The sequence below is a fragment of the Crocodylus siamensis genome, chromosome 8, assembly GCF_052110815.1.
Source record: "Crocodylus siamensis isolate JL-2025a chromosome 8, ASM5211081v1, whole genome shotgun sequence".
In the NCBI taxonomy this organism is placed as follows: domain Eukaryota; kingdom Metazoa; phylum Chordata; order Crocodylia; family Crocodylidae; genus Crocodylus; species Crocodylus siamensis.
Window position 1 is genome coordinate 24,993,805 of NC_143402.1, and position 121,932 is coordinate 25,115,736.

Sequence of the window (121,932 nt, forward strand, 5' to 3'; positions counted from 1 at the left end):
CAGGCCCTGCCACCATGTGCTGCCACTGCTGAGCATCACTGGCTCTGCCACTGCTGTAGGCTGCTGGCCCTGGTTGCTCGCTCCCCGCCCCATACAGGCTGATATGCCCCAGGCCCCACATACCCCTAGGGATGGCTCTGGCTACCAAACTAACCTAGGCCACTTACAAAAAACCATGAAACTTAGATCAGTTCCTCCTCAGGCTTTTTGAATGTCTGTACTTAGCTTTAGATTTTTCCAAAGCAGAACAAAAGCAGCAAAGAAAACAAGGAGCGACGTACTGCCAGGAGCTCCTGCTTTGGTTTGTAAGTATCCCTGGTCGAAATATCATCTTCTTGGGGGATTCCCAATCAGAAAACACTGCTTTGTCAAAACTGGAATGTTTCCTGCAAACACCTGAACCTGGGAACTTCCAGTTGCTTTTGGCTCCAGGGCAGCCCTGCCAAACACGCCGCAAGACGTCACGGCTTCCAGCATGCACAGCTCTGGGACAGCTCTGCTATTCGATGAGTGCAAAGGCAAAAACTGGCAAAAATGTTGTCATGTTTTCTCAGTGAAAAATAATAGTGTCCTAGAAACAGATATTTTGAAAAAACACATCAGTTTTACCAAATGTGTGTCTTTAGGCAAGACATTTTGAAATGAAAAAAAATCCTCATCTTAGAATTTTTCATCTGGGGAAGGACTTTTACAATCTTATAGCTATAAGCATTTTCCATATAGTTTGCTTTAAACATCTGCTCTCACCACTGCCATCTGGTGTTATTTGCTGAAAAGGTGGTAGGCAAAGAGTGATAGGCTACCCAGTGCAACTGCAAGGTTGGTACCATGCCAAGGAAAGCATAAACCACCACCTGGGCTTTTCATTTTCACATCACTGTGCTGTACAACTATTCTTTCTCTTGTTCTCTCCTAAGCTTGCCTTTTTTATCTATGTTATGCCTTTATACCTATTAATACAAGTAAAGATCAGTTTGTGAAAAACTGGGTGTTTGGATGTGGGATTGCCTAAACATTTTCAACAAAGCAATAGTTTCTGCAGAAAGTATGTTCTCTTCAAAACTCTCCAAGTTTTTTGTTTTGTTTTATCTTGGGTTTTTTGGGTTTTTTTTTAATATATAGAACTGGGAAACTATGCAGCCAACCCTGCCACCCCCACCAAAAAAAAAAAAAAAGCCTCAAAATAATTTTGGGGGCCAGAACTGCCAGCTTTCAGCTGGAAATTTCAGGGAGATTTTCATTCTCAACATTTTCTGTGAGAGAAATAAAATTCAGGCCAACTCTGACAAAAAGATTTTCAACTCCAATATTCTCTAAGGATTTTCTTTTTCCTACATAAAGGAATTTAATTATTCACATAAAGGGAGTTTCTACAGCAGCGGTTCATAGAGGCGGCCACTGTCTGCCTAGCCCAGGAGTTAGAGGACACACCTGGTGAGATCTCCCACATTCCCGGGGTGTACCTAACTATTGGATTGGTCTGAAGTCGGTCCCTCTCAATCTCTCTCTCTCATTTTTCTCAGTCAGGGAAAGCCTTAAATAAGTGCTGGAAAACTCCTCCTGGCCAGACTAGCTTTCTAGGAGGGAAACTAGAGTGGATTTCCCATAAGACTTTGACAGAGTTTTATTTTTCTGAATAAGACCATTGTCCCTAACAATGCAGCTTCTGCGCAGAGACTGTAAACCCTATGTTTATAGCTTCACAAAGTGTTACCAAGGCAATTATCCTGCAGAAAATCATAATGCTGAATTTGTGATGTCACAATCAAGCCTTGCAAGGAGGAGAACACTACCTGCGTAGGTAAAAAACTTATTTAAACAATAATATCTCTGATATTTAACAAGAGGGCAAGGAAAACTAATAATGATTTTTCACTTTAGTGCATCCTGCTTTAAGGATGTACATAGAATGAGAGCTGCCTGTAAAAGATCTACCAACAGATTTGGACTCCTAGAAGTCTGCTGAATTACGTAGTTCAACTTCCTCAGAATATGCATGTGTGGTTTCTTTTCATTCAAAAATTATGTATTTGTCAGTTCTATTGTACACCAGGCTGATGTTGCCTCCAATGTATGACTTGAATAATTTGCATTTAAGTGGCAGTAAGACATTTATATAGCAATAGGCTAACTGGAGTAAAGGAGGTAGGTCAAAGATTAGTTGATCTGCATGATGTTATTGGTGTAACAAAACCCCCAGGGAGGCAATTTTAATACTATATAACCCAAGACAGATGTACATTGAGTGTCATATTTTTAAATGTTTAGAGGTGCGAAGTTCCCTAGAGGCATTCATTTTAACGACAACAAGACAGATGAGCATGGGATTTTCAAAAATTGGCTGGCAGATTGGGAACATTCAGAGTGAAATAAGCATGGAAATCTGGTCTAACACCTTCTCAAGAAGCTTTACAGCACCATCTGCTTTACCAATCCAGTAACACAATTTAGCTAACCCCCGTCATTCAAAAATTGGATGAACAAACTTCTTCCCAACAAAGCATAAAAATGTTCACCTGTCACCTTATTTACTGACACCACACATGCATATTCAGTTACAGGGTTGCTGACTCTTATGAATGTATAACAAGTCAAGCAATTTGGCCACTCCTGCAGACGCTCTTCCTAGAGAGCGAGTCCCACTGAGATGGGATTTTGCAAACAAACAAAAGCAAGGGCTTTTCTACCCTAGCAGAGCTCTCTGGTGGAGATGTGGCACAAGCTTGTGGAAGGAGATATTTTGACAACACAGATACCTCCCTTTTTCTCAAACAACATATTTTAAGCTAGAAAAATGATGCCAGTCTGCACAGCTGCACCCACATCATGGGGTTTGACTGGCAGAGAAATTATTACTTGGGGTTGTGATATTTTTCTTATCTAGCAACCCACCTATGCTGGCAAAGCTTAGTAGCATAGACCTGGTCTAACTGACAACCTGAAGAGCATACAGTCTAGTGCTAAGCATATTAGTGATTTAGCAGCATGAGAACTAAAATTGTGACCCATCAACCTTGTCTCAGATAGGGACCATTTGACATCCTCTGGGTTGCATGTCTCTCTCCTTTTTCAGAGAGAAAACTACTTAAAAGAGCCATATTTTATTCCATTGCAAAATATGAAAATTTTCAAGAGTTTCTCCCTTTACCCATTAGGCAATTGAAGAAAGAACAGGAGCAGCAAGTTTCCTGACTTCATTTAAGTTGAAAGCTTAATAAAACCATGCACTGTCAACTAGGAAGAGATCAGAATTTCTAAGGGCTCTCTCCCTCCTCCTCTGAAAGAATCCCGGTTCTATCAAATGCGTAACACACTCGGTCCTGAAGGGCGAGAAAAGGGAGAGAAACATGATGAAAAGCTCAAGACCATTAATCAGCCTCCCTCAAAAAAATCTCATGGCTGAACTTTTCACCTAATCATCTAAATTCCTTTCTGCTTTTCACCTTCAGAGTAAAACAACAGAGAGAACAAGTTTCAGATGTGACATTGCTATGCATATTGCAAATGTCAAGTCACAGTAATCAGTAACCAATTCAACCTATTATAACTGGTTAGTTGTAATTTAATTTTGCCCTAGGTGCTGCATCAATCTAGAAGCAGATAGGAACATATTGAATAACTGTATCATGTTTCTGATACTAGTGCAGATGAGCCTTTTCCAGACTAGCAGCTGAGTCCTTTTTCCTAATTTCCAGCATTATTAATTGCTATATTTTCTGTTATACTATTTGAGGTGAGAGTGAAGTAAAACAGCTTAATAGCAGCAGAAAAACCTTCAGTTCTCACTGAAATAAGTATAAGCTATTTTTAAAATATTTCTCAATATATTAAACTTTTAAAAGGTTGGCTGATTATATTATTGATTTGTCTGTCATTCTTTTTTTTTTTTTTTTGGACAGGCCATTTGTGATGCTTGCAGTTCTGGCTTCTTTCATGAGATTTCGGTTTTTATATTAATGTCTGTGAGCCAGCATCTTAGTTTTCTATGGCATAGGTTTTGATGCTGGCAACCCCAGCAAGGCCACGGACTTTAAAGTTTGTGTGCCACGGACTTTAAAGTTCAGAAACTGAGATGCACCACATTTTAGATATGAGAGGGGATTTTCTTTCATAACTGCTGTGTTGGTGGGGAGAGGAGTATCCAATCAGGACGTACTCCATGCCATGCATGAAGATTTAATCACCAAGTTCTGAAGGTTTGTTTTGTCTGGCCAACGACCAAAGTAGATCAACTCCAATATGAGAGTGAGAATGACTATCTAGCCTGATTTGGTTCAGGTTCTCATCTGGGAAGGTAGGAGTCCAGTTTCTGCTCTGATGAATATTGAAGTATCTTATACCAAGTAGAACAGCGTTAATAATAGAGACGGAGGGACATGGACTTCACAATACCCTACAGCCCACTGGTTAGGATGCCCACTCAGAGTATGGAAGAACGTTGGCTAAAGCTATTCTCTACCTGATATAGAGCAAATATTTGAACCAAGGTCTCTCAGCTGAGTTAGGGCAATCTTAGGGATCATCTGGGTTAAAAGTCACCTCAGGCAGAAAAAGGCATTTGAAAACAGGTTTTCCACATCCTGGGTGAGAAGTCAAACCACTGGGCAATTCAGTTCCACTCAGTTTGTGACCATTTCCTTTACTTTCATGACAGGTGCTCAAAGCCAAAGTGCTTCAAAAATGCTGAGAAGAATCCTTTGATATTCCTGAAAAATTGTGATTTTTGTTTCAATGAGCTACATGGCAAATTCAGGTCAGATTTGAGAATATTTCAGTCACCTCCAAAGTACAAATTCTGTCAAATAGATGATTTGCGAGAAATTACCCACCCTTTGTTACGATGCTTATACTGCCAGAGTCTACCGAATTGTCTGGTTTATGGCTGTCGTTATGCGTATTTTCCTTGAGGAAAAAAATGTTTAAACATAGCAGATTTTTTAATAGGCAAACAGAGATTCAAGGGAGAAAAGTAGTTATTTGTGGCATAATCATACATCTGTTCTTGCAGCCAGGTTCCCAAAGTGGCATTAGCTACAACCAATTCTGCTTTACAAAGTAGCCAGACACAGCCCTACGTCTTTATGATTCAGCCTCCTTGCCAGTCTCTCACAATACGACAGTGGTGAAGAATGCTGCTGCAACAATTTCAGATAAGCTGCTAGTCATATTTGCCTTTGATGCAAACTTTTCGCATTAATTCTTTACATCTAATTGTTCTCTCCAGAAGAGGAGAGTTTTGCCAACCATCTCAACTTTCATAGGCATATAATCAAACACTTACTACAACTTCAGAATGATGCTTTGAGTTGCACGTGTGATCTGCTTCTAACTCTCTATAGTAGCAAAAAAGACTATTACATAGTGACCTGGCAGGTACTGTTATAATTTCTTTGAAGTATAGGCAGCAATTAGATGCATTTGCATTCCACAGTAGACTTTATTGTGCTAAAATGCTGGGGAAAAACATGGAAGTTAGCCATGGCTTTAAAGATTCAAAGCTCCCAATCCCACAGGTACACAGCAAGAAATTCTGATGATTCTCTGGACAGCATGAAAACACTACAGAGCTCAAATAACAATTCAGTCTTCATCAGGGAGAAACCCAGCACAGGGTAGTCATGTGAAAAAAAAATCTCTAGAAAACAAGTGTAGAAAAGGACACCTTAGTTAGCAAGTTATAACTGCTACCGCATTTACCCAGATCCAAGACAACTTTGAATTTAAGATGATCTCCCAATAATTAGATTGTAAAGGTGGAAAATAATCTTACAATTTTCTATGTATAGAATCTAATTTTTGGAGGGGATTTCTTTTAATTCACTCCCTTCCCCCGCTGTGGCAGAGAAAGCAGCAGTGGGGGTGATGGGACAGATCACTGCCCCTTGCTTTCCTGCCTGCTACCAAGCTCCTTCCCTAACCACACCACCCACTCCAGCTCAGGCCTGGCAGCAGCTCAGCTCACCCTTTAGTTCTGGGTTTGGGGCTGAAGATGGAGCTGAACCACCCCCTGCCCCAGGTCCGTAGTCAAATCGAAAGTGAGTGTTCCTCCCCTGCTCGCCTTCCCTCCCTGCCTTTTCTTGGTGATTGGGAAAAGAAACCCTTGTCTTTGATTTGAGTGCATACACTAACACAAGAAATAAGCTACAAAAACAAATACCTCACCTCTCCTCAAATCTCCTTTTTAACCTCTTTTCCTCTTTAGATTTTCCTTTAAAAAAAGACAACAATAAAAAGCCTGCCCTTCCTTCTCAAGAGCCTCTCCTTTTTTTCCCCTTATCCTGAGATTTTTCCAGTTCACTTTCACTTTTCAGTTCCATTTTATCTGTCATTTTGAACTTGCATTTCTTTTCCTTCATATTTACACTACTTTAATACTTTCTTTTTTCTTTTCTCTCCCCTTTCTTGACTTGGGAAACCACTGAGGAGCCAAATCACACTGGGAGTCCCACCAATACCAAGCCAGATGACAGCTCTAAACCTTCCCCATTCTCTAACCTTCACCCTAGCTTGGGCTGTTCCAACATCCCCATCCTGGAGACCTTGAGCAGCCTGACTGCACAACGTGTCTCGGAAAGCACCAAACCCCATTGCCAAGACAAGCCGGGAGATCTGTAGCTTCCAAATCACCCCTGGAGCAAGAAGAAACCTCCCATGTCTGCAAATCTGACCCTACCTCCAGGAGCCCTCCTAGCCCCAACCCCAGGTGGGAGCCCAGGGTCCATACAGGGATTGCCCTACCTACCTAGGGCCTAAATATAACTCTAGGGGCACGTCCAGACAAACATGCATGTGTGCTTTGCGGTGTCTCAGAGGCTTTTGAGGCACCACAAAACACACGTGGCACATGTGAAAGGATTCTCTGCACTGAATATTTGTAGCACGGAGGCAAAATCAGAAGGGCTGTGCAAAGCTTTGGATCACCATTTGGATTTGGAGATGACTCAGATGATTTGGAGGCCAAATCTATGACTCTGAATCAAATCGTTGGAAGCTTTAGGCTTTCCGAATTGATTCGGAAAAGATTCGGTGATTCAGCCATAGAGCATAACTGGGAATCAATGAAATATCTGTAACTTCATTGTCTGTTGGCTGATTCAGATGAAACTTACAGAGATGGTAGCCTCTGCTATTTGATGCGTGCCAAGTGATAGGTGAAGGGGTTGTTCAGAAACTGCACCTTAAAGTCCTGAAAGCAAAACTCTTGTCACGTGTGTGTGTTAAGCCACAGTGGGGTGAAAACTGTAGGGATGGTAGCTCTTGCTGAGGCCACAAAGCCTGCCAAATTTCAAGATCGGTGGAGGGGTTTCTGGGTTCTGTGGCCCTGCACCCCTAGCTGCTGACAGGCAAAACTCAGGTCATGGGTGCTTGTGTAACCGCCTGTGTCCATGCTGAGGCACAGAGGGGTGGGGGGAGCAAACTACTGCAGGCCTGTTTTTAAAATCCAGTTTTGAAATTTTACCAAACTCACTAATAATGCAAGAGGACCGCAGCGTAAGCACCCACGTTCATGAACTACAAAACAGCTGAAAGGTCTAAGTACAGCATTGTGGGAATTCATAGAAGGTGAATAGGAGCTTTGCCCAGAATTACACTTAAGAGACTAAAGAATTCAGGAAGATCTCTGCTCCACCCCTAATTACAGTTATTAGGGGAAAGCTGCAATATGCCATAATTTTGGATTTATTGGTGTCTTGATTTTTGAGCCATTCAGTAAAAATCAGAAACTACATGCAAGATTCTTATGGTGTCCACTGCAATTTCCTTTAAAGTAGATTTCACCCTCATCATTCAACTCCCGATACCCTTAGAAGCACCATGTAGGAGGGACAGCAAAGTCCTGCTCACATGCTGTTAAATTCCTATGTGTTGATAGCTTGTACTTTTTCTGTATATCATAGTTTCATAGTTTCTAGGGTCGGAAGGGACCCGAGCAGATCGTCAAGTCCGACCCCCTGCCATGGCAGGACAGAGTACTGGGGTCAAATGACCCCAGCAAGGTGTCTTTGATTGACTCGCAAACTGTACAACTCTAGAGATCCCATCCTCTAAAAACCAGTCTCATGGCTCAGCTGACCCATCTCCTGCTGGGAGAAGTAAGGTGGGTAGAAAAGAAAAACAAAGGCATTAACCCATTGAGGGACACAGTTTATAGAAACTAATTCAGGTAATTCGATGCAAATCCAGTCTGGGTTTAGTCCAGTGATTCTAAACCAAGGGGTTGTGGCCCCCTGGGATGCCTTGAAATCTTTTTCAGGGCACTGCTGGGTGCTATACAATATTGCAGCTGTTAGGTGTGCAAATAGGATTCATAAGATATGCAGAGGTTTCAAATAGGAATCCAGTGTTAAAAATCATTCTGATCTGTTGCAGGTTTTCCGAGTCCTATCCAACAGAAAAATTGCTCTATTATTTTTCTGTAGGAAAAAAATAAGTGAAAAGTACAAGATGACATGTTCCAAAGGCATGTTCCTAAGTCTAACTAACTGTATGTTGAATCTAGTGATGGATGTCTTGAGCCTAAATAAAGGTTAAGAACAATTGGTTTAAGACCATACTCAACACAATCAAGTCTGTAATTTTTTTGTTCTGCTGTTTTCTATTGTTTTGTTGTTGTTGTCGTTCTGTTAGCTAAGAATAGCTACTCTGAGAATCACAAATGAAATGTTCAGAAAGGATAAAGTGTTCAGCCACAGGTTTGTCTTTCTGGAATTTATATCAGATCAGTGTTCGTTCATTCTTTTACATTGGGGTCTGTCCAATGTAGACAGCAGAGGGGCATTGTAAGCAGGTGACAGCATACATGATGTAGGTAAAACAGGTGAATGAACCTTGGATGTTATAATACACATTTTGTCCAGCAATTATGTGGTCTGTGTTGATGAGGGACACAGCTGGCATCTGGCTCTACAGCAAGGCTTGGCGCCTCGGTAAGAATAGAAGTTAGGTAGTATGTTGCTGGAAAGATGGCATTTGAGGCTGGGAAGCTGTAGATAAGCTCCTTTCCCTACTATCCTTTGTATTCTAATCACTGCTTCCTATTTAGCTCTACTTATTGCAGTCATTTTGTAAGCATTTGCTAAAGTAAGCTGCTGCTTACAAAAGCTTACACATCTCTGATGTAATTAGTCTATAAAGTAGTCTACCCTACCTTCTGCCTGATTGCAGATTAACACAGCTAGTCACCTCTTTCCATTCCTGGCTGTCATGTTAGCTACATTGCTCCCTGGGGCATCTTAATTATCCTATAGCTTCATGGGCTACCTAGGATCTTTGGCCCCTTGTGAAAAGGTGCAAGGACTATACCTACTCTCAAGGCTTAAGTAGTTCTCACAAGTGGGGAAGGAGGGTAAAGTCTGTAATGCAGATCCATATCCAACTCTTGAAGATCTGGAAGAAACCTTGCTCATCTCCTCTCAAAACATCACCCAACTATTTGAGTTAGCCTCATACAGATTTGACCCCAAAATGAACCCTTTTAAAATGATCTTTTCAATAAAAGGATAGATTATTGCCTTTTCCTGTGAGCAGAAGTGCCCCTAATGGTGTGGCTAGGATGGGAAAGCATGGATGAGGGTGCCTCCTCTTCTGCTGACCTGACAACCAATCTGCAAGTGTACTGCAGGAACCAGCTCCTCAGCATTGGTCTCCATTCTCAAACACTGAAGAATGACTGGTTAAGATAATAATGATCCACACACAGCTTAGAGCAAGGTCCATCACAGTGGGAAACATCTGTAGGAGTGCCATGAAGCTAGGGGCAAAAAGTCCTGTTTAGGGTATTCAGAACTCCCTGGCACTCTATTCCTTGTCAGTCAAGTAACCTGCTCCACCAGTATCAACTAGTAAATTCAGTGAACACAGGTGGACTCTCCTGTCCCTTACACTGGTTTCCCTCTATGGCCTGGAGATCTTACAATGGGGAATGAGGCAGCTTTCTTTTTATTGACCAATAAACTGGTTTTCCAACAATTTCTAGAGCAGATTGCTAAAAAGAAAGAAAGTCTTCTGTACCTTCAATGTGGATTATCCAGAGTTAAATCAAAAGATTTTTTTGTAAGTTTGGTTAAAGCTCATAATTAGCTTTTTGTCTTTACAATGTCTAAACTGTTTAATAAGGAATGCAAAAATCAAAGAAAGAGTTTAATCTCTTTTATTAAGACAATCCCACAGCTGGAAAATGAAACATCCTAAATTACATAAGTGACTTCAAAAAAACTCTAGAAAAAAATCTTTACAAATTTACATTTTTACAATACAAAAACTAACAGCTCATTGCATATAAATATTACATTTGGTCTGCCATCAAGTGGCATTAAAAATCCCTGAAGTATTAATTTAAAGGGACCTGAGATAGCAGATGTGAAGATATGGGCATAAATATCACCTGAAAAATCAATACAGAAACTAGACGTATCCGTTCAAATCAGTTTTGTGCATTTTTGGACTATTTGAAACTGACAAGAACACAGAAAAAGAGAGCCTAAATAGCACTAGTTTTGTTGTTCCAAGCTCATCAACTGTAAAAACTGTTATTTCTAAATGAAATCTGCTGTAATGATTTTGACATAAAGAAATGAATAGCTTAGATTATATATTCCTAGTGAAAATACACATAAGAACCCTCCCCCTCCCCCAGCCTTAGATACATGAACACTGGATGACCACCACTCACTGAGGAAGTATTTTTAAAAACAGAAGTGGAGCTTTTTTTTTTTTTTTTTGTCTCTCAAAGAAAACTGGAAAACCACAATGAATGGCCACACCATACCAACACAAAAACATCAACTTTCCTTGCATTCAAACAATCAAACCCTCATTCTCTAAAACATTCCAGGCAATCCCATCTTGCCCTACCTTTTGTTTGCAAATGTTTAATGCACACAGGAACCAAGAGAGTACGCATTATTTTCCAGTTTTTAAAAAACAAACCAGGAAATGGTTTCTATTTGTCTGTAAGTTTACATATTTTATGATAAATTCACAAATATGGTTGTATAATCTTAACAGAAGCATTAGTGTATTTGCAATTTCAGCATCCAAAATGCTTAGTTTCACTTCAAATTCTCACTTAAATTCTTATCAGATATGAGGTACCCACATCCATGCACATAAATGTATTTAAGCACCATTTTTATAATACTATAGTTAAGGCTGTGACAGCAATTCCACTGGAAATCTAATTTTTCAGGGATTCATAGCACAGTTGTATGTTTGCTGTGGGTTGAAACATGACATATTAAACATATACAAGCTTCCAACAGGTCTTTGCGTTTCTATTACTAAAAAAACACTTGCTTTAGACTAGATTTTGCAGGCTGTTACTGACTGTACATAAAGGAGTTTTTTTAAAAATGTGTAAACATCTGATATACTAATATTGGAAAATTATCTATCGCACATGCGCAGTAATTTTCTATAATACAGACTTGTAAGAACATGACAGCCCCCTATAATACTAAATACAGGTTTATCCTTAGTTTGTTAACTGCTCATTCAGTATATCAGGTAAGTGATTTGCATTTTATAGAAAATTCCCATGACAATTAAAAAAAAAAAAAAATCAACAAATGTAGAACGCACAAAAATACATTTAAAAACCATTACATTAGTGATGCAGACCAATGATAACACGACACTCCAACTTAAGGTAGACACATCTTTAACCAACAAATATTTTGTTTTCCCTATCTGTCCACCCACTGCACAGGTTAAGGATAAATTATTATTCTTGAATTAGCCTCAGAACTTGGCTATTTAAATGTATTTCCTTGTTTTGATTCTGCAAGACTTGGAATGTCAGAAGCATTCTACAGGCACCTAGGAGCTGCATTTTCAAGTGTTTACCAAGATTTCTCATGGTTAGTGGTCAGTAGCTAAGCTCCGAGACACGTTTGTCAAATGTCATACATTTTAGTTGGCTCTAAGTTTTAATTACTTGAATATTTTATTTACCATATCTCACTATGTCAGTTCTTTTCAGTACCTTATAAACTCTACAGTCTTCATATACATGTGCAGCAGAAGCAGTTAGGTCTAATTTGTGAACTCTAAGGGAGAACGATTGCTAAAGTATGCAAGAGGAAAAAAAATTAAGCAACTGAAAAGCAGACACGGAAAGTGGGTTTCCTTTTTAAAACTCATATTTTTTGTATTATAAATATGGTAATCCTTACAAATAAACGTTCCTAAATGGCTTGCTTTTCAGAATTTCAGATAATTTTCAATGTTCTTTTCCATTTTGTTTGCTTTTCAATATGTGAAGTGAGAAAGTTTTAAAGTGAGAAACTTACGGGAGATTTGAGCCAGATATAAATACCCCAAGGGATGAACTAGTTTCCTCACACAATTCTATTAATACAATTCACCTTTTCCTTGCAAGACCATTGCTATTTCAGGGCTCGTGTCTACACAGACTAGTGTCATTTAATTCACAAGAGGTCCCACTGGCTTCAGTTTTACCTAAATCTTTGTGAGATTCGGCCCTGAAGACTGAAGATATATTGAGTAGAGACAGTCATCCAGGATATTGCTGCACTTTGAAGTGGTTTTATTAAGAGTACAGGTGGTGACAAGGATGATGCTAGGAAAGATGTGACGTTGGGACAGAAGATGAATACTTCACTGGGAATCTTTAGTACATCTCTCACTCTGCAAATATGGTGTCAGGTAATAAAAAGCCATGAATCCTCTTCATACTGATGTAAATGACCTAGACATTTAAACAGTATACTGTCACTGATGGATGCAGTGAGATCCTGAGTAGAGGAGTGTGAATTGCTTAGAATAGAAAGTCCTTGTGAAAATCAAAGTTCTCCCTTTTTACAGCATATATACATGTATACAAAAATACATGCACACACACATACACACACTGCAAGCAATGGAGAAAACATCTTTTAAATTGATGGTCCAGTAATGTTATCCAGGTATTTTCAGCACATCTCAATGCGTTTGTACCATAAAGGATGTTATTACATATTCAAAAAGCTCAAACTGAACTTAAGCCTGTGTGGGTCATGCTGGTTATAGCCCATGATGCTAAGTGGTAACTGATACTCCAAAATACATGTAAAATTGTATGTTAATCTCATCAGCTCAGACACTGAAAAGGAAGCACAGGAGCTGTACCATTTTAAAATCAATTCATGTTTGGGCAGTTCAGAGAAAAATGTGGCAAATAAGAATGTCTGATTTGATTTTATGGGCGATTTATTCCAGAGAAACAAAAGGCTGCGAAAGAACCTATTGCTTTCCTAATGGTCCAGGCAGAACAATGGAATGAAATGAATCAGGATACCATGAGTCTTTCAGCTGTTCCTTGTTGACACAATGAGGGGAGACTAGGATGTGTAAGAACAGTAAGTCAGGCAAGATCCTGGTGAGGGGGTATCGAAACAAAGAAGGGACAGAAAAAGAAAAGAAGTTGAATGAAACAGACACACAGAACAGAAGGGGATAGAACAGATGCACACAACACAAGAGGAAAAGCATGGGCTGAACTGATGAGCTAGTGACAGATTCATCACTGGACCAGGAGATATGAGGTCAAAAACTTAAGAATTCAAGAGACAGTGCAAGATTTCAGTGTGCCCCCTCCGTTGTGAAAGAGCAAGGGTGTGATGGGACTTAACAGAACTATTCAACACCTGCAGTAAGATGATTGCAAACTGGTGGTTCTACTGCAGACGGGTTTCCTAATGTTGGGATCAGGATGCCCTCGGGCCACTGGCACTACTTAAAATTTCTGCACACATTCATTGTCACATATGGAGAAAGCTTTGAAGCACTCCTAGTTGAAAATTATCTCATCTCGACAGAGGATCTATAGTTTGATCAGTGATCTCATTAACTGTGGATTCTTAAATATATAATCAAAACACCCTCAGAGACATGCGATAAAGAGCAGGCTCAAATAAAAGGTATCTGTTAAAACAAGCTGGAATAAAGTCTCTGATTCTTGTCCTGCAGTAAACTTTATTCAGGCAGAGCTCTGTGCCAACCTGGAACCCTGATGACTTCGTGAGACACAACCTGGGCACAGAGGTTTGGGATCAGGATCTGAAGAATCTATTTTGCAACCACTGGTGCAAGGATTTTCTTGTATCACTGCTTCTGCTGCACCTTGCAGGCTGTAATCAAGTTTTACGCAGCTTTAAGCAGCTTCTAGTTGAACATCAACAGTTGAGATAAAGCATTTAACTTATGACAAAATTATAAAGCATCCACAGAATGAGGCTATATGAGAAATCAATGTCTAAAGTGGAAAAAGAATCCAGATACAAAACCAAGTAAAATAACATTTTAAAAAACAAGTAATTCTTTCATGCTTATAAAAAGGTTTTGCATGCACAAAAACCCCCAGCAGATTCTGTACAATAAGCAATAGCTCTGTTGTTCTAGCACACCCTGCTGTCTAGCTCTTAATCATGTAACACAAATGGAGAGTAATACTTACACCACAGCAAAGTGCTGCTTTACTGGTATCTTCACAGTACTTCATTACATAGAAAAGATACATTTAAGAACATATTTAACTTTAATCTAATTGCTGCTAAAATACATTTACTTAGAAAAGCATGTTTTCGCAGGAATCCATTATTTTAACTCTCCCCCCCCCCCAATAAATTAATAAATGGAGCTTCAGCCAGGCAGAAATGTATAAACAGCATTTCTTCTGCATTTCAAGATTTCAGGCTTTAGAATAGGAATCATAGCATTTGTATTAGTTGAACAGAACTAATGTAAAAGGTGTATGATCATTTCTATGAACTGATATATTCATTTGTTTCGTGGTCACCATAGGTAGGAAGAGCAATAACTCTAGAAAAGAAGATTTCTTCTAAATACACGGGCAGACTGGACAGACATTTGTACTCTAAAGCCCATTACAGAGCTTGGAGAGCTTAGGTATCCATTTCTTTGTTAAACTGGAGAATTTGAAATCATGACCAGAAATAGTTTTTAGTTTATACAGAACAGTAATTGATTAATAAAAAAAGTTTGAGGAATTTTTACTGTATGATAAGTTTAGATTCATGCCATGAACTATTTAAAATATTCTCTCTCATCCAAGTTCTGACCCCTCAGTATTTTTTGGAGTTATCTTGCAACCAACTAGAAATATTGGAAAGAGATGAGCCAGATAATGTATATTACAGTATAGAAAGAAGGTTAAAACAAAATTCATTGGTGTGTGAGAATATATTAGGCTTCATCCTCCCCCGCCCAGAATTTTTCCAGAATTCTTGACCAAGTGACAGACTCTGTGCATTGAAGAACAAATTAGAGTCACTGGGTCAAGAAACCTCACTTTAAAATTCTAACCCATAATTTATTTTGATTTTCCAGTTTCCTCTTTCTTCATTGGCTATCTCTATGCCGCTCAAGTCAGAGGCCAGTTAAGTATAATTTAGAACAAAGTTAGAAAGCCCCGCATATCTTTCTGCCAGACTCTAAGGAGCCAGACTACAAAGTGATCATATAAACTCAAAATATCCCTCATAACATCATACTGTATTGTGATACTACATTATTTCTACCACCACAACCTCCATCTTTAAATTATTATTTTTCAGTATAATGAAAGGTAAGAATACAGTGCAAACATGAATTATTTTCTGGAAGCTTGAGATACAAGAATCCGCTTCAACAATAAGAATGAAAACTTATCACTAATGATACAAAATAAGAGCAACCAGCAGACACACCATAGCTCAGTTTATACTTCTTAAAACTGTCAAAGATTATACTGAAATGAAACACAGATTTGCATTGAATAAACAGTAGCAGAAACTGTGAGGGAGACTGTTGGGCTATCTTTACAGATGAAATGACCAACTACTCCAAGCTTCTGAGAATTGTGAAAACTTTGAAAATTATTAATGTTTGTTTCAGTATCATGAAAAACTGGTTACTTCCAACATTAATAAGCAATTCCATCCCTGCTATACTCCCTCTTACCTCTTCTTCAAATAAGTACTGCATAATAGCATCTATTTTCTTTTAGATTTCCAGTAGTTGTGAATAGAGGTAGCTGAGCTACTATTAAAAATCACGTAATGCTTTGAAGAGGAGAAACCTTTCAAACGCTGAAGTTACCCCTTAGCTGCACAATCTCTATTAATGCTATAAAAATATGAGAGGACAAAAAGAAAATAGATGCAAGTAACTTTTGCATTTGGCACCTTTTGTCTAGATACTTCTCAAGTATTCTCTTTTTAATAAAGTTAATGCACACATGAGGACACACCACATCAAAGGTTTGCTACATATTTACAAGGCACCAACCCTTTCTCACTTTTTACATGAATGAAGAACCAATAAAGACCAGATCAGGACCCCTATAACTGTAGTATAAGCATACTTCAGTTCAGCACAATTCATGAAAGTTTGGCCTGGGAAGTTTAAAATAATCCAGATCCTTCTTACAATATAGAAACTGTAAACATTTTATAGCTGCCTTTAGGATTGGTGTATTGTGCAAAAGTTATAATTATTACTGTGTATAAGGATTTATGGCAGAAACCATATAAAAACTCTGTAAGAAGGTGCTATATCTATAATACAAAAACAAAACAAGGGAGAGATTTCATAATCATAATTCAAAATGTCATGCTGTTATTGAGAAGCTGGAAGCTCCTTTAATGCAATGGAGTTGTAGTGTGGGGAAGAAATTCTGTAATTTAAGGCCTAATGAATAAGGCTTATTTTGACCAATGAAGTGTGGCGATCTGAAGTCTTAAAACAAATGCATACTGACATAATGGAAAAGCACCACTGTGATAAGTGAGTGGAGTCCCCCCACAACTTGCTTGGTAGATGTTCTGATAAAATCCCTGCAGTAGAAGGCCATTGAAGTTCTTTTAAAATTGTTCCAAAGTTTTCATCTGTTAATAATTCCATCCCATAAGATGGCTGACCCTGGCTTTTTCTGTCATTTTCCTCACCCTACCTGACCTGGAAGTACCAAGGTTCAGAGGATCCTCGGTGTGCGCAAAATTGTCATTGTCAGAATCGTCGTTATATAATACAGTTCTCCTGCCCTCGTTCCTTGTTTTAATTCGGGGTGGTCTACTGAATCGCCCTCCAAACAGATTTTCACCAAATTGTCCTCCAAACAGATTTTCAAATTCATCATCAGCAATTCGTGCACGTTTGGCTCTGGCAGCTCCTCGGGAGGCTCCTCTACCTCCTCGGCCTCTTCGTCCTCCCCTGCCTCCTCCTCTTCCTCTGCCACAGCCTCTTCCTCCTCTCCCACCTCTTCCCCCTCTGCTCCATCTACCCCATCTGCCCCATCTACCTCTCCTTCCTGTTCCTCTGCCCTGCCAATTTCTTTTCCCATTGGCAATTTTTCTCTTCATTTTTCTTTTGGGTTTAGTTTGTACAACTTTGCTATAGTCATGGTCTCCATCAATATAATCCTGATCTGTCCTAGATGTTGATTCAGAGTCTGAGTCAGAGCCGCATCTACTTTCAGAACTTGAACTGGATTCCGACTCCCCACTTCCTGATGAAGATAAACCAGATTTTTCTTTCAATTCTCTCTTCTTGTCTGCTTCCTCCTCCTCTAGATGCTCATCCTCTTCCGACGCACTTATTAATTTTCTCTTAACTCCTACCCGAGGCTCTCTGCCATCACCATTTGTAAGTGGTCCATCAGAGGAGAGATCTAAATTAACACAAATAACCAGATGAACTGTTAAACACTATAGTAATAGAGTCAAGTCAGAAAGGGAAATGATCAAGAATATATATATATCTCTTTTACAAACTTCAAAAATATTTTCAATTAAACTGCATCTCTGTCCTATACAGTTTATGTCATCAGCTCTCAAACATCTGTTCTTAATGCTACAGCACACACAATTTTAAGCACACAAGTGGATAGTCCAATTGAAATAAAAAGATTGCTAGGGACTAAAGTTATGTGGGTGCTCATTTAGGACTAAAAATCCTTTTCTTTTCACAGTTAACAATGCATTGTTTGCAAGAGTTAAAAACCAACATTCATCCTCTGGAAGAGAAGACCTACTAGACAACAAAAAACATCCTTCTGTTTACAAAACAGTCATATGATAAACACAGGTATCTGTCCCTGTAATAAAACGGTCACAGTTTCGCCAGATGTATACTAGTCCACCCTTACCCCAGTGAAGAGCCTGGCTCTTGTGAAATATTACTTAACAATACACATGATTTGTCCAGTGTATTTATGTTCCTTGCTACATCCACTTAATTTTGTCTCTCACAAATAGCAACTTTAAAAATATTTTTTAAGAAATTTCCATTCAGTTTCAAAATGTTGAGTAAAACATCTGCTATTTTTTAGCATCCTTTTGGAAATGCTATTGTTCCCCCACATTTCTCTGAGAGTTAAACTCTTTCCATCAGGCAAAACTTTAAAGAGAGTCATGAATCTTTGGAGCATATTTATCCTATAATTTAAACTACAGTTTTCATGAATGTAAGAACAAGCTTATTTCACTTTGCCACATTTCAGGGACAGAAGTTTAATACTGCATCTAGACAGAAAGATCACACTTACAGCTGAGATACAAGAACCTTTTCTTTTAAGAAAACAAAACATCCAAAGAAAAGAAAATAATATTTTTGTCTTAGGATTTTTATCACCTTGCTTAACTGGTGTGGATTTACTCCTGACAGGCCTGTTTTTCCCTGGATCAACATTGTTTCCACTTCGGTTCTGTGCATTTGAGCCAGAGGAAGAGGGCTGGCCTTCTCTCTCGCCAACAGCTGGACCCAGAGGTTCCTCCATAGTATCTGAAACTTAAAAGCACAACATTACAAACCAATAGCAACAGCAAAAAGCAATCTCCCTCATCTCTCTTGCCAGAGTGGTAGTGCCAGGACAGTGCTAACAAGAAGATTTCAGATGTACAAAGAAGCTCCATCCTAGGCTTTGTTAACACAAGAGACTGAACAAATCTATTTTGCTCTGAAAGCTCCACAAGTAACTTCCTAGGAACTTAGGGACCCTTACGGCATGGACACATATAACACTTAGAATGGTAAACCCTAAGGGCGTTTTTAAATGTGCAGCGGGACATGGGGCCAGGTGCTTTAATTAGTGAGTCACGCTAATTAAAAGCACCTGTGCATCAGTGTCGCCATGCATCCCTGTGCTGAAAAAAATGGTGGTGGGGGCACTTTGGACTAAAGGTCATCGAATGTGTTTTATTTCAAAGCACACTGCTGTCATTTTTTCAGCACAGAGATGCACAGTGACACTGACCCACGTGATGCACAAGGCTGTTCGAGTGCGTCTATTTCTGTGCTCCAGCAGACTTGGCAATGCGCTGGATTTCCAGTGCGTTGGACCAGGCTCCGCACATGTGTATAGGAGCCTTAAGTGGACAGAAATACACACCTGTTAAATTGGTTTAAATACGCTTGGAACAGTTCAAAAGTGAACATGGAAAATGTTTAATATATATTATATTAAACTGATTCACTGGGAACCAGTTCAGTGTTCTGTGCAGACACCAAGCCTTCTGTGACAGGGGTGTTGTCACTCTTCCAGGCATCCCATGCTGCCTTGGCTCCTCTGCACCCCCTCCCTCCCAACACTGCTAAAACTGGCCGCTCTGGTATGTAGCCAGAACTCTACTGCTCCTTCATTTTCCTTTTGGGTGCTTGTACACGTGACAAAAAATTGGTCATTTTGTGGTTTAATTGCGTCATGCTGTACAAGTGCAGAGCCGGCCTGCGTCTCCCATGGCCAGGGGGCAAGCTGCCAGTGGGCTAAGCAGCCCTGAGCTGCAGTGGGCCTTGGTTCTTTCTTCTGCATCGGTGGCACCCCCTGCATGGGCTGCTAGTGAGCAGGTGCTGGCCCAGCTCAGGCTAGGGTGAACAGTCGGATCTGGCCGGGTACTGCCTCTAAGCTGGGAGAGCACCTGCACATTATCAACACTTCAACACTGTCTCTCACCCCGTCCTCATTAAAAAACTGAGGGACTGTGGTGTAGACACCTACACAACCAAATGGGTTGCTAACTGGCTGGAGGGCCGCACCCAAAGAGTAGTGGTGGATGGGTCATTTTCGACTTGGAGGGATGTGGGCAGTGGGGTCCCGCAGGGCTTGGTCCTCGGGCCCGCACTGTTCAACATCTTCATCAGTGACTTGGACGAGGGAGTAAAAAGCACCCTGTTCAAATTTGCTGATGACACTAAGATGTGGGGGGATGTGGGCATGCTAGAAGGGAGGAATAGGCTGCAATCAGACCTAGACAGGTTACAGGGGTGGGCGGATGAGAATAGGATGGGATTCAACAACGACACGTTCAAGCTGACGCACTTGGGGAGGAAGAACCAGCACCATACCTACAGGTTAGGGAACTCCCCTCTTGTCAGCACAGAGGCGGAAAAGGATCTTGGAGTCATCATTGACTCCAAGGTGAACATGGGCCAGCAGTGTGGGGAGGCAGTCAGGAAGGCCAACCACACCTTGTCATGCATCCACAGATGCATCTCAAGCAGGTGCAAGGAAGTGATCCTCCCCCTCTATGCGACACTGGTCAGGCCGCAGCTGGAGTACTGCGTCCAGTTCTGGGCGCCGCACTTCAAGAGGGTTGTGGACAACATGGAGAGGGTCCAGAGGAGGCCACTCGCATGATCAGGGGGCAGCAGGGCAGGCCCTATGGGGAGAGGCTCAGAGCCCTGAACCTGTTCAGCCGCCACAAGAGAAGGTTGAGGGGGGATCTAGTGGCCTGTTACAAGCTAGTCAGAGGGGACCAGCAGGCACTGGGGGAGTCCTTGTTCCCCCAAGTGCTACCAGAGGTGACTAGAAATATCATTCACAAGCTGGCAGAGGGTAGATTCAGATTAGACATCAGGACGCGCTACTTCACTGTCAGGACAGCTAGGATCTGGAACCAACTTCCAAGCGAAGTGGTGCTGGCTCCTACCCTGGGGGTCTTTAAAACCAGGCTAGACAATCACCTTGCTGGGGTCGTTTGACCCCAGTACTCTTTCCTGCCATGGCAGGGGGTTGGACTTGATGATCTGCTCAGGACCCTTCTGACCCTACAAACTATGAAACTATAATGCAACTGGGAGGCCCTAAGAGGCGCATCACCACTGTGGAGGGAAGGACTGGGGCCCCTTGCAGCTCAGGGCCCACCAACAGCTCACCCCCTAGCTCCAGGAGAGGTGGGCAGGCTCTGTGGGGGGAGGGAGAGGGAGAAGGATTGGGCCCCTCACCACACACTTCCTGAGTGGTAGGGGGCCTGGTCCTTCCCTCCGCAGCTGTGGCACCCCCCAGAGCTACCCAGGCAGGGTGCTAGCTGCACAGGTGGTTGCCCTAGCTTGCAGGCAGCACCTGTCAGATCCAACTCTTCCCCAAGTTGGCTCCCTGTGCTGCGTCAGCTTGCATGGGCAGACTGTGCTGAAATGAAAAAAAGCAGTGAGGGGCCTAATCCCATTTTTAACCCAGAGTTTGCCTGCCTCTGCCGTGGCCTGGGAGTAAGCTGCCTGTGGGCCCTGAGCTGCAGGGGACCCTGGTCCTTCCCTTCACAGTGGTGCCACTCTTTGGGGCTAACCAGGTAGGCTGCTAGTGTGCAAGTGCTGCCCCAGCTTGGAGGCTGCACCCATGGGCTAGCAGCTTACCTGGGCAGCCTCAGGGGGTGCCACTCCATGGAAGGAATGACTGGGGCCCCCTGCAACTCAAAGGCCATCAGCCTACCAGCAGCTCAGCCCCTGGCTGCAAGAGACGTGGGCAAGCTCTGTGAAAAGAAAAAAAAAAAAGGATTGGGCCCCTCACTGGAACATGGAAGCCCCTAAACTGAAACAGTGGGTTTTTAAATCGTCACAATTAAAAACCCATGGTTTCAATTTAGGGCACTAAATCCTTGTCACGTGTACAAGCACCCTTTGTTATTACTTTTGATCACTGAGCAGCCTTGCACGGCTTGTTCAATAAAACCTATTTTTCTAACAACCAGCTCTGATCTCAGTCAATACTCAACTATGGCCCCTCATCATACACCCCAACACCTTGACGCCAAAATACATAGGGCCCAAGCACTTTGCCCTTCCCCTATCCAAGTCAGGCAAGCACACTGCAAACTGGTCTTTTGCAGACTACTGAAGCTTACTGAACTTATGCTTAGGAAACAAGGGAAAGTGACAAGGTCACCCACCTGCTGGGACTTGCAAAATCACCCACCTGCTGGGACTTGCAAAACATGGGTGCAAGCACTCCCTTCACTCCACTTGTCCAGTCTGAGGCCTGCTGGGCTGGGTGCTCACTCCTACCCCTGGTGTCAGAGCTACAACACTTCCCTAAATTGTGGGCCTGTTCCCAAACACTGATATTTGGGAACAATTTGATTGTTGTGTGTGTCCACATCTTTAGTTTGTGCCTAATCTATGTAAACCTCATGTATGTGACTGAACAGCAGTCAGATTCAAGCCTGAGACAGATACATACAAGGTTTTTGTTTAAGCTCAGCACTAAGGGCATTTTTACATATGATCTGGGGGTGGAGAGGGGCTTTAATAAGAGTGGCTCTAAGAACTGCTCTAATAAAAGCATCCACAGTGTCTCATGTATCAGTACTCCGTGCTTCAAAATGGTGGCAGAGAAACTAACTACAGCTTGAACGAGCTTTAAGCGCCCCTGCCACCATTCTGAAGCAAGGGGACAGTGATGCACAAGATGCAGAGGCTGAATGTAGTGCACTAATTAGCATGCTCTAGCAGACTTGATTAAAATCGAGTCTACTCCAACACACTGTAGTTGCAGAGTGCCAGAGCAGTCTCCCTTCACATGTACACACTAAGTGTCTCAGTCTTTTCATCACTTGGCAATTACAAGGAGGCACTTGTGCTTTTCCTTGGGTGCTGCCATATGTTGACTTTTAAAAAAATTATTATTATTATTACACTTACCATGAGATGAAACTGATGAACTAGTCCTAGTCAAAGGCAGTGAGGTATTCTGGTTGGTTTTAGGCTGCATCTTCATTTGTTTCTGCTTCCCTTTAGGGCTGAACACATGAAACATCCACACAGAGTTAAAATTGTTAACCAAAAAAAATTTTTTTTTTTTTTTTAACAATGATTGTCCTAATTTACAGTGGTAGGAGTGAGATTTAAATCTGCAACACAGGTAGTCTTGATTCTCTATCAAATTGTAGTAGCAAAGTAAAGTAAAAACATGATTGAACTCAAAGGAATACAACTTTTCAAGAACAAGTTTTATCTTAGTGCTTCTTAAAAGGGATATTCAATTTGCTTTGCTACTTAACATGGTTTCATCCAACTTTAAACTGAAGGTATTGCTTGCAGTGAGCATTACAAGTGCTGACACCACACTGATTATTCAGACAAGAAGATCATCCACTGCACTCAGTCAACCGTAGACAACATAACGGTGAAGAGTTTCTGAAAAATTTGCTTTAGTCACATACTCAAGTTATTGGGCTAGACAAACAGCTAACTAGATGAAAGCCCACAGCCTCCATTATATAAAACGTCAGATGATCTAATGGCCCCTTGTTACCTTCAAGTCTATGGATCTAGGTGCATCTTAAAATCTGAAGCCTAATTACATAAAAAGTGACAAGGAAATATTGATCATGACAAGACTTGATTTGCATGTTTCAAATCAAGGGAATTTGCAACCCAGGGTCAACAGCCATCACATGCAGACAGAAAATATGTTGATTTTGCATTCTGTCTAGAGATAGTGCTTCTGAATGTATAGCACTCCTGACAGTAATGCAAAACAGAAGACAAACACAAAATAAGTGCTAGTGTGGGATTTGAATTCAAGGTTTTCCACCTACACAAGAGACTGCAGTATAAATTGGTCTATATATGTTATTGACTTGTTAGGTCTATTTCCCAGTAAAATAAAGACTTCTGAAATCTGTAGACAGTGAACCTTGCTTTCAATAAGTTACCTGGATGCTCTGCTGCTAGATGGTGAACTACTACTGCTTCTTAGTCGTTTTCGGTATCGTGGCCGCTTTCTCTTCTGATGCTGCATTGCAGACTTGTATTCAGCGATAATGTTCTTCATGTGATTTTCAAATAAGGCAGATAGTCTAAGTGTCATGCTGTAGATCTAGAGAAAAAAAGTTAGTCACACTTAGTGACAACTGTGTAAATGAGGAGATCAATGCAGTAAAAACAGTGTTGCAAAAGTACAGAGAAATAGATCAGTCTCAATAATACAAAAGCAAAATCTCTGTAGCGAGAAAGATCTTTAACCATATACTAAATATCAGTATTTTAGAAAATAATGAAGTGCTTTAAACTGAGGGCTTAAAATAAATTAAAATATAATTATTTGTTGTATAGAACAAATAGATGAAAAATGTGATTAATGAGGTTCCTTAATAGAAAAAAGGAGAGAAAAAATACACTCAAATTCCTGAAGTATCATACTGCTGGCTATTCAGGCCCATAGGCTGTCTCCCATCTTACACTGGAGATTCTTTACACACAACATGTCTAAGCTAAAGCCTTTCCTCTAAATCCTCAGAATTAAAATATTCAACCATGTCCCTACCTTGCATCACAATTATTGTGGAATATCCTGCTCCTCTTATATCTACCCATAATGTTGCTGGAATGATAACTTGATTTGCTCCATCACTTGGACCATATCACCCCATGCTCCACTGGCTCTAGCTTCTCTATCACAAATATAAAATCACTTGTCTTCACACTTTCACAGCCCTTCACTTGTCCTCTGCCCATCTCTCATTCAGTAATCAAAGGTCTACCTCCCACCAATAGCCTACAATGACAGTCTTCATTTCCCATCTGATCAATTTTCAAATAGCACCTGTGCTTTATTTTATGATGGCTTTCATGCTTACAAGGAGCTCTCTTCCCATTAGCCTCCTTCAAAGTCTAATTTGCCATAATAGCTGCCAAATACTTAGTTGTTAGGCTTCTGATATACTAACAAATACTAAAAGGTGTTAGGCTTAGCTTAGCAGGGAACTCTTCAGTGAGCTAAAACACAGAAAGGAAGGTTACTTATAAGAAGTGGAAACTTGGACAAATGACTAGGGAAGTGTATGAGTATTGCTTGAATATGCAGGGATGAAATCAGATAGACCAACTGGAGCACAACTGGAGTTGCAGCTAGCAAGGGACATGAAGAGTAACCAGAAGGGTAAAAAGAGGAAGATCAGGAAAAGTGTGGGTCCGTTACTGAATGGGGGAGGCAACCTAGAGACTGACAATGCAGAAAAGGCTGAAGTACTCGATGCCTTTTTCACCTCAGTCTTCACAGGCAAGGTCAGCTCCCAGACTACGGCATTTGACAGCACAGTCTGGGGAGGAGCTGAGGAGCTGACAGTGGCGAAAGAACAAATGAGGAACTATTGAGTAAAGCTGGACATGTACCAAGTCCATGGGACTGGATGTGAAGCACCTGAAGGTGCTAAAGGAGTAGGCTGATGGGACAGCAGAGCTGCTGGCCATTATCTTTGAAAACTCATGACAACTGGGAGAGGTCCCAGGTGAATGGAAAAGGGCAAACAGAGTGCTTACCTTTAAGAAAGGAAAGGAGGATCTAGAGAGCTACAGACCAATCAGCCTCACCTCAGTCCCTGGAAAAAAATGGAACAGGTCCTCAAGGAACTTGGTGGAGAAGATGATTAGGAACAGTCAGCATGAATTCATCAAGGGCAAGCCATGCCTGACCAACCTGATTGCTTTCTATGATGAGAGGACTAGCTATATGGACACCAGGAGATCAGCAGACATGATATACCTTGACTTTAACAAGGCTTTTAATACAGTTTCCCACAATATTATGGCAAAGAAGCTCAGGAATTACAAGTTGGATGAATGAATTGTAAGGTGGATAGGAAACTGGTTGAATCACCAGGCTCAGAAAGTCTAGCTTAGTAAGCTAGCTTAGAAAGTCTATCAATAGCTCAATTTCTAGCTGGCTGCCAGTATCAAGTGGAGTGCCCCATGGGTTGGTCTTGGGGCCAGTTTTGTTCAGTATCTTCATGAACGATCTGGAAGATGAGACAGAGAGCACCCCCAGCAAGGGTTACAGTGGATAATAAGCTGAATATAAACCAACAGTGTGCCCTTGTTGCCAAGAAGGTTAATGGCATACTGGGCTGCATTAGTAGAAGTGTTGCCAGCCAATCAAGAGAAATGATTATTCCCCTCTATCTGGCATTGGTGAAACCAAATCTGGAGTACTGTGTTCAGTTTTGGCCTCCTCACTACAGAAAGGATGTGGACAAATTGGAAAGAGTCCTGCAGAGGGCAATGAAAATAGTTAGTGGGCCATGGCATGTGAATTTTGAGAAGAGGCTGAGGGAATTGGGCTTATTTAGGAGAAGAGAAGAGTGAGAAATAACAGCCTTTAGCTACCTGAAGCAGGATTCCAAAGGGGATGGAGCTAGACTGTTCTCAGTGGTGGAAGGTGACAGAACAAGGAGCAATGGTCAAGTTGCAGCAAGGGAAGTTTAGGTTAGATATTGGGAAAAACTGTCACAGGGAGGACTGTGAACACTGTGAAGCACTGGAACAGGTTACCCAGAGAGGCTGTGGAATGTCCTTCCCTGAAGATTTTGAAGATCTAGCTAGACAAAGCCTTGGCTGGGATGACATAATTGGGGATGATCCAGCTCTGAGCAGGGGTTTGGACCAGATGACCTCCCAAGGTACCTTCCAAAACCAATTTTCTATGATGTGTGAAGACCACTTCCTATTAAATTAAACTGTGTTTTGTTGCCTTTTTCTTTATTCCTCAACACATCTGTTATTGCTTGTTTATAGTTGGGCTGGAAGTTCTTTGGCACAGGAAGCATGTTTTGTTTTGCTTCTATAGTGCTATCCTGATCCGCAACTAGCATTCTTAGTCACCCTGCCCAACTGTTTTACCTTTAAGACTAAGGAATTTTAAGACATACAGGGCGCACCTACTTGCGCCACTATGGTGCTATTGTTACGGCACCATCACTTAGTACTTCCCTTTGGAAGTACTAAAAGATGGCACAGTTACAGCCAATACTGTGCCGTTCACATGGTCATTTTTAGGCACTACATTGCCATAGTGAAGTGCTATAATGAGGCAGTGTGTTGTTACAGAGACATAGCTGCAGCATCATGGTTTTTGCCCACAGATGGTACATTGCCATAGCATGTTGTTAGAGTGACATAGCATCACAGGTAGACAGATGGACATACTAAGTAGGGCTGTGCAAAATTTCACTGGATATTTCATTTCAAAGCTGTTTTGATGTGTTTCGAGCTTGAAACAGCAAAATTGAAATGAAACAAAGCCTTTGAAACAGCTTTGAAATGAAACAAGGGCACTCTAAATGTTTTGAAAGTTTTGAAACGTTTTAAGTTTCGAAGCCGGGCTTACTTGGCTTCAGCAGCCTCCTGTCATCCAGCACAGGTCTGGGGGCTGTACCTCCAGGATTCTGGCACAGCCCCCACCCTCCTGGGTGTGCAGGCCCCTAGATCTGCGTGCTGGATGACAGCATGCTGTTTGCTGCCAGCTGGGGCCAGTAGCAGCACCAGTCTTCCTGGTACTTGGCACAGGCTGCACCAGATCACAGGAAGCTGCTGCTGCTGCCTGGGACCGGCGCTGGGCGCAGCCTGCACCCAACACCGGGAAGATTGGTGCTGCTGCTGACCCCAGGCAGCAGAACCAGCCTCCTGTCATCCATCAGGCTTCTGCCAAGCAAAATAACAGGAATTATTACAACAAAAGCCAAAGCTGTGATGGAACTCCAGCTGGCTACAAATATCAAGAATAAAAAGTCTTTTTTTAGACATGAGGAGCCAGAGGAAAAGCACCGGAGCCCTGCTAAACCAGATGGGACAACTGATGACCAACGTCCAGGAAAAAACAAACTTGCTAAATGGGTACTTTGCAACAGTTTTTCACCAGTCCCATGGGACGCCCCTGCCCACTACGGGACAGGGAGGTCCGGGTAAAGGAGATTCCTTACCCTCCGTCGAAGCTGACCTCATGAAGGAACGCCTTGAGAGGCTGGATACCTTCAAGTCAGCCAGCCCTGACGGTTTACACCCGAGGGTACTCAAGGAGCTGACAAGCATCATAGCTCAGCCTCTGGCATGGATCTTTGAGAACTTCTGGTGCTCTGGCGAAGTGTCCGAGGACTGGAAGAAGGCCATAATGGTACCTATCTTCAAGAAAGGGAGGAAAGTGGATATAGCAAACTACAGGCCCATCAGCCTGACCTCTATCCAGGGGAAGGTCTTGGAAAAGATTATCAAAGATGCCATCCTTAACAGACTGGCTGACGGCAACATCCTGAGGAATAGCCAGACAGGTTTGCTGCAGGTAGGACTTGCTTGACCAATCTCATTTCCTTTTACGACCAGGTGACCTATCACCTGGACAAGGGGGAAGAGATTAATGTCATATAGCTTGACTTTAAAAGAGCTTTCAATCTGGTATCCCATGATCACCTCTTAGCAAAATTGGTTAACAGTGGCCTTGGCCTCACCACGATGCACTGGCTGGGGAATTGGCTCCGTGGTAGGACCCAGAGGGTGGTGGTTGACGGAAGTCAATCGTCGTGGTGCACTGACCAGGGGGGTCCCTCAAGTCTCTGTCCTAGGGTCTATACTATGGAACATCTTCATTAATGATGTAGACATTGGTGTCAGAAGCAGACTGGCCAAGTTCGACAATGACACCAAACTCTGTCGTAAAGCATCCACACCTGAGGACAGAAGGGTGATCCAGGCAGATCTTGACAGGTTTGGGAAATGGGCGGATGAGAACCTGGTGTTTAACACTGAAAAATGCAAAGTTCTCCACCTTGGGAGGAAAAACCTGCAGCATGCTTATAGACCCAGTAATGCTGTACTGGTTAGCACGACAGACGAAAGGGACTTGGGGGTCATGACTGACCACAAGATGACCACGAGCCATCAATGTGCCGCTGAGGCTAGTAAAGTAAGCAAAAAGCTGGCTTGCACCCACAAATGCTTCTCAAGCAAATCCCAGGACATCATTCTCTCACTGTATTCGGCCTTGGTGAGGCTGCAGCTGGAGTACTGCGCCCAGTTTTGGGGTCCACAATTCAAAAAGGATGTGGAGAAGCTTGAGAGAGTGCAGAGGAGAGCCATGCACGTGATCAGAGGTCAGGAAAACAGACCTTATGATGAGAGGCTGAGAGTCATGGGACTCTTCAGCCTGGAAAAGCGCAGGCTTAGGGGTGATCTGGTGGCCACCTACAAGTTTATCAAGGGTGCTCACCAGGATCTGGGCGAATGTCTCTTCACCAGAGCAGCCCAAGGGATGACAAGGTTGAATGGTCACAAACTTCTCCATGACCGTCTCAGGCTGGACATAAGGAAGAACTTCTTCACTGTCCGAGTCCCCAAGGTTTGGAATAGACTGCCACCGGAGGTGGTTCAAGTACCTACTTGGAATGCTTTCAAGAGACATTTGGATGTTTATCATGCTGGGATCCTATGATCCCTGCTGACTTCCTGCTGCTGGGGCAGGGGGCTGGACCCGATCTCAGGGGTCCCTTCCAGCCCTAGTGTCTATGAAATCTATGAACAGGATTATTTCAGAACTTGTTCTTAGACATGAACAACTACTGAACTCCATATAAATCGATGTATTAACATTTTATTTAGAACCTACATCTGCCCTCCCCTACCCCCACCAATTTGTAATTTGACAGTGGAAAACACTAATTCTAATATGTTTTCAAGCTTGTACAATACCAAAAAGTGAGCTAAGAAACACTGAAAAATAATGTACTATGTGGGCACAAATAAAAACCTATACTGTTCACTTAACCAGTTTTGGCAGCATAATTTTATCTAGTTAAAACAATCTGCACATTCCAATGCTTTAATCTCCATAACTGAAATGCAAGGAAAAAAAAAAAAGAAAGAAAAAAGCCCTACTTAGGGAACAAGGGACTGGTTGAGGCCTTAAGTAGTTTCACAGTTGGTAGTGTCAGAAGGGACCTGAGCATATCAAGTCCAACCCCCTCCCATGGGCAGAAAAGAATGCTGGAGTCAAATAACCCCAGCTAGGTGGCTGTCTAGCCTCCTTTTGAAGACCCCAGGGTAGGAGTGAGCACCACTTCCCTTGGAAGTTGGTTCCGGATCCTAGCCGCCCTAACTGTGAAGTAGTGCCTCCTGATGTCTAGCCTGAACCTACTCTCCGTCAACTTATGGCCATTATTCCTTGTTACTCCCAGTAGCGCTCGGGGGAACAGGGACTCTCCCACTGCCTGCTGGTCCCCCTTGGCCAGTTTATAGACAACCACCAGTTCCTCTCTCAGCCTTCTCTTGTGCAGGCTGAACAGATTCAGGTCCTGTAGCCTCTCCTTGTAGGGTCTGCCCTGCTGCCCCCTGATCATGCAAGTGGCCCTCCTCTGAACCCTCTCAATGCTGTCCATATCCCTCCTGAAGTGCGGCGCCCAGAACTGGATGCAGTACTCCAGCTGCGGCCTGATCAGTGTCATATAGAGGAGGAAGATCACCTCCTTGGACCTGCTCATGATGCATTTGTGGATACATAACAAGGTGTGGTTAGCCTTCCTGACTGTCTCCACATTGGCGGCCCAAGTTAATCTTGGAATCTATAACAACTCCAAGAACTTTTTCTGCCTCTGTGCTGATGAGAAGGGAGTTCCCCAGCTTGTAGGTGTGCTGCTGGTTCTTTCTCCCTAGATGCAGCACCCTGCACTTGTCAGTATTGAATCCCATCTTATTCTCATCCTGTAACCTGTCCAGATCCAACTGCAGCCTATTCCTCCCTTCTAGCATGCCCACTTCTCCCCACATCTTAATGTCATCTGCGAATTTGAACAAGGTGCTTTTCACCCCCTCATCCAAGTCGCTGATGAAGATGTTGAACAGTACGGGCCCGAGGACCAAGCCCTGGGGGACCCCACTGCCCACATCCCCCCAGGTCGAATAAGACCCGTCCACCACCACTCTCTGGGTGCGGCCCTCCAGCCAACTAGTGACCCATTTGACTGCGTAGGTGTCGATGCCACAGTCTCCTAGTTTTTTCAAGAGAATGGGGTGAGAGACAGTGTTGAAGGCCTTCCTAAAGTCCAGAAAGACTACGTGCACTGCGACACCTGCGTCCAAGGATTTTGTGACCTGGTCATAGAAGGGCACCAGGTTGCTGTGACAGGACCTGCCTCTAATGAACCTATGTTGGTTGCCCCTAAGCATGCACTCCCCTGCTTGCTCCTCGCAGATGTGCACCTGGATAATTTTCTCAAAGAGCTTTCCCAGGACTGAGGTAAGACTAACAGGTCTGTAATTTCCTGGGTCCTGCTTCCTCCCTTTTTTGAAAATGGGGACCACACGGGCCCTTTTCCAGTCCTCTGGCACCTTTGTTGAAAAGTAATTCCACTTTTCAACAAAGCACCCAAACTACCAGGAGCCCCTGGTGCCCCAGGATGTCTAAAAACTGTGTGGACAGCTGGGGTTGCATGCAATTTTTAAAATGTCCTGGATTAGAGAGATTCTCAAACCCCAAAGCCTGAGGCTGGGGCTGTCAATCAGCCAACCATTGGCCCTGGTCCTTGAACTGAGCCTAGGGTTGTCCCAGGGCCAGGCCTGACGATAAACTGACTGTTAACATTAGCCCTGACAACCCTGGGTCTTGGGGCTACCCCCAGCCTGATCTCTGGGATCAAGCTAAGGGCAACTCCAAGCTGAACTGAGACCTGGGTCTGCCTGTACCAGATTCTGATACTCTGCTAAGCATCAAGTACAGCTCCAAGGTCCAGGATAGATCACCTCCTGACCAACCTGCAGAATGAGGACTGAGGCAGCTCTACCGTGATGCGACTGAGATATGAGGAATTTTATGCCTACCCCAAAACATCACATATCTGGCACAAATGGACATCTAATGTTTGGGATGGGGCATAAAATTGTCTGATCCCAACTGCACCATTATTTTAACATCTGTCAGGGGCTTTAGTGTCCTATCAAGGTAAGTGACAAAAGAGAAAAACAGCTGTACAGTTGGAGCAGAGTAGCATGAAAGAAGTTGATGTGATGCGTAATGATGCCTATTCAAGTGAAACACTGAGGAAACTGATTTTCTGCCTACTAAGTCAAAGATACCACTGATTATACATTTTTTTCTGAGACTGTGGGCCACCGACAAGTGTCATCTCTATTGCATCAAAATTCCTGCCTGCACAAAAAAGTACGAAGTCATCACCACAAATCAGCTTTGGCTTCCTTGTCAGAAATTGAACAATTGTCAGAAATCCAAGTCAGAAATTGAAAGAGTGTGTCATGTTCAGAGCCTTAAGGAATGCCATTCTTTGTGGTTCATGCAACTGTTGAGAAGGACCCAAAAAAATCTGTTGGGTAGAAACTCCTCTATGAAGTGCATAAGCTGATGAACCTGTGAGTAATTATCAGAGCTTCAATACCAAACCATGTTACTATACCGGATTACAAACTGCAATAAACTGCCCCACATTCTTCCTTTGCTTCAAAAGCTGATTCAGTGTAATCTGCTGCAGATAACAGTGGATCTTCAATGAAACAGTACAGGCAGGAGCTGACTTACTCATTCAGTAAAAGGTTTTCTGCTATGAGTTTAATTCTTCCAGAAATCACATACCGAGTTTAAATGGCTTAGAGAGCAAAATTTGGTTATAGCTACAAGGGTAATCCCAGTTTAATGTTTGAGGATGGTGACTACATTTGCTGCCTTCTACAAATGTAGACTTCAGCTGTAAGAAAGGCATAATACAAGCTAGCTTAAGCAATATGGGCCAGCAGAAGCAAGATGTTCAGGATGGAAGGCTCCTGATGGGTTTTTTCAGTTCACAAAATTTGACAGGTTGAATCAGGGCCTCAATCCATATCATTTACTTTTATAAATCTCCAGTCTCAAAATAAATCCAGGTAAACACATGATTTATTGGTTCAACCAATGGTGCTCAATCTTCTGGTCCTGTGGGCCAGATGAGCAATGCAGGGAAGGTCTATGGGCTAGATTAGGTCCTGCACTGGCTCTGCCAGGACCCATACACTCAGGTGTGGTCCCAGAGGCCTGTGCCATCCCTGCCTGCCAGGAACAGGCTCTGGAAGCAGGAGGGCCATGATATCCAGCTGCAGGGCACTTCATGGGTCCAAAAATTTAGCAGCAGAGGAGTGCCACCACCTCCCCGCTGCCAAATTTTCAGACCCCATGAGCCAGATGATCTGGAGCCAGAGGCCAAGCACCCCAGATTAGAACATTCAGTGTTTGCCAATGCTTCTGGTTTGAGCGCAAGAAATTGACCTCTTCCAGAATCTCATGTGACCTCCACTGGTGTACCCTGTCCAGCCTGAAATTCCAGTCACTGACAATCCTATTTTAAATCAGTTTTAAATCCTTGAGGGAGATGTTCACTTTTTTTATCCCAACCTGAATTCCAAGTTCCGACAGGCTTGAGGGGTGGCTTACATTGAAACTCCAACAATAGCACTGCAGAATGCAAGAACCTAAAACAAGGGGAGGGTGGTGAACTGGCTGCAAAGTCTGTTAAAGACTTCTGTGAAAATTTCAGCCAACTATTAGTGATGTCTAGACTGGAAAAAACAGAGGCAACTCTCTGATGGAGAACCGAAGTGCAGGGAAAAACCCAAGGACACAGTGTATGAGAACTATGGAAATCTTTGAATCCCATACCAAGTCTATAAAAGAACCCTATCATCTAGATTGGAAAGTAACTGATTCTTTACTGTCAAAGAGCAGTAATAAACCACACAGATGTCCATTCATGCACAGCCATACCCTCTAAGAAGAAATAAGAACTACCCCAATCACATAGGGCATCCTCCTGTAAAAAAGAACTGGAAGAGCTTTATAGACATTTACAATGGCCATATCTTACATAGGATTTATGCTTCCACTAAATTTTTATTCTGAGATCAGACGAAGCTGCTGTCTTAAAGACTGACACCTGAGACTTAACACAGGAAACAAACCTGTGGTGTTGACTCAGTGTCAAATCAGAAAGCTGAAAGCCAGAGATCTCAGTGTCCTGCTTATGCACTTCTTGTATGAAAGAAACTAGTATGTCCTTTTCAGCCACAATATGATAAACATGTAGCCTGGCTGGCACAAAGACCTCAGTGCTGAACTTCAGAACCATAGCTCACATATAGTGAAGTCATTTTTGCTGTGAATAATGATGTTCCTTACTCAGGGAGAGCCCCTTGCTTTAGAGTCATCTAGCACCCAGACTGTACATGAAGGTCTGGGTGAAGCAAGCTCCCTCTATCCTGTATCTGAGAGTACTTATGTCAAAATTATCTATCATATGGGGATTACCAGAATTCTTCACACTGAGTTCTGTCTCACTTAATTCTGTGGGATCAAAAGTATAGGGAAGAAGCCATACAGGTGACCTCTGGATCAGAAGACAAGGAAAGCACCAAACAAGCAGAATGTATAGAGGCTTTACTTGCAGCAGAAGGACTAGCTTTTCCTGTTAACATCCTACGCAAACAAGTCAGCAAGGATGAGCCAGAAAAACCAAGCCCCTGATCTACTAATGGTGTAGTCAGACGGATCTGATGAGACTGTCTAGCTTGGTATTCTAAAGACCTGGAAGGTTCACTGAAGACAAGTGTATATGATGCAAAGATGTACCAGGATCACAGGATTTCTTTCCTTCACATGGGGGCAGATCTCCCTCTACCCTGCCTGCTAATATAAAACATTACTATGGTGTTGTCTCTCATACATGATGCCCAGAAATGTAGGAATCTCCAGTTTGCAGCTATCCCTGGTGAAATCTGGCATGCAGTGTCAACCCCACCCCCTCCAAAAAAAATCCCAAAAAACCAACAAACCAAACTGGTAGTCATGGAACCAAGAATTGAGAGTCAGTTTTTACTGTCATCATGGTGCAGCTCTCAACCAGCTTCTTGCGGGCTAAGATCAAGTTTAGCTCTTGTAAGGACTGGAACCATTCCTGGGGGAAGTAGGGCCATTTCTTATGGTTCCTTTGAATTCAAGGCTCTGCCCAGGAATCAGACTGGACTTGTGCTAACTGACAGATCCAGAGTACAAAAGAGCTACATTGTGGTTTTTAGGGTCACACGAGTCAGTCATCCAGATAGGGTTAGACAATGACTCCTGAGGTATGTGGCAGCAGCGAAGAGAACTGTAGTGAAGTGGGACTGTCGAAAGGCCAAAGAGGACACTGTACTGGTAGAGGTCCAGAAATATTTTCTATGCGAGGGTCTAACGGCAATATGGAAATAAGCATCCTGTAAATCAACAGACTATCTTCCGGATAGTCATTAGGCCACCGCTACTCAGATGGCCTAGTGACCACTAGGCCACCTTGAACACGAGCCTGCAAATGAAGGCACTGAGCTTTCTTACATCCAAGATGAAATGCCCTTTGTCTTTTGGAACCAGGAAGTTACCACTGGAGAATCTATGCCCTCTGAGAATCAGGAGTACTTCTACTGCCCCAAAGGCTACCAGAGACTATAGTCTGCTGTAGCAAAGTTCTGTGAGAAGGGTCTTTAAGAAAAAGGACAGAGAAGGGGCATTTGGCATGGGTAGCAAACCAAACAGTATATCCAGTCATGACAATATCCAGAACTAAGTAGTCAGATGTAACAATTTGGATCTATGCAAATGGAAAGCAGCCAGGTGGTTGTTGAAGGGAAGAGAGGAGCAGATAAGATCATTTGGTGCAGTCTTGCTATCTGAAATATGCTGCAAGACAGCCAATGCAACTGAGGAATACTGGTACTTATGGAATTACTGATGCTTTCTGGACAGTTCTGCAGATTGACACACAAGGACAGGAGGAATGCTAAGAATGCTTATGGATAGAATATAGCTAATATTCCAGTTTCATCTTGGGACCTGGCAGATAAATTCCAAGGAAACAAAAACTATCCCTGAAATCTTTTCATATGTAAAGCACATGGTAAGTGTTCATGATAAACAGCTCTGAGCCCTCCAATATGAGGTTACTCCATGGTATATTTGGACCTACTTAGGAAAAAAACAATCCTTGCAGCCAGAAGGAATGTCTCATAATAACAGCTGTAGCCATGGATGTCAAAGGCAGTATCAACAGCGTTTACAACTGCTTGAAGGAAACCGTTTACTACCACATACCCATTTAGAAGAGGGGGCACATGTGGCACAGTAAAAAATAAACAGGGTTGGGGATATTCAAAAGGGTGCCAAACTTCATCTGAAATAACTGCAGAGAGAAAAACAATGGAAAGAAGTGTTTCTAAGGAAGGCTTCAAACAAGCTTGTTGGCTGTGAACACAAGCTGATGTTAAGTGCTATGTCTGGTGCTGAGCTGGCTGAGAAGAACCAAAAAGCAGGAAGCATGCACACTGCCCTCTTGCTCTTTGATGCAAAACTTAAGGAAGGTTTGGGGCTATTGTGAGCCACGCTGTTATAGCAAAACGTCTCCTACTGAATGTCTGAGGTGCACGCATACCCACAGCATATGGAATCACTCAAAGGAGGACAAGATCTGTATCACTTACCCGTGACTTTTTATTTGGAGTGTAAGCTTTTGAATTGCAGAATATTAAGCGAATATCCTTGTAAAATTCCAGAGGACTCGTATAGTTTCCAGCTTCCAAAGTTTCTTTCACAGTGCTGAAGTCCATAGGAGTGTCTACAATATCTCGGTAGTCCTAAAAGAATAATGTTAAAAAATATATTAACAATTAGTCAATTGATGGGAACCAGTGATAAGCAAATATCACCCATTTTAATTCAACCCCATTTAGTCACTTACCTCTCAACTTACCCTAACCCTCTAACAATCAGACTGTTCCACAGCTTCAATTTTTTACTTAAATTTTCTAGCTACAAGAAAAGGCTCTAGAGTTCACATTTCATCACAGCTGCAAATGAGTTTAACAGGTTAATCCATTTCCTCTGCACTCAGCACCACTAATAGGATGTCTCTTGCAGTTTTCACTTAAGCAACTGGGATTAGGAATAGTACAAGGGTATGAAGCAAGACTGAAGTACAGTGAAAGAGCATTATTGGGGGACAGGTCATATTTCCAGTCTGTACTGACCCTAGACTCAATCCCAGGCTATTATTCTTTTACTTTTTCAGAGCAAATACATTTATTTGTGAAAGAAGAAAGACTGACTGGGAACTCAAAGTTCAGAGACATGCCCAGCAATGTGGTGAATATGAATTCTTATGACTGAAATATTACACTACAAACTCTTTTTACGTTATAGAAATAAGAAATACACTTACGGGATAGGAGAAGAGATCAACTGGCTGCCTAAACGGCTCAGAGTCTTCACGTTCATAAATTAAGTTTAACAACTGTTTGCATTGCTCTTTCCAAGCATCAGGGCTTGCTTTGACATGTTGCCTTTTTATTGGCCGTCTTACCTGAAGATTTTAAAGGAAACAAAACAAAAGCTTTATTTCATTACCTTTCAGAATATATAGATTTCCCTATTGGCTTTGGCCTAAAATTGATATCCATTTTGCTCAAGTCATACTTCAAAACTTAAGTCTATAATTTAAAATATTAAAAAATAAATAAAATACTCTGTTTACAGTACAGCAGCATGGAGTATGAAATATAATGTAAATATATTCTTTATTCTAATAATGTGCTCAAACTTTAACCCATACATAATTTCATGTACCAGAGGGCTGGGTCAGAGCTTTGTTTTTCAGAAACACCAGAATGCCTTGTCATCGTAAGAGATATTTATAGAGCTTCCCATGATAATTAATGAGTAAGCATTAATAGTTAAGATTAATATTAACAACCTCTTCTGACCATTAGTACAGAAACCATATGTTTATATAGTAAAAAAATTCTATTTTTGTCCACTTCCATTATCTTCTGACTGACGAAACACAAGGAGACAGAAAACTGAATTAATACTCTGTTATAGATGCCGAAGAATCAGGAGAGTAACAACTACTGAACAATCTCATTACTTTCCATACCAAAAAGGAAGATAATTCTGCATGTTTAACGTAATGCATTGAGACAGTCACAGTATGTGTACAGCTAAGCCTTTCAAGACCTAAAAAAGTGTAGTTAATTCCAAGTACTATTTCACCTCCCTTCCTCATAAATAAAATAAACCCTATAGAAATTATTTACTCACTCTTCTTTTCCCAGAGGAGGTTCCAGGAGCATCTGAATCTACATCTACTTCTGCCACCTAAAGGAAAGGGTAATGATTACGTTCACTCACAAATGACAGCATGTAGAATTAAAGCAAAATTAAAACAAAACAGCTAAGTGTTACTCGAGGGTCACACTTTCCTTAGACCAACTCATGAAACTCTGTTTCTTGTATTTCAAAAGGCGCTCATGAGGTCATAAAAGGGCACAGTGAACCCTAAATTTGGCATTAAAGGGGTACTGATTTTCTTAATTTCAGTATTAAGAAATTAGTTTGGACAAATAAACCTATACCTTGCAGGTTCAGGATCTAAGATGACAATACACAAAGTACCTCCGAAGCTAATATGGGCTCTGTTTAGACACCAGGGGTTTCCTCCTGCAGCAAGTATTAAATTTCAGTTCACTGCAACAGCGATTAAGGCAAGACTAAAAACAAATCTTGTGTTTCCTTCACACGGAGCTGTTATTCTACTGCATGTATTCTGTCCTATTACAAAAAGCTGTGAATGATGTGTGAAGTTTATTCATTTGTTACAGACACTCAGATAGCAATCCGTTTTCATTCAAAGATGTGAAAACAATTACAACATTAGGGGTGCACTGATATATTGCTTCGCTATTGGATCAGCACCAGTAAAAGGAGAAATGATGTTATCAGTTATTGGGTTTTTTTGGTCATTGTAGCCAATAATTATGGCTACGTTGCCCAGAGCACCCTGGAAAACGCAATCCAGTTCCCGCACACCACCAGTGGCCCAAGCCACTGACAGACTACAGGTCCCAGCAAGCAGCGGGAAATGGAAGGGGCACCAGGCAGAGGTGACAGGGTGCTGCGCTCAGCAACAAGGGATGGTTATGGGCTAGAGGTGCACCGATACATTGGTCTCATATCAGATCAGTACAGATATAAAGAAATTTGCCTGTATTGGAAATCGGCCCGATACAGCCAATAATTTGGCTGATAAACGCCCCTGCGTGGGCACAGCCACAGTGCAGCATGCAGGCAGTGAGGAGCAGAGCCCGGCAGCATGGAGAGCTGCATGCGGCTGGTAAGTCTGTTGTGGTGGAAGGGGAGGGAAGGGATGTTGGGGGGCAGATCAATACCCCTCATGGTAAGGCAGGGAGTGGGCAGGGGCAGGTGCTGTCCAGCCAGGGCACAGGACGGAGCTGTGGCTCGTTGGGAGTGGGGATGTGACTCCAACTGCTGCGCACACCCCAGGAGGGCACGGGGGGAGGGGGTTGGGGTGGCAGTCGTCTCCCAGGTTGGCGAGGGGCGGGGTGGGGAAGGGCTGGAGCTGGGGCTGTGCTGGGCTCTTCATGGCAGAGGCTCACAGTTGGGGGCTGCAGCCACCCCAAATTTTGCACCTTGTCAAGCTGCAGCTCTGTCCTGCGCCTCTGCTTGACTGGCTGGGCCGCGCTTGCCCCTGCCCCCGCCCTCCCTCACCGCAGGGGGCACTGATCTCTCCCCACATCCCTCCCCTCCCCCTTCCCTGTCTAGCCCAACAGACTTACCAGCCACACAGCTATATCAGACATCAGATCGGTATTGGCCAATATGGTCCTTAAAAATGTGGTCTATTGGTATCCGCTCCCAGAATCTCTATCTGTGCACCCCCTTTACCAGCTCCTGCTGCTGCCACCACTGCCATGGCAACACTACAAGTGCAGCAAGGGCCCAAAAGCCAGGGCTGCTATGAGGATGTTGGGCTATGTGCAGACAGGATAAGGCGCTGCGCAAGTGACACTCCATTCTGTCAGGCACCAGGCACCTTTGCAAAAGTGGCTTCTCCCCAATGGGTGCAGGAACTCGGCTGTGTGGGGCCCATCACTATGGAGGCAATGGCGTGCTCTGGGGCTCCAAACATGCACAGCACCATTATCTGCACAAGAGGCTGCCCCACCCGCCCAGGGTGGCAGCATGGAGGAGCCATGGGCAAGGGAGTGACATGCGTGAGGAAAAGGTGGTCACTACCTTCCTCATTGAGGGCCAGAGCAGGCAGGAGAGGGGGGTGGAGAGAGAGAGAGTGAGTGAGTGCATGTGTGTGTGAATCTGGCAAACAAAGCAAACAAAAAAAGGTTTATTTATGTCCGTAGTTTAAAATGCCTTGCCGTATTACTAAATGCAGGTTAATCGGATCATCATCGGTTGATATGGTTGGTTAATCATTGGCTATCAGCATTGGGCAAGAAAATCTTTATCAATGCACCCCTATACAATGGTCTTACAAACTGCACTTTTTAGAAAGGATAAAAAAGGGAAATAATTTTTAACCCTGAAGCAATTTTATCAGCTAGTCCAGGAAGTGGACAAAATCCATTATGGTGCCACTTTGAAGGTTGGGAAGACTGCAGATATGAACAAAGTAATATTACAAGTATTCATTTTATTCCCTCCTCTCCTTTCTCATTAGTATTTCCTGTCTCTATGAGAATAAAACTTCATGCAATCAGAGGAAATCCAATGACCAACCAGCTTCAGATAATGTTTTACTAAATAAGAAGAGTGTATTACTCAACCCTTGCCATACCACTTCATATCATAAACAATCTTGCATCAAAAGCCAAAGTGATACTTAAAAATACCTACTAAACTCTTTACTCTTCCTTCCAGCCACTGAACAGAGTAAATTAAGTTCTGGTGATTATGTTAATGCTCTTACCTCCTCCTCTTCATCTGTACTGCTTAGGTCTTCAGCTTTCACTTTGTTATATATTTCCAATATATCAGTACAACTCTGATCCCTTTGGAGAAAGGAAAATTCAAAATTAACTTGAGAAATTTTTTTGAAACTCAGAAATATCAGACTATAAAGAAACAAAAAGTGCTTACCCAATAAAGCGTAATAAGACATCTGTTACTATTTTGGCTGCTTTAACTATAGGACTATCTGGCTCATTGAAAGTCCTAGCGTTGTGTTCAATGTATCGTACCTCCCACATCAATGCTGAGATTCTCCTGAAAAGGGAAATATTCTGTTAGCTTTCCTTCTGTGTCTATGAAACTTAGCTAGAAAAGAAGAAGCCCCTGTTAGCCTAGCTCCAGTAAAAGACAGGTTACCTCATATGGCAAGGCACTAGGCCTCCATTTAGTTGGCCGTTTGCTACCCAAAGGATCAGCCTGGTTGGCATAGAACATACAGTAGAAACAAGCACAGCAAAGGAATTACTAAGTGATCCCATTCCTGGAATGGAAAATTGATAAATTTTTGTTCTCTCGGGGAAAGCACCAGGTGCTAGAAAAGGAAGCATTCCATGGCTACCCATACATAGATCATAAAAACTGAAATGCTACAGGTTTCAATACAATAATACTAAATCACTTGTGCTTGCTGTACAGAAGACAAAGAATCTGGCACAAAAGCAGAAGAGAGGTGTTAAAGTCAATCCACCCTCTCTCTCATATTTGCAGCAAGAGAGAACAGTACAAACTCTTAGCTGGAGGAAGCAGTCAAAATTCAGAAATCTACTTTTGGCTTCTGATCAAAAGAGAAAATTTGTTTATCAAGACTTACTCTTTAAAGATGCTGTACAGAGTGTTATTCTTATACTATCCACATGCTGAAGGGATTTACTACATTACAATAAATTACAGTATTCACTGGAGTCATCTGTTGGGTTGCAGCTCATGGAACTAAGCAGATCATTCCAATTTTAAAAAGGAATACATAACACAATGCATAGTAAACATAAAATTAGAAACCAATAATCAAACTGACCTATAAAATCTGTTTTCAAGTCTCTTCCTGATTGTGTTGAGGTCAGTTGGATAAGCAACTACAGTGCAATACATGGGATAGGCACTAAGATCCACTGGAACTGCAAAGGGGTTAGCAATTTCTAAAAACAAGAGAAAAAAAACCCTATAGATGAGGCTTCTTAGGTCATGACAGTTAGAACTGTGTTCCTTATAAAAAGGGAAATTCAACAATAATTAAAGACTGAAGCAACAGAAAATCTGATCAATGAACCATTCTGAATGCCTCTGGGATGAATATAATTTTCCCTGTAAGTTATATTTCAAAACACATTTTTTGTTAAAAACTGCATTTGAGCCCTCCATTCAAGTATCCAGCATTACTGCTGAAAAACAACATCTCACACAAACGAAGCAGCATAGGTGCCCACTATCAAAACTGTAGATCAGTTTCCTTCTGAGTTAATAGTATTTAAATAACAATTTAAAAAACTGAGATTAGCTTAACTGTTTGCCTAAAAGAATTTTATTCATTAATCACTAGAATCTGCTCCCACTCAAGTTAATAAGGCATTATTACTAACTTTAAGGGGAGCACGATCAAGCACTAGAAACAGGTACATACCTTTGGAAGGTACCTTATAGAATAAGAAAAGCTATTTACAATTATTTTCTTAAGACATTTCTCCTCCTCAAAGAGCCATTTAGTGTCATACTGACTTTTGTGACACTGCCATAGTTTCTTTTCTGCCCAACATACCAAGGGAAAGCAGTTGACCAATCCCCCCAATAACTCGTTCACATTCTTCATCTCTGGAATGGGCTCCCCATTCTCCTTCTTGGGGTTTGTACAGCAGAGCTGTTAGTTCTTCTGGGGTCACAGGAACTCCAGCACCGATCTCTTCTGGATAAGCAGCTACATGAAACGTAAAGAGTTAAAAAGACAGTGAGCTACAAGTGCCAAACTTCTAGAATCTGTACAGATACAGAAGTTGTAACTGAATTCAAAAGCATATTTACTTCCTTCTGGAATTGGTTCCATGTCCCAAGGACTCATCCTCTCTCTTTCATTATTGTCCCAGCTATTTAAATAAATAAAAAATATATTACATGCAGATACATACACTGGAATATATATTTTTCAAATCTCCTTGATTGTGACAAGATTAGCTGGATAAGAAACTACAGTGCAATACATGGGACAGGCACTAAGATTCATTGAAAGAGCAATGGGTTATACAATTTCTCTCAAGAAACCAGGAGTACAGCAGTAGCATGGCCTTTTCATAAATGTATAAGAGGTGGGCCTGGGTCATCAAACAGGGTCTTAGGTTCCCTAAAGCTTTGGGTAGTAAAAGTAAGGGGGTGTGTGTGGGTCCTACTGATCACATCTTTGTTGCCTCAGATTGTATAAAGTTAATAAAACCCAGTGTTTTGGAGATTTATTCTACGGCAAAGTAATTTCTAAACAAAAAATTGAGAACTGTTTTGTAAGCACTAACACAACTGAGAGATAGCTTCTTACTTTCAAAAGAGTTCTTGCATAAACAAGTCAGAAAAAGTTAGAATATAAGAAGGCATAGGTCACTTTTGAAGGTCCCTTTAGTGCTTCCATGCCATTATGGCTAGTGTCACAAAAATGAAATAGAGAAACCTGAACAGCTGCACTACATAAGAAACTATGACTCTCTAAACAAGCAGCACATATTGAGTTATTCAGCAAGAGTAGAAAGGAAAAAAAAAAAGTTTATTTTATTTATCCGTCAAAAAATCCTTTACAAGAAGTGATTAAAGAAAGTATGCCGTCATGAAACAAAGCAAAATCCTGATTTATTTGACAACTGGCTAACAAAAAAAGAAATGTAGAAGATATGCTTGTTTTTCAAAAAGGCAAAAATGATCTGACAGGTGGCTCAAAACAACTATTATTTGAACTGGTATATTCAAAAATATATTTAGCAATGATCTAGAAATAAGGTAGATGAAGTGGGTAACTCAGTTGACTCTGTCACAGGGAAACTACAGAGACAAGACCCTGAGGGGCCAAAGGGGAATCCTGGGACCCAAAACACAACAGGGAAGGCGAGGGAAGGGAAAAAGAAATGGAGATTCCCTTACCTGCAGCTGACACCGCGGCAAGACCGGAAGAGACGGCGGGACCCGCGCAGCTGATTAGCTGCGTCTTTTTGAAACTGCAGCCAGCTGCGGAGAATTACAAGCAGAGCTGGCGCAGGACAATAAAAGGCAGTCCAAGGGAAGAAGAAGGGGGGAGAGCCAGAGCGGAGCCGCCAGCGGAGGTGCCCTTGGAACCCCGATCGGGGGCGAGGAGGATCCAGACGACTCTCCACGAGGCAAGAGGCTGCACCCAAGGCTAGCAGAGGGAGGATGCCAGCGGTGAGGTGGCGGATGCCCCTACTCACAGCAACGGAGCCAAGGGAAAAAATCCAAGGACTCCGGATGAAGCAGCTGACAGCAGAGATGGCCCCGAAGAGAGGCTGATGGAAGTCGACCCAGCAATCCAGGTGGGAACGTCACGGGTTTGGGAAGGCTCCCGGAGTCTACCCCGATGGGGAGCAGAGAGCCTAAGCAGCGGGAGGGGCTGCAGGAAACAAGTTCCTACTAGTTTGAGCTGCTCCGCGAGGGACAGAGTGGGGTTGAATTGGAGGGACCAGTAGTAGTCTCGTTCGGCACTCGGGAGGGATATCAGCCGGACAGAGGGGTGCCTTAGACAGGGTTAATAGGGAGAGGAATTCTCCAGGCCAGGGAGCCCATTTTGTTTGAAGCCAGGGATTTTTACTGGTAGTGTTTTTCTTAATTTTCATTGTTCTGTTTCCCACTTTTGGAGGGGTAGGAAGGAAGGCCGTAGAGGGTCTCATAAATCAGCTCGATTCGGGGTCAGGTTAGATCTTTATATCTGTATCAGAGTGCCCATTACATCAAGAGGCGAGGGTCAGGCCCGGAGACGTCAACAATTTGGCGAGGCTAGGTATCAGGGCGAGGTGTAGGGGCGGTTGGACCCTTGCAGAAGACTGTTGCCCCAAGATTCCTGATTCGGGATATGCCCTAGTAGTTGATCCCGCCACTGAAAGAACGAACAAATTCGTGGCAGGTGAGATTGGGGTGAAGGCTACCCCAGGGCAATATATCCAGGCTATACAACCTCAGGGACGGAGCGATTGGCAATTTTACACGGGACCAGATGTTTGAAGCCCGCTGGGTGCAAAGTGGTGCATTGGCCAGGAACTTATCTGAAAACCCGGGCGAGGAAGAACAGCACACGATGCAACCTGTGGCCCTAAACCCTCCCGATATGTTGGGCCAGAATTTACAGATATTGACCCAGATAGTGGATGCCCAGCAACAAATGTTGGGCAACAACAAGAATGGCTGAGACATGGTCTTACATCATTTAAAATGACCCGCATGACAAGCGAGGATGACCTGGAGGCCTATATAGAAGCTTTCGAGAGACATGCCATCTTAACAGGTCTGGATAAGGGGTATTGGGCTAGCCAGTTGGGCACTTTGGTTGTAGGAAAGGCCCAGGCGGCCTATCGGGCGCTCTCCAGAGAAGAGGCCAGGGATTACGAGGCTGTGAAGGTAGCTATATTGTATTGATTGGAAATTAACCCCGAGTACCTCAGGCGCTTGTTTAGAGCTAAGAAGGGAGTGGAGGAAAAACACCCACGACTTTTATTACAACATCTGAGAGACACCTTTGGGAAATAGATAAATTTAGCGACCTGTGACCGGGAGACGTTAATAGACCAAAATCATCCTGGAGCAGTTTCTCAACAATCTGGAGGAGTGCATACAACGGTGGGTCCGACAACATTCCCCGATAAACTGCGAAGTGGCTTTGAAACTGGCAGACGCCTTTGCCGCCTCCGAAGGGTACTACCCTAAGGATAAGAGAGCAACAGCACCACCCCAACAGTCTCCAAAGACCAGGAATGACGGCGACCCCTACACAAGGGGCAAAACCATGATATCATCTGCTTCCATTGTGGGAAAACGGGGCATTTTGCCAAAGAATGCCCTATGCAGGCAGGCAAGAGGTGGTGTCCGGATCCTTCGCCTCGGGGAGCAACAGGGGGTTACAAGGAGAGCTCGCATACAGAACCGATGGATTGCTGCTTCGGTAGCGGGGGAAAAAGTGCCATTTGGGACAGACCAATGGTACGCATTAAGGTTAATAACCGTCCACTTTGGGCCGTCCTCGACTCAGGGTGTGCCCAACCTCTGATCAGAGCCGACTTAGTAACAACCAGTTCGGGTCCCAAAGAAGCCCTGGTGAGAGTCTCCTGCCTACATGGGGAGGCACAATCCATTCCCCAGCAGTGGGTACGGATAAAGGTGATGGAGCATCAAGGGGAACTCCTAGTGGGTCTAGCCCCTCATTTGGCGTGTGATATGCTCCTGGGGTGGGATTGGGGCCCCTTATATGATACCCTGGAAAGGGTCCATGATGTAGAGAGAAATTGCCGAGACTTGTGGAAGCCCAAAGGTTGGTGGGGGCGAGGAGGATCCAGACGACCCACCACGAGGCAAGAGGCTGCACCCAAGGCTGTCAGAGGCATACCGGACTCCGGATATGCCCTAGTAGTTGACACCACCACTGAAAGAATGAACAAATTCGTGGCAGGCGAGATTGGAGTGAAGGCTACCCTGGGCTACCCCGGGGCAATACATCCGGGCTATACAACCTCAGGGACAGAGCAACGAGCAATCTTACACACCCAAAGCCGGGCAGCATGGGACCAGATGTTTGAAGCCTGCCGGGTGCAGACTCAAAACTATTAAACTGAAAACGAAACAAAAAAACTGCAAGGAACTCTAGAATGATTCAACAGAACTGGATAAACGGGCAGCACAGTGAAATGAATTCAGTGTTGACAAATGCAAGGGGTAATGTACTTTGAGGGATAAATCTGAGCTATTAAAACACATGGCAGGTTTTTAAATTAGCTATAACTATTCACTTTAAAGGCAACACTGAACATAGCAATGGGTAGGAGAACTTCTACTGATTCTTTTAAATGTGCATTATTCTGTATCTTTAAAAATCAAGACTCATTTGCTGTATATGCAGTGAGCAATTAAAAAAAACAGGCAAACAAAATACTATGCACGAAACATGTACTGAACAATAATACTGAAAATACAGTCATGTCATATGAACTCCCTCACCTAGAACATTGGGTTAAATTCTGGTACCCCTTCTCAAGAAAGAGTAGAAATAAACGGGGTCCAGAAACAGGCAAGGACAATGATCAGAAGCATGGAAAGACTTCCATTTCAGAAGCAATTGCAAAGAAGGGGATTCTTTAGAGAAGAGACTAATAAATATGGGATATGCCCACGAAAAAAAAAATGGATGAGCTACAGATAGAAGAGCTTGAGAAGAGTGAGGACATTCAGTTAAACTCAAAAAGCATTCTAGCTAAAAATGATAGAAAGAAAAACAAAAACCTTAAACCCACACAATTAAACTGTGGAACTCAAGTGATCAAAAATAATTTGGGCCACAGCAGACTACAATCTGGGGGAGGTAGTTGGTGGGGGGTGGAAAAATTTGCCTTCAAATGAAAATATATTCAGTTACATTAGATGGTTTTAGTAAAATAAAATAAAAAACCTTTATGTTTCAAAGTCTGACATCCACTAGCAAGGACAGGGGAGAAAACTCCCCAGTGTATAAGGTTATTTCACAACTGACCACCAGAGGGGTTCTCCCAGGGTGCTGACCACTGCCAAAAACATGATGTGGGATTAAGCAGATCACTCGTCCAATTTAGTATGGCAATTCTCATACATCAAAAACAAGGACCTCAGTGCAGTTGTCTAGCACTAACTAATATCAAATTCCATTTAGAAAAATCTATTCCCTGCACTGCAATCTATCACACGATTAAAGTTTGATAATTAGGTAGATAACAGAGGAAGATGGGCTGTTCCTTTATCTAAAGAAACAGAATTCTCTCCCCCTCCACCATATGTAATATAAGGATATATGTAAACATGCAGAAAAATAGACCCACGCTGATGTATACAACTACTACAAGAATCCTTACTGAACACAGTAGCACTGGAAGGAACTATCAGGATATTCTGCCTGGAAAGGCTGCTGACTCTCCACAGTTCCAAACCACCAAGCATCATCTATTATACTGCGAAACCTATCCCCTGCAACAAAAATGTGAAACTTAGCAATAGAGAATAGTACCAATGATAATCAACTTCTTATTAAAAAGTTAAAGTATATGTATAATTTACAAAAATATGCATCTCTAAGTAAAGTCACAGATTCTTATACCATAGTAGAGCACCTATAAACAGGAGCCAAAAACCCTATAGGGAACTTTACTTTTCTGGTGACTGACAGCAGATTCTTCCTAACATCATACCACAATCCAGCAGTAAATTCCTTTGCTCATCCTAGACTTATCAATTTTCTCTTCTGAAATTGCTCACTCCCTTGCACTACTGCCACTGGGTCATTCACCTTACCACTGAGTAGCTCAAGTACTTCCAACAGTCACAGAATCATAGAATCAATGAGTTGGAAGGGACCTAGACAGATCATCTAGTCCGACCACCTGCCATGGGCAGGAAGGAGCACTTGGGGATGATAGGGGTCATAAGATCCCAGCCAGGTACCTATCCAGTCTCTTCTTGAAGATTTCCAGGGAAAGTGAGAGCGCCACCTCTCTGGGGAGCCTGTTCCAGGCTCTGGCCACCCTTACCATGAAGTAGTTCTTCCTAATATCTAACCTAAACCTACCCTCCCTCAGCTTGTGGCCATTGTTCCTGGTGACTCCAAGGGAGTCCCTGGTGAACAGCCTTTCCCCAAGTCCTTGCTGGTGGTCCCTGATAAGGTTATAGGCAGCCACAAGATCCCCCCTCAGTCTCCTCTTACAGAGACTGAAGAGATTCAGGTCCCTCAGCCTCTCCTCATAGGGCTGGCCACGGAGGCCCTCAACCATACTAGTGGCCTCCTCTGGACCCTCTCCAGGTTCTCCACGTCCTTCTTGACGTGTGGTGCCCAGAACTGGACACAGTACTCCAGCTGAGGCCTGACCAGCGCCGCATAGAGGGGGAGCAAGACTTCTCTGGACCTGTTAGCGATGCCCCTGTTGATGCATGACAAGGTGCAGTTGGCTCTGCCTATTGCTTCGTCGCATTAGCAACTCATATTCATCCTGGAGTCAATCCTGACTCCAAGATCCCTCTCTGCCTCTGTGCTGCTGAGAGGGTCAGCCCCTAACCTGTAACCACAATGCTGGTTCCCTCTCCCCCGGTGCAGCACCCTGCACTTGTCCTTGTTGAACTGCATCCTGTTCAGATCCGCCCACTTCTCCAACCTATCCAGGTCTGCCTGGATGCGGTCCCTGCCTGCCGGTGTAATACAGTGTAGTCACCACAATGCTACAAGGTTCAACACCTACCAGAGGCAAAATATAATTCAGTGCTTTTTGCATCATTCAATAGAGACCAACATGTCATCTTACCAGTGCACTGCTATAGATCGGTCTGGCTCTACAAAAGCTAGACCAATCTTCTGTCTAGGTATTTATATGGCTCCTATCAACGGAGCATCTAAATATTGTTGGTTATGGCATACACCTATTTATCAAGGTGAGTTGACATTTTTAACTCATAACTGTGTAAGTGACAAAGTAGTATCTCATAAAGCTTTTCAACAAGCAGTTAAAACTAAAAGATAAAAAAAAAGTACAATCATCCTGGACTATTTTACATTATAAGAAAACTGCCTGAAAGGGAAGCGATACATTTAAAAACTAAACAACCAGTAACAAGTACTTTTTTCTCATTAAATGTGGACAAACAGAATGCTTTTTGAGATTGAATTATGTCATGTCAAATACTGGATGCAGCTCAAGCAACACATGGAGGAAACAAAACAATACTTACCAATCCGCCAGTTCCTTTCTTTGGCTTCATTGTAAAATTGATGCAGCACAAGGAAGTCAATAACATCTGGCATATCGTGGTACCTATTTCAAAATAGGCATATATATTACTCCTAAATGAAATGCTATTTGCACTGGACATGGTTGTAATATGAGTATGTAGGCAAACTTTTTAGTTTTAAAGATACTATTTCAAGTTCTCTGCAGCAATGATGAGTCTGTACACGATGAAGTCTATTGCAAAATTAGAAAAGAATGCATGTCTAGACTATCTGTAAGAACATTCTGCTTTTTTCGGGAAATACTTTAGCCAGTCAGTTACTCACTTAATGGAAAAAGATTCTCCAGTCATTTTTCCTGTCATTGGATCTAGAAATGCAAGCTTCAAGCAGCAGAGCGTTGGAGGCCCAATTTCATATTTAATTCCTACAGTCTTCACAAATTCTTGTTCCTAATTCAACACAGAGTAAGGCAAGATTTTTCTTATTTTATAAAAAATAATCTTATAAATTAACAAGATTTTACTGTTGCTAGAATCAGTAAGTACTTATAATTGTAACAGGATTTTATTTCCTAGAAAGAGAAAGATAGATCCTTCAAAATTGTGGATATGGCTACATATCAGATTCATTTTTCCATTTTTCTTTGTCTTTGGATAAAAATTTATAGAAAAACAGCAATAAAATGAGACAATGCCATGGATTAAGAACTGTGCTGCAGTTAATGCAACAATTTATGGCAAAGTGCAAGGACAGGAAAAAAAAGAAAAAAAACCAATCACTACAAAAACCAGTAAAACTACACAACTCCAGTAACTGAATCATTGTTAGATAACATAATTTTATATTATACAATAGTTGTAGAAAAACAACAGATTGCAAAAACTTATAAAAACTAGCTTTACCTATGTAAGCAGCTCTATTGCTTTTGTGGGACAGGGTATAAGTTTTAAAGTATCTGCAAAACTGGATGTTTATTTGTTACTATCCGGTTTTGAAACTAGTGACTAATAGCTCAGTTCCTTGTAAGAAGTGACATGTTCTTAAGCACAGTTAGTTCAATAGGACTGAATTCAAGACAAGGGGTAAAAACAGCTATCCCATCCCAGTCTGATTGTCTTAGGCTTTGACCTACATCAAACAATTCATTGTCCCATCACCTACATATGCAGCTTGAATGGCAGTTAATTTGTATTAGCTGGGATTGTCCCTGGAAAAAGTGTTCTCTCAGATGCTTTACAGGTACTTACAGTGGGACACTGAGCCTGTACATCTGTAATATCATTAGCTTTGTGCAGAGAAATCAATCTGTTTTTACCTACTGTAACATTTCAAATTAGCAACATCCACTTCCGTTAGGGAAGAATACCACACTAGTGAACTTCTTTCAACTTCCTTCTAAGTTCCTACTGTCAGTCACTTAATTGCTAGTATCTTTTATAAACAAGGAAGTCTTTACAACTTTAACATTTGCTAATGAACATTTAAAACATTTTTCTCTCTCATTGCTTTTAATTTTTAAACTGTCTTTTAATGTGACAGTAATTTACAGATTTGGTTAACTTACCCTGAGTTCCATTTTGTTCCATGGTTGCTTTTGCATGTTAATACTGTAGATTTTGGCCTTCCTTACTGCACGCACATAAGCTTCATGGCCTTGCCTAAAGTATATGATCTTAAAAGAAAAAAATAATGTATTGCATGCTGATCTTGGAGTTAATTCCTATTATAAAAATCTCCATAAACATTTCAAATATCATCCCTTTTAAACTCCACAGGATAGGTTCCAAAGATGTTAAAAATCAGGAAGAGGAGTGTTTTTCAACAATACAAGCTCTATTTAGGCATCCAAGAAAGTGACAGACATGGACTTTTGAAATTGGAAACATAAGGGGAAATATGTGCACACATACAGATAGATGTATACAGGTGGGGAGAGGGGGAAGAACGATTTCTTTTTCCCTTGAGATCCATAATGTTAACAGGCTATCTATGTGTGTAGAAAAAGAAGCACTAGCAGTAGTGTATTCATTTTCTGCAAAAACAGAACATGGGCTATTTTGAACATGGTTCACTATAACCATCTCCCTGATTTAATGGTTTTATTTTGCAACAATTTAAAATCTGACATAACTAGGAATACAAAGGATGCTACAACAATACCTCATCTCCCATCTGTGGGACAAAGGGTGATCGACGAGGTATGGTATCCAAAATCCACTGGGGGGCAAGCCACTCTTCACTGGGTTCACCTTCCATCGAGAGTAATCCACTTGGTTTCTTAAATTACATTAAATTTAGAACAGAAGGGTTACGTATGAGCATAATATGAGTTACTCCTTACAAAGGAGAATTAATTAAATATTAAGACCAGAGAAAATGCTGAAATAACTTATTTCATGTTTTAAAGGTTGATATCTTTGTTTCTCACTAACCAGTATAATGGCAGCCTAAGGAAGAAACTCAATTTTTGAATATGCATATAAAAACTTAAAAACATGTTAAGCATCTGCTTTGAAAAAAGAAAACCCTTGAAGGTAAAGGTAAAAATAGGGGACTTATATAACTGTTTTACAGCCACTTCTTTGTTTGCCAGAAAAAGTCTAAGTGGATGCTAATCACCTACTTCTTTTCTACCGCTTCACTCAAAGATTTATGTAAAACTATCCTTAAAATGGCAATCTAGAAAATCCTCAGTTTAGAGCAATTTTTGTCCTCTATCAACTATATCAAGTCATCATTCCTACCTCCTATCCAAATCCTTGGGCTGACTGGGAAATGAACTGGCCCCCAGTACAAATTAAAACAGATTAAGGAGTACTCTATCTTAACTCTAGTTGGTAATGGCTCCAAGGAACATTGAACTAGTAAAGACTACTGAGCACAAGTTCCTGCCCTGCTCGCTTCATTCTTCAAAATACTTCCTGTACTAACCAAGGAATTTTTCAGACAAAAAAACTATCACATGGCCCAGCTATTTAGAAAGGTGTCAGACCTGGTTCATAGAAAGTAAATATCATGTTCCCTCTCATTAAGCCCTTTGAAAAGAAATGACTCTGCAACATCCTAATTCATAAGAACACAGATGTATCAAAACTAGCATATCTATTTTACAGGCCTTGTACAGATGTTCATTTCTACCGGTAAGAAATTCTTACCTGTAGAAAAATAGACCAAGAGCTGGAATGCACACGCATTCCAGCTCAGCTCCATGGCTGGACAGCTTCATAGGCAAGCTCTCCAGCCAGGGAGCACTGGAGGGTTGCTCCCTGGGCCACCGTGCCCTTAGAGAAGCCCATTACATTGACAGCCTATTTTTTCCTCTGCCTGGGAAGAGGGCAGGCTTTCAAGTGGTAGTTGGCAGCTGGTGGGAAGTGTGGAACAGCATAGGACAAAGGTGGGGACATTCTGCCACAGCAAGGAGTGTTCATGCTGGAGAAAAATGCACCCCTCTGATGCCAATCAGCTAATTGGCAGAAAAGTGCTTAATTTTTCAGAACGGGGACCCCACGGGGACAGCTGATTCCTAAGTAGGTTACCAGGGAACCAGTATTCTCTCTCCCCACCCCTCTTCTTTGGAGGGAAAGCAGAGAACTCTGGGGTATCAGGTATTCTCCTCACCCAAGAGAAATGTGCAGGCTTTCAATTTAGATTGGGAGAAGGAAACTACTCCTCACAGGTACAATATCTAACTTTTTGCAGAAAAGTCAGTTCTCTTCCATAAGAAATTTCTTAAAGGTTTGTACAGCTCTCTGTCTGTGCTGAGAAAGAGGCTTCTTCTCCCACGACATATGTAACGCTTACACATGGCCACAATAGCTTAAGAAAACTAAATGCTCAAAATCTTACTCTGCTTTCTAATAAATTATGATTATTGTGTTATCTCACAGGCATCCTTCTTTTGTATACTTGTTACTGGAATTTACTTTGAAAACATAACCATTTTATGAAATATTTAAACCCACAGAGCCAGAAAGATCAACATGCGAGGAAGAGGGGAGAGGAAAGAAAGGGCTTATTTACCTTTTTTCTAGGCTGTTTGGGTTTCCTCCTTTTCTCTTCCACTCCTTTAGACTCCTTGATATTTTCATCATCAGAGCTGCTACAAATTTTGCGAGCTGCCTGTCTGGTTTGTCTTTTTGGAGGCTGAAGATTAATTCCAGCATCTGCTGTCCAGTCAGAATATTCACTTGACGAATCACTGCAAATCAGAAAAAGTAAATAACTGAAGAAAAGGATGCAGAAAACACAAAGTCCAATGCACATACAACCTTGTATTTCGCATATCATTAAGGCCCAATATTGTAAATTGCTCCTTGCAGAGAAATTCCTTTGACCATATAAAGCAGGTTTTGCAGGATCAGAGGAGTATGGATATGGAGGAGTATCTTGGGGCCAAAAAGGTTATGAACCACTAATTCAGCTGATCCAGGATATCATCTTGCCATGCCTTGCTGTTTCCACTGCTAGCCCCAGTTTGTACAGGAGAGGGCAAGGGCAGCCCCAGCTGCCAAGGATGTTCCTGCAGGGTCTTACATGCCAGTGACCATCCGGATCCTCAGCCACTCTTTCCACGTCTGCCCTCCTGTCTGCAGCAGAGCATACTACTGGGAGTGTAGGGGTAGCCACCACAAGGGCTGCTGGAGGGTGTGGGAAGGTCAACAGCAGGAGCAGCAATCCCCAGAGCTGCAACTGCAAGTACTGTTGAGTAGCTGGGGCAGGTGTAGGCCAGGGTGCAAGACAGGGGTAGGAGAGCATTTGTCTTCTCCCAGGTGGGCCAGCCAGTGAGAGACTGTAGCAGGTTCAAGGAATACTGCAGTTGAGAATCACTGACCTAAATGGTGCACAGTTTAAAGCTGGGGCTTCAAATCATCCAGCTCTAGGGGCCTGGTCTGTGTGCCCAATTAGACCCACAAACTGCCCTACCCATTTGGGCTAGACTGGCCCGAGCCAGCATGCAGGGCCACTGTTCTACTCCGTGGAAAGATGCATTTTATTCTTGGGTTCACCTAGTGACAGAAAATGCTCTTATCACATTTCTCACACATAATGTGCACTCCAATTTTCAGCAGTTCTTTTTTGGAAAAGGGGGATATGTTGTGTGCAAGAAAACATGGTATTTCAAAATACTTCCTAATCTTCCTAATCCAAAGAAAAACTGTATACAAGATGCCAGAGGGAGGGGTGTAAATCTCCAGAGAAAAAAGAAAAAGCAAGCTTACAGGTTTTTCATGCTATCTTACAAAGACACATGCCCTTGTAAACAGATTGACTACACATGGTCAGTTCACTACTATATTTCCTGGTCAAAGATGCACAAACAAATATTATATCCACTGATGTACTTGTAGACTTCACTGCTTAGCCATGTGGAGTATTTAAGACTCTGACATAAGGTATGATTCACCACCTTATTGCTTTGAAAGGGGGAGAAATGTGGACATGTTAGAGTGCAGTAAGAGATGAATGAACCTTATTTCTCAACTGTAGTTATGCTTCCAGCAATATCAGCCGTGATGTTAAAGCCTTCAAAAGACTACATAATCACAAACAATAAAGAAGAAATATTATAAGGATCATAAAACTACCTGGAACTGCTTTCACTTTGCCACGTAGCCACGGGATCATCCAAGGAGGCATCACTTGTACCAACTGTCTCATCTTCCTGTATTAAAGATAGAAGAGTATTTAGCTTTTCATACTGCAGCAGTAAATACTGTTTAGCAATCACCCAGAAACTTGAGTATTGAAGAAATAAGTGGTCTCTTCAGACTGACTTTGAAGCCACACAATTTGTCTCACCCTCACAGAACTTCTACTAGTAGCTGGAGTTGTTAAGGACATGTGATTTCACTTATATTAGAGGCATTTAAAAAATCCTGTAACATTCCCTCTACATTTTTTCAAAAGCTGACCCAAAATCCAAAGAGAGAAACCTGACAAGACTAGAATAAGTCCATGCAAATATGACAACATAATATATCTAGAGATCTTTGTTTTCTTTTAATAGTCATTTCCCCCCCTCATTTTTACTTACTGCAAGAGACTAGGCTAAGCAGAAGCAAATTAGACCAATTTTTGGGTGATACACACAAGCCGTAATGGGTCATGTTACTAAACGAAGCTTATGACATACCAAGCAAGCAGTTCCTACAACAAATATATGTATACACAATGGCACAAGGAAGGATTTCAGAAGTTAGAACAGAAAAATAATAAGGCTTTTAAAGCATAATACAATTGTATGCATCTCTCATACTTGAAATATCTTGCTATTATTATGTAGTTTGACTACATAATTCATGTAAAACTAATGCTTTTTTCTGATCTCAGAGTTATAATTGCTATGGTATGACTTTTTAAGGATCATTTTAGCAATAACTCAGAGGTGGAGAAAGTAGTGAGCCTACAGAGTTTGCACAACAGGATTCAAGGCACCTATACATGTGCCAGATGTCTGCTCTCACATGCGCTGGTTAGCACATGGTAGAACAGACTATGAACTGAGTCTGCTGGAGTGTGCTAATTAGCAGCCTCCACGTCACAAGAGCTTTAGTTTAGCTGCCGTTTTGAAGCTCGGGGACACTGAATACACGTGGAGCTGCAGGCGCTTTAATTAGAGCAGCTCTCAGAGCTGCTCTAATTAAAGCGTCTCTCCCCTCCTGTCCCCCTCCTCTGTCCACCCCTGCAGAGCATGTGTAAAGTTGGCATAAGTGTTCAGCTCTTCTTTACTTTTTATTTTTATTTTTTCTCTCTCTTAAGAAGAGGAGGATGTTATTTCATCTGGGATACCTTAAATCCTTCTCTTGCCAATATCAGCCTATTACTCCAAATCACAGTACCTTTGAAAGTTGCTGAACAGATGTTAATAACTAGCATGGGTTCACGTACATCCCCAATACATGTGCAATATGAAAACCTTCAGTTCTGTGAGATCCCAGGAAGACAAATATAACAAAACAGAAGTAGCATTCAGGCCAGGTACATTAAACTACAAACACTTCACAATTTTTTAGCGAGTGTCATCCAAGAAACAATCTGTTTTAAATTAGATTTGATTTTTTTTTATTTTTATATTTCTACCATCTTCAGAACTGTACTGGCACTGAAATAAATGGTTCATCTCCTTCCCAGACCAACTTGTTAAAATAATGGCACAAGTCCTATAGACCACATGAATTCAATGATTTTTCATAAAGGGAAAAACCTGAGTCTTAATGGTAATATTGTTTTGAGAACATCTGTTGTTAGACCACACTATCTATGAACAAGAAACTTTTTGAAAGAATCACTGGGGATTTCAGACCTCAGAGGAGCTTTCCGAGTCTTCCCGCACACGTGCATTCTGGCTTGCTCCTTGCTGATTGTGTTCTATGGTGGAACGTGTTTGGTAGGCATGCTGGCGTTTGCGTTGGTTTCTTCTCAGGGATCGTCCACTGCCAGGCTGATAATCGTTCTTGTATACAGGGAAAAACTATTAGATATTTTAGTAGTTAAACATGTAGCTCAAAAGAACATCTTATTAAAAAGGATTGTACATGTCTGACTTGCAGAAAAACTGGAATTAAGCCATTCTTAATTTACTCTGCTATTGGAACATTTAGCAGGAGGGAAAGGACGGAAGAAATTCTCTCTTGTTTTAAAGAAGGTATTTTACCCTGAAAATTAATCACGTAAAAATACCATCTTCTTGCCAAACTTCTGTTCCCTCTGATATGCCAGAGAATTTCACCATTCTGAGAACTGTGCAGTTCCCTCAGTACTCTCATAGAACCCCTTAATTTTACATGTAAAAGTACCACAAATGAAAATGTGTTCATGCATGCCAAATGCAATTTGCATGAAGCATATTTTCACCCAGTCTCCCAGTTTCTACACTTTACGGTACCAGTTCAGACACTGTGTCCTGGCATAAAAGCACATTCTGAATATTTCCTTACTAAAATGTTCATTGCTTTATTATGAACTTGAAGATATTCTAAAACTCTAATCCACAGAAGAGCCATAGACAGACTGCTTTTCACTCATGGAGAGCCACTCTAAAGAAAATTAGGTTCTCTGTAGGTGCAGGAATCCATTCACATGTTGTGGCACCAAGATTTTGGTTAGCAAAGGTATTTTCAGTTTTTTAATTTGCTCACTTAAAGCACATCCACCCTCCCACCACGAAGGATGTTTTATAGAGTTACTAACAAATTATACTACAACATGTACCAAATTAAGAATGGAATAGCAATTAGCAAAATTGGAGCTCTTAAGTACCATAAACTCTATTATTTTTAAGGCCCTCTTTACACACTATGTGTATTACACAATTACCTGATTAACTGCACAATTACTTTAGACTGGATACCTGCAAATTAAACTATGGCATCTTAAAAATGTCCAACCAGTTATAAAATTATTGCTGGAAAATGTGTAACACTTTTATCAACAATTTCTATCCAGCTTTAGTTGGCACATGCAGCCAGTGCCACCTTGGCTAGGAGCCCCATCAGGTGATTGAAGCTGCAGCTGCAGGGGGCCCATATGCACTCACAAGCCTGGAAGCTCTCAGTTGATGCTGGCTGCCAGGCAGAAAGCACATACCCCCACAGCTGGGAGCCCCATCAGCTGACAAGGTTCCCAGCCATGGGGGTGCTCCACGTTCCCAGTAGCTGGGAGACTGAAGCTGTTATGATCACCCAGCTCCCAGTCTGGGGCACCCCCTTGCCTGGGAGATCACATCAGCTGCAGTCTCCCAGCCACAGGAGTGCATATGGCACCCCTGTGACTGGGAGCCCTGTCAGCTGACAGATTTCCCAGCCATAGGAACTTGCTTCTTGCCAGTGCAAGGGGAGCCCAGGATCAGGCACCAGCAGTAAGGTGTGATGGGACCCAATTCATGATCCTACAATCATAGCTCCTGCCATGCCACACCAATTGTGTGGATCATGCATGAGATCCCATCGTGCCTTTACCTTCATGTGTAGAGGGGCCCTAGCACATCTAGCAAAATTGCCTTGGGATTCTGTCTAGTGCTAAACCTGGTCTCTATGCTTATGTTTCCGCTTCTAGAGAAATCTGCATACCCTTTGTGAGGTGTGAGATGGCTTTCTCTTCTTTTCAACACTGTACAGACCAATTTCTATTTCACCTTTGGCAGCTCGGCATTCTTCCTGAACCCTAAGTGCACACGGGAAACAAACAGATTTTTATTTGCACCAAACAGATTGACAGTCTAGTTACTGCATGTTAGAATGCTTTTTGCATACTTGCCAAATACGTCTACATCCTACTAATGGTACTCAGATACCACTTCTATTTTTTATTAGTGAAAAACCTTGTCTGGCATCATTTTCTCTCTAAAGAAGGGCAAGCTGGATAATCAACTATGCTTTGTTAATGGAATTGAGAAATTATGATAAAAATAAAATATGTTTTGTGGAGGGGAGGGAGAATACCTGCCTGACTCCCCACAAAATGTTAGAGCCTTTCAGGAAAAGGAAAAAATCTAAATACAACTGACTACAATATGGGAAAAGAGAGAGATCTGAACTGGCATGGGAGAATTTAACTATTCTTGCAAAACAGAATGTAATCCTAATCTTAATATCTGAAAAACCTGAGAAACCAATTCCTAAAAAATGTAAATAATTGCAGTAATCACCTAAATGCCACAGGATTTATTTTTCTTTTCCCAAGAATGCTGGGCAATACAGGTACCATTAGCATTAACCCTATAATCTTAACTGGATGATAAAGAGGTACTGTTTATTAGTTTCACTGTGATGTTTGTATAGTTGATTCCAAATGAATAGCAGCTAACAGATGCATACAGAACAAAGAAAAAATAAATGGCGTGTTCTCATGCCTGTACTGCAAAGTTGATTCCCACTGAAATTCAGCACTTTTGGCTTTATTTTACCTGCTAGCCCCTGGAGGCAGCTCATTCACCACCACTCTTCTGCTCCATGCCATGAGATCTCTCTCTGTGGCCATCTGACTTCGAGGAGCATTATGATGCATTTGCCGGACTCCCTCAATCTGACCACTCCGTCTGAGACCAACATTTGGTGGAGATGCTACATCCAAACTAGGACTTCTGAGAGCTAAAACGGAAAAATAAACAGTTTCCCTCTATTTCTATAACTATTTAAATAAAACCTAGGACTCAAAATTCACAGCTGGGCAAAATGTTTCCTCTCAGCCCTCTGCAAAGGGCACAACCATCATTGAATTATCCCAGGAATGAGCAGTCAGTTTTTTCAATCAATTACTGATGAACTGAAAGCGAACACCAGACTAGAAATGGCCTCTTACAATGGAATCCCACCCTCTACTATCACAGGCAACCAAATCACATAGGATTATTTCCTTAAAAAAGAAAAAAAACAAAACAGCCACATTTTTCCATTAGGTGAGAAATGTTTTTGTCCTGATATGGGCATCACTGGGGGTGGGCTCTAAGAAGACCTATTTATTAAGTCTGTGCAAAGCTGATTCGATTTGGTGGAGATTCAGCAGCCGAATCTCCAAATCTAAATCAAATCATGAGACCCTTTAATCTCTCCGAATCGGTTCAGAACCCTCCGAATTAATTCGGAGAGATTTGATGATTCAGATGTAAACACAGCTTTATATGTTTTTTCTATGTACCTCAAGGTACCAGGAGGCTCGTGATCTCTGAGATGGTGGGGCAGATGGAGTGTCCCACAGGAGCATGGGGGTGTCCCCACCTCACTCAGTGGGGGACCCCCCCTCTGTCCCCTGGCTCAGTGACTAGTGCCTCCTGGGTCTGGGGATACCTGGGGTCCCCCTACAGCCACTCACCAAGCCGAAAGAGTACAGAGTGGGGTCCCCCGTGTGCTCGGCCGTGGACCCAGAAGTGGACCAGAAGTACTTCTACCTTAATGTCAACATAACAGTATATAAGTAGATAATATCCATGGAATTGTGACAGACTAACCGTTTCTTTCTACAGCTAAATGCCAAGGTTGAGTATCAGTGTTTTATAAATAAATGTAGCTACTGCCAAGTGTGGGGCAGATGGGGGCAATGGGGATCATTGCCTCATCCCCACCTGGCACCTGCACGGCAGCTATTATACTGTGCAGATGCAGCATGGCTTGGCAGGGCATCATGCACTGTCTGGGAGCAGGGACGGCTCCACAGTCAGCTGAAGGGAGCCTGGCACAACTCAGCCCCAGAGCCCCCAGCTCCCAGGCAGCATGCAGCGCCCTGCTGAGCTGCACTGCCCCTGTGCCATGGGGCAGCTGTCACACGGGTGCCAAGCACGGAAAAGGCAATCCCCACTGCCCCCCACTGCTCAGCACTGCCCGGGGTGGGGGGGGCTCTGCCACAAGCGCCCAGAGGCCCCAATCACCACTCCTGCAGTCAGTGAGTATGGGGCTTTTTTTTATTTTATTTTATTTTTTTTTAAGTGCCAGGACTAGGCTGGGGTCGGGCAGGGGATGGAGCCAGGCAGGGCAGCCATGAGGTCTTCTCCCATGGCTCCCCTCACTCAGGGAGAGGCAGGCACAGCCAGAGGAGCTGAGGGAAGACCTGCAGCTGTCCAGCTGTGCCTGCCTCTCCCCAGCTGATCCAAATCACCACATCTCTGAATCAGCGCTGAATCTTCCGAAGCTGATTCAGCTGATTCGATTCAGGACGGTGATCCGAATCTCCGAATCAAATCCATGTCCTCCAAATCGGCCAAATTCCAACCGTAATACTTCCCTATTCACACAGGCCTATTCACAACGGACTAAGGTTTTTTTTCTTCTTTAAGTAAAGCTTGCACTCAGCAAATTTGAAATGCCACAAGGACCAGTGAGCATTAGGCTGAGTCCAATATCTAGGTCTTTAGGTTTGGCACCACTGATTTAGATTGAAGTAAAATGAGGTGTTTTTTTCTTTCACCACTTTTTTTCCTATTGCTTCATCACTGTTGAGGAAAGAGAGGATCCAAATGCATCAATCAGAACTAACCTGTGTCAACAAGAGATTGATTACTTGTATTTAAATTATCAGTAATTTACCTAAAAAGAACTCATTAACAAATGTAAACTTTTTAAGAGCTTCTGATATGAATAAAGTGAGTTGTGATTGGCTGGCTTACACAACTCCAACATTATCAGTTACATTATAGTAACTGCAGACAGTAAACTGCTTTGTGATCAGCTGCCCGTTTCATATGGTGGATCAGAAGTCAAGTCAATAGAACAAGTATACTGCGCCAAAGGAATAATCTTGAGCTTTTGTTGTAGGGTGGGGAGGGGGGAAGACTAGGGCAAAGCAGCCACACATTAATTCATCAAACGCTGATGCTCAACCTTGGTATTTACTGTAGAAAGAAACCATTAGTCTGTCACAATTCCACTGATATTATCTACTTATACACTGTTATGTTGACATTAAGGTAGAAAGCACCATCTCTCTTCAGTGAACAAATGACATTTAGGCAATAATATGATTTTTTAGAAAGCATTTTCAATGGCATTAATTATAGTCTAATAATCTTAAGTGTTCAGATGATGTCCAGCTGGACCATCAAGTGTGAACAGTTGCTTCTCATACTTTTAATTCTTCAACTCAGTTACTAACTGAATGCTAAAGTCTTTGAAATAGGTTATTAACACTGGGAAGAGAAAGCAGAATATAGCAAACTCAAGACAAGCCCACCACATGTGCGAGTAGTAGAGCAGAACCTAGATTATTTATAACCTTCAGCGAAAGTGAAGGTTTCATGAAATATCTGGGGTTATGCGAGGCCCACACTAAAATAAGTGAGAGGATGCAATAGCAGCACAGGACCACTAAGGTGCTTAGGCTGCCTGCCATGGCTTTTAATATAAAGGACCATGCACTGCATCCTATCCACTGCAAAAAAGACAGCTGCTATGCTCCCACTGAGTGGAAAACCACTGCCTTTTGAAGCAGAAGCTGTAGCTGACAGTTGAGTGGCTGGTCCTTAATTGGTCAACCTGTTATGAATTACAAATACCGCTATACAGGTTCTACTGTATAGCACAGCAGCCTCAACAGTTTAAAATGTCTGCTGGAAATACGACTGGTCAAGACAAATGAGAAGTACTTACCACCATTAACAGAGTGGGATCTATTAAGCGGAGGATTTGGGACAGTTTCGCCTTCATTAATTAGTCTCAGATCTTGTTCTCTCTGCAGTTCTCTAATCATTCCATCAAGAATACTTTCATCCTGGTCATTGGTTTGCTGTCCAATCACCTGTTCAACTACTTCCCCGTCACCTTGGTAAGAAAAAAAGCAAGCGAACGATTAAATTCAATTTCATTAACAACCTAAGACTATCTAATTCAGTCCTGTAATAAGGTGGTCTTTCTGCTCTGCATTCAATAAGATCAGCAGATTTTCCTCCCGCTTTCATTTAAGCAGCAGCAACAGAGGGTAAAAGAAACACAGTTACACATATGCACACAATTCAGCATAACTATATAGTCACACTGGCCCTTGTGGTGTTTCCCTGACCACTGACTAATTACTTATTAAAAACCAATTTTAACAATGTAGTAAACTGCAGCCTGAATTGAACCAAAAGGTATCTTGGCTCCTTTGAATATTTCTACGCTAGGTGGTACGAAGATGCCACGAATCAAAATTGTATGAGAACACATAACAGAAACAAGGAAGACATATTGTTCGACTATCATCTAGTTCTTAAGTTACAATGTCATTTGGGTAGGAACATTTCTCTCGTCATTTTCTTTCTGTATTCTTTAAAATAAAAAAAACTGGTCTTAACTGGAAGACAGAAACCTGAAAACAAGCATCTCTGGAATGAAAAAAAATGTGTTTCAGTCTATAACCTATGGAATTGTAAATATTGGGCACATCTACACAAGATGTGCTAATATGCTTTAGCTTCATTTAATGCACATTAAGGGTGTGCACCTATACGTGCACACCCTTAATGCACATTAAAAGTGGTGAATTTAGGCTAATTGAGACTAAATTTGATGCCTGCAAATGCAGGCATCAAATTTAGGCACAATTAGTTAAAGCACATTAATGCACGTGTAGACACAACCCAGCACAATCTTTAGAACCTGGTCTGCCCAACACATGGCAGGATTGCAGGGACTTCGCATTAACTTTATTGCCAAGTGCCCTAACTTTAATGCCCAATCCCTGCACATGAAGACACGTACCAAAAATTATTTAATGCACATTAAATTTAGTCACGCTTCAATGAACATGTGTATACACGTCCATGGTGAACCAAAGACACCTAGCCCACCGATGTCTGATTGCTACAGTTTCTTCATCAGACTCCAACTCTGTCTGTGGTTTTGAGATAATCTACCCTACAGATTTCCATTGCTTCCTTCATATTGTAATTCACTCCTCCCATATTAAAATTGGACTCAAGATTATGATTTCAGAAATTATTACAGTTATTTTCTCTAACGTTGCTCTATATCATTCAGATACGTAAGAATTTTAGAAAACATACCATTAGCCACATATCCTAGCTGAGGAATGAGTTGCTCATCCTTACAATTCTCCCGTCCTGGCACCAAACGTTGATATCTTGTGGGATGAGGATTTCCATCCACATCCACCAAGAATGGGGGAGGCATGAGATGTGGAGCCTGTTGAGTCTGTTCATCTAGCACATAGTTATTCGCATCACGAATCAGTGGTCGATAATCCGTATGGAAGAACATTTGATCTGGAATCTACATGAAAATAAATTTAGTAATAGATCCCACTTAGCAGTCTGTTTATTTTAGAAATGCTTCAACCTATCTCTATTCTGGGAGCCATCTTGTGACAAAAAACAGATTCCCAACATAAATATGTTCTAGCCTCAAGAATCTATCCTCAAAGAAAACTTCTGCACAGATCAAAATTCAGCAGCACAATATGCCCAAGAAAATTAGAAACAGGAATATGTGTCTTGTACACCCTCTTTACAAGCCCTCTCTTTGGAGGACTCAAAGAACGGTGTTGCAGTCACTCCTCTTGTGCCAGAGATCTGCCACAATGAAGAGGACAGGGTACAGTTGCATCTTATACAGATCAGAGATGCATAAATGAAGAGGAGATATCAAGAAGCAAACAAAATGTTTACATGGAGAGAATGGTGAGTGGGAAAAAGAATGAAGAGCCCTGGCACCAAGAGGATTTCAGAAAACCAAAGTCTCACACTCCCAGTAAAACATGGCTGTTACAGACTAGATAAAATAACTATTCTACTATAAAAGCCTTAGTCTGTCTGTCCATAATGCTTTAGTCGCAATCTGACGGGCTGTCTCTGCAGCCAGTCAGAGTGCCCTATACAGTCAGAGACAGAACTGGAGTCCCACCAAGACAGTGGGGACTGAGGGGTTGGAGGGCAGAAGGGAACAGGAAGGAGAGAGTGGGTTACCGGTGGCTGCGCCCCACCACAGCCACCATTGCCACTGCCAAAGTGGCAGGGGGGAGGCAGGGAATAGCCCTGGCCCCAGCCCAAAGCAGCACGGGGAAGGTGGGAAACAGCTCTGGCCCCAGCCTCAGCCCAAAGTGGCAGGGGGAAGCGGGGAACAGTCCATGCCCCAGCCCTGGCTGTGGCCCAAAGCAGTTGGGGGGGGGGGGGGCCGAGGGGAACAGCCCTGGCCCCAGCCCAAAGGGGGTGGGGGGAGGGAAGGGCCTCTGTCCCCACTCCACATACCCCCCGCCTGCGATTCTTGATGGGCAATTTGCTAGTTAGTAAATATTATTGCTACTATTAATATCCCAGACTCTACCTGACTAATTACAAAGGTCTTGTTTCATTTAGGGTTAGCTATTGTTTGCAACAGAACTAAAGGCATACACACCAGTTCAGACTGTCATGAGATTTTCTGTGCTTCACAGGGGTTTGGGATAGGACAAATTCAGCATCATCTGAGCTAAAGATTCCTTTTAAAGCTATGTGCTTGGGAGGATTCAGGACGGCACGCATGCTGCCTGCTCTCTGCCTGAATTCTGCAGAGGCTCTTTTGGAAGTTTTGCCTCAAGATCTAGAGTTCTGGTTTCAAGTGCTTTACAAGCTATGAAGAAACTGTTTTTTACCAGTATTTGCAAGGAACTAGCATTAAGTAGAAGGAAGAGAAAAAGTTGTAATAATTGTAAAAATTTTAATAAACAGGATAATATAATAACGATTCATGCTTGTCAACTATCTCCTGAACAATTGTTTGGCGCGATCAAAGGAAATTTGTTTATACCATTTTCATTTTTGCATAATTACTTTTGAATAGTGCTAAAAAACATGGTACATTGGTGGAGTGGATGTGAAGGTAGGGCATTACTGGTGCAGTGTGGAGTGTGGGGGCTGAGACAAACAAAGACAAACATATTAGTGTTCTGCATTTACAGATGCTACTCCTTGCTGACTCCACACACAAGTATGGTAGGACAAAGTCTAACACCTTCTCTTTGCTAATGCAAAACTCAGGCTTAAGTCAGTTTCAGTCTGGCCTACACTCAAACACCGAGCCTAATTCCAGACAATTCCCTCCAACATCTTCACGTGCCAATAGAATTCTAAGCTACTACCTTAACTTACCTGTCACTAAGGCCCAAAGACCAAGGTCAATTATGTCACCATAAGGCTACCAATTCCTCTAACATGGTATCTGGGCATTACCAAAGCATACTGCCAAGCACATCACTGAAATGACCCGTACTTAAATCACCAAGGTACACCATCCTCAAATCACTAACAGCTCTTCCAACTTGCTCCCAACTCTCCATTATTGAAAACATTGTCTAGTACTCTGAGTACAAATGAAGCACATGCAGTAAATGCTGCAATCCATACGTAGAACACAATTTTAAAAAAACCCCAAAACAACAAAACATTTCCATAGTCCTTCATAAATACTCATTATGTATTTAATAAACCTTTAATAAACCACTTTCAGTGGCCATTACCAGCTCCAGAGGGTAAAGTTAAGGTTGCGGAGCAGGAATAGAGTGTTGCCTTAATCCTTATTTTCTTATTTTCAAGTATTATTTAACTGATTAAGGTTTTTTGGACATTTAATTATAGAAGCACATGTAATAGTAGCAGATTTTTCAGATGCATGAAGGCATAATCTTGAATAACTATATAGTCTATTTTCTACTCACTTTGCACATGAAAACTTACAAAAAAACTTTTCTTACATTTGACAGAACAAGACAGAGACTAACCACCTACTTTGGAAAGAAAGAACTTACAGTGAATCTGAAATATTAATATCAACAGGTCTTAAACCTCTCCTTGTTCCTTCCTTAAGTTTGCAGACCTTCTTTTGTGTTTTGTAGAAAAATACAAGCAATGTTTTCCTTACTAGGTTAAATTAAAGGTATAAAAAGCTTATACTATTTTCTTTTTTTATGTTTGCCAGTCATCCCCTAAACTCATTCCTCAAGATTTGCTGTTAGATATTTAAAGCACATGTAACATTTTGATTTAAATAATGAGTGACTATCACACAATCCAGTTATCATTTAAAGTTCATCAGGAAAAAAGCACAAAGCCACAACATAAACACTTCTAACATAAAATCAGCACAAGATGCAGAAGCTTTTCAAATGCAGCCAACCCACCTTTTCATAATATTTATTGCATCCAAAACCAAATAATAGCAGATGTCCATGTGAATCTGTGCAAGCAAAATGCTGTCCATCTGGTGAGAATTTGCAATCAAAAACAGCACCATGGCCTTGGCCCTCAATCTACAATGTGGGAACACAGAATGTCCATTTTAAAATTATTTTTTCTCTTTGACACAACCTTCAATATTAAGATTCCATCTGTCCCACTTTGTAAAACGTGTAGCAAAGTAGTAGCTCTGCCTCTAAATTTCAGTTCAACATAAATTCCCATTTTATATCGATATGATGGATTTTCACTATTTTTTCCACTTTGCTATCTTTAACCTTTACTATTCAGTTAAGTTTCAACTTAAGACTTTAGGAAAGGTAGAAAGTTAATGGCAACGCTGTTAAGCTTTCTTTTGAAAAAGCTGATCAACAAAACTTCAATACCTTTATGTTCTGCAAATACAAGAGATTACTGAAAGACTTTCTATAATTTTAAAATACACACAATAAACAATGCAGATTTGTTACACTCGGGCATCTTCCCAAATCCTGTTATAAACACTGGTCACAATGGGTGCATCCCCATGAGCGTGCACATACGGGGCACACATTTGCCGTGGGACAAATAGCAGTGGCACAAATATGTGCCACTGCTATTTGTCCCCAAGCATGCCCCTGCACATGCATTTGGCATGTAGCAAAAGTACCCAGGTGGGGTAGAAGAAGCTGGCCCCAGCAGCTTTACTTGGGTTCCTGGGGCAGCAGTGGTACTGAGCCGGTCGCTCAGAGCCTGGAAAGCAGCCAGAGCACGGCTCTGATGGGCCAGGTTCTGGTTTCTGGCAGCGCATGCTGCTGCCATGTGCCCTGAGCTGCTTTTTTTAGCAGCAGGTTTGTTTTGTTTTGTTTTGTTTTTTAACACTGGGGTCTCCCACTGTCAAAAAAAACCCTGCCATGCTGCAAATTAGCAGTATGACGCATAGGTACACATGCACCATGTGCAGTTCGTGGTGCCACAAACCGCACATGCGCACTGCTCGTGGAGACACACCCAGTGAGTTTATCACTGGCGTCACTTCTGTCCTGACATCCAAGTTTGTTCAAACATGAAAATATTCCTAACCATTCTTACCATGTTAAAGTAATTGCGAATTTTGGTTCCTTTGTCAATATCCCAAACAAAAATATTCCCATCGTGACCTGCAGAAAGTATGATCCTTTGGTCAAATGGATGAGCTTCCAAGACAAAAACTTCATCATCATGGCCCTGTGATGAAAGCAAAGCAAAGGAAACTAAAATTTCTATGTAATAGTTCCCTGCACAGCTAAATATTTAGTACCTAGTCCTCTTGACTCAATCATATACAGTGGCTGATTTTATTAAATATAGTCATCCTCATATCAATGGACTGCCAACAATGATCAGATATACAGCTGGACACAGCTACCCCAGGCATCCATCTTAGTGCCAATAAAGAGAGCAGCTTCAGCTTCCTACTCTTGGGGTTGGTTCTATTCTAGTTATGGCCACTAGAGATGTCTATGTTAGCTAGGAATCACCAGGGCACAGCACAACTTCAAGTAATTTCCCTGTGACCTTGTTTTAATGAAGGATATATCATGGGAAAAGAAAAGCATGCAGCTGGCCTGCTTCAGCAATGAACTGTTCCTCAATGTTGTTAAGTATGGCACAATTTAGCCCTTAATCATTCCTCATCATATGCTGATATAAAGCTACAGTCCTTTAAAATTATTCACTGTAATTTTACTTACCGATAAACTATGAAGAAGCTGCCCTGTGGATGAGTTCCACACTTTCAAAAGGAAGTTGTTAACTGCTGTAATGACAGTGCTATCATATCGATCCCAAGCCACCATAGTAACCTTTAGCTTAGTTATCTTGTCCTCCCCAGATGCCACGCTGTTCCTGAAGGAATTCGAAATTGAAAGACTAAAAGTAATACCGCAACATCTATACAGCAAAACCTATCAGCAGAAATTTGATCTGAAATTAATTACTGTCACACTACTGTATAAAGGGAAATGAACTGTGACTACAGATGAAAACAAATGGTTGCTCATGCAGTCATGGTATGCGCTTTGTGGAAGCAAAAGCAGGGCACAGAAAATATTCTATGCTATTGCAACTTACATTGAAGTGCTTCTACTTTCTCTGAAAAGGAAGAAATAATTTCTCTTCCTGTTGTTCATAAATGAACATTCTAATTTTTCCACATATTTTCCTGGAAGTGAGCGGTTTTCTTTTTCTTATCTAATCTCTCATATAAGGTATTAAAGTCCAAATGGGTACAACCTAAATTATATTTAGATAGCTATTTTATTAAAAACAAAACTATATAAGATACATATAGATATATTGCAATAGCCTGGGGAAATGTATGAAATTGCCTTATGGGTCTTTCCGATCTCCATTTTCTATGAATGTGTGTGTTCAAATGCATGACACTTACTGAAATCCTTTGAACACACACACAAAAAAAATAATATAATGCTACAAACAGATGTTATTTCTGTCACAGGCTCAGCTGTGCTGGGATGTTTCCTGGTACACCTGATGGACTAGTGGGTACAGACACTGCCTGGAGCCATCATCCTGCAGGATCAGGTTCTTACTGCTCCTGGGGCTTTGGGGACCTGATTCTACAGGACAAGAGACCTGCGTACCAGGCCCCAACCTGGGGCAAAGTACCTGTAAGCATGGAATGGGGAACCTGTGCTAGAAATATGGGTTTCTACAGCTCTGCACTGTGAAACGTGCACCTTGAAATCCCCCTGCCTGGGACTACTGGAGAGCACAGGCAGCCCCATGCTGCAGAAATCATGCCATAACTGAACAGAAGTCTGCCACAATAAAGTGGCACAAACTACTAATAATAACCATCAAGCTCACATTCTTGGTCATTTGGGGTGCAAGGATGTCTGTTCATTCGTATTTTGCGCTACCATAAAAATGTTTCTGGTGCAACAATGGTAACATCTGTTTGCAGTTTAAATAATTGAAGAGCTAACAAGAACTTCAAATCTTAGAAAGCTACTGGGGAAAAATGCTGAGAAACAACTGAAAAAATATTCTGATAGTCTTACAACTAAGTTGGACCTTGGGATGAAACCATGAAATTCCAAAATATGTTTTAAATGGACATGGTAAGGAGGAAAAATAAAGGGACAGCACTCCCAGCTTTTCCTTTCTTGCTGCCATTTAACTGCAGCTAGATAAAGGAATTTAAAAAATGTCATCACATGCATTTTTACTAGGATATAACCTACTGAAATTCAGCATTGTAAGTGTATTTTTGCAGATCTTCTGTACTCATATTACTGACTGGGTGACTCACACAAAATAACTGAATTAGTATAAACAAGCGTGTCTATAATACAACTATGAAGATAATCACACACAAGATATGTGTTCATTTATTTTTGTCAACTTTAGATTTAAAATGCCAATATTGTGCCAGAATCAATGTGCCAGGGCATATTTTTGTAAAAAATAAAGAAATCCTAGAAATTTCAGGGCACATCATGCCAGCTGATAATAGACCTTTTGCTGAGAGGTAAGAGAAACATTTATTCTGTAGTGCTGGAGTGCTGTTGTAGCCTGGAAGGTCTAGAGTGAAGAATGCACTGCATCAAAAGCTTGTCCAAATGTATCCCAACCATGCAGCTGGTCTAATAAAAGGTATCACCCAGACAAACCCTTGTCTCTCACTTCATCTGTACATTTTTTAAAATGTGCAGGTAAGTCTAGAAGTGAGGTTTTAGTACAGAATCTTTCTAAGAGATTAACTTAATTCAACATTTTGCCTTCTTCTATAAAACAGGACTTGCCAACCAGAGAAAGAAGAAAACTGCAGAAACAATGTTAACGTCTTAATTTTGATATTAAAATCTGCAACAAACTTTTGTCATGTAATGGACAAGGCCATCTAATTTTCAATGTATGTATATACTACAGGAAAACTTAATTTTTAATTACTTGTAAAGGGGAGAGGCAACTGCTGCTCAAAAGCATACGTAAGTTATTAGGATGTTAAACCTATATGCTCCTGCAGCAGTTCTCTAAATTGCTGCAACTTTAACCCAAAATGAAACAGGGTTAAAGCTGCAATGGTTTTGCTACAGGAGTGTGTAGAGGTAAGAGTTAGAGCCTAACACATCCTATAGAACATTTGACATAGCTATAATTTGTCATGTCTAGCAACACCCTGAAATTAACATATGAGAATGCAGTTTTAAAGCACGTTAGCTGATAGAACATGTTGTTCTTATGCATAAGTGAGGTTATAATATACAGTACTCTTTTACCCTGTCATTTTAGTAGCCATATCCAGGACTATACTCTTCCAGTCCTGCTGCTGATAGTGCCATACTCTTGCTGTTCCATCTCTGCTCCCACTGACAAATCTTAAGCTGTAGACAAACATGAGGGGGAAAAAAGTTGTAATTTTGAAGGTAAACCACTGTGTCTTTTGGTCTGATCACCATTTGTGCCTCCCAAGCCTTTTTCTATGGAGTCCTCCCTTCTTAGTAAGGGTTTGTCACTTAAGGATTGGCCAGTTCCTTAACAGACAATTTCTGGAAGTAAGTGGTGGACTGTGGGGTACGGCATTCACCTAGGTCTTCATGAAAGTTCACCAAGATCACTGTTTTTATGCCACTGTACAATAAAATACATCTATATTTCTTGCTTAAACCTGTGCACCCAAGTATGTGTGTTTTTAGTCCGGAAACTTTATTTGCCTTTCTGGTAAATTACTGTCAAAGAAAACTGGCAGCGATACAACTAGCATGCCAGTAGCAAAGCCATTCAAACTGGCATCAAAGCCAGATATTAAAATTTTTACAGTACCTATTCCATGTATTGTTTGTGCATCTTTGATCCAGAGAGTATCATTATAAGACAATGAGGTTTCAATCTTGTATAAGATATTGTACAATACAATACAGTTTATATACCACAACATTAATTACATTTAGTTATAGCTAGCAGATGGTCTTGAAGTGAATTCAGTGTTATAATTCATATATTCTGCACATGTTTTTAAGTGATAGTCATAGATCCCTTGAGACGCTCATAAGGGCAGCAGGAGATAAAAAGATACATGTCCAGATTCTGTTATACATTTAATGGATTAAAATGGGGGAGAGGGGAGAAGCATGCCAAATTTGATGACAAGTAACTAGCTTTCTCTGCAAGCTGAATGTTTACATGTTGTATGTAAAAAGTTCAACATTAGCAGTATAACATAACCTACATAAAAATGTTACAATCATCAATTAAACATTCTTCTTGCGATGGTAAAATAATATCCTAGTTTGCACAGTTTATGCAATTGAAGTGCAACTTTTTTTTTTACTCATCCAACATATCTTCACCCATGGCTACCCTTGTCTATACATTTTGTTTTAATAAATCATCTTACTTTTTTTAAATCTGGTTTTCCCATAACAGATGAAACACAAACCATGCCAGGTAGCTATGTAGCTTACTTCTACCCAATTTTATTTCAAAGACTTTTTACTTATACCTCTAACTTAAAAAGGGGGCTTCTCATTTTATATTAAAAGTCTTTATCTCAGTTATACCGACATTTCAGCACTTAACTGACTTACCATATTGTTCCAACTATAAGTCGACACTGAATAAAAGTCAACCCCATGTTTTTAGGTTCAATTTTAGGAAACACTGTACAATGAATAGACATTGATCACCATAGATTAAAATTTGAACAGCTTCTGCCCTTACAAAATCCCACAGGAGAATCAAGTAACAGAAGGAAAGGACTCAAAGGATTATATATAAAAATACTACAAAAAACTGTACCAAAAACTGTTCTTACCATAAGCACAGAACTACTGCAAATACAGAAGTCAAGACTGTTGGGGTCCTGATCAGGTAAACACCCTCTGCTCCCCCAGTATAGAGTCAAAGGCAATTTTTTGGGTTGTTCGGACAGAAAATGAAGAGTAGACTTAATCAGAACAATGCAGCATAATTTTCAATGGGATGTGTGCTCCCTACAACACTTATATCAGCTCTATACTTTCAAAGGCCTTGCAACAGTAATACTGGTATAATACTGACCAAAAAATTATGTGGATAAAAACTACACAATCAAATCTACATGGTTTATTATATGGTTTATCCCACCAAGTGAAGCAAACATCTACCCTAGTAGTGCTCAATCTCTGGACCACAGGGCTCCCCCAACAGGTCCAGAATTCAGCAGTCAGGGACAGGTGCTAGCACAAATTACTGCAGCATCCACAGCTGTCACTGCTCCCTAATCACCAAATTTCCAGACCCGTGAGCTGGATGACACACCCCACATGGGGTGTCTCTAGCACGCAGGGTCACTCAGTGGCTGGATCCAGTGTGACCAGGTCAGCGTACTGGGGTCACTCTATGGCCAGATCCTGCATGTGGAGCCTGGCCAGCTCACGGGGTTGCTCGGTGGCCAGATCCAGTGTGGGCCCCATGCTGGATCAGGCCCATGGACTAACCTTGACTATGGGATCCAGCCCACAGATGGGCCTCAAGCCACTCATCCTGCCTATGGGAGTCCAAAAGGTTGGCCAACAGTAATCTACAATATTGACTTTTGTCAGAGCAATTGTGTTTTGGTCATTAATTAACGTGCGTTACACCCCTAAGTACTAAAGCTACTCCAGCAGAAGACAGGAGTGTAGACCTGGCATTAGACACTTCTGAAAATCCCACCAAGGGGTATTTGATTAAATCAGGGCATTCCGGCTTATTCCTCTTTGTCTTCTGATGCGAAAGGTCTTGCAGGATAGAGTACCATGTTTGCTTGAAGCCAAGATGATGTTTTTTCCCCCCCTCTAGTGAGCATGGGGGGAAAAAAATAGGCCTCATTTTAGAGTCAAGTACTGGCCTGGGACAGGTAGCAGCTCAGCTCCAGCTCTGATCCGGGTTTGGGGCTGAAGCTAGAGCTGAGCTGCTGCCTGACCCAGGACGGGATGGCTCATTTGGCTGGGGAGAAGGCAAGTGGCCAGGGGGAGCAGGGGAGACCATGAGGTGAAGGGGACCTGCAGCCTGTTCCCCCTCTGCTTGTCCCCCATGCCTGCCCACCCACCCTCTGTCCATACCTTCAGCCTGCCCCTGTAAATTTCTATATTTTCTTTTTGTAAGGGCCAGACATATTGCCAGAGGTAAGCAAGTAAGTATGAATAATAAAGCACACAAGAGAAGTGACAGCCAAGATATTAAGGTTTTATAACCTGGCCCTGCAACTGGCTTTCAACAGGTGAAACCAGTGAAAGGATAAGGGTTTAGAGAGTAGGTGGTATATATACACAAGTACCTCATCTAGTGTAATACAATTCTAAGTTCTGTAACTCACAGTTCCTACCATATACCACATAGGCTCAGTGGGAACTATTTCAAACTAGGGAACATTAACACTACTGCACTTCATTCATATATGGCATTAATGACGCTTCGTGCCTGAAATGTCAATCAATGAATCAATCTATGAATCTAAGTCCAATGACTTTTAAGGGAGAAATACCTCAAAAATGTGGTTAACATTACTCCAACAAAGTACACAGGATCTACATTCTTGTGAAAAAGCTCAATTGCAATATTGCCTTACTGGATATTACAAACAGAATATTTGAAAGCACTGGGACTGGAAGCATAAAAAACAGAACTCAATGTTGCTGAACTCAAGGACAAGGAAAGGCCTTTCTGCTTAGTCAAGCCATTTTCCAAAGACAGAAGAAATCATGCATTAAAGATTTAAGTTATGTAGTGCCATGTGGATATCCTGATTTTTCTGTAACAATATTAGTGCTATGCTGTAAGAAAGCACTATACATTATGCCAGTCAATTTTTTAATTTTATCTGATGCAAATTTTGCTAGTGGCCTATCCACATTATATTAAAGGTATTTTATATTAAAAATAGATTTTAATATAGAAAAGGGATCCATTTTATATTAAAACAGATAGAATCCAGTAAACTGTCATCTTAATCTCAATATCCTGCTTAAAGAAGGGAAAATGAGTACATGATGGAATAAAGATAGAAAAAAAAGAGAGAAAATCATCTTTTCAGTCCTTTTGGTACTGTAAATACAGTAATACAGCAGATTGTATTAATAGGGAGCTGAACAGAGTGCACACTTCCCCTGATATCAAACAATTCTTCATTGTTCCCAACTATTTGCCAAGAAGAGACAGAACAAGCATTGGGTGAAGGTGAAGGACACAGGTAGCCTCCCCTTTTGGATCTCATTGTAGAAACTGAGAAAAATATAGTCCTGAACTTATGAACTACCTAAATCATTACCATACTCTTTTCCCTCTCTCCCTCTGCTGGGTCTGCAGGCATGGCAAAAGTGTCTCATGAAACTGTTTGTCAGAGCTGGCTGTGTTCAGTAACTATACTCTCCTGTGCTTCTAAGAGCACCACATGTCATTGTGCCTGCTTTCCTAAGGAAAAAGTTTCCTCCAAAAAGATACCAGCCCACACTGAAAACACCATACACCTGGGCCAACCTACATATCTTTAAACTTTCTCTAATATGATTTAAGTCAGAACTAACAATCTATACTCCATGTTTTGACCACATGCAAGTTTCGTGAAGTAGTTATTCGTAAGAAGGAATTATTCAGAAACTTGAGTTCAGTGTTCCTATTCTGGCTAAAAGTACAGGCATGCTACCAATCCTACTAGACACAAATCACGTATCATTCCTATTCAAGTCAATAATAAAATATTCAGCATCTGCAAATTCATCAGGTACTACAGTAGGAGCCTGGCTTGTTTGGGCCGAGTGCATATTTTATGATCTTTTAAAAATCTTAGGTGGGGCCAAAATCTAACATGTCTATTTGTGTTGAACAGCATATACTGTACAAGTAACCCCATTGTAGGCAACAGGGCTATTTGTGAAGAAGCTCCTAAATAAGAGTGAAGTCCTTAATCTGTTTTTTCTAAAGAACTTTGAAAAAAAAAGTAAGAAGTTAGTCACAGCATATCGTTGGTGACTAAGACAGAGGACAGTGTCCAGACTCACAAATGTGTCACTGACTTGACATGTTATCTTGAAAAGTTAAGAGTTCTTTGGCAAATTAGCTTGCAGTGACATTCATACTGGAAAAATTCCAGAATACCTGCTTACCTGTCACCATTGTTACAGAACTGAACTGCAACCACTTTGTCCTAAAAAGAAGCAGAAAGTATTCTTTAAGTTTAAAATCTTTGCAATTAATGCTTTAAGATGAACTTTCAATTGGTCAAATTACATCTTTACATGTTTTTTCCTATAAAATTCAAGAATAAAAAAAAATTAAGCATTTGGAGTTAAATTTTCCCCAGAACAAACATACAGGGCAGAACTTTATGATGTCAAAGGGACCTTGTGCTGCTCAAGAAGACAGATTCTGGGGCTAGGGACAGAAGTTGCACATAAACTGGTTTAAGTGATCAGAAACTGGTTTAAACCTGTAACAAAACATAAGTTCACTCTCATAAACCAGTTTCAAAATGGCTGAAACTGGTTTAAGATAAACTTGGTTGAATGTTGTATCAGACTTCACTGATTTGGGTCAAATTGGCTTACAGAACTTCTGTCCCAGACACCTTCCTGGTTTAAGCTCAATCAATCCCCCAGCATCCCAGCATGCTTTCCAGCCCTGGGCTGGACTGTGCTGTCTGCTCCAGAGAGCAAGGCTGGCTTCGGCCCTCTGCATTCTAGCTGGAGCAGGGGTGGGGGCACGGCCAGATGCCAGCTTGGCATGACTCCCTGAGGCAAAGGGGGTAGGGAGAGGATTTATCCCCCTCTCCCCCCGGGACCCCAATCAGGGTCTGCCTGGCCAGCGCACAGCAGCCCATCAGGGCCCTATCCCCACCAGTTCTTTAACAACTGCATGTCAAACAACTGCCTGCAAAGCAAAGGTAGCTAACACCTTGCTAAAACATTAACCCAAGAGCCATCCAGACTGCAATACAGGGCTAACAACTTTGACTGTTTCTCAGTTATTAACCCACCTACCTAGCAGAACGTGTTTTACTTTCCAGAGACTTACTGGAAGAAAGGACAAGATACGACCCTTCTTAAGGAGAAGACTACCCCCTCCCACCTCTGGCAGAAACTAAAGCATGCAGTTGATAAACGCCATGAGCGAGTAGGAAGAGGCTGGGAAACCAGACTGGTCCCCTGCCACCTGTGAGCACAGGGCCAAACCCTGCAGGACCAGGCTTAGAGGTGGAAGGTGTTTGCAAAGACCTCGCACAATTATCACACCTATGTGCTGGAGATGGAGGTAAGGGAACAGGAGATGGTCACAGACATCTTGAGGGCTGCAGACCGCTTGACCAAAGAAGGAAGAGAGCTACATTTACATTATAAAGCAGAGCCTGTAAATGGTGGGACTACCCCTAAACAAAGCCTTTCTGAATACCTGTCTGTAAGGAGATGCTCTGCCCTTAGGATTATCTAAGACTTATGCAAGGCTTTCTCTTGTCTTTTTCAGTTTACATTCCATTTTAAGCTAAACTAAGTTGTGTGTGCTCTCACTGTGTTTCACTGGGCTGTATCTTAGCTTAGGCAAAGATTTTGGGTTGTGCTTTGTTGCGTGCTTGAGGTTGCAAACTGCTGTGATCAATATGTGCTCGTTTCAGAGAAAGGACTCCTCCCCACCCCACCACCCATAGACCCCAGCTGGCATCTGGTGTGGGCTAGGGAGGGGATTTAAACCCCCACCCTCCAATGGGCTGGGGCCTGGTCATGCCTCCTTCACTCCAGTAGGGAGAGATGAAAACTTTTTTGAGGGCTTTCTCCCCTCCCCTTTGGCAGTGGCTGACAGCAGTGCTCTAGTACTCCCTGGCTTCTGGCTTGAGCCACCGCAGGCATATGACTGCATTTCCCGATTCAAAAGTAGACAAGGTTCTTTTGGTAAATCTGATGTCTTTTATTAGACCAACTCGAATAGTTGGAAAAATTCTTCTTAGCAAGCTTTCGGGTTTAAAACCCAAAAGCTTGCTAAGAAGAATTTTTCCAACTATTCGAGTTGGTCTAATAAAAGACACCAGATTTACCAAAAGAACCTTGCCTGCCTATGTCCTTAGACCAACACAGCTACAACCTAGAACCCAGATTCAGAATTGAATCTCTGTCCATTTGTTAATCGGTTCAATCTGTGCAGCTTAGACTAACCTGCAAAGACTGAATCAATTCCGGCTCAGGTGTTTTTAATGTTGATCACTAGCAGTTAATGTTCCTATTCAGGCTCCCTTTGAAGAAGGGATGTGCTGCCAAAAATGGTGGTATAAGTTAGCCTGCCAGAAACTGTGTAAGCAGAGGCAAGACATTTATTATAAACATATAGCTGAAAGAACCAACTGCCCTTCCCAGCTACCAAGAACTAGAGAGTGCCAATTCCCAGGGAGGATACAGAAGGTTGCATTTTAACTCAAAACCATTAGGACAGGCTTGCAATTTTTGAACCTATTATTAAAAGAAGGTTAAATTATTTTCTTGAGAAAAAATATTTGGCAAATTCCAGCCTTAATTCTATTTTAAATTGTTCAGAACCTGACATACATTGTTTTTTACACTGTATTCATGAATATTTAAGCTTATCACAAAATGAATTTGTCACACGTATTTGCTATTCAATATAACCACTAGATGACTGGTCATCTTAGTTATACGGTATTGTTTCTGGTCCCTGACTGTTAAAAATGTGAGAGTATGTGTGGAAGGAATGGGGGAAAAGGAAGAGAAAGAACACATGATGACGTTCCTGATCTTCTATTTTCAGACAGTGTCTGACAGCAGTCTGTGGAATCCAAAAAAGCAAAATTGGGAGGATTAAGAAATTACAGTTAGAAAAATCACTCTTACACTTGTAAATTAAGTTATGGAAAAGGAGGTCACTGTGTTCTGTGAAGTCATTTTTAGATTCACTTTTTCTGAGAATAGCCTCTTTTATTAACCAATTCGATTGAATCAGTCACTCCAAATTTCCAAAGGAGTCCAAGTGAGAGGGCTCCCAACTCCCACTGAAATTCAGTGAGCATTGAGCACCTGTTCCCCTCAGGCCACAGTCTTATTCCTAATGATGTTATTTAAATGAAAAGCACAACTATTCAGCTGCATTGATAAATGACTCGGGTTCCTCACAAGCAACAGCTCTATCCATGTTTTTGTAAAACTCGCCATCAATAAACTTACAGGGAACCTACTATGTTAAAAGACATGATCTACATGCCAAGTCTATTGACTGCATTTAATAACAAAGGAAAGGTATGGTGCCAAGTTAATAATTCCTATTTTTTCTATCAGTTCTCTTCAAAATTAACAAAATTCACAATTGAATTTCTTGAGATTCTGATATAGATAAATATTGTCAAAATTTGTGTGCATCTTTCACATTCTTAAAAAAATCCTAAAAATTTAGTATAATCTTACTTTATTTCAACTAAAACCAAAAGGAGTTTTTAAATTGTCTTTTCTCACTGTGTTTTGACTTTTGGAATTCACATATTAAGACCAGAATTATCCCATTCTGTTCTCATTAAAGGGGTTTCTGGACAATATCAGCAAAGTCAGCTATTTATAATAGAATTAAAGGGAGAGAAGGAAGTCTGGAAACCTTGTTTGGTTCTTTGCTCTGCCAAAGACTTTTCATAAAACTGTGGACACATTTCCTTAACCATCCCTATGCCTCAGTTCCCCATTCATAAAATGGGATAACAGCACTTCCCCACCTCACAGAAATATGATGAGGTACATGCATTAATTTTTCTTCAGACACTACAGTAATCTAGACACATACACACACACGCGCGCGCACGCACGCGTATCTAAGACAGACAGAAAATAAGTGAAATAGGATATGCAAGACAAAACCTAAATGGCTGGGTAAGTTAAAAATGGAAAAAGATTTAATTTCCCATTCTTCTCTTACCGTATGGGACTCTAACTCAGCAATTTTCTCTGGAGATTCCAAGCCCAAATAATATATTCTTATCACATGATCAGTGCTACCTGTTGCAATGAACATGCCACCTGAAAAAAACAGTATTTTCTGTAAGAAAAAGCCACCAAAGAATTACAGACTTCGACCATGTCTTACGGTTAAGGCATCATAATTACCAGATTTACACTGAGCATTTTCACTGGAATAGAACTTGTTTATAAAAAAAATAACATTGGCTTCTTTTTTAAATCAACCCCTTCTGGGACTAGGTGGGATTCAACATAATTCCTGCACTTTCATATTACCTCTAGTTACATAATCACTTATTTTTTCTGTGGGGCTCCAGCCTCAGTCAGTGTATGAGATGGATGGGCCCCAACTTTTCCTTTCAATGCACAAAAAAAAAAAAATCACTGCATTTATTTTTCACCATAACATCTTCATACAGCAACTGAGCCTGCTCTAGCCTTGGGCTACAAGAGTGAAGCTGGGTTTTCTCAGTTAATGAACAGCTATTCAATATTTTGTTTTATGCCTCATTACTTGCTATTAATATGGTATGGGCCACACAAGAAACAAAAGGGCATAAAATAAAATATTGGAAAGCTGTTCATTAAGTGAGAAAACCCACCTTCACTCCTGTACCCCAAGGCTGGAACAGGTTCAGTTCCTCTCTGAGGATGTCACTGTGAGAAAAAAGAAAAGAAACCACGTAACACAGAAACTTGGATAAATGTCACAAATAAAAAAGCAGCAGGAGATACAGGTCAAGGGAACCCTGATTTTCCCGTTTGGAAATGGATTTTACAATACAAGTTGAAAAATCAATTATTCAAATCAAGACCGCATGGGCATGCCCAGAAAAGTGCACATGTGCGCTTTGCAGCACCTTGAAACCACATGCAACACACGTGAAAGGGAAAATTAGATACTGGGAACTCCTGCCATCTAGAAAAAAAAAAATGCAGCAAAAAAGCAAGGCGGGGCACGTGGCTGCAGCATATGCCACCTGAAACTGGAGCCTGGCAAGCCAGAGCCATATTCCAGCTTCTGGCCAGGCTCTGAGCTCCCAGATTGCCCTGCGTGGGATAGGGGAGGCTACGGCCAGCATGTGAGCTGGTCCCAGCAGCCTTACCTCGGGTCTTGGGGCCTCCCAGAGCTGCAGCAGTGGCAATCTGCCACATGCCAGAGTGCACAGGCATGCCTGGACAAAAGTAGCAGTGGCACTTGTGCCGCTGCTATTTGTCCCTGGGGAAATGCACATTCCCGCTTGTGGGGAGGCAGTCAATTTAGACAGATGCTTTGATAAAAACTTAAGCATTATATACCACGTTTCTTTTTTTTTCCTGAAACATGCAACTACTAGAAAATCCAGAAATGGATTCAAGTGTACATAAAGCTTTATAGCACTGCCAGCATTAGAGAAAGGTTCTAAATTGTAATACTTTATAGAATGCTGTGGTAAGAGTTTATAATATTATAAAAAGAAATTTAAAAGGATACAGTTTCTAAAGAAAAATTCATTGCAAGTGAAACAAATATCTGACTGGAGACTTCAAAATCTGGCCATAAAAATTAACACTTCCCAATTACAACATCCTTTCTTTTCTCTACTAGCATCTAAAGAAGACAAAACAGATCTTTCCTTCTAGATTTTCTATTGAAGAATTAGCCTCACTGAGCATACAAATTCCCATTAATTGTGTATTTAATTTTTTTTCAAAAAAAATTATTTAATTGCAAGTAAACCTTATTCTACAGAATATCTAAGTACGCCTAAATACATAATCTGTACATTTGTCTGGGATGGTTTAGCCAGGGATGATCCAGCCTTGAGCAGGGGGCCTTCCAGCCCTATTTTCCTATGATTCTGTATCTTCTTTATGACAGCTTCTTGTACCAGAAAGAGCTGATATTTTATTGTATTTAAAGATTACTAAGAACGATAAACTTGTTACCAAAATTAGTTACTCATGAAAAACTTTTAACTCCTATACATACCAGAACTGAAAGATGAACAAGATATCTGAACGCCAGGTCGTGATCTTTCAGCAAATTTCACAGGACGATCCCTAAATGCAAGAGTACAACGTTTTTATTTTTCATTGCTTTACCTTAATACAACTTGAGAAGAGCAGTATCGTTATTACACAGTGATTGAAGTTAAGAGTCATTTTTAAATTCCTTTATTTCAGGATATACACCTTGGAAGTTTATCATCATTTAAATACATTTTAAAATTAATTTTATTAACTCTCTCTATTTTTATGACTTAAAAAGACTATTTAACCTATTTAATATTTTGTTTGCATTCAACAACTCAAACATATTTAAAATAGAAGCTGTGAAGTCACTAATTAGTTTATAATACTATCAAACCCAAACACTCATTAAACATCAAATTCTAACTACAGATGTGGGCAGACAAGGTTCTTTGGGTGAATCTGATATCTTTTATTAGATCAACTTAAATAGTAGGAAAACCATTTTTAAGCAAGATTTTGGCTTCAAAAACCTTTCGTCAGGCTAAGGAAGTTTCAGCAGTTGGTGTGTGCTCTTCCTGGATGGAATGAAAAGTAAAGAAGCCAGAGGCTGGGCTGGTATGCATACAAAATAAGCAGTCAGTGAAGATGTAGACTGAGGAGTCTACATCTTCACTGACTGCCTATCTTGTATGCATACCAGCATACAAGAAGAGCACACACCAACTGCTGAAATTTCCTTAGCCTGACGAAAGGTTTTTGAAGCCAAAATCTTGCTTAAAAATGGTTTTCCAACTATTTAAGTTGATCTAATAAAAGATATCAGATTCACCCAAAGAACCTCGTTTGCCTACGTCCTTAGACCAACACAACTACAACCTACACCCCTGTAACTACAGATGTGTGCATTTCCAATTCGAGTTAATGGAATTTGCATGAGTATCTTAAGAGAAGAATTTGGTCCGATATGTACAGGCTTAAAGTGAGAGCATCTCTCTACAGCTATGGTTGGGAAAGCAAAGACAGAACTAAAAGCCCAAACCTCTACAGCCTTCAATATACCTTGTAGGTTTAGATGTCATGGCACATATGAAGAAAAAGTACAGCCCCCTAAGCCAATTTCATAGCACTTATATGGCTACGAAACTCCTCTCTTCTTAGGACTCCACATTGCCTCATACACAAGCATAGAATTGGGTACTGAGCAAATGAATCAGGGTCCATCTGTAGATCTATGCAAGAACATAGCCCTACGAGACCTTTTCACTGAAGTATTATGTATACCAGACAAAGGAATATGTGCCAAATGGCTTCTCTTCATTTACCTATATTCTAAAAGTATTGTACATCAATCCTCTGCCCTTATGTCATTGACCCAGCTCTGACTTCACACATTTTCTAGAAGTCAAAATAAACCGGTGATTAGTTAAATGATCATAACATCCGAATAAGCTTACTTAAATTTCATTGTACTAGCATGCCACTGCCAGAAACAGATTGTTCCATCAGCACCAGTAGAAGTGAGGTATCGTGTTGTTCCTTTTCTTGCTGGAGAAAACTAAAAATAAAAATCACAGCAGTTAAGACAGCTGCCTTCCTTGTTCTCTTACATACAAGCCAGGGTGCACATCAATGAGATTAGCAAATAAAATCTTTTCAGGGAGAGCATGAACTCTCTCCTAACAAATTAAGAGACCAATATAATAAATCTCTACAGAAACTAAACTTCCATGACTATATAAGATGGAGTATGTGTGTGTGTGCGCTGCAAAATAAAGACACTCAACTCTACCACGCAGAAGGTAATTTCTTAATTTCTTACTGGAAGAATAGGACAGTAACCTAGGTCTTCTATTTTTGTAACAAGAAGTGACAGAATATGCATTCTTTCCAGGACCTGAGCACTACCTCTTAGGACAGCCCATTTCAAGCATGGAACCCCACCCAAACATGATACAAGCCAAGCCTCTGGTAGGAATCCCAGCATCTTCCCCTTCCCAGCAGATATTTTTTGGCAGGAAGCAGAGGTTTTTCAACAATGTTGCACAAAGGCCATGGGCTCAACTTTGATTTCAGAGTCCAGACAAAGGTCCTTGAGCTACTAGGCATTTGTAAATGGCTTATGCTGTTTATCAATAATGACCACGCTTAACAACATAATTTCTAAAACACTTTGTGCACTCATTTTAGAAAAAACTATTGCAACCTGTCAATTCAAACATCTAAAGGAATTACAAATCTTAAAAATTCATTAAAATCTTGGAGAGGGGAACCAAATATTTTAAATCCACAGTGTTAATTCAAAGTAAAATGATGTCCTACAACACCAAATTCTTAAAAATCAGCTTGCATTAAATATAAGGCTCTATAAATTCCAGTTTAGAATACTCATGTGAATGGAGCACATGAAAACAAGCCTAATTCAATGTTCGCTTTAAGGTTATAACAGTGTAAAAATTATAGTTTCCATTTACATATCACCAATATGAAACCCATTTTGCTCTGGGCCTACACCTGTGCAAGGGAACTGTGTTTTAAAAAAGTGCCTGCTACACAGGCCATGGGGTAACAGCAGCTTTCAATTATTGTCAAGCTGGGGAAGATCTCCATGTGAACAACTCTACAAAAAATATCAATAAACCATCGTTCCTTCCTATTTTACGAAGATACTTAAAATGTGACGAAAAGATACTGTTACCTCTTACCTGTATGGAAGTAATGGAAGCTGAATGGCCCTGCAGAACAGCAACAGGTGCACAGGTTCGAAGACACCACACTCTGACTACCTTATCACAACTGCCTGCAGCAAGCAGCGTGTTTTCATAGTTAACAGCCATGTCAGAAATTTCAGCTGAGTGTCCTCGCAATGTTGAAAGCAGACGTCCATCATCCGTAGCCCAGATTTTCACCAAACAGTCATCTGAGCCCTAAGGATACACAAACAACTAAGGAGTAGGCAAAACATATCACATCTCCAAACATTTTAGATGAACAAATGCCCAAAACAAGGGTCACTGCGAAAAGGTGGCTACAGTGGAATTCCACAGAAAGACACTTGGCATTCTGGATACCTTTGCAGAATCGGGGATTTAAACATTAGTTAAAATGGGAAACTGACTCTCAATGTTAATATGATCCCTCTACAATATTATTAATGTAATAGTAATATATCTGTTTGAAGATTAGAGATGATGAGCACTTCAATTTTCACTGAATGCTCAGCTCTTCTGAACACAGAAAATACGATTTTTCGGCACACCTCCAAGCTACAAACAAAGCTTTGTATCCTTCAGGGAACCTACTATTCCTTTCTAGCCCCATAAAATCATAACAATAATAAAGGTTTATTAGAAAACTACGGCTTTCTTCTAAAAGGCATTTTGAAGGTTTCCATTTGTTTGTAAAAAGCTCTGAAAACAGCTCAATTATATGGAATATAATTATACTCATAGCACTAAAATTCACAGGTGAAATGATACAAAAGAGAGGCCTAGTCATATGGTTTTAAAACCTCAATAGAATAATGCACTACAAAAGTTTTGATCATTAGTTGTGTGGCAGGAGACGAAACATGCTTGGATGAGAGGCCCATGGAAATCTCATCCAAAACAAGTAACATATATGTAATGCTCTCCTCCTTTTGTAAATGCAAACTTGAGAATACTTTCAAAGCTTTGAAATAAGAGCCCAAACATAACCCTGACATAAGCAAGCATGGTTCCATTAACATAAATGGCAAAATAGCTGCTTACAGTACACCAAGAATGAATTTGGTCTATTGCATAATATGATTAGATTTCCTTTCTTTCTTAGTATGCAACAACCCAATGGAGCCCCATGTGAGGGCCTGGGGGATCTGTATAGGTACACCTTATAGAATTAATGTTTATTTGTTTCACACTGCTAACTCCATTTTGAATGTAGGACTTTGTGTTCCCTGGCATGTCCTTGATAATGGACAGATATTCTAAGGTAGGGATGGCCTTCCTGCAGCATGGGTGCCATAAGTAGCACAGACAGCCAATGTGCATTGTATGTGGCAGACTGGGGAGGGGACAGACAACATAGTGGCAGACAGGGCAGGAAACAAAGCAAAGCAGCAACTCAGGTATGAAGCACAGGGTGGGAATCAGAAAGTGGAGCAGCACATCAGGCAGGGGAAAGGCATCAGAGTGGTAATAGGGAAGGGTACAGGGCTAATTTGTGACACTGCTATCAAAAAAGGTTCATAGATTCATAGATTATAGATTCCGAAGGGACCCAATGGATCATCACGTCTAACCCCCTTCCCCCAGCAAGAAAGAGGACAGAGGTCAGATGACCCCAGCCAGGTGATTGTCAAGCCTCCTCTTGAAGACCTCCAAGTTAGGTGACAGCGCCACCTCTCTTGGAAGCCCATTCCAGACTCTGGCCACCCTTATTGTAAAAAATGTCTTCCTAATGTCTAACCTAAATCTACTCTCCACTAGTTTGCACCCATTATTCCTAGTTACTCCCTGGGGTGCTCTGAAAAACAGCGCATCCCCAATTCCCTGCTATCCTCCCCTGATAAATTCATAGGCGGCACAAGGTCACCCATCAACCATCTTTTGTATAGGCTGAAGAGATCCAGATCTCTCAACCTCTCCTCGTAGGGTCTTTCACGGATCATGCGAGTGGCTCTCCTCTGAACTCCTCTTGGGCTAATCAAATAAAAATTATTTGCTTTTGACTCGAAACAGTGAAATTGAAATGAAACAAAAAGCATTGAAACAGCTTTGAAATGAAACGAGGGCACTCAAAATGTTTTGAGTTTCAAAGCAGCCTGGTGGCAGGAGACAAGGGAGAGCCAGAGCCATCTTCCGAGTGGCTCCACAACCCGGTGAAGAGCGCAGCCCCGGTTCTCCCTGCCTCCTGCCACCAGGCTGCGCTCCATGAGGCTCCGCCAGCCCCACAGAGCACAGCCCAGTGACGGGAGGCAGTCAGAGCTGGGGCTGCGCTCCACCTCCTGCCACCGGGCTGAGCTCCATGGAGCCTGGCACTGGGTGTGGGCTGCGCTCAGCACCGGTTCCAGGCAGCAGCAGCAGCCTCCTGTCATCCAGCACAGAACTGGAAGCCCGCACCCCCAGGAGGAGTCTGGCACAGCCCCTCAGCCCTCCCAGGGGTGCAAGCCCCAAGATCTGCATGCCGGATGACAGGAGGCTGCTGCTGCCAGCACGTGTCACGAATTTTGCTTTCAAGGCTCTGAGGTGCAGTTTCTGAGAAACCTCTATACCTATCTCCTTGAAACTTGGCAGGCTTTGTGCCCTCAGAAGGGGCTACAATCCCTGCAATTTGCACCCAAATCAGGCAACAAACAACAACATTTTAGGCATTTTCATGATTCCCCATTATAGCCCATGGGTGAAACATCAAAACGATATCAAAACAGTGAAACAGTTTCAACTAAATGAAACAGGACAGTACTTCGAACCGAAACAAAACACTATCCCTTTGAAATAGTGGTCAAAACGAAACAACGGTGTTTCTCACAGTCCTAATGTACAGACACCAAGATGCTATTGCAGAGCTAATTAGTCAGCTCCGCAGTAAACATCTCATGTAGACGTGGCCAATATTCAAGCAGAAAAACTCCTGGCATAAGAATTTTTTTTGCTGGATCTATGCTTGATCCAGGTCTGACCCTCTGACTCCTCAGTTCTGCTCAGAATTTGTTATTACACTTTGAAAAATGTAATGTAATATGCTGGTATAATTGAATATAATGTAAAATGTAATTTGGTTTTACATGTAATTTCACTAACTGAATAAAATTTCAAACATAAAGCAGTCCTGCCTGTAATTGTAGCTGGGAAGGCAGACAGAGAAAAGAAAGGAGACTTTAACAAAAGAAAAGGGTGTAGAGTGATCCATATGTTTTTCTGTAAAGGTGAAAAAAGCTGCGTTTGAATATTGAAGTATGGTAAAAAGTTAAGAGCACACATTTACAACTTTGAGATGCAAGATGAATTAACAAACACTGTGGATTCACAGAAAGGAAAAATGATCAAAATTAACTTCTTCACTTATTTTGACTCTTGTAATTTAATTATAAACTATTTTGTACTTCATAATGCAAATCTGTTAGAGTATATTTTGCAGATGTCACACAGCTTTAATAATCCATAATAAGACATCTCACCATACTGTCTGCTAGAAAGTTTTTACTGAAATATAAGAAAGACTACCAGGACTGTGAAACATGGAGTCTAGAAAAACGCAAATTAAAGGAAGTAGGAGGTTCCTCTGGACAGGAACATTATATGGTTTAAATGCACCAGATTCAAAATTAAAAATTTTACACTCACTGTGAAAATACGTCTTCCACTGCGATCAAATGCTATACAATACACAGATGATAAGTGCCCCAGAATCCTCTTGTGCATCTTCATGTATTGATAGGTGGATGATGGGAACAAATGGCTGAAGCGTCCATATCCAGTTAGTTGCCTGGCAGAAATTATATTTACTGCGGGGAGGGGGAGGGGGAGAGGGCAGAACAAAAAATAAACAAATATATATTAAGTCTCTTTAGACATTGATTGGCTTAGACTTCCAGGTACTTTAGGATGAATCAAACAACACAGCTTTATATTTACTTATTGTTTGTTTATATATTTACATACTGCCCTATCCAAAAAGCTCAGAGCAGCTTACAAGAAGCCAATCACCCATGGACAAGGTTCCCCAAACAATTCCCCCAAATCTGAGAACTTCAGCTCCAACCCCAACCAACCACCTTATTACCCAAAACCCTACACAAGCAAACCTTCCTGTGAATCCCAACCATGCCTTCTAACCTCCTGGACTTGGCATCTGAACATCATATTGATAGTAGTCCCCATGGACTAGGACAATATAATATTAATAGCAGCTTACACTGGCAAGACATAAAGCAAAAAAAGTAACAATAAAATCAGGGTTTTTACTCAGATCTCAGAGAGAAAAAAAAGAAAAAGCTGCCACTTATGGCTCCAATCATTTCCAATTTTTATTGGACTCAGTGATCAGCTGCGGGGGGACCCTGGGTGTCCCCACATACCCTGAAGGCACCAGTCGCCAAGCCAGGGGCCAAGGGAGTCCCCCAGTGAGCACACTGGGGACCCCTCTGCGCTCCCGCGGATCACTCCATCTGCCCCACTATCTCAGCATTCATGAGCCACCTGGCACCTGGAGGTATGTAGAAAAAACATAAAGCTGTGTCTATGTCCAAATCATCAAATCTCTCCAAATTGATTCAGAGGGCTCCAATTTGATTCTGAGAGATTAAAGGGTCTCCTGATTCTATTCGGATTCGGAGATTTGTTTGTCGAATCGGTCCGAACCTCTACCGAATCAAAATCAGCAACCAAAGTTTCACACAGCCCTAACAATGATGCCAGTTTCAAGATGCAGACATTTAGTCACATGACTATTCTATTTGCTCATCAGTGCTTGGGTTTAATGAAGTGTGACAATAAGATATTTGCTTTTTAAGTTTCAAAATTTGGTACATACAATTTTAAATAATTAACAATAGAACCAATCAGGAAGGAACACATACATGCCAAGTTATGCTCATTAAACACAACCCTCTCACTGTACTGCAACTTTTACTATAGATTTTCAAAGACTGTTGTTCTTTTCTGTCTTTCTAATTCTACCTATTTACATTTTCACTGACATCCTGCCACACTTTTAGCTTCCTTCATTTCTTGGAGTCTCAGAACAGCAGAGACTCCCCCCATGCCTGAAGAAAGGTGACTGTGCCTGAAATCTTGCCAAGAAATTTTTTTCTAGCTACTCATTTGGTCTAACAAAAGATATCACATCTAGTCAAAGAACCTTGTCATTCTTTTCTAAAATATCTCTGAAACCATATTTTTTATTTAAAAAAATAGTATGTGGTCTATTTTCTTATGTTAAAGTATTTCAAAGCACCCAAGTCATTTAGCAGTATTATGGTATGGGGCATGCAAACAGGCTGCCATAAAGTTTAAAAAAAAAAAAAAGGGCAGCAGGAAGGGAGGAGGGGAGATTTATCATATCTTTGCTATTCCACAGTAACTACCAATGTGCACATTCTTACCACATAACAAATGAAAACTACTGAATACCAACTTGCATGTTAAGGAGAAGAACTAAGCTAGTGTAGGCGAGTTTCCATTTAGAATGGGGTAAGAATGTATGTGCAGACAGTTACTGCAGAGCAGCTGAAGCATGGTATATCCTAAATTTGTGGCAGACATGAGTAAGCTAAATCATTTGGGTGCTTTTCAAAATTTTACTCATCTTTTGATACAAACAAGGCGGAAGTTTTCAAAGCCACTAATAGATGTTAAGTGTTAAATTTCAGATGAAAGTGATTGGCAGTTACGCATCACTGCCCCCTTTAATCCATTGATTTATAACACTGATTACCAGCTGTGCAACTGATTCACCCTTAATATAATATAAAACATCTTTTAACTTTTCTCTGCTTCTCTTTCCCCATCTCAAAATGGAAATAATATTTCCATACCTTAGATGAGAAATTAAGAACAACTTGCACTGAAGTCGGTACAATGCTTGAACAACAACTACCATAGAAATATTGACATATTATTTGCCATTAAAATGGTACTGGCTTCACCACAGCAATGGCACCTCTGAACAAAAATGTGAATCATTCAATGGACAGGATTCCCATAAAAAAAAAAAAAAAAACCTCAGAGACATAAACATGCAAACATACTACACAAAAGGTGGGATGCAATTTATTTTCCATGTCTCTGTGTTTTACTGATTTACTACTACTAGACAAGAAATAGCAAATAAATGAAAACATGTCATTCCAATTCCCACATCTTTCAGTAGAAAATCTCTCAAGTAATCTCTAAACAGGGAATTACATATACACATTCACACGGTAAAATGTCTTTCTGAAATCTGGTTCCTTTAGTACAATAATGTTATTGTGTTCAGTGCTTAAAGTGATTCTCACGTAAAGAACCCTAACTAACTCTCAGAAATATTATTTACATATCTAATTTGCCGCACTACTTCATACTTGGGCATAAAAGCTGCCAACTCTACCGTGACCACTAGTTTTTGCTAAAAGGATCTTTTAAACTGAAGATGTATACAATGGTAGAAAATAAGACTGCATCCAGACTTCCTTTTTTTTAAAAAAAGGGAATTATTCTGTTAAGTTATAGAAGAGCTTTCTTTGGTGGGAGAATCTAAATTTCTAGTTACCTAAATGCTTCATCACTTAGACATATAGGTGCCAGTGAAACTTGCTGCTATTTCTAACTTTTACTGGTCACAATATTCATTTACACTTCAGTTCCCACATTCCCCAAAGTTCTAACAGCTTTATGCCACGTATAACCAGAGTTATTCTCCCTTCAGGAAGGGAACTTTCTGATCTCATGTTAGAACGCAGCTTCCCTTTCGTGTGAGGACTACAGATCTATTGCGAATCTATACTCCACCTCTACAGATTTTAGGACATCCTAAGGAAGAGCCACCTTATCTGTTTTACATCTTGGCAAATCCACGTCAAGCAACACAGCTAGCTCTGTTTGTATTGCCAATGAATCCCGTGGGCATCTGCAGATCATTAACCCTTCCTTGCTCTACCCAAAAAGCAGGATTATAATCTGCATATAAAATAGAAGAGCAGGCTATAGAAGAGCTGCTTCTTCTCAACAGCTAACTCCAGTTCCCTCACACCCTAGGTACATGCACTTTTATAATACTCCATTTGCCAGAAAAATAAATGTACGTGAGATATACGTATATGAATTTTTTTAAATCAGACTCCAAGTTACTGGAATCAGTAAACATAAAAATCACTATAAGGATATTATTAGCATTTAAAACATACCACTCACACCATTAAAAAGTAGAACAATGCAAAAATCACACATATACACCAGGAAATCCAATGTTAAGAGTTACAACCTAAAAAGGAACCAAAAAGGACCCAACACATTTCAGTCTGGAAATTCAGAGTTGCTCAGCTGCATAAATGCACAAGGTAGTTTAACTCAGCCTCTGTGGAGTTGCCATTCTTCCATTTTCTGTTCCTTATGATTGAAGAATCAGAAGGAGTCACAGAAAGCCGATAATAACTTGTTCCTCATACAATATTTCTAGTCCTAGCATGATATCTTGAGCCCAAACTAAATCCTTCTATAACAATACAGTGTTTACATTTAATCTGAACATACAATATTTTACAAAGATATGACACTTGAGCCATTTACAGATGCACCCTGAAAGGTGTACAGCATCTTCCACACATCACAGGATTCGGCTCTGAATGATGAGTGGGAAATAGTCACTTTCAGCACAGTTACGGTGCAAATATTAGAGAAATACAATCCCTGCAGCTGATAATATCCCCAGGAACATCAACCTCCTGCCAACAGGAAATCCCTAACTGTGTACACATGCTACAGTGAAGAAGAGAAGCTACAGGTCTCTGGCCAATTAGATAACTATGGACAGTCTCATCCACACAGCAATAGTAGTAGGTACGGTAGTAGTACTGGTATCATTTACATTAATAGTGATCATTGAGGCAAAATCATGCAAAACACTGTAACCCTACTCATTCTTCCCCTGCTTATTATTTTATTTTCATGTACACTTAATGACTTGCATGTACAACTGCGGTATTTGTGGGGAAGGGCAGCATACAAATCAACAGTTTCACAAGCAAGCTAGAACACCTGTGTCCTAAATTATTTAAAAGCTGGCACTTAAACACTATAATGTAGCATGACTACTTTTGCATGCAAGTGCATTAGGACACACGTCAGAGGTCTTTCAAACCGTCTAATCCAGCACTACAGAAGTTCACATTGAGAAAGTTCTCTCTGGTGAGAAACTTACGGATGAGGAGGTTTACTTGTTTGTTTTGGTAATTTTCTAAGATGAAATCTATACTGTACGACATCTCTATCATACCGGCATCTCTGATCTGGATAGCTAACAGCTGCTTGTCCACTAGAATTTAAGCTGTTCTATAAAACATGTTACAGAATACCAACACTATCTTGTGTCTCTTTTAGCAGCAAGATTTTTCACTATTTACTATCAAGTAATATACTTTTGCATAATAAGGGCTTTCATGAAGAACAATATGCTTGCACGGCACATTACAAATACATGCCAAGACATTCTTTTCACAATATCCAACATAATCTTACATTAAATAAACTCATCACACAAGACAACACATATACAGAAAAAGGCTTGGAAGACGTGTTCAGGAATAGAACTTACGAAAGTTAACAACATGATCTATAAGGAACATATAGCTCAATTATAACCAAGTTTTACTATTTTAGTATTTTTTATGTAGACTGTGTTTATCATCATTTACACATGCAGAAAGGATAACAGACCCTATAAATTATAACCATATACATCAATATTTATAAAAGAAGATTACTTGAAAATACACACAACAGGTGGTGATGTCAAAAATACCTCCTGGGCAAGAGAAACCTCCAAATAAAAAAAAATATATCATTCTTTCTACCCCTTAAACTTATATTTCACAATTAAAGTATAACAGAGGTAAAATATGTACCTTCAGCATATACCAACGAAGGAACAACTCAAAAGAATGTTCTGCTCATTATGATTAAGTCATGATACACACATTTCTCAAGACATTCAGTTGCCCGAATCATCTTTAAAGGATGTAACCCAGAGCCTTTACTTTATTTCAAGTCATTGAGTCGTGTACGCAATAATCATAAAAGTCAGGCTCTTTAACAGTCCATCCACCTAGTCAAAAAAGGCATAAATCTGTAACACAAAAGCTATTTGACAAAAGACAACGCTCACTAATGCAGTATTTTTGTACGTTTTACAGAGACCTGCACAGAAATACTGCAATCTGTTTCCATTTCACATATATTTTAAAAAGCACTCTGCTCCCCACTCCTCCCCCATACACAATTCATTACAGTTGCTATTCTGTCACTTGTACCAGTGACACACCTTGCCCAGAAAATTATACTGACTGGTTTGAAATTGCGATTGAAACCCAGTGTGTTAGGTCTGTCTGTTTCTTACCAAGACTGATCTTTGAGAATTAAAGAGAAGAGAGACCAGAAATGTAAAAAACATAAATCATCTTCACCACCACCAACACAGAATACAGGAAGACGATGAGTACTAGCTTTGGGGAGAAAGAAGACAAACAAAGGTGGTAAAGGGCAAACAATTCCCAGAAAAGTTAAAGCAGAGACTGCAGGAGTGAGGAGAGAGAAATCCTTCCCCCCCAGTGAAATTAAACAGATAGGTATTTTAAATTAATAAAAGATAACTGGACTAAGTGACTGGATGTGATCAAAAAGAATTTCCTGTTATATTTTTAAACTTGTTTCATTTAAAGAAGGATGCAAGTGAAGAAGTCTACAAACAAAAATGAGTATGCATTTAACACGAGATTAAAAATAAAATATATACCATAAATAGAGTGCATTAACAGAGGGTATCCATTTTTTTTGTTTCAGAGAGGCCCCTGGCAGACATTAATGTAACTGTGTAACTAGGAGCTCAGGAATTTTATGCCTGATCACAAAAAACATGTTACCTGCCATGCCACTACACAATTTGTAGTATGGGGCGTAAAATTCCTCAGATCCCAATCATGCCACTGGGGATCAGGGAGCTCCCTGATCCCCAGCTGCCTGCACCCCAGATTTTAATGGCACACACAGCTGGGAAGGTCTGCAGTACTCTTTCAAGCTTGTGTCCCTACGTAGACAATTATTTTGGCTTTTTTTTTTTGCTTTTAAACACTTTATAAAGGTATTTATGCTAAGCCACAAAAAGAATCCTTTCTCCCACTATGCACTATGATATAACTAAGCCTAAGTAAAAACAGTCGAAAAGCCTAAGGGGAAATCAATTCAGTCACTGCAGGTTTCTCTAAGCTGTGCGGACTGGACTGTTAACCAACGGAACTCACACTCACTCCTCGGTTGGGGAAGATATGCAAATGCCTGCACTGGCCGAGGCCAGAAAGCAGGGGCGCTCTTGCAAACCTCCCAGCTTGCCAGACGTTACTGAAAGCACTCGAGCAGAGCTAAGCAGATGCCATCTCTCCTTGGCTGCCCAGCACATGCCCCCAACAACCCGCAGTTGATTCCCCTGTCATGGGAGACCCCACTACAAGGAGGTTTCCTTGTCTCCACCCAGCCTGGCAGGTTGAACACCCCTACCCCCTGCAAATCTGTCTCTGACCTGTGCGGGGGAAGCCCTCCACCCCAATCCCAGCTCCCCCAAACTGGGGTCTGCCCAGCTGGGAGTCAGATTTGCTTCATCCCTACCCAGCTAGACCAGCTTGTTAGAAGGAAGGATCAAGCCCCAACACCCTGTACAAGCTGCTGGGGCTGTCCGGAGCATCTTGCCCACTACTGCTGGTGCCAGGGGGGCCAAGATGGGGGTGGTGGCTTAGCTCCCCACTACAACTCAGAGGCAGAGACTCATAGGGCATGTCCACATGTGGATGTTTGGTTCCCAGGGGAGAACAAGCAGCGCCACCACTAGCTGTCCCCAGGGAAGTGTGAAGCAAGTTACCTCAGGTGGGGTAGGGAAGCCTGGGGCCAGCACTGGGCTGGCTCCAGCAACCTGACCTGCGGTCCTGGGGGCCTCCTGGGGCTGCAACAGAAGCAGCAATTCTGTTGTGTGGAGCCTGCCTGGCAGCCGCAATATGGCTCTGGGCAGCTCGGCTTCACTTCTTTCTGGTGCGTGCTGCTCCCATATGCGCAGCTCTGCTTTTTTTCTCTGCAGTTATTTTTGACCCCTGGATACCCACAGATCAAAGAAACCCTCCATGCTGCTCCATTACAGCATGGAGAACAACTGAACATGCAGCAGGTGCAGCACATACCACACAGCCACGCTCATCTGGATGTGGCCATAGAGGACAAGGCTGTACAGCCAACTCCACCAGATATGAAGGGGAAATCCCCCAGCAGCAAGGGCTACCCCAGCTGGGCAGATGATGCCTGCTTTGTCGGGGGAGGGCGAAGGCTGAGATGGAGACAGGGGAAACCACCCCTCCTGTGACATGGGGCTCGCCCTAGCTAGGCAAACCCCAGCTTGGAGGGAACCCAGGGCTGGGACAGGGAGCTTCATTCCCCTGCCTCCCCCCTGCTGCCCCACCTGGCTTACAGGTGCAGGAAGGATGCAGGGCTGGGGATCAGAGACTTTGCTGCCTCAGCTCTGTAACAGCCCAGGGATGCAAAGGAGCACTGCCAGAGGCATGCCCACCTGCCCTGCAAGAAGCGGTTAAGCAAGGGGGACACAAAGCACCCTGGGATGCTGGGGGGCTGTAACCTAACTTGAGTCAGAAGGGGATCTGGAACAGAAGTTCAATAGACCAGTCTAACCTAAACTGATTAAAATTGGTACAAGATCCATCCAGGTCCATCTTAAACCAGGTTCTGCCAGTTTGAAACCAGTCTATGCGCACCAAACTTCTGTTCTGTTATAGTTTTAGGCTGGTTTCCAATCTCTTATACCGGTTTATGTGTAATTTCCGTCCTGAGCCCAAGTCTATAACTCACTAAACTTTCCCATACAAATAACGGTTTAGATAGACTTATGCCTGCACATCTAAATAGAAGTTACCAGTTGGCACTGCTATATGCAAGTCTTAAAAGGTCTTCTCTTCAGTGTTTAGTCTGAAGAAGTGCTCATGACACTAGTTTTGCAATGGTGCAGAATGGTTTCATTCTTGGTGGGTTCTATTTCAAACATTTTGTTTGCTTTCTTAATCTTTTTCTTATTGCAGCCAACTCTTGAGGCAGAAAAATTACATGGGAATGAAGAATTGGTGTTCCAACTAAGATTTCTAAAAGAAGGGACTGTCTGCATTGATCTCTATTCAAGGACAGGTATATTTAGTGTAAAACAACTTAAAATACAAAATATTCACTGTTAACATGGTTGATTTCTCATCTGATAGGAAGATGACACACAAGACTTCAACATCTGTTACTGTTTAGCAAGAGTACAACAATAACTTGTGTGTCTGCACACGTACACATACACACATATGCACACACACACGCGGATTTTAAATGAGAGCAAATCAAAGAGGTCTGTGGTAGGAAAAAAGCCTAAATAATGTAAAAATGACTAATCTGTTTTTAATGTAAAGCTTTGGAGAGAAGTTTATCTTGAAAGTCACCAAAAATACATATGAAGTCCAACATAGTGTCTTGGTTAATAAAGTTTCAACTGAAAACAATTATAAAGGTACGGAAATCGCAGGTACAACTTATTTATATTTGAACTGGATATTACTTACCCACATTTGGTGGCTTCCCGTAATTGACAGGTAGTTCGGGAGGCCTGCCTCTGTGAAGAGCTGCAAATGCAGATCCCTTCCATAGCGTATGCCTGAAGTCTAGATGAGCAAGATTAACAGCTGGTCAACAAAATTATCTGCAAAGCTGATTGATCTGTTTTTGCTAGAAATGACAATACCACAAGATCCAACCCTCTGACTGCCTAGAGTGCCTTGCTTAGCCTCAGAATGACAGTTCTCATAGAATATTAAACTCAGTCATTTTAAAGGTAAATTCCTTGTATTCAAAAAAAAAGATGAATCTCTGATCTTAAGATATTACCGGACAGGAAATCTGACATTGCCAAATTCTCTTTATTCACTTGGCTTCTTGGCTTTAGGAATTCTACATATGATGCGGGAAGAGAGGTGGTGGTAACCACTTTAGCTAAAAAAAAAAAAAAAATCATATGAGGTACAAAGTACCAATCTTGACTTTTCATCTCAATTTATATCTAGTGTACTGTACATTTGGGAACCATATACACACAAGCATCCTTCGAGATGTGGGTGGGGGAAAGGAGATGGGCAGAGGTCTGTTTTAGTAAATCTGGTTTCCTGCAATTGATGGCAGTATGCTCTTTCCACATTCTCTCTCTTTCTCTCTCTATATATTTTTGACATTGTTTTTCACATTAAAGCTATTTTCTTTAAAGGCTCTCCAGCTATCTTGCTGCCAACTGGACTCAGAGAAGCTTCCCTCCAGTGAGAACAACAGCAGTTTCTGGGAGTGCTCAACAGTGTCTCTCAAAAATCAGACCTTGACATTTTCCATTTGTGAATATCTGGAAGGAAAAAAGTGAGCTTCTATGCTAAAGAAAAGCTGTGCAGTAGAAGGTTACTGCTATTGACTAGTGCATAACAATTTAAATCTCTGAACATAGAACCTTCTGAACATGGTCAGCTGATTTCCAGCCCAGACAGTTCCTTATTTCCAACCAGCCATGGGGCTATCTGGAGTTATCCTCAGCCCAATCCCCAGAATCAAGCTGAGGACAGCTTCGAGTCCTAACCTGGGACTGGCCTGTGCACAACCTTAACACTCAGCTGAGTATCAGGATCAAGCATGAGGCAGCTCCAGGTTCCAAAACAGCTCTGGAGGTAGCTCTGCAGTGGCACAACTGGAATCTGAAGAATTTTATATACCATCCCACAATTTACACATCCTGCAAAGCACACCTGGCATGACAGGAAACACAAAGTTTCAGATGCCTCATAAAATTCCTCAGATCTCACAGGCACCATTATTTTAACATCTGCCAGGGGCCTCAAAGACAAAGCCCTAATGAATATTTGTTATTTACAAACCAAATTCCATTTAGCTTTTTCTTACCAGAATTATATGCAAAAGAACCAACTTAATTTTTCCAGAAAACAAGGTACAGAAGTCTCCATTTGCTTTCAATATTAATACTAAAATGCAGTGTTAAAAAAAAATCTGAAACTATAACTTTGGGAAAGGTGACCCTACTTCTTAGAACGAAGACACCTGTTACACTCTCAAGCAGTATACGGTCAATATACTTTCTCTATAGATAAAAAGTCACATACCTGGAAGAAATGTCTGCCTGATAAAAGAAAGTAATTATTTTACTCTACAAATTACACAACTTTAACTGACTCCTTTGATCTTTGTCCCTCAATCTGTTCATTTAGCCACACTAACATTATGAACCCCCATCCAATTTCAAATAATCCTGTTTTTCTTTGGGTGTCCCCCCCGCCAACAAGATGACATATTTCTTTAGAACTTTACCCAGTCACACCAGTATGCAGCCAAGCCAGGCAAGCCTTGGCCACTGGCTCGCAAAACTTTTTCTGTATTTACAAAGGAGGCAACTTTAAAACGTGATATCCTATCACTTAGCAGGGCATTATCCCATGCAATTAGGAGATTCTCAGATTTACAATATGGCCCAGCACTCCTTTCTGCTCATGAAAAAAACTGAGAAGAGGCATTTTCAAATTTAAACACCATCACACATAGAAAGACTATTCCAGATTATTTTAGACATCTCACATTTATTCATTATCCCAACACTTCCGTGTGCTGCAGTTAGAGTCATAGTAACAAAGGCACCTAGTTTCACTAGCAGTGTGTGTGTGCATGCATGCATGCATGCGTGCGTACAAGAACATGCACACAGATGTTCAGAGAGAGACCTAGATAAATTGGAGGATTGGACTAAAAGGAACTTCATGAGGTTCAAAAAGGGGAAGCACAGATTCCAGCACTTAGGATGGGGCAATCCCATGCACTGGTACAGGCTGGGGACTGACTGGCTAAGCAGCAGCTCTGCAGGAAAGGACCTCGGGGTTACAGTGGAGAAGAAACTGTATATGAGCCAACAGTGTGCCCTTGTTGCCAAGAAAGCTGACAGAATATAGGGCTGTATTAGTAGAAGCGTTGCCAGCAGCTGGAGGGAAATGATAATTCCCCTCTATTTGGTACTAGTGAGGCTGTATCTGGAGTACTGCATCCAGTTTTGGGTGCCCCACTATAGAAAGGATGTAGACAAATTGGAGAGAATCCAGCGAAGGGCAACAAAAATGGTGAGGGGGCTGAGGCACAAGACTTCTGAGGAGAGACTGAGAGAACCGAGCTTATTTATTCTAGAAAAGAGAAGACTGAGAGGGGAATTAATAGCAGTCTTCAACTAACTGAAGGGTGGTTCCAAAGAGGATGTAGCTAGACTGTTCTCAGCGATGGAAGACGACAGAACAGGGAATAATGGTCTCAAGTGGGTACAGGCATACCTCGTTTTATTGTGCTTCACTTTATTGCGCTTCACAGCTATTGCGTTTTTTACAAATTGAAGGTTTGTGGCAACCCTGCATCAAGCAAGTCTATCAGCGCCATTTTTCCAACAGCATTTGCTCACTTTGCATTTTTTAGCAATAAAAGTATTTTTTAATTAAGGTGTGTACATTTTTTTTTAGACATAATGCTATTGCACACTTAATAGACTACAGTATAGTGTAAACATAACTTTTATATGCACTGGGAAACCAAAAAATTCGTGTGACTCGCTTTATTGTGATATTCGCTTTATTGCGGTGGTCTGGAACCGAACCTGCAATATCTCTGAGGTATGCCTGTATATCAAAATGAAACCCTCCATATAACATCACCTACAAAATGGTATAAGAAGCTACAACCCCTTAAACTCTAAAGCAACTGGACCATGGGAAGGGTATTATCTGTGAAGGTCCTGCAATTTGGGAATTTGCTCCTAGCTGATCTGCTTAGACCATTTGGGGATAGCTCCTCCTTTACTTGAGATTTAAAAGGACTGGTAGAAAGAAGAATGGTTGGTAGCAAGGGAAAATAGAGTATTTTAACTGGTTATGTCTGGTATATTTTAAGCTTCTGAATGTATGTCCTTTTTCAAAAAAATACTGAAGTTGCCTAGATCCTTGAACAGGATGCTATTAAAGGATTCTAAATAAAAAGAGAAATAAAGCTATCTAACTTACTGCAGGCAGCACCTGAAGATCCCCCATTTCTCAAACTTAAAATTGTCAGAAAGATTACAAACAAAGCAAAGTCCCTTATACCCATTAGCTGGGGACAAACCCATACCACTTTTCTGTAACCCTTACCCATTTAGAACCTAATGATATTAGAAACAGTTACTGGTATAGTCATATCTCTCACTGGAAGTACTTCCATTGCAACTTTTGTATAGCAACATATATGTAGTTATACTGGCATGAAAGTGCCAATATAAGCTATCCTGGCAGATGAAGCTGCCAATGAAATACATGGACCTTAGCATAGCAATACCAGCAAACATTTTTTAGCACAAAATGCAAGAGAAGCTAATCCAAGAGAAGCTACTCTGTCTCAGTGACTGAGTTTTAGCAAGTCTGTTATTAGAAAGTAGAGACTGGTAACTGGCCTGAATGGTGTTCACACTCAAGGCATGTCTAGCATCAAACCAGCAAATATAAAAGATACTTCGCAATCATTTTTGTTGTTGCTGTTGATTTATGTAACTTAGCTGTGGCTATATGAAACTGAAAACTTACCTTTTGCTGCCCTTAGCAAAGACTGCCGTCCCACACCTAGTAAAGTCTGCACTCCAAGAACACTCTGTGGGATTTCCTTGTCTAAAAGGGGTCCAAGTCTCTCACAGATTCTAAGAAGATAATCCGGAGGGATGTGTGCATTGACTGCCACCTAAATAGAAAGTACACACACATTTTTATTCCTTCCTACTTTTTCCTCTCTCAATTTCCAAACTATTTCTTTCATTGTTTTGTGGTATTTTTCTAATTAACACTTTAAATATGAATTGAATACACAAGTACATAGACAAAAAAGAACAAAAACCACATTTTTAAAAACTGCAATATAAATCACATCCAAAGTGTCTAAAAGAACTATGTAAATACTGTGTGTACTAAGAAATGCAAAACCAGAAGTTAACTCAAAATTACATTTTGGTTTCAAGTACTGTATAACACCTTTGAAAAAGATAAAAAAGAAGCAAACCACCCTTAAAATTCCTGTGTTTTCAATGCATTACTCTCACTCTACAGAACGCAAGTCAATAAATTATTTTCTTGGAGATATTTTTATTCCATACTATTGTTAGAACCACTTCAAGTTAAAGCTTAAAAAAACAACTCTGAAATATTATAATAGTGCAGATAGATGGTATCTCCTCAGTTTTTAGCTGCTGTTCAGGTGTCATAAAGATCTCATTAAGAGAGTTCATTTCTTACCTGTGGGAGGCACACTTCAAGTTTCCCACCCCAATAACATCTGTTGCATTCCTTTTCTAATGTGCCTCCCCCTAGCCCAAAAGGTAACTGGCTCTTCAGAAGCCAGTTCAAATAGCAAATAATTAACGTTTGCCATTTGCAATTTCTTAAACTAGCATTACTTCTACTATTTCTGCTACCTCGCATGTGAAATTCAGTAGTCAGTCTTCCAATTTAAAATTTCTCTTCTAACATAAAGAAAACACCGCAATTCTCATCTCTTCTCTATGATCATTACCAAGAGGACATTCAGCTGAAAGTATCTTGTTTTGACTGAAGGTCTGATAGTTAAAAATGCATTGTATGGCTGTTTATGTGCACCACACCACTCACTTTCCATGTTATGATACCATGAAGAAATTCATTAGCTGTAATAAATCTACATTTTATGTTGTCTTTTAATTTTACCGAACAGCAGATCTATGCTTTATATTACTAAAGCAGATTCAAAAGGCCTATATGGTCCATTGCAAAATAATTATGTGTACGTACACAACTCTCATTCCAATTCATGCAGCGTGTCACATGGATTAAAACATAAAACATTAGGAAACCATGCATTCCGACTGGCTGAATAAGCTCCATCCAGAGGTGGTGCAATCACCTACCCTGGAAATCTTCAAGAAGAGACTAGACAGTCACTTTGCTGGGGTCACCTGACCCCCAGTTATCTTTTCTGCTTAGTGCAGGGGGCTGGATCTGATGATCTTCCAAGGTCTCTTCTGATCTTACAATCTATGAATCTATGAGTCAATAGTGATACTGCTATTCTGGAACAATGTTCACCTATACTTACATGCAGACTGTAGCCACACACTTCCCAAAATAATATCTTAAACAAGAAAATGAAGGATTTTCTAATGACATGTACAGTATAATATTTAATCAAAAGCAAATCAAATTCTTTTGATTTGGCTATGACAAAGGTGAAAGAATCAAGCTCTTCAGCAATCCTGACTGAGCAATGTCTACTCCACAAAACAAAATGTAGCACACACAAACCAACAGAAATCTCCATTCATATCAAGCTCCCTAAAGATTCTGGGATTTAAGGGCAATGGACAAATACTACCTTTGCTGGCTACAATACCACATAATCCCTATTCCATTGGTTTTCCCATTGCAAGTATTGAGGAATGACCAAGCCTTAGCCCATACAACATATTCATGCTTAACTGTGTTACATCTCTGATACCTGAATGGCTATCATCTTCCCCCCATTTTATTTTCACAAAGATACAGTGCCAACCCTTTTATGTGCATGTCAGCATGACTTTTTTAAAATTTATAATGACATGACTTGGTTATCTTTTGAAGAGTGATTAACTCCACTTGGGTACACCACTGCACATATGGAACCAAACTGAATGCAGGATTTGGACTTTATTGCCGAGTTCTATTAAAACACGCATTTTGATTTTCTAAAATAAAATTTTAATCCAGAGCATGCTAAAGAACCATCCACACCCGTATCAAAGCACCTCTTCTGTTACCTTATTCTGTTTATCAGCATTTTCCTTTTTGTAATCAGAACCACACTGTATTAACCCATTGAGGAAAACCTGAATAACTCTTCACATCTTAAAACTGTTACAGAATTATACAAGTCAGAATTTCCTAGTACAGAGATCCTTAGTCTTAATACCAAATCTTTTCCAGTAATTCAGTAAAACTGAAAGCTACCTAAACACAAAACAAACAGCCATCTTAGTCTCCCAATAGAAACATACCTTTTAGGTACTGCATCCACAAAATTTCAGTTTTGTGAAATGAAAGAGTTCAAAGTATTAAGCAGCTAAAACCCAAAGAAAACTAAATACTTAAATCTTCAATTTCCCAGTAGCATACAAAGCAAGAAACATTTTTAACCACCTCTACTTCCAAAAGACATTATGTGAAAAGGTTCAAGTTCCTCCCACATTTAGCTAGCAAATTACAAAAACTAAAATAAAAAACTAAGATCAAAGACAACAGAAGTCCCACATGCACAAAAACAGGTCAAACTAAGATAGAAAAAAAAAAGTTAAAATAATTCCTCCACACAGACCTGAAGCTTTGCTTAGAAGAAGGTATAAACCCATCTGGGTGAAGAGGGCTAGAACCCAGGTTTGCCATTCGCTGGGTAAGTCCCCCAACCAAGGGGTTAGGGGCTAAATAGTGGCAGGTCCTCATACCTACTCCTACTTGCAGCAGGCCTGCACACAGTTTGAGATTGTTTCACCCTATAAATAAGTACCAAAATCTGAAGACATGCAAGTAAATATGTGCCACTTAGGCACACAACACAAAGTAGAATTTAGCTCTAAATGTCATAGCACAAATATCTAACAGCATAAGGCCCATGAAAGAGATCTTCAAAACAGCCAGTCTATATTTTTAATGACTAAGGATTAACAAGAGTAGTAAAGGCAGAAGGCAGGGCAGTGTGGTGCCTTATAGATACAGTGACCATACCTCACAGTTTTGCCAGGACAGTCCTGGATTTTGTAAGCAGTTTTGGCTTACTGGCCAGTTGGTAAAAATTGAAACAAAAGTCCCACTTAACACGATCCCTTCCTTCTCTACTAAATCTACTGTGCATGTGTGTGGCAGCAGAGCTGGCCTTAGAGAAAATGTCACCCTGGGTGAACTTGTATTTTGGTGCCTTTCCCCTGCGCCCCCCAAATCAGCAGCACTGCTGCAGACAAGAGGCAGGTGTGTGGGGGCACAGTTTGGCAGGGAGGCAGGACAACATGGTGCACCAGGCAGGCAGCACTGCTGCTGTGCTGGTGCAAGGCAGGCAGACTGGAGCAGGCACATGTGCAGCATGGCTCCTCCTGAGCAATGGCTAGAGATGTGGGGTGGGCTGGGCTGGGCATCGCTCCAGACCACCTGCCTTGCTTCCATACAACACAGCGGTGATTCCCTGGCATACCACGCCACTCCATCTTCACTTGAAACAGTGTCCCAGATTTCCTTAAAAATGATATGGTCACCATACTTACAAACAAAATAGGCTGAGACCTACAAAAGCTCATGCCTCTCTGAGTGAGTTAGGAATGTGGCACCTTACAGACCTGCCTTCTAACTCAGACTAAACCAGCTAACCGCCTCTTTCTATTTCTCAGGAACAGTAAAGTAAATCTCTCATTTTGCAGGAGGCTAACAAAGAATACTGTGTGAACATAAAAGATTGTGATTGCTGAAAGAAGCAAGCCATCTAGGTGCTCCATTCAAAACCAGCTGCAAGCAATAAAAAAAAATGCTGCTGGAACCAGGCTAGGAGGTTACAACACTTGACCTTTTTGAGAAGAAAAATATTGTTTGTTAAGGAATCATCACAAAATATTCAATTGGACTCTCTGAACACATTGCTCATCATAAAAGCCTGTCCTTAGTACACCTTTGAAAAACTGTCTTCCATGGAAAAGATAAGTTCAGGGGAATAAGTGCTTGACCTTGCTCACCATCCCTACAGGAGGCCAGTCAATAGATGGCAAAAATATATGAATAAATAAAAATAGTCTTCATGATGGGGAGTTTACAGGGATGCAAACTCAATAGCTTTGACATCTTTTTGAGAAATTCATTCAAGCATTCCTTCAGAGTAGAGACTAAATTTGCAGTCTGTGGTGAAGGAGCTATTTCAATATTGAATATTCAGCAGTACAATATTTCAAAAAAAGCAGTGGAAAATCCACAATTTCACCAAGTGGCCTCAACTGTATTTGACAGCAAGGTCACAAAACCTTGGAGTAACCTACATATAATATTTTTTTTAGATAGACAACATAATTTATCCTCAGATTTCCATTCTCTAATTATTACTCATACCATACCCGGCTACCCTTCATTGCTAAATCAACAAGCACTCAATTGTATCATGAAGTCCAGGAGAAACAAAACAGTTAAGTAAGCAGGAAATTACCCAGGAGTGGAGTCACAACTCAGAAGGAAGTTCAGAAGTCTGACCTCTCAAATAAGTTCTATCTTAGGTTATAAAACCACCACCCACTTAGTTTCTTCAAAAAGGACAGGTTTGAAAACAGTAGTTGCAACCAATTTATCAAATTATGTTTTCCAAGCAATGATGCAAACAGTTTGTGACAACCTTTAAATAGCTACCACTGGCATTGACAATAGCTCTCAGCTAGCTTTTAAGCAAACTAGACAGACAGTGTAGAAACCCGAGGCCCAACACCACAAGCTGTTCATGCTGGCAGAGCCCTCTACAGGTACAAATCCAATGCCCTACACACAGATCAAATGAAAGATCAGAGCCCAAGCCCCACAAACTTAAAGGAACCCACAAAACCTGGTACATCTTCAGAAACCACCAACAGTTCTAACAAAGGAGACAACACAGCAGAATCCCACCACTCTCAGTCAAAAAGCCTTGGAATATCAAGCTAGACCAATCCACATAGCTACAATAAATAAAACAAATTTGTCATAAGCAGTCAACTAAAGGCTTTACTGAGGAGGCAAGTCAAATGGATTAATTTGCCTGCACACTGACTGAGTCTATAACAGACTTCATTTTACCTTAAGTTATTGATTGCCAGCTTTCTAGCACATTTATAAAAGCCAGTGTGGACTTTTCCCACTGGCCATTGCAGCCATGTTGTGTGGCTCTAGTTCACTAACAGTCAAAACCTTGAAGGGAAAAAGTGAGAGTGAAGACAAGGCTTCTAAGTTCATTTGCATAGCTATTCCTAGTGCATATGTAAGAATAGCACCTACACACAGAGGCATGAGAAAGGGGACAAAAAAAATACAAATGCACTTGACTGGCATTCTCTACAGGTTTATCCTTCATCAAGTTTGCTTAGCATATCTGAAATAACTCTTCTAATGTCTGTTTCTTGTCATTTAAATAAAGCAGCAAATCCAAATAGAACAGGGAAAAAAAATCTGAAACTGCAGATTCTGAATACAAGTTTAAACAGACTGGAGGCAAGAGTATTCTCTTAATCTTGTTAATCATGCAGCACAAAAGAAGCATACAACTTTTATACAATTTTCCTGTCATTATTACTGATGCAGAATCAAAGGACAACTTTTCACCTAAAATTTAATAGCAAAAGTCTTGCTTTTAGAAGTACATCTTATAAAGCACTTACAGCTAACTTTAATAAAAAAATACAAAGGTAGCCTATGAGGCAGGTTTTTACTTGTACCTCGTCACATCCTAAAAGTACCAACAGCAATAAAGATGTGTTCAACAGCAAGCATCAGCATTCTGTGAAAATATCAATTATACAACTCCATAACTTTGCCTCAATAATTAAGCATAGACTGAAAAACAGAACTAAAGAAGCTGAAATAGGTCCACTTAAAAGAGAAAATATTTAGTCAGATTGTTCACAGTACAGGCAGTCCACAGATTTATGACACAACTGGTTCCTGAAAACCATTTCTTTAGTCGAAACATTGTAACTTGGAACCAATTCTCTCATAAAAATCAATGTTATAAATGGGGGATTGGTTCCTGAACCAGGGCCCGATACCCTATTTTCACCAAAAATACCCCAGAATTTTGTACTCGATCAATTATAGATGAGTAACATAGCTACATTAACATATTTATATTGTAAATAGCAATCATATTGTTTTGGAAGAACTTCTTTGAGGTGACTTTGCTGGACTTTTTAAAGGGCTCTTGTTTGGACTTTTTTGAAGGGTTCTTGGCTGAAGTCCTCTCAGGAACCTTAGCTGCAGGTTTCTCTGGAGTCTTGTCTGCTTTCTTAAAGAAAACATCCAAGGAAGTTTGAACAGATGTTCTCCAGGGAGATGAGTGACGCAGCGAACTTGTTCGCTGGCGTAGTGTGGCGTCGTATCAGATCAAGCGTTATAAGTCAAAACTGGCATTATAAAGTTGAAACAGGTTGTCAATTTATAAATGTTGAAAGCACAAAACGTTGCAACTCAAAACATGGTAAGTCGAGGACTGACTGTATTAGTATAAGGAGTGTGTGAAAAAAGACTCCTATTTCTGCAACTGACTCTTTAACACAGGCATCTGTCTTTGCTTTGTCCTCACTATTGTCATCAGTGTGCATGACTAGGGTAGATGAAACATTCGAAAGAGATATTTACTCATTTTTGTAAGGGACTAGTAAGAAGTGGTAGGTAGGAAACACTCCATCCCAAAAATTCCCAGATACTATCATCTGGTTACTTCAGTCGTACAACTACACAAAATTGGCTGCAATGAAATTCCAGGTGACCTGGGCACTGTTCTGAACAATACCTTCAAACATCTAATTTTCCACAAAACTTGAAGCCAAACACATACACCAAGTAATACAAAGTCACATGTATTCAAGGATTCAGATACCAACCATAGCAAACCCAGGCTGAACATGGCAGGAGACAAAACACCCCTCTTATATCATCAGTACTGAAAAGCTTTATTCCTAGAAGTGGCAGGAAAGAAAATAAGTATCCATAATAGAGACCTAACACCATGTAGTATTTCATGTATTCTCTGAAAAGTCATGTTATCTAGTTACGTTGTAGTAACAAAATTGAAATGAGGGGAGAAAAATGCTTCTTTTTATAAATCAGGAAACCAAGTCTTGCAAATCTATCCAAATAAACAAACACTTCCATATAATGCAGAACCTGGCTTTTATCAGCTCTCTCACGTTTATTATCTTAACTTTTAAAGAATGTTATGTAGCCTCAAAAATACCATTAGATATACAAACAAGTTTATCCAGAGCTTCCCAGTTATGCACAAGAAAATATGAAAAGATTTAATAAGGTAAAGAATAAAAATACAAAAACGATTACAACTAATGAATCAAATATATGCTCAAAATTAGGTTTCATACCCTCTACTGCTAACATTTCTCTCAGATGACAGCTATAATCACAGCGCAAATACAACCACCTTGAGACTGGAAGTCCTGCCCCTAACCTCTGACCTTTGCCACCAGACTTCCCTCCCCTTCCCCCCCAGAAGTACTCCTTTTGAAGAGGAAGTTGCCACCTTGGAACCAGGAAAAAAACAAATCATATGCTAAAAGTCAGACACCTACTATAACATACTTTAATTTTATTACAAAAACTATTTTTGTTGTGATTTGTGTCTACATAGTGTATATAGAGGTGACTGCATAATAAATCAAAAAAGCCTTACTCTTGTATATTGTGTGTGTGGGGGGGGGGGTGTATGGTAGAATGTGGAGTTGTATGTGGCTGCTGGAGGGGGGACAAAAGGGTACATTGGGGGGTGTATATATGGGGGTTGTGTGGGGCCAGGTGTGGGTGTGTAGTGTTTGTGGGGTGTGAAGGAGGAGGGTATGGAGACCTCCCACAAAGTTCCCCCCCCCCCCCACGGTACATAACCCCCACCACTGGCAGCAGCATGCAGAAGGTGCTTTGTGTGCTTGTAGCCCACGCAGGCTCTGCTGCCCGATGGCACACAGCTCTGGCCAGCACTGCACACGGTGGCAAGGAGCCACGGCCAAGCCAGCCTGCCTCTTATCGCACGTTTCCACCGCATGTGCAACTTCTGGCACTTGCGCAGCACCAGGGAAGCCGCCATGTAATGGAACCAGCTGTCTCTCTCGCCCCCTGCTCTGCAAGTCCTGGAACTCTGCAGGGAAGTGGGGGCGTGGCTCTCCACCACTTCCAGCAGTCCCAGGACCTGCACAGCAGAGAGTAGGAAAGGCAACCAGGTCCATCGCGCAGTTCTTCTCCCAGTGCCACGAGCTGCATGTGCACCACAGGGAGCCCTGTGTGATACAGGTGGGCTGGCCTGGCTGCACCCCCTGCCATGTGCAACGCTGGCCAGAGCCGCACACCCCAGGAGGCAGCACAAACACAGGCCATGAGCACCCTGATTGCCTGCCACCTATTGCTGCTGCTGCCTCCAGCAGCAGGGGCTGTGTGCCATGGGGGGGTGGGGTAGAGAGAGGAATGTGTGGTGGGTTCCCACACCTCCCCCACACCCACCTGAACTCCATGTTCCCACCACCCCCCTGGGGACAGGCTCCACACTGCTGCCAGCCCCAGCCCCATGCTCCATGCTCCCACCCAGCTGTAGCTCCCCCTGCCCCTACCACTTCCCTACCTGGTGCTCAGAGCAAGCAGGATGTCAGGGAAGCCAAGCAGATTGCCTGGTGGCTGCAGCAGTGGCAGCAGCTGTGTGCTGGCTGGGCCAGGCTCTTCCACCCACAAGGGTGGGAGCAAGGCACATGGGCTGAGATGGGTACAATTAGTTAGTGGATGGCTGTGGGCCAGATGAAATTACCTGAAGGGCCATATGTGGCCTTCAGGCCTTATTTTGCCTGCCCCTCATGTAGTGGTTCAATGTTGAACTCCCTTTAAAAAAAAAACTACTGCAATTAATCACACTTGAATGCAGCACTGCTTTCTTTCAATGGCTAGGCTATTAGACAAAGGTTAGATGGAGCACAACATTGGCTTTCAATTCTCAGTAAACTTAGGGAAAAAATAAAGACTCACAGGGCCTTGTGCATTTCACCTCCACTTCAATTGCAGACTGTAAAGTGGGCCTAATTTTCCTGTTGAAACTTACAAAGATGCTGTTCAAAGGCCATTGCCACACTGAAAATATTTAGGCTGTGACAAAGTGATGAAATAGGATCGATATTAGCATTGTAATTTCTTGGGAGTGAAGAGAAAAAAAACCAGACATTTGTCTTTAATTTTCAACAGTTGCATAGAGTTGGTCCAAGTCCTGCGCACTCAGCACAGACCTGTCATGGAAATTTATAAAATAATAACTTAAGAGCATTGTGAACTGAAAAGTGCCACACACATGTAATTCCTGACCTTGAAAACAAAATTCATCTCTTCCAAGGAGAATGAAGTATCACTTCTTAAGGCACGTCATGTGGACTCAAAAAAACCATTAGGTGTACAAAAAAGGTTACCCAAACCACTGCACAGCTTCCATTAATACTAAGAGCATCCTGGGGACATGGGAGTTGGTGTTTTATCAAAGCCATCAGAACTTCAGCTGCAAACAGGAGATGCAGGTGTTCAGTATCTTTGAAAATGGGGCCTACCAAGGACCTAAAACCCATGTGCAGCCTCACCACAGAGAAGAGCTGGTATTTCTGGAGAGGGGCGGTTCTCCACAATTTCCCTAGGATTTTGCATACAAAATCTCTGGATTTAGCAACTGCAGCTGGTAACTACCCACTTTTCATGGTCTCTCAAACATTTACGTGACTTTATCCAGGATATTTTGTTGAAGCAGGACAACTTACTACACCAGCCTGGCACTTATGGACTAAGCAACAGGCCAAGAGCCAGGAACCCTTGAATCACAGGGCTGGCTCTGCCCAACTGACTTGTAATGTGGCACATAAAGGATCAAGCTCTCTGCCTTTCAGCTTCCCCGCTTTTGTGAGCTGGGGGGTGGAAATCTTGACCTTAGCCAAAGCCTAAGCTCCATGTTCGGCAGCAGGCCCAGCGACACTGCTGCCTCCTTCCACACACACGAGAAACGAAAAGGCGTTTGGGGCCTCGTACTTGACACTGGCTGCTCTGCCTCAGGGTGGTCTTTTTAAGTTCTTTTGTTTCTAATAACTGAGCAGCTACTGCCGCATTTCAGTAGCTTTGTGCCTCTTCCTTCATGTCTGAGGGCAACCGGCCCCGTCTGGGCACTGCCCGTGTCACTGCCCTCCTGGGGCAAAGGCGAGGCCGGGTCTCCCGGCGGGTGCTCTGGAGGCCGCTCAGCTGGGGATGGGGGTTCTGCTTCTCCACTGGCCGGCAGGCGGCGGTGACAGTGTCGCCGGCCTCCGGCCCCAGGAAGCAGGCCTTGAACTGCTGCTGGCCTCACCTCCCCAGCGCCCGGGGCCGAGGCAGCGCAGCGCGACGCCGCAGCCGCAAGCGGGTCCCGCCGCCCCCCACCCCCAGGCCGGGGGTCGCTAAGCCCCCCACCCGAACACAAAACAGGACTCAGTTCCTGTATTTTGGAGCCGGAGCCAATCAGGAGCCGCCTTGCATTCCCCGATACGCCACGGCGGCTTATGACGCGCTGCGCCATTCGCCGGCGCTCCAGCCCCTCGTACGTGCCCTCAAATAACCCTCCCCGGCTGCTCCACAATAGGCGCCTCCAGCCGCCCGCAGTGCAAGCACCCCCAGGCCCCGGCCCCAGTCGCCACCCCCCCCGCCGCGCCCGCACCTCACCTCACCTCACCTCACCCCGGCCGGCCCGGCCCGGCCCAGCCGGGGTCCGGCCGCTGCGGGGGAACTTGTGGGGAAGTTGCAGGAAACTTCACTCACCAGGTCCTCGAAGCTGCGCCGGTGCTCGCTGCCCTGCCAATCCAGGCGCCGTGGGATCAGCTGCAAGCACACGGGTGTCAGCGCCTCTCCCGCACCTGCCCACCCCACCCACCCCCACCGTGAAGGTCCCGCTGCCCCGCCCGGCGCAGGGTGCCGGGGGCCTCCCCCCGCCCGGGTCTCCCGAGAGCTGTCGGGACTGGGCGGCCCGGCCCGGCCCGGCCCGCGCCCCGCTCACCTGGTGCTCCTCCAGCTCCTCCACCAGCACCTGGGGGGACACAAAGGGCGTGAGTCCGGCCCGGCCGCGCCGCCCCCGCCCGTCCTCCCTCGCCCCCCAGCCGGCCCCGCTCACCTGCGCGGATTTCTTGCAGGGGCCAGATTGCAGGAAGCGGGCGATCAGGTAGTAGAGCTCTGCGGCAGCGGGAGAGAAGGGACACGGTTACAGGGGCCGGGCCGCGCCGGGGCGCCCCCCGCCAGCGGTACCCACCGGCTTCCAGCTGGGTCGGGGCGGCCGCCGCCGCCATCCTCCGCCTCCTCCTCCGCCGCCGCCGGAGGCCCGGGAGAGGGGGGGAGCGATCGCGCCCGCGGGCAGCGGCTCCTACAGAGGGCGGGCGGCCCTGAAGCAGCCGCGGGGCCCGCGCACCCTGGTCCCGGTCCCGGCCCCGGCTCCGGCCCCGCTCGGCTTCATCGCATCGCGCTGCGCCCCATGGACATCCCGGGCCGGGAGGCGGCAGCGGCCGAGCAGGTTGCAGCGCCGCCGCCCGCCGCACGAGGGCGCCGCACGAGGGGTGGGGGCCGGCGGCCCGGGGCGGTGAGGAGAGCCTGGGCGGAAGGAATGCAGGGGCCTGCGGGGCGACGCTCTGGTCTGCGCCGCCGCTTCCGCCGGAAGCTCGTTGGTGTCGGCGCTGCGGGGCCGCTCAGCGCTCGGCCCCAACCCCCCCCGAGGGCGCCATTTGCTGCGTCCGGTGCGCGCGGAGAGGGCGGCGTGATGCTGGTCGGCCGCCTGAGGCCTGGCTCGGGCAGGTCCTGCCGGAGGTTCTGCTCAGTCCCGCTGCCTCCCCGGCTCCTGAGAAAGGAGCCGCTAACATGGGGTGGGGGCTGGACACCGCGGGGCGGAGGGGGAGGGGTGCTGGGCAGCCGCCCGCCCACGCGAGGAAGGAGTCGACAGAGGTGGGGAAGCGCCTGCCTCGGCCCGAGCTGCCGCTGCCTGGTGCCCACCCTAGGAATGAGAGGTGGGGGCTTCTCATCGCTGCAGCCCTGAGCCGAGAAGCTCCCGCCGCAGGTAAAGGAGGAGGATTCCTCCTGGGTCGGCCCTGGGGTGTTTATTTCCAAGTAGCTGTCATGAAAATAGCGTCCCTGGGCATGAGTCAGGCCCCTCAGCCTGTGTGCCGTGCCCCACATCGCTGACCAGCTTCCCTGGTGTGTAAGGGTTGCAGAGGCACTTGACCATCCTTACCTGCCCCTGGGTGGTAACTCCTGATCCTTGGTCACTGCTGGATCAGCGGGGGGCACTGGCAGAGAGAGCGAGCACAATGATCAGCCGTGCTGGTGAATTCTCTAATAGGCAAATCACCTGGGGTTTACCTAACACTAATATACAGTGGTACCGATCACTTCATCTGCTCCTTTGCTGAAGTGGAGCCAAATGTTCAAGCATGGCTGACCCAACTGAAATAAGAGGCCTGATTGTCAGCACTGGTGAGACCCAGTAGAGTAAAAATAGGAGCTGCAGGTACTCAGTTCTGCAGCTGGATCAATGTGTGCCAACTCCTGAAATTCTACCCAGCCTGCTGTGGTTCAGGCCAGAGCTAGGGTAAAGTGTGCTGCTGCAGTAAAGGATAATAATTGGCACACAGTCTTCAGGAAATAGAGCTGTTATTTAGACATTGCGGTTTTAAAGAAAGCTTGTGTGAAAGGAGGATGCAGTAGCCACAACCATAGATAACCTCAAGTATAAAAGGTAATTTCTCATAGTGTGTCTGGGCAGAGCGTCACAAAACAAATTTGCCGTCTCATCCAGATGTCTGATAACTTTGGTATGTATAGAGTTGCCATAATATATCGGTCTATCAGATGAAATAATAGCTACTAACTGCAAATTTTTGAACGTCCCCACAGACTTGCCTCCGTAAGTGTTTTTGATGAGCAAGTCATTGCATTCTTTGTTTTCATATTGTATTTTGCCATCATATTTTGCAACAGAATTTTGCATTATATTTTTGTAGCAAAATTTGTTCAGTGTTTTGAGTGCTGGCCTTGGCATTATAGCAGTTGCCACCTAAGCCCAGAAAAGAAATATACCGTGTATCCAATTTACCCATAACTTTATCAGTATTGATTCAATATGATTGAAACAAAATAATTTCATGACTTCATTAATTTCTGTATTTGTAAAACAAACTTTTTCTGAAGTGCAGTTTTAAAGGTTGGTGCAAGCACTAGGATGCAGTCTAGCCTAGTTGTATGCTAGTAAGTGTTTAGATTACTTAGTTAACAGGTCTGGTTTCAGCAGTCCATTAGGAAGGAAACAGATATAGGATGCATTTGATTGTTCTATGTAGTTCATGCTTCAAGTTTGCATCTTTGTTTTAAACCATACAAGTAAAGAGTTTCATCTTCTGACAACATCGTGGATTAACTGGCTAATGGGCAACCCTAGTTTTTTCACGTACTTTGAAGTATAGAAATTCCTAATAACAGTATTTAGAACACCCAGGAAGCTTCCATCCACATAGTTCTCTTGGTGGTTACAAAATAGTAGTTGCACAAAACATTACAGATGAGGGATGCAGTGCGTGCGTAAATGAGAAAAGCTGCAAATATCAGTTTAAATATCAGTTACAGTTCAAACACTGTAAGCTTCAGTGTTTATTTCTACTTTTACGTACTTAGTCTCCCATTTTAACAATATTTCCTAACAAGTCTTGAAAGCTGTGCTTTCTGTGACATTTAATGTAAAAGTGCAGTTTTGTAAGTAGTCACCAGTCGAGCAGGCAGCAAATCAACCTTGTTATATCTATATGTCAGTAGTGAAGGATGTAGGTAATTGTTTCTCTCTTCCCACCCCTGGCATCTGTTGTCAAAGGCACATCCTTTCACATGTCAAAAATTTAACTGAAGAAAAACCACAGATAAGCGTTTATAATACAGTTTGAGTGCTTAGCCGTATACAAATCACTTGTTTTCAGAGTTGAATATAGTCTGTATCAAGTGCAAATGTATAAAGAGCTTCCTTTCCTTTCATAGTGAAGTCCCTTTTTTGAGTGGTAACAGTGCTCAGCCTACATCATTTCAGTGTGACAGGGCTTCTCGGCAGCTGTTTGACTTATCCATTGGTGTGCCTGACTTGCATGTATTTCAGCAGTTGCAGTAAGCCATGAATCTGTATTATCACAATAGAGTAACTTTGTTATTTCTACAATTACTCTTGGCAGAATTAATTTCCTTGGGTCTAAGCTAAGTTTGCTGAAGTCAAAAGCAGTCTTTCCACTAAATTCAGTGGGCTTTCAAATAAAAAAAAAAAAAAAAAAAAAAAACCAAAATAAAACAGAATAAGAATGCCCAGCCAGTGCTCATCTTTCTATTGCTCATATCCTCCCCACATATTCAAAATATAGGTTTCTTGCCAAATGCTGAATGCCTATCAACAGCATTCTCAAGTCACCAGAATATTCCATTTAAGTGTATAGCTTTAGGACTGAAAAATGTTTATGCATTTATCTGGAGTATGCACCCTTCCAAACAATGTACACAGTGTTCATCAAGTACACAGCATCCAGTACCATGGTATTAGCAATTTGGAAACTACCTACCTACCCTCATTCTCAAGGTTTCTTCTAGTGAATTTTCAGGGCTGTTAGTAGAAGTCTTGAAAATGAAAGGGGATAACAGCCATGAAACTTACCTAGAGCCCATTGTTTTCAGTGCTTCTAAGGCTAAAAGGTAGCTTGTTCATTAAACCAATATTCAAATACTTGTGTTATAAGCAAGTGATGGGTAAACTATTTGGTCTGGCTTTGTATTATGCAGTTAAGCAAATTACGCATCTGTGTGGATGAGTAGAGCACATTGCACTCTCGTGGCATTTTCCAAACATTACAGAATTCCCTAATAGTCAGATTTCTTGACCAAGAAAGTATTGGCCTAAGGATCACATGATTATTTGTTTTGTTATTTATTTTTTCCCAAATAGTTGAAATATGTTATCCTTTGTGCCAAATACAAATAGAACATTACTCACATCCCTGCCAGCAATTGCCTGGCTCTGGCTCTGGACCTGGCCAGCCTGCAGTCCAAAAGACTATTTCTGTGGCTTGCTACTGTTTGGCACCTTCCATCCCTTGATTTCTTCTCTCTCTATGTGGTTGGTTCCATGGCCCAGTATCTTCAGAGAACTCTGGAATATATAAAGGATATGGGGTCCATGACTAAAACTGCTTCCGACTTGTGTAGGAATCTCCTTGTATGTAGTTTCCGTTTATTGGTAGGTGGTGCATATTTGGAGGTTTGTCACTTGTTCATCTGGAGCTTCATTTCCTCAGGTGCTCGTCATCAGTATTACACCATGGACACTTTCCCACTGATAGATCCTACCTGCAGCTCTGGGACCTGCTTTTCTGATTCCTTCCTATCTAGGAAGCAGCACCTTGCTGCCACATGAATTTGTTCATATCAGAATTCTATTAGTAAATGTACTAATGAGAGCTTTAGTGCAGAAGGTTAAAAACAGAGCCTGAGTATTAACTATGTGATAATATGTGCCACTGAGGAAGGGAGGAGAGATTGAAAGGTAGTTGAATGGTAACAGTTTGAGGCAAATTTATTTCTCCCAGATTTTTTTTTTGCTGCTTTTACCTTTTTTTGCAGCTTTCAGTTCCAATGCAGTTGTTTTGGACATCGTCCTTTTGAAAGGAGAGATGAAAAGTGAACATCAGTGGGTTCATTAGGAACTGGAAAGAAGAAAAATTAAGGAAGCATAACGACAGTAGGAGAAGCAATCAAAAAGTAAATGTATAAGAAAGCCACATAGCACTATCTTGCCCCATAGAATTCCAGACAGCAAAACTACCCCATATCAGTGATGGGGAACCTCACCAATGTTCCAGCTCTTTCTGTTTCACTGGAAACCAAGTGGAAGGGCAAGGAGGGACATGTCCATGTTTGTTAGTGTTTTTGAAATAGTAATAACTGGAAGCCATTACAGGTTTTATATCTTTCTGTGACATTTCCTAACTAGAGGCTGTGTCAGAGAGGTCCACCCAAAATTCTTATTTCTGTTTAAGATTGTATGCTGTTGCTGTGCGGTACTTGTAGGATGTCCTCCATTTGTGTGCAATTCTCTCTGCAGTTTTCTTTTAAATACAGATTTGCATTTCACAAACCTTATGACAGATAAAGGCCAACTTCCCTTTGCCAGTGCCAAACCTTTGAATCAACCTTTCTACCTTATCATGTTACTCATAAGAAGAGCATGTGGCTCCTTTATTTCATGCAGAGTGTGGATCATAAATAATCTACCATGTAAACATCAGTCTCAGAGTGGTAGGTTACAAATTTATGTCTGTTAAAGTGATCTTTTTGGTGATATTAATGTGGATCCTAAACATGTGGGATTGAAGTTTCCACTTGCGTGTATGTGAATTTTCATGTATCTACTTGCTTGGTGAGTTCCATTTGCCTTTGCTAACTTCATCTTTGATCTCTGTCCCTCTGTCAGTGATGTAATTAAATATGCCTTCCTAGTGCACCTTGTCTTTGTATATTGACAATAGCTTTAAAAGTATTTAAAATTAGAAGTCCATGGAAAACCTGGCTCATTGTTTTCTCGTTCCACCATTTACTGAAAACATAATAGCCCAATCTGCAAAATATAAAGCAGTTCCTTATCATAATACTTAATACAGTTTAGCCACTCAAGCTCTATTCTGAGGAACCCTCAGAATAGAGGAGTCACAGTCCTGTTATCACAGGAACTTTACTCAGACTCAGATTCATTAGCAAGAGGAATAAGCATTTGCATTTAAGGCAGGCTGCAGTACTCCACCCATCGGCCTAATTCTAACATACCATGGTTGCCTGAGTTTTTGTCTATTGGTCTTCTCCTGCCTCAGCTGTTGGGAGCAATATATATACACTTTTTTTGTAAGTCAGGCCACACTGTCACTTAGCTGTTTCAAACAGAAACAATTACAAACCATCAAAAGGCCATATTTAAAGGATTTGTGTTCCAGTTTCTTCAGGACAGTGAGCAAGGTAGTTGAATGGTACCTTGAGAAGCAGAAGAGAAAAGGAATGCCTTAAGAAGGATATTTCTGATCACCCAAAGCCATCTTCTAGGCCGAAAGTGACTGTAAGGAGACCTTGGAAAGTAAATGAAAGTGATCTAAAGAAAGTGGGAACAGCAAACATGGCAGGCAGCAGAAATGGACAGAAACTAAGGATGTTCATCCTTGTATTCTATCAGGGTCCATATTTTGTGCGACCTGAGAAGTAGAGATGGAAAAAAGAATCTTATTCCAAGTCCACTTGTTACCAATAACACTCCTTGCGCACACTCCTAGAACTGGTTGCCCTTTTACAGTTTCCTCTTAACTGCTGGAAATTGACACTGAAAACACATTGCATCCACTTAGTCCCCCACTTGGTACACGTGTAATGCAGAAAAATACTAGCTGCTGTTTGGCACATGCCCAAAGCTTTCTTAGCACCGTTTTCTGTCCAGGGCATATTTATTGGTGCATGCACAGCACTGCTGTGGTTGTGGCTACATGACATTTCTTCAGCATTTGCACAGGGAGCAGGAGGGCATGTTTTAACAGCAGTGCTTTCAAGCATGATTGGATGCAGCATAGAGCTACTTTAAGCACTTCAGTAAAATTTTAGGAAGGTGAAGAGCTACGGTCAAATTCCATAAAGGAGAAAAAGATTTAAAAACTCAGCAGAAACAAAATAGAAATTACTAGGGGGACAGCACTTATATTTACTTAGAACGCATGATGCCTTCACCACTACTGCATTTTCTTTGGCTGTGTATATCCAGAATAGGGTCAGAATTTCATCGAAGGCATTCTGAATTTCACTGAATTAAACCAGCATAATTTGGATTGTTTGGTTGTTTTGGGGGGGGGGGTTGCTTTATTTTTTAATAACTTTTTTACTTTTTTGGAGAAGAGGGGACAGGAGGGTCTGAAACCGAAAACAGTTTGCTAGGGAACATTCACCCTTCTTATCCAGGTTACCCCTCGTAGCTGGAACATGACCTTTGAAACTGTTTTCTGTTACCAGTGAAATAAGTTAAAAGAGCACTTTATTCACAGTGGATGGAATTCCATCCTCAATCTGACCTGTGCAATTCCATTTGTAACCTAGCAGCCTACAGCTTTATCCCTCACCAGGCTGGTCTGTCTGCATTTGCTCAGGGCTCACTATGAGTGCAATGCAAGTCTCCAAGACTGAGGTTCGTTGACAGGCATAGATCTGAAGTTTGCATAGTGCTACTGTAATATACCTGCCTACAGCTAGCAACACCATTTTCCTACTCCAATCTGCTCTAACATATACTCGTTTCTAAAAGAGACTCTTACTATAAACTTCATGCCGAAGCTGTGGTGCTTTGAAAAGGCATACTGGTGTGCTGTCATATAATTGGGAGTCTTGGACTGTATCCCACACAGGCCAACTCTGAGAAGAGAAGCAAGAATGTAGAATAGAACAATAATTGAACAAATCTTACAAAGGGAGGTATATGGATTATGATTTTTGTGGCAGGACAATAAGGGGCGCTACTATGCTGAACCACCCACCTCACTTTGACCAACTAAAACCATGCTTTGGGCATCTCCCCTGGGGCATGTATGGCGGGCCGACCCTTCCTGGAGCACACCCACAAGCCTAAGGTAATCACTGCCACCACCCAGGCTCTGGTCTCTGCTAAGGTTCTGTGCAGCCCAGGGTACACAGACCCTGCAGACCTTGGGGGTGCTTAGCCTGCCATGGTATTTTGGGGTGCTTCTGATAGCCTGAAGCATTCAAAAGTAACCTCCCATACTAGAGGAAAGTAAAAAAGCCAAGCCCACTTTAGCTGGCCAAGCAAAGGGAGCTAGAAGGCTGGTCCCTTCCCTCAAGAATCCACAAGTCGGCATGCTATAACACATAGCATTTGTTGAAGTGAGAAAAAGAGACTGTAGAAGGGGTACAGGATGGAGGAATGTTAAGAGAAAAAAACACCTTGAGCAAAACAGAATGGGCTTATTGGTCCTTTTTAACACATGGCTAAAGATACGTCACTAATATACTGGCTAAATTTCAGGTAAGTTACTCGCATATACATCTGGAGAATGATAGAATTCTGGAGGTTTTTTGCTTGTTTCAATGTCCCAAAATGACTGACCTCCCACAAGATAGAGTGACCTATAATGTTTTTGACCTCATCACTAAGTTCCAACCAGAAACAGACTATATGATGCAGACCAATCTTTTTAAAAGTCATCAGCATCCCCAGGTGGAGTGACCAGGGTCACAGGTTGTTCAGTGGGAAACTTGGGACAAAGGAAGAGCAAGCTCCCCCCTCCCTATGGAATTTTTACAACACAGGTGACAAGGTGGATCCAGCAGCCAGAGTTTGAAAATGGGACTGGGCAGCCTCAGAGCAGAGGCAAACAAAAATGGGGATTTCTATTGAAAGGCTACAGGAGATTTTCAAAGAAATTTCTTCAGCTTTTGCACATTTCCATTTTTCTTTGTAAATGTATATCCTACAGACCATACACCCTATAAATGTTGAAGGACCAGAGGAGATTCCTGCACAAGGATACTCATCTTCTGAAAAAAGAAACCCCAAATTGGCTCTATTTTAACGGGTATGAAAATAAACGTTCTATATAGTTGAATGCAAAGCCAGATAAAAGCCTATAGCTGCTATGTTTATTGGGTTGTTTAATTCTCTTTACTTTCTGGGGATGAGTGGGAGGAGTATAAGAATGTGTAATTGGTGTACATTAATGCAGAGATACAGAAAAATGTAGGGTTGCCTTCAGGTGATCTCCAAGTACAGCAACCTCATCTGAAAATTTGGTAGTATCCATTTCATTTACTGCAGTTGAACACATCCCTAAAATTAACAAAACCTTCACAAATAGAGTTTTTTCTGAATTTCAGGAAAAATCTTGAATGCGGATCCTGTATGTAGATCAATATGACGCCATGTTTAATAAAATGATCTATACAATGTTCTTTTGTTAA

The 121,932-nt window shown here is 41.9% G+C and overlaps 1 protein-coding gene across 2 annotated transcripts; it reads right to left on the minus strand.

Moving 5' to 3' along the window:
• Positions 1–10,134: 10,134 nt before the first annotated feature.
• Positions 10,135–113,719, minus strand: BRWD3 (bromodomain and WD repeat domain containing 3). 2 transcript variants are annotated; one of them, XM_090059690.1, is made up of 40 exons: positions 113,180–113,719; positions 113,045–113,103; positions 112,931–112,960; positions 112,696–112,755; positions 101,710–101,860; positions 97,639–97,737; positions 88,640–88,800; positions 85,019–85,240; positions 83,771–83,871; positions 82,333–82,403; positions 80,320–80,420; positions 76,527–76,567; positions 71,682–71,786; positions 69,129–69,282; positions 68,488–68,622; positions 67,362–67,490; positions 64,255–64,480; positions 62,861–63,031; positions 59,689–59,872; positions 58,853–58,946; positions 57,088–57,237; positions 55,370–55,446; positions 53,805–53,982; positions 51,945–52,061; positions 51,349–51,456; positions 50,109–50,233; positions 49,784–49,866; positions 47,923–48,034; positions 42,869–42,930; positions 42,609–42,764; positions 41,871–41,991; positions 40,985–41,110; positions 40,815–40,896; positions 38,132–38,188; positions 37,254–37,394; positions 36,517–36,669; positions 23,925–24,088; positions 22,909–23,006; positions 18,631–18,786; positions 10,135–17,668 (listed from the first exon to the last, which is right to left on the minus strand). In XM_090059690.1, exons 1-40 carry the CDS (start codon positions 113,214–113,216, stop codon positions 16,890–16,892), a joined length of 5,376 nt encoding a protein of 1,791 aa, XP_089915816.1. In that variant the 5' UTR covers positions 113,217–113,719; the 3' UTR covers positions 10,135–16,889. The 2 variants fall into 2 exon arrangements, with proteins under 2 accessions (XP_089915816.1, XP_089915815.1); XM_090059689.1 differs by having other exon boundaries at positions 57,088–57,255.
• Positions 113,720–121,932: the final 8,213 nt, after the last annotated feature.

What these genes read in the sequence shown, in the direction of transcription:
- BRWD3 (XM_090059689.1), bottom strand. Translation starts at nt 113,216, where the DNA reads ATGGCGGCGGCGGCCGCCCCGACCCAGCTGGAAGCCG. An exon ending in CCAAACAGCCTAGAAAAAAG is followed by an intron (nt 52,062 to 53,804) that starts GTAAATAAGCCC and finishes ATGTAATTTAAG; the next exon opens with AAACCAAGTGGATTACTCTC. An exon ending in TTGATCTCTTCTCCTATCCC is followed by an intron (nt 36,670 to 37,253) that starts GTAAGTGTATTT and finishes TTATTCTTTTAG; the next exon opens with GACTACCGAGATATTGTAGA.